Genomic DNA, 116,271 nt, shown 5'->3' on the forward strand with positions numbered 1-116,271 from the left:
TTCACATCAAGCCTTCTTATTATAAACTGTCAAGTAACAAGTTCACATCATGTAGGCAGTGTGTTGCATTCACATGTACTCTTACCTCTTTCCACCCTTTCAACTTTGTTTTTTATTGCTAATTTTGTGTTTATCCAACTTCTCGCATGTATATAGGATTATATTCTCACACGTTTCATTGCGTGTGGCTTTATTTGAGTCTAACACTTGTTTTTATTTTTTCCGATGTATGTGAGACTATTCCACACGCTTCACATTTGGCATTCTTTGAGTCTACCATGTAATTTTTTTTTTCTTTTTTTCGGATGGCGTAGAGCATGAACACGTGCGGAACTAACTCTGATTCTATGTAAATTTTGTGGCTATTTGCCTTTTTTTAATCCCTCAAAGTTGTCCTACCTTTAATTACTATTTTAGTTGAATTTAATTACAAGCCATTTACATATATTCTGTCTTTGTTGTTTTTCTTTGGAGGGATGACATTGCTTAGCAGAGAAAATTGTAGAGATAGAGGAAATAAGATAAGAGAAGAGAGCCTAAAGATACAAATATCTCTCTAATTTTATCAACTCCTATTTCTTTCTTTCCAAGAGTCAACAATCAACATATACCCTTTCTCTACTCTCTCATCTGTCATCTTTCTCCAATGTTCAACTCTTTTTTTTTTTGGAATAATGAAACATTATATCATTATCAAAAAACTAATAGAGCCTCTCAACAAAAAATCTCTCATCTGTCATCTTTCTCCAATGTTCAACTCTTTTTTTTTTTCGAATAATGAAACATTATATCATTATCAAAAAACTAATAGAGCTCTTCAACAAAAAAAAAAAAAAAAAAAAAACTAATAGAGCCTCTCAACAAAAAAAACAAACCAGAAGAGCCACATAGTACAAATAAGTATCCAATAGAAGAAGAATAAATAAACTCTTTAGTTGTTTATTGGTAGTGGTCATTAGCAGAGTTATGTAGAGACTAACTCTGACTGCAGTCAGGGTTATATTTGGAATATTTTCAATAAGAGGTAAAAATGGTCAATGAGATTTGAGTAGCTAAGTTGGTCCTTAGTTAACATGTCCGCCTAATAGATCACATGTTCGAATCGCTTTACCCCTATCTCCTCCTTTTTCATTTACCATAGGTCATGCTAAAAGAGAACTTCTAAAGGCGAGATCGCTACAAATTTTAAAAGGCGCCTCTCTCAAAACAAGAATAATCTAAAAAGAGGAGATAACTAAATAAAATAATGAAAGCCAATTTTCTATCATGGATTCAACAAAATCTTGAATAACAACAACCAAATTCTAGTTTCAACAAAAAAAAAAAAAACAACCAAATTCTCTCCAGGAAATTGAGACTCAACCCACACTAGAATCATAAAAAAAAAACTCTACCAGACCAATCAAATGATAATGAGCTAATTTAAAGAAGTGGTATCTTCTAATGAAAATTTTAATTTGTTGAGCCAATCTTCGAGAAGAAAGAGAGATCCAAGATAAGAAGAACAATGACATAAAAAATTTCAACATATTTATTCTCTACTTTTTTTTTTTTTTTGCTTTTCCAGTCTATCCATGCCTAGAAGTTTCTGGCTCGGCCCGTGATAGCGGTTGTTACAAAACTTGATTGTGGAGAAGAAAAGAAAGTATTATTGGTGGAGTATTTAGGATTTAAGGAAGAAGAGGAGAAGATAGAAAATCTATCTTTTTCAAATTTTATATTATGTTATTGTTCTTTCTAATCTGTCTGTGTATCAATATTTAATTTTGAATCCATAAAAAATAGCTAACAACAACAAAAACTAATTTTGTACTGTGGGTCCTCGATAAAAAATAATAATAATAATAATAATAATTCAGCTCCATACCAAACATCTTAGGTTTTTGAAATTTGATGTAATTCTCCTCTCCCTCTCTCTCTATATATATAAAATATGTACTCTCCCTTGGAATCATCACTACCCTGTCTCCCATTCATCACCAAGAATCCAAATAAGGCACAGTCTAGTCAAATTTGGAGGCAACACATTAATGGAGAAAGGGAAGGAAAAATTTGAATATAGTTATATATAATGCAATATCAAATAGGAAAATACAGTATATAAATTTATAAGTTTGTATTGGTTGACCTTTAATTGTTGAAGTTTAGACTAACTCTTCTCAGATGATTATGATGATAAAGGGGAGGAGAAAAAGTAATGATTATATGTTGTTGGTTTTGGTCAGTGTTCTAATTGTGCTCATAATTATCACTAATACTTTCACATCAGCTAATGGAGCCACATTTTTACCAAATGATGAAGGTTTTTGAATCTTATAAACTCTCTCTTTCTCTCTCTCTCTATATTAGATTTGATTGATTAAGTTATATGATGATGGGGTTGTTTATATGTACATATTATACAGTTGAGACATTGAAAGAGGTAGGGAAGAAGTTAGGGAAGAATTGGAATTTCTCAAGAGAGGTTGATCCTTGTGAGGGGAAATGGAGATGGGCGACGGAGAATCCGGTGAAAGGAGAGGAAAACGCCGTTACTTGTAATTGCTCCTCCACTTCTAACTCCACTCTTCAAAACTCCACCGTCTGCCACGTCATCAGCATGTAAGTCTTTATATGGTTTTTAGGTTCACTGTGGTAGTTATGAGGCTTAGTTCATGTTGTGGTTTCGTACTATTCATGAGTGTTCATTTCATATTGAATACAGTGACTCTCAGAATCAATGTCAAAAAGTAAGAATTAGATCTTACAAAACTTTTAGAAATATTTAGTAAATCAAGCTATTAGTAAACAAGTAACTGAAGATAAAATAAAAATTAGACCTTAATTGAACGTTAGATGAACTACGATGATACTCGACAAAAAACTAGTAAAATATTAAAAAACAAACGACCAGATATAAATAGACATAAGATAGAAGAGATTTACACAATAGGAGTATGAAAAGAAATGAACCTAACTTAACATAGAAAAGGGGTATGGAATGGATTTGAACTTATGAGTTAGGACCTCTAATCCCAAAATTACAGGAGAACCACAAAGCTACCACTCTTTTCACAATAAAGTATCACATGTTGACATATAAAAATAGATTTATTTTATTACGAGTTCTATTACAGGAAATTTGGGGGAGCCAGGGGAGCGGCCGCATATTATTACAGAAAGTTAAACATTTTCTCACTAAATCTGGCCCGACCATGTATCCTGACCAGGATTATGGTCGGGCATAGTATCAGCCGCGATATTGAAACATTACTTTTATAAAACAAAAAGTTTTAGGTAGACTATATATATATAAATTTAATGTGGTTTTATATGATTGGAGTTTCCAATGAATTGTATCCACTTTGACACTGATTTAATGACTCTCGGAGTTCATATCAGGGAAGATATTAATCTTTTATAATAATTTTACACTCTCGTTGTAATATTTTCATCGGAAAAGAACATCGGAGCTGTGAGGAAGTTATATTTCATTATTGAAAAGTATTAATCTTTTGTAACAATCGATGCCAAGACAGACACATTATCCTTGGTCCAGACCCAACCTGGCCCGACACTTTGATGGGCAGGTTGACTTAAGGGTTTGTTCGGGCTCAGGTTGGTCCGACTTTCGAATCCACATGATCGGGTTCGATCCGACCCGTGTGTGGCATGACCCTCGCCTATGCTCCTACAGTCCGGTCAGTTAAAAAACTCGCTCTAGTTCCATTTGTATTTTTTTTTGTTTATTTTTTAAAATACTTTTACATATTATGCCAAATATATGTGGAAGTTATATGTATCATGATATATACGTAAACATATTATATGATTGATAATATCATATGATTGTTGTATATAACATATGACATGTCATATTATGTCTAAATATTATTATGGCTCTATAAACACTTTAAAGATGATTTGATTTACTCTTTAGAATATTGATTTAGCCATTAAATTATTTTGGAATCATGTTTGACCACCATCAATATTAATATGACTACTATCTTTGGCCTTTCAAAAATATGATTTTGACAATAGTTGACATCTAGAACACTACCTCTTACCACAATGGACAGTGACCTTTACATTATCTTGTGATTGGCTTAAAAATAATTCGAGCTTTAAAAGATAAAGATAAAGATAATGGATGACTTTTTGATTAGCCCCCTAAAGTGTAATAAGTTCTCTGCGTGGCTCCCAAATTGTCAAAAATGTCTGGAATGGTCTCTTTGTGTTGTTTTACTACACATCTACTATATTAAAACAGCTCAGTCGGTTATCTAGGGGATAAGTCTGACCGTCCATTTTATTTTAGAGATATGGTTGGGAACACATCCGACAGATGATATAAAACTTTTGTTATGTAAGTAGACTAAAAAATGAAGGGTATCTATGTAAATCAGTCAAAATTGGTTAACCACCTATCCATGTGTCATTCAATTAGATAAAGAGTTACAAACTACCTCATCCTTCCCCCCCCCCTTTTCTATTCCTCAAATCTCTCCCTCAACCAATTATCTACCCACGTTTCCCCTCTCAGAAAATAACCACTTAAAAAAGATTTGTTTAAAATAACTTCCCCTCCCACGAGCCTATATATACACTATTAACTTGCGATTTTGTTAGGAAAGTAGGAATCAATTTTTGCTGATTTCATGGGAAAATCATTGTATTTCAATTGCTTTCTCTTATTCTCTATCTCTCTCCTCTGTATCAAGCATTTTATTGATGTGTTAATAATGTAAACTTTTATTATGCAAATTTAAATTGGATTCATTGATATTTTATTATGTGAAATAATGTAAACTTTTATTATGCAAATTTAAATTGGATTCATTGATGTGTATTCTTTTTACCATAATAAACATGATTTTCTTTACTTCTAGATAGTAGTAAATCTGGTTAGCTTTACAAATTGTTTAAGAGAAATTTGTCTAACCAAAACATATGGTGTTAATTGCCTTATTTTCTCTCTAAATACTTTCTCTACGCCCTTGCTCTCTCTCTCTCACTCTAAAAAATAATAGAGATGTAAAACATCAACGACGGCGTAGCCAAAAGGGATCTACCGCGTCCGTAGGACGCGGTGGACACCTAGTTGACTAAAAACTCAGATTTTTACTTTTCAATATTATTCTTTTGTCGTTTTTCTCACTTATTTTTGTTTTAGTCCTTACTGTTTTGTCTTCTAACTTTTTATTTTCATTGTCATCATATAGTCGTCTATTCGACCCCATCGATAACTAAGCAGTCGTGAGCCTCGGCTGGACCGCGAAATTTGTTTTACGGGGTCATCCGTGTGTAGGTGGGCTGGACCGGCCATGATGGGCCGAACTTAGACGGGTCGGGCCAGCCAGGCCCTTTTGATACCACTAACCGTTACCCTTAAACAAACAACTAACTAGGGATGTCAACGGGGCGGGTTTGGGACGGTTCATCCCCTTCCCAACTCTGTCCCGTTAGCAAAAGGGTTTTACCATTACCATCCCAATAATTAATCGGGACGGATATTCAATTACCATACCCGCCCCAATTAAAAATTGCTAAACCATTACCGCCCCGCCCCGTTTAACATAACATAAGTCGGGTCGGGTCGGGTCGGGTTCAAACAAAATATTTTGTGTTTTGTTTCATAAAAGTCATTTTAGTTTGAAGTAACATAACAATCGTTAACAAAATTTTATAAGACTTTGAGTTGATCAATCATAAACACTACAACTACTTAAATAATATAAAACATAACATAGTTAAATTGATAATATAAGATTAAAGTTTTAGAAACATAACCTTAAATAAAACATATATTTAGTATATACGGCACTAATCGATTCGGGCCGGAGTTTACTATCTAATACGAACCCGATTAGTTGTTTCAACTTCATACCAAACCCGAACCGTTTAATAAACGAATCGGTAAAACCCGTTCCATTAGGGGCGGGTTTGGGAAAAATACCGCCGGTTCGGACCAAATTGCCACCCCTACCACTAACCAATAATATGGTTTTTGTGCAGTGTGCTGAAATCTCAGAATCTAGCAGGAGTTCTCCCTCCTGAGCTTGCCAACCTTCCTTTCCTTCAAGAAATGTAATCACCTTTCTCTCTCTACATATTTCTCCATTGTAATATGAAAGAAACCCCAACCATTCATCTATTATCTAACAATTTATCTCTAACCCATTTTCTGTTTTTTTTTGTGTCAGTGATTTAACTAGAAACTATCTTAACGGTACAATCCCTAAACAATGGAGTTCAATGAAACTAATAAACATGTAAGATTCTCCTCATTTCTTGTTTTATCAAATACATTCTTCTCTATTGTCTCTAAGATTAACAAAAATGAGTGAATTCATTTTTGTAGGTATCTTTCTGCAAATCGATTATCTGGTCCAATCCCCAAAGAGATTGGAAAAATCACCACTCTAAAGAACCTGTTAGTTTTTATCTATTCTTTAGTTTTCCCTTTTTTGAAATTTTATTAATGAAAACATTATTAGGGTTTGTTTTTGTTATGTGTTTTGATGTTCTTTTAGGACATTGGAGGCCAATCAGCTCTCTGGAACTCTTCCTCCAGAGCTTGGAGACATTGTTGACATTGAAAGAATGTAAGACTTTTTTTCTTTTGTGAGAATAGTCCCATACGAGAGCAGGTTGAAGTAGTAACCAAGAATATAATGTCTAGGTCCTCTTCGTTCATCGCCAATTGTTGTTCAGTTGGATGACCATAAACTTAACATGGTATCAGAGCTAGGCCCACACTTGATAGGTTTAAAAGCCACACATGTCACTCGAAAAAATAACACGTGGTGGGCTCAAAGAATGCCACATGTGAGGGGGCGTGTGATAATAGGACATTGGAGGCCAATCAGCTCTCTGGAACTCTTCCTCCAGAGCTTGGAGACATTGTTGACATTGAAAGAATGTAAGAATTTTTTCTACGTCCTCCCCGTTCATCGCCAATTGTTCTTCAGTTGGATGACCACGAACTTAACATTTTTAACTCTTGTTTTTTCTTGAGTCAACATAATAATATTGAAGACATTAACTTGTTATGGTTTGTTTGTTTGTTAGTCACTTGGCTTGATTGATCTTTCTATTTTTTAGACTGATTGCTTCGAATAATCTTACCGGGGAATTGCCCGAGAGACTTTCTAAGCTTGTCAATTTGAAGGACTTGTAAGTATTTGTATCTAAACTTTAATTGATTGGGCAAGAGTAGTTCTTGTTGTTGTTATTGGCTATGTGATGATACCAATTGTATTTGTTTTGTAGTCGTGTTAGTGATAATCAATTTACTGGAAAGATACCTAATTTCATACAAAATTGGACAATGCTTCAAAAACTGTAAGAACTTTCATGAGTTCGAAATTTCGAGTTTATTTTCTTTAACAAATCCATTGACATTTCTTCGTTCGCCTCAAATTTTGGTTATGACAGGGCAATGCAGGCAAGTGGTTTGGAAGGGCCAATTCCTCCTGCCATTTCTCTTTTAAAACAATTATCCGACTTGTTAGTAACTCCTCTTTAGTTCTATGTCTATGTATGTCATGTTGTCATGTCCTTTCATCGTGATCTAGCTGAAACAATTAACACGAAGTTAGTTGGTGGAACTTCTTCATGCAGGAGGATTAGTGATATGAATGGACCAGAAGGTGCTTTCCCGTCACTTGTTGACATGAAAAGTTTGAAGTTGCTGTGAGTTGGATGTTATTATAATTCTTCTAACGTTTCTCATTAAAAATCAGTTGCTCTTTTAGTTTGTTGTATTATCTGAAATTGGGTTTTGTTTTAGTATCCTGAGAAGTTGCAATATTACCGGAGCGATGCCTGACTACCTCGGCGAGATGGCAACACTGAAAACCTTGTAAGTATTTATGTTATCTTTATTTTCTTCTTTTTCTCCCTCCGTCCCTCTTCCGATAGGAAATAATCATCTTGCTGAAGGATAGGAATGTCTTGGTTTTATTAATGAACTGAAGCATTAGGTTGAAACCAAAGTTTCAGTTTGGAGCCACATAAAATGAATTGGCTGAGAAACATGTAATGGGGGCAATATGGCAACCCACATTGACTTTCATCTTCATCATTATATAGATAATACAAAAATTTATATTCCTATTGTGATTCACATAAAAAAATTCCAGTGTAATGTACATGTTAAAATATAATAACAATTCCACTGTATGCTTAGATGTATTTTTCACCCCTATCAACGAATCAACTTTGTACAAACAAGCTTGGGCATCGGATAAATCAACAAAATTTCTAACATTCTTACCTCATCAAAAGTTCATTAGAAAGTTAAAATGAGGGTTTAGAAGTTTTATAACTGGAAGAATTTTATCAACTTTCTTGAAGTGGACGTCCTCACAAGCAAAATCAGAAGTTGATTCCCCCCTTCAAGCTTACCAAACCAATGATTAGTCGATCCCTAATGTTTACATATTTATAGATGCAACTAAAAAGTAGTAAGTTCAATCATACAGTTAGTTGGTGCATGATATTTTGTTTATCTAATGTTGCCATCTAATTTTGCAGAGATCTCAGCTTTAACAAGCTCTCTGGAAAAATTCCAAGCAGCTTTACTGGCTTGTCTAAAACCAAGTTCATGTAAGAGATCATATTTGATCATCTTTTACTCTTCTCGTATTTATTTCGAGTGGATAAAATTTGCACAATAGACCTAGCAGGTCAAACATAGGTAGTTGATGAAGTGGCATCTGATTAGGTATTTGACGGGCAATTTGCTGAGTGGCGCTGTACCTGATTGGATGCTTAAAGGCGGGAATAACATGTAAGTTTGCCTTCTTCAGTTTATAATGTTACTGAATTTGTCTTGTCTTTTCTGTTCTCGAGTTATCCATTTAGGACATCTTAATGACGCGTAGAGTTTACGGTACTTATTCTCGGCGTATGTCCAATGACCAAAATATTTCAGTTTCAAACTCGGTTAAAATTTATCTCAACATTTCTCTTTATAGTTTGTACACATATGTGATATATCATCTTCTGAAACATCCAAAAAAACAAAATAATTGATCAATATGTATGGCGAAAATTTGGAGAACAATATAAAAGAGTTCAAACCTTCAGTTTCTACCCAATGACCAAAATATTTCAGTTTCAAACTCGGTTAAAATTTATCTCAACATTTCTCTTTACTCATCAAGAAACTTTAAAAAGCATATCTTACACTAATTAAAAAGCATATCAACTTGCTAACAGTACAATGAAAGTATCAAAGACGCCTGTGTAGTTGCTTTATATTATCAACTACTGCAATAATTCACTGATTCAACATATGAATATATACTTTTTGACAAGGCAAACACTCAAACTATAGGCATTTGGTCAAGGTTGTAACAACACACATAGCATAAATACTAAAGAGGTGTTTTTTCAAAGTCATTTCAAACTCATAGGTCTTCATTTTACTCGTTTGTTTGTCGGGTTTAAATGCTCGTTGTCACTAGATAGAAAATAAATTGAACCTTCGATACCTTTAAACAAACCACATCCTAGGTTGTATTTGTTTTCTTAATAATCTGAGATCTGAAACTATACATAATCAAGAGCATATCTAGAAAACTACTATGTTTATGATTTTAAAAGAAAAACCGCTTCGAAACTAATTAACAATGTAATTCTTTTTTAGCCTTCTTCTTACACGTTTTAATTTATATGTTAATGGTTTTTCTCTTACATTATTCATGTACAGCGATCTATCATACAATGACTTGACATTGGGTAGCTCGGGAGGTAGTTGCGGAGAACAAAATGTGTAAGAGCAATTTTTACAGCCCAAGCTAATTTTTCTCTGATCAATAACTTCATTTTCAATTTTTGCTCTTTTCTTTCCAGAAATTTATTTGGAAGCTCTTCGATGGTGAGCAACTCGTAAGTATTCAAGAATCAATTTGTTTTATTTTTGAAAATCGCAAATATCATTAAACGGCCTTAGGCAAAATTATATTCCAAGGACCATGTATCGGATGCATATGCTGTACTTTATGATAATTCCTTTTTGTAGAAGCTGCTTCTATATGTTTTTCTTTTCCTTTTGAATTACTTTGAAACTTGATACTTTATTCTGACATGCTACTGGGATGCCGTTTATGTAGAACTGAGGTTGCTCCATGCCTGAAGAGTTTTCGTTGTGAAAAGAGTAAGTTGTGTTTCTTGATATAAGAATATAAGATATAAGGTGTTTTCAGTTTCTTTTCCCTTTATCTGTCTAGTTTTTGGCCTAGTTCATCATTTGATGAATTGCACATGTCGACTAGTTTTTGGCCTAGTTCATCCATTATTTCGAAATATATATATATATATATATATATTTCGAAATAATGGATAGAATAGGATCTATGATAAGGTTATGAAAACATTCCACTAAGTTTATCAACATTTAGAATCCCAAACCAACCGGTAAATTTGATTATCATAATTAATTTGATTTGGTGACAAACCACCAAATGTAATTTCTATAATATAACTGGCATTAGATGTATAAAAAATCTAAGATGTTTGTCAGGTTTGCACCATAGCTCTTACATTTTTTAACTGTTTTTGCACAAAGTAGTATGAGAGGCGCAAAATTGCCGTGTTTGAGAACGTGTCTGCGATGAACATGCTGCCCCAAGTGGTACTCATCGCTTTTAGGCTCTTTGTTATCTGGGATAACTCTGTAAACATTTACATCACGTTTATGCTTTGGCGGAGTTCTATCATATCACCGATTTCTAATCAATTGATACAAAATAGGGTGTAAAATTTGTAATTCAAGACATAGCTACATGGCTGAAACTTTATTTACCAGAAACCTGTGTGATGAGCAGAAATTAGTTCATCTGATAGAAAATAAATAGTACTCAAACGGGAATCTTCACTCAGGACTGTTGACCAAAATCCCTGTTAAGACTAATACTGAATTAGATAGAATTAGTATGGAGTGCGTTGAACGCTTGAATTCTGTTGATCAATCACCATCTAACCTTTGTACTTCGTATATTCCAGAGGGATATTCTTTCCATATTAATTGTGGTGGGCGAGAAGTTACTAATGGAAGTACAACTTACGACGAGGATCAACAGTCAGATGGTGCTTCAAAGTTTTATCGAAGTAGAAATAATTGGGCATTTAGCGGAACTGGGGACTTTGTGGATAATGACAACGATGCGGACAATTATAAAGCTATAAACACCTCAAAACTATCAATCACCCCTCCGGAATTGTATATGACAGCGCGCCTTTCTCCCCTCTCACTCTCTTACTACGGATTCTGTCTGTTAAATGGGAACTACACTGTGAAACTCCACTTTGCGGAGATTATGTTTGTAAACGACAAATCATATAGCATTCTTGGGAGGCGTATATTTGATGTTTACATTCAGGTATCTGATGAGATCACAAGGAAACTCTTGCTTAACATATAAACTACATAGTTAACTAAGCTATTTTATTGCAGGGAAAATTGGTGCTGAAGGATTTTGATATTGCAAAAGCAGCAGGTGGGGCTGGTAAAGCAGTAACAAGAAAATTTACTGCCGTTGTGAGAAGTGGTAGCCTAAATATTCGGTTTTATTGGGCTGGGAAAGGCACAACATTGATACCTGTTAGAGGAACCTATGGTCCTCTTGTTTCAGCTATATCTGTAGATCCTGGTAAGTCTTATTCTAATCCTAGCTCATTTGCCTTGTTGTGGATTGTGTTGCATTTTTATTCATGTGTTTTCAACAGATTTTGACCCTACTACGGATCCAAAGAGAATGGCAGCAGGTGTTTTGGCAGGGATTGCTGTTGCTTCAGCTTTATGTTTTATCTTCATTATTCTGGGCATCCTTTGGCTGGGGGGATGTCTAAGTCGAAAAGAAGCCAAGCAACAAGGTATCATATTTACAAAATTTAAGTTAATAGAAGTAACTTGGAAGCTCTACTTAAACAATAATGAACCCTATTAAAAAGATGACACAACAATTAGAAGACACAAGCAACCATTGCTTTAGATTTTTTGTCAGATATCAATATTTCATAGGAAGTCCACAAAAGAGCACTAAACTAAAACCATGCCAATAACATCCTTAACTAACGTATTGGTATTCATATCTTTTAACTGATTACTGGCTCTAATGAAAAGGTATTTGCATGCTTTCTTTTAACTCCGTAATGGATTTGTTTCTATTGGTTTTGCTTTTATCGGTATTCATATCTTTTAACTAGATTTTTTATTTTTTATTTTTTGATATATATATTGGATTTGTTTCTGTCATTTATCCGAGTCCATTAATGGAGATCATATTGAATTGATGGAGGAGAGAGATAAGTGAGAGAGAGAGAAAGCAAGAAAAAGACACAAGGGTAAAATTGGCAAATAAAAGAACATCGAACAAGGGTCTGACGTGATCATCAGTTATAGGGGCCAAAGGGTCTACTAGACGAAGTTGGAGAAAAAGGTCAGGTTGTTTCCAACTCTGAAAGCTTCCTTGCTAGTGCTACACCAAGAAACTAGATGGGTCTAAAGATTTTGCTTCAGCTGTTGTTTTATCATAGTTCCCAATCCTATTGCCTTTCATTTTATAGCTACCTCTTTGTCTGTAGTTGCATACTTGCATGCATTTAGATCTCATTTCTGCGCTTCACTGTTTCCAAAGAAGATGAACTTATTTTCTGAAAAAATTGTGGAACAGAGCTGATAAGTAAGGACCTAAACACTGGCTCGTTCACCTTAAGACAAATAAAAGCTGCTACAAGCAACTTTGCTGCTGAAAACAAGATCGGTGAAGGTGGTTTTGGACCTGTTTACAAGGTATTTCGCATTTGACTCATTGATGTTTATCAGTCACCTTATAATCGAATATAGTGTGCTAGGTGATTGAACATTTACTCAAATGCAGGGCCTTCTTTCAGACGGCACCATAATTGCAGTTAAACAACTTTCTTCCAAGTCTAAGCAAGGAAATCGTGAATTTCTGAATGAGATAGGGATGATTTCTGCATTGCAACACCCTAATCTTGTAAGGCTTTACGGATGTTGTATTGAAGGAAATCAGTTACTACTAATATATGAGTACATGGAAAATAACAGCCTCGGCCGTGCCTTGTTCGGTAGGCTTAAACTTCATGCTTTGCTATATTTTGTTGAGATTTATAGATATTATTAACTAGTATTGATAAATTTTGTTGCTGCCATGATTAATAGGTAAAGAAGAATCACAATTGAAATTGGATTGGCCAACGAGGCAAAAGATTTGTGTTGGTATAGCAAGAGGCTTGGCTTATCTCCATGAAGAATCAAGACTGAAGATTGTACACAGAGACATCAAGGGTACCAATGTACTTCTTGATAAGGATCTTAACCCTAAGATATCTGATTTTGGTTTGGCAAAGCTTGATGACGATGACAAAACCCATATCAGCACTCGGATTGCTGGAACTTTGTAAGTATATATAGTCTTAGTTCTTGTAAAACGTCTCGGATTTAAGTGGTAGATATCGGATCATTCTTTTATATAATATGAGAGGGGCTGGTACAAAGTGTTGGCAACATATCAGATACTCTTCTGTAGCGGTTAATTGGCTAAGGGCGATGAACAATTAGATTCGTCATGAATATACTGCTATACTAGCTACTCTAGTTTGGACATATTTTTATTCTCACTTACATGAACTAAGTTATTGTCTAGCAACAATTCTTATCTTTATCGCCGAAGAGTGGATTGCAGTTATCTCAGCTTTCAAATCTTACAAATATAAGCGACTGGATAGTTTTCTTCAAACTTTCTCATATTTTTCTTTTTATAGTGGAAGCAAGAACATCTGTTATGCCAACAACCCTTGGTTGGAGTGTAAGAGGTTTATTCTTCCACTTTAGAGGTGAAGGGTTCGAGGCACGCTGACACTTACAAAAAAACATCTGTTATTTAGTAGTGCTTAGTAGTTGATATCACATACTTCGGCTTTATCTCGTACAAGTCCAAGAATAGTATACCATATTTGGGCTTTGATATCAAATTACATCTTGAAAGGCCTCACCCTCAAATGAGAAACGCCGTCGACTTTATGAAGTTTGTGTTGAACATCCTCTTATCTTGTGTTATCCATTATTTTGATCCACAATTTAAAAATTACGCTCTAAATTCATGCATAACGGTTGATGGTGTTGACGTTTCAGTGGCTATATGGCACCGGAATATGCAATGAGAGGTTACTTGACAGATAAAGCAGATGTTTACAGTTTCGGTGTTGTCGCATTGGAAATTGTCAGTGGGAAAAGCAATACAAATTATCGGCCAAGAGAAGATTGTGTTTATCTACTTGATTGGGTAAGTTAGATACTTTCCATTATGCTATTTTTCACTCTGTTTTTTCTTTAAATTTAGTAGACACAGAGATTAGTTACATTCTGATTGGAAAGAGAAGTTAAGATCGATAACATTTTGCATTGTCGATTTGGTGTCTGAAATAATGACCTCGATCTCCATTTTGTATTCCATTCAGGCACTGGTTCTACAGGAAAGAGGAAATCTAATGGAGCTAGTTGATCCAAATTTAGGATTGGAATTTAACGAGGAAGAGGTCCTTACAATGATAAAGATAGGTCTTATATGCACTAACACGTCCCCTACGCTTAGACCTAAAATGTCTGCAGTCTTAAGCATGCTTGAAGGCCGAACTGTAGTTCAAGAACTTGTCTCGAATACAAGTAATTTAGAGGACGATTTACGGTTCAAAGCTATCAGAAACTACCATGGGCATAACGATGATGGGAGTGGAAGCGATACCCAGACGAGGAGTATGCTGACAGATGGGCCGTGGACAGAGTCATCGCCTTCGAGAGAAGACCAATACCCACTAAAGTTATATTCCCAGAATAGGAAAGATGGACTAGAGAAGTCCACATCTTGATTTTATGTGCTATTATAGGTGGATTCTTTGGGGCACAAAGAGAAGTCCACATCTTGATTTTATGTGCTATTATAGGTGGATTCTTTGGGGCACAAAGAGAAGTCCACATCTTGATTCTAATATTTGGATCCAAAATGAAGATGTCCCTAGTTCAAATCTTATTGACCGAAGTCTTTATGGCCCTGTTGTTTTTCTTTATGCCCTGAAGCAGTGGCCCTATTGTATCATACCTAGAACGAACGGGGTTGTTCACTTGTTCTTATACCAAGAAGAAAGATATCAGCTAAAGTGTTGTTTTTGGTTTTTTTTTTGTTGAATTTGAATTAATAATCTATAATTTACTTGGATAGTTTGAGTGTTTGTATATCTGTATTTTCCTAATAAAGTGTTGTGAAGTTCATTCCTTGGTCAATGTTTTGTTCCTCGAGGTTTTTCTTGTTAACATTTCAATTTTCAACAAAAGCAACTTCGAGTATGCAATAACGCTCAAGTTTTTGTCAATTATACTAATTTTTTGTCATTGATTTTCTTTCAGGAAGTTTGAAAGAGCAATAATGTTTCAACAATATACCCCTTCTAAGTTGGCATAGATATTACAATGATGGTATCGATATACATACTACTAATATCAATCACTTGATTGTGATATGAAATGAAAATTGTTGAAGGATTTGGACTTCATAAACTTAAGTTTTTGTACAAACTTGAAGGTGGCACATGAAAGCAACTTTCGTTCGCTAAAGGGATTTTGTCGTAAAAATGATATAGATAGGGACGATAGCCACCAACCGTTTTAATCTTCCAACCACTGTGTCTTCCACCATACAAGGAACGACAAGATGTTATATCACACCTGCAATTCGGCATAGTCATCCTGTTCTATAACATTATGCTTATATCACTTAGATGGTGGCTGCTAGCAACTTAAGGTAAGAAAAGAAAGTCAGAAAACACAAATCATAGCTCATAATGATCAAAGCTTTTATCACAAAAATTAATCTGAATGGGGTGGAGTACTCGAGTTATTGTAACATCCATGTCGGCCACGCTCATAACCAGGACCGCTCCCACCAGAGTGAGAGCTACCATCTCAGTTATTCCAATTTGATTGTCACCACCATCACGTCCTTTAGAGTGGTGGCCACCATCTCCAGTATCTAATTGGTGCTCGTTACCACGACCACGTCCTCTACAGTGGTAGCCACCACTTCTATCATTTATGTTGTGATCGTTTCCGCGAGCACTTCGTTCATTTTTCAGATTAGAGAAAGATGTTACATAAGTTTCAGAGACCTCTGAATAGCTAGTTGAACAAGCCTCTTGATTTTTCATTATAGCTCCACGATTTTGCTCGGCAACAATAAAACAAGAAATTAATTCAGAATGACATTAAAAAGTTCATATTTATATATTGTTCCTACAAGTTCCAATTAGAAGTTTGAAAAATAGAAAATGTTTTCTCCAACATCTGTTCTTCATTACCAGTGAAACCACAATGTGTCAATTTTGTCGTTATTTTAAACATAACAGAACTATATTCTGAATTAGTTTTACAATCCTGCAGTCTCAGGTTCAGTAAGTCGTTTAGAGCCTTAAGAAGAATAAATTTTTTAAAATCGTCAAAACATTACTTTAGACCGATTCATAAAAATAACTTGCCCAATTTCTTGTTTTTTTGGTTAAAAAGACATCTCATCTTTTTAAAGAGCTAGGCCCCAAGTAACTTTTTAAAATGTTCTTGGAGGACAATTTTGTAGGAACTCACATTTTCAAGGTCAAAAATACCCTTTGTGTGATGAAAAATATCAAAAAAATCAAATTTTTGATAAACTAGGAAGTTTTTTTCTACTGATGAAAAATCGAACGTGGGAAATTGGTGAATTTCGCCGAGCTGATTCTAAAGAGTCGATCTCCTTGTGTTTTGATCATAAATCTATTTTAGCTTTTTGTGATTGAATCTCTTTACTCGTTGTTAGAAGATGATTTTGAGGATTTGAGTTAGTTTTGGTGAAAAATTCTAGAGAAAGAAAGTTGCAATATCCAAGTTTCGAATCTTTTGGGGTTTAAGTAAATTTTTTGCTATGTTAATTTTGATGTTTATGTTCAAACTTATTTGTTGAATTTATATGAAAGTTATGGAAGTATAGTTGATGCAAGGAACGTGTTTGATAAAATGCTTGAAAAAAATGTTGTTGTTGGGAATGCAATGTTAGTTGTTTTGTTTATACAAGATTTGGGTTTGTTGAAATAGCTCTAAAGTTGTTTGATGAAATGCCTTTGAGAAATACTTCATCTTACATAATCATTATAGGTGCTTATGTTCAAATAAAGAATCTCATGGAAGTTTTTCGAAGAAATGTAAAAGGATGGTGCTAGAGTTGATAAAATGACCGTTATAAATTTTTAGGATATTTAGCTAGTTTTTTGGTAAAACATTATATTGATATAATAATTTGTAACAAATTTCATGTTAAATCAATTCAAAAACTAATTTGCAAACCATTTGCAAGGCATTGCAAGGTGTTTGCGAGGTTCAACAAGTTGCTTGCAAGGCACTGCAAGCTCATTGCAAGGCTATGAAAGGTGTTTGCAAGGCACTTAAAAGTGTTTACAAGGCACTACAAGATATTTGCAAGGCACTGCAAGGTGTTTGCAATGCACTACAAATAAGTGGTTGCAAGGCTATGAAAGATGTTTGCAAGGCTCTGCAAGGTGTTTGCAGAAGCCTTCCAAGCTCTTACAAAACTTTGGAAACTTTTTCAGGATTCATCAAAATCACTTGAAAGAACCATGAAATCTATGCCCATCATGGTCGTCCTCTTTTTACGGGGGTTTGAGGGTGGAGCCCCCGTTTATTTGAAGAAATTTTTTAAAAAATGAATAGAATAAAATATGCAACTTTATATTGTCGTTGACCTTCTTACTGGGGTTTGGGGCGGAGACCCCGTTTTTTTGAAGAAAATTTGGAAGAAATTAATACAAAAAAAATATGTAACTTTAAAATATGTACGTTACAAGGCATTGCAAGGTGTTTACAAGGCATTGCAAGGTGTTTGCAAGGCTCTGCAAAGTGTTTGCAAAAGCCTTCTAAGCTTTAGCAAAGCTTTGTTAACTTTTTTTTAGTAATGATCAAAATCACTTGAAATAACCATGAACTCCATGCACATCATGTTCGTCTTATTTCTACTGGGGTTGGGACTCGGACCCCTATTTTTCTGAACAAATTTTCCAAGAAATTAATAGTATAAATATATTGTAATTGTTGTTAACTTTCTTTTTATGGGGGTTCAGGGTGGAGCCCCTGGTTTTTTGAAGAAATTAATACAAAAATATGTAATTTTGTAAGACGCTAGAAGTACTTTGCAAGACATTGCAAGGTGTTTGCAAGGCACTGCAATCACTTTGCAAGGGACTATAAGGAGTTTTAACAAACATGAAAATACATTCAATATCACAACCAATCAACAAACTATTAACAAATATACTTTTTCATTCATCAAAATTTTCATATCAAGAGAAAAATTCAATTTTTTTTTTTACCAACAGTAATTCTCATAAGAAATTATATCAACAACTAACTTTCTTCTAAGTTGCATAATCCATTTAAGCTCGACCGAATCGAAAATTTTCTTTCTATTATCGCTTTAGCATTTGATCTCTTTCTTTTTTTGTTTGTTCTTGCTTTACCCATACTGTCCATCAAAAGAATTTTATGGTTAGTCAAGAGATTATAAACCTTACAAATATGTTATAGGATTGTCTAATTATAGAACATAAATTAAACTTAACAAGGTTCTTGCAAGGCTCTGCAAGGCAGTGCAAGGTGTTTGCAAGGCAGTGCAATGTGTTTGCAAGGAAGTGGAAAGTGTTTGCAAGGCAGTGCAAAGTGTTTGCAAGGTATTACAAAGTGCTTGCAAGGCTATGCAAAGTGTTTGCGAGCTCATTGAAGCATTTCGTCGAGCAACTCTTGTGCATCTTTTAAACGACCTAGTGATGCATCATTAGAGATCCCCAAACAAGATTTATTCAATCTCCTAATTAATGAATTTCAACACTATAGAAGCAAACACTCCAATTAGCTTCCAAATCATCTACAAGATGCTTCCATCTATCACAAAAGGCATGAAATAATCATAATCAAATAGTAAAAGATTCATCAAACCCTGACTTTAATCAAATTGTAAAACTCAAAGTGTGATCATCAACCCCTAAATTGAAGAAGTCGTGGGGTTAGAGAGAAACTGTCATGGGGTTAGAGAGAAAAAGAGAGAGAAAGTGTGATTATTTAAAGGAAGATTTTGACATACACCCCCACTATTGTAACAATATTAGGACTACACCCCCGTTTTTTTAAAACTTTTGATTTACACCCCCACGTGGATGGAAACCGTCAACTTGGGGTTAAGTAGAGCGTGTGCCAAAGACACATGTGAATAAAGACAAAAATACCCTCGTTAAACTTCAATTTTCAACTTAAGCCCATCTTCTTCTTTCCTTAATCATCTCTAATCATCTCCATCACCACAACCACCTTCATCGACCGACCACCACCGTCATCGTCATCTTCTCCGACCACTACCAACATCGTCTTCTTCATCTTCATCGCCACTATAGTTTGAGTACTTGCATGCCTGTATTAAGTGTTGTAAACTTCATTCCTTCATCGAGGTTTTGATCCTTGGAGTTTTTATTGTACTTCATTCCTTCATCTATGTTTTGATCCTTGGAGTTTTTATTGTGGACATTTCAACCAAAGCAACTTTGAGTTTGTAATAACGCTTAAGCTGTCAATTATACTAATTTTCTGCCGTTGATTTTCTTTGCCAAAGTTTTAACGAGACGATAATGTTTCAACAATATAAGCCTTCTAAGTTGAGATAGACACTACAATGATGGTATCGATATACGTACTATACTACTAATATCTATCACTTGATTGTGATTTGAAAATGAAAATTGTTGAAGCATTAAGATAGTAAGGAATTTGGTGATTTCATAGTCCAAGTCTATCCTGAATCTTGTGTTGAAACCAGACAAATCTTTCTACATAATAATCCATCGAACAACAGTGAAGGAAGATTTGATGTAGCAATATTCATTAGTTGCTTATTACCGACAAAATAGAAGAAAAATACAATGAAATAACGCAAATTTGCTCTTATCTGAATAGAAACCATAAATCAATAGATAATTCTGAATTGATTTTGCATTGAAATAACCGGAACCTACAAAAGTGACATACTTTGAATTCAATTACTGAGATTAGAAACTAAAATTGTACAAAAGCATACATAGATAGTTAATCAAATGCAGAAAACTGGCATCAAAACCACAAAATAACTAATATGGCTTCTCAAGTTGTGCAGTAACTGGGGCACATACAAAAGTTATTTCTGAATTCGTATCCTTTTGTCTCTAATTGGCAGATCGATAGGTTGTTGTGCTTCATGTGGATGATCTGGTCCCTTGTATACCTTGAGATGATTAAAAAGAGCCCTACCCAACTGCAAAACAACCCAGACAGATAGAAAAACAGCAAATTCAAGATCAAGAAAGAATTGTTACCTAATACCAACTGTAGCAAAGCAAATTTTCCGGCTTCTTTCTTTTGGTAGTTTTAATAATGAATTTTAATCACAAAACCGGTCTTTATGGTTTAGGCATAAAGATGGTGTTCATCTCTTTTCTTTTTATTTGTCTAAATCGGATCGTGTGACTCTGACTCGTTCTGGACTTCTAGACTACAGCGCGATAGGAAGTTCAAGTTTTTCCAGCCGATGAGATCTTAGTTCAAACTTGTCATATGTCTCGGCCAAATGAGCTCAGTCAGACAATCAGATGCATGATGCAGACAAAAAACATACATTCTGAAATCAGTCTCGATGCAATTCAGATCTCGAGTCAGATATCACATTCAAAATTGACAAAAAAAAAGAACAAATGTATCATTTGCACATTGAAACAGCTCTGACAGAGATGAGAATTCTCCTTTGACTTCAAATATGGGAATCGTAAAGAAAAATTGATATATGAGTAAAAGTAAAACTACAAAGAGTTAAAACGTACCCTCCCCTTTGGAAGCATGCCACGAACAGCATGTTCAATGATTCTTTCAGGAATTCTCTGTTGAAGCTGATCAAATGTTTCTACCTTCATACCACCTGGTCTCCCGGAATGCCTCCTATATAGCTTTTGTAGCCTTTTCTTCCCAGAAACAGCAACTTTTTCAGCATTTGTCTGTGTATGAAATAAACAAGTATAAGAAATTTGCTGTTTTGTGCCAACCATGGCCCTTTAACGTTAGTTACGGAACCACTAATCAAGTAATATTTGACTTGAAATAGAAGATTTAGTCAACAAAACTTCACACAAGTAATTATGAAATTGATATACATAAGTGCTGCATCGTTCACCCTTTTGCACTTGAACTCAAGAATCAACCACTACAATTGCTCACTTGTCCAAATTTGGGAGACAATGAAATCAACACTCGGTTATGTTTGATAGCCTTCATATCCTCGGAAGTGTGGGTTCATTAACTCAAAAATTGTGACAAAAAAACATGATTCTTAAACACTGCCATGGAAATACTTCTTTGCTTTCCCTAGGAAACTAGTGGAAGTGAATACACCCTCATGGAATACATTCCTTGCTATCAAACACAAAGTCAGTCATTTTCTCATCTAAGACTAAAAGAGAACCTCAGACAAATTCTTCACGGATCATATGGCCAAGAATCAAATATACATCAAATGCAGTAAAGAAAAGTCAAAGACATCAAAGATTGGTTACGCCATTTAGTTGTTAAATAAAAAAGGATAAGCTAATACTTACCACGATAACAAATGCTCCCATGTCAACACTAGGAGTATATGTAGCTAAATTCTTTCCACGGATATGAATGGCGATAGTCGATGCTAGTCTTCCCAAAATTAGGTCAGTTGCATCAACTACATACCACGTTTTATCGGTGTTGATATGGTCTTCAGCCTTAGGATACCAAGTCTTATTCCAAATATCCTGGAAACAATAACCCATAGTTTAAACTTTTCAGTAAACAACCACCAATCTAGGAGAACAAACATACCAAAAGAAAGAAAAAAATGAACTTTTAACTCAATAGATTGGATAAAAAAGCATAAATTGGTAAAATGTGCATGGTTTTAGCTATAAAAACCTGGTTTTGAGAACAAGGAGCAAACCCTAAACCAAATCAAACCTCAATCAACCTCTATATGTTCAGACAATTTAATGAAATTAGAATATTGTTACTACTTACTAGTCAATTTTCATTTAAGCTTACTTGATTACATAAACAACCCTAATTTCCAATTAAGAATCCAAACAAATTGAAAGAGGAAAATAACAAGAAAAATAATGAGAGAGAGAGGGAAAGAGGAATTACAGGTCCAGTGACTTCAGAATCGAACATCCATTGTTGTTCTTTAGGGATTAAAGCAACTTCTTGACAACGTATCTGAAGATTTCTTTGCTTGTTGTATTTGGGGGTTTGAAAAGAAGAAATTTTGGGAGTGGATGAGAGTGTGAATCCAAGAAAAGAAGTTCTGTTAGCGGAGGAAGTGAAGGGAAATGAAGAAGAAGATGATGAAGATGAAGGTTTAGTTGAAAATGAAGAAGTAATAGCAGGAGAAGCCGAGGCATACGGTATCGCCATTTTCTCTCTCTCTAAATTACTCACAGAGCTCTAGCTCCTCTATTATCTCAGTTTCTCTCTCTATCTCCTCGCTGCTGTTATAGTTGCTCTGGATAAGGTAATATCTCGCCGTGTCTCCCTTTTTGGGCCGTGTCGGAGTGCAAAAGGTGCCATCCCGGCCCGTAGCCCACTACTAATGGTTGATAAGATACTAAGAGGCAAGCCCAAGGCTGCCCCTCTAGAGAAAGTCAAAAAATTTGGGTGAGGATAATTTAAAAATCTAAAATTTGGGATAATAGGAAACCAACCCCCAATTTGAAATAATGTTTGAAAAAAATACAATTTTACCCTAGCTCAACCCCGAAAGATATTTTTAAAAAATTTTGAAATCTTAGTTTGCGTTCAACAATTTTGTACATTTCTGAAATTGTTATTCCTCAAAAATATGTTTGCAAAAATATTTTGCATTCAGCAGTGATAGGGGGACCGAAATTCTGGGCGTGAAAGTGGCGTGAATCGCCATCCAACGGATTGGATTCACGTTGATTTCATCAAGAGAGAGAAAGTGGCGTGAATCCAAGAGTTGGTGGCAATTCACGCCACTTTCACGCCCAGAATTTCGGTTTCCCTCTCTTTTCCCTTTTGTATTTTGTCTTTTGTATATGACAAATACAAAATGCCACTAACATTTTGGCTAAAGAATTTTTCGATTTGTCTTGTGAAGAAATAAATGGTTTCGCATCTTTTGTTTTTCTTTCAACATAAACATTTAGATTAATACGTTTTTTTGTTTTTTGCAAAATTAAAATGTTATGCACATTATCTTTTGTATTTGATAAACACATTCACAGACAAATAATATTTTGGCTAATGCACTATATATGTCGTTGACAACATAATTATATATGTTATCAACATTTCATAACAACTCAGTGCAATTATATATGTTGTCAGCATTTTATAATAAGTCAAGGCGTTATTACATATGTTTTCAACAAGTTTGTAACAACACAATTATATATGCTGTTGACGGTTTATAACTACATAGTTATATATGTTGTCAACATAGAAAGATAAAAATGGAATTATAAGAAAAATAAAACTGTTTGATTAACAACAAAATTATATATGTTGCCAACCGTTTAAAAAAAAAATTGGATTTTTTTTTACAATAATTTTTTGGAGTGTTTTTTTCCCATTTTGGCCCATTTTTGGGGATTTTAACTCGTAATTTCAATTTTTCGAAGAGTACAATATTTTAAAATTGAACGAAGATTTTGTCAGTCATAACAACTTCTTCTTAACCATGTTCTTCTCTTGCGGAGAGAGTTTTAGATCTTGTAGTTTTCCAGAGGAGGGATCCCTCCTCCGGATTTTCCTTTTTTTTTTTTGGTTTATCTTTTAGATCTACTATTTCATACCCCACTCAGAAACCCTAATTTTCACTGACATCCTCTCAACAAATCTTTATTTTCATTCACTCTGTGCAATTCCTTTTTTTTTCAGTTTCCCCTAATTTTTCAGATATTAGGGTTAGTATTAGTTTCATTTATATATGTTGGGAAGAAGAAATTAAAACTGAAGCAGAGGAATAAAAGAAAAAATGGGATATAGGATATGTATAAACATCGAGGAGGAGGTGTTGATCAAAGTCTCAGATTGCTTCGCTTGATGGTAAACGGATCAATGATGCCATGCATAGACAAAAAACTTGCAAAATTATCACCGTCCACTTCAAAGGGAGCAGTTATTGACGATCTATGGTTACTTCAACACTTCGCGGCTTTATCAAGAATGGTCAATCTACTACTACAATGGAAGTCGAGAGAGATGTAAATTAGTAGTTTCATATTATTAGTATTATAAATTATGTATTATCGACCTTTAGGGTCTTTTCTTTGAGTCTGTGTCTTGTCAATTCCTTTGCCTTCATGAGGCACTTTACATTCGAAAGTTCTGTGAACTTTACTTGCGTACCATGTAATCTTGTGATCGTTATCCCCCCCCCCCCCCCCCCCCCCTCCCGCTTTCTTTCCGCTCTCAGTCTTCGTTTCAACGAAAAAAGGTTTTCTTTACTGTAACTGTTTTTCGTCGAAGGGGATGGGTTTTAAGAGATCCCATCATTCGTTTTAACATGGTTGATCGGCCACGAAAATACCCATAAAAATCTTATTATCGATGTGTCGTTGTTGGGTCGCCACGAGATCTATTGTGTTCCGTCGACCACGAGTCTTATGTTTGGTCGACCACGAGATGTATCATTGTCAATCAAGAGTTTCAGGAGTGAAACCCCCCTCTAGAGTTTCGCCTAAAACCCTTTCATTCGTCGGAACATGAGGATAGTGAGAGAAGTAGAGGTTCAGGGAAGAGAGAGAGATAGGGGAGAAGGAAAGGAGACAATGGCTGTGGTGGTTGTAGTCGGAAAAAGAGGAGAGAGGGAGATCTAAAGGAAAAAAGAATGTTAAAATTGCAATTTATCAACGACCCTTACACGACAGCAGGGACAGGAGGGACAAAAAAGAATTTACACCCAAAAATGAGTACCGCAAATGGCCATTGGGAGAGAGGTTCAGTCAACTCTAGCACCGGCCCTTAAGAAAGAGCTCTTGTGTGACTGCACCTCTCGCACCTCCTCTTTCACGCTCCTGAGCTTTGGGCTCACCCACTTGTTTTGAGCATGTCTTTTTTAAGGTAGGGCAGAGTGTGTACAGACAAGTGGAGAAGTCATGACAAGTCATGCCAAAGCACCCATCAGGCCATCACTGGACACAGTATGCCGAGATATATTGATTATTAACTCGAAAACCAGACTAAATCCCAACTATAAAAACTGTGCCAACAGAATCTCAGACGAGTAGCTATGAGATAGGCGATATGAAACCTGTATGCATGTGTACTCAGTGTGGAGAGATGTACTCAGTGTGGAGAGATGTACTCAGTGTGGAGGGAAAGGTTATATGAAGAATCCATGTTATAACCTAATAGGATGTTTTGACTTAATTCGAATATCAAAACTTACAAACCCTTCTTTCATCATTTCATTACTTTAACATTAACAACAGCGACAAATAAACAACTCAGGAATAAAATTTATAAATGGAGTAACATTATTAGGTATCAGACCATGAAGAAATAAGAGTCGGACCCCATCCTTCTAACTGATACAATTAAAGGATATAATGAAGGAGATATTGACACAACAACAATCCCAGACTAGCATTATTCCAGTGATTCACAACAAATGTCTAATATGCATATATTGTGTTCAACTTATTCTAAACCTTTAGGTGATTCGATCGATTCAGCCTCAAATTTGACAAATTAGATTCCAACCCCAGCTAAACGCCGCCTTGTTGCGTTTGAAACAGATACCTGACCGAATCTATCTGCCTCACCAGTTTCCATTCGTTCCTTGAGTGGCATATAATGTCGAAACCATTTGCCAGTATAAACCTGAAAGGATCAAATCAAACACAAAAGTGTTTGCTCGTCAGAATAACTAGGCAGGGCACTTACTACATGAGTTTGCAGCAACATGACTAGAAAATCTGAAAGCAGAAAGAACTTGAATTTATCCGTCGATGTTCACATCAAGACTAACAGATTGAGTTATCAGAAGCTCTCAATCATATCATAAGATATCAATTGTAACTATACCTCATATCGGTGCTTCCATAATCAAAGGTCTCTCATTCTAGCTGTGCTAAAGTTTAACGGGATTTTTTGTTAGTGCCACTTTTACTATATTTCTTTTCTTCGCGTCTAAATCTGATTCATTGTTTGACTTCTCTGAGTCTAATTGTCTGACTCAAATGGACCCAAACCGGCACTCAGACGAGTCAGACATTAGATTGGTGTGGTTACTACTGCACCACTCCTCTAGGCTTACTACCTAATAATTGAACTCAGAAACTTGTTCCTTTTCAACAAGAATGCTGAGGAAGACCCAGGAGAAGTCCCTTTTATTCGCTAACTTAATGCTCCATATTTAAGTTCACCAACTAGTCCTACAGTCCTACTTCACATCATCATGTTTAGACGCATTTCATGTTTTACACGTAATGAGCCTAATGACTATACGATAATCAGATGTTTCAAAAATCTCACACCCATATAAACAGTTCTTACAAAACTACGAGGTTTAAGAAAGACAGTAAACAAAGGTAAAAGTAAGTGAAGCAGTTTCCATAATATCTAATAGAAGAACGAATAACACGAACTAGGAGACTCACCTGTGCCGGTCTCATGATTTTTGTGTCAGGATCATCTAAAGACTCGCGCCAATGTGATAAGTACCCAGCCATGCGAGGGATTGCAAACAAAACAGGAAAGAACTCCGTTTGAAATCCCATTGCCCTGATTAGCAAAAGCAGTTACAAGACATTAAGAGGACAAGAACAAGATATCCTGTGTCATGCTATAAACTATTGAGAGATTTACCTATAAATTAAACCAGAGTAGAAATCAACATTTGGGTAAAGCTTTCTCTTAACAAAATAGTCATCTGAAAGTGCAGCTTTCTCCAATGCTACAGCTACCTGAAAACATGAAATAAATTTTATTGACGAATCCGCAATAAAAAATAAGGGAGTGCAGGGAAGAGTATGTTCTATGTAGGACATATACGAGCCTCTGGTGGAAATATGAAACAACAGAACAAACTTGCAATTTCCCCATTTAGCAAGAGCCGTTATAATTCTAAGTGAGGCATACAAATTCATGGAGGTATATCTTGATTTATCTGTCCCATTTGAAGTATACATATCCCTATCCCTCAGCTAACAGATCAATGGTCCATTCGTGCACTGACAAAATTTAAACTAAATCTTAGTGTCTAGGCTCTAGGGGAAAAGAAATACCTCAATAAGTGGATCTCTGCCAACAATGGAGAAGACTTCCTCCGCCAGCTTTCTTATGACTATTGCGCGCGGATCATAGTTCTTGTATACACGATGACCAAAACCTGACATCTTTCGCTTCCTGTTTATGCCATGTAAAAACGCACAGTAGAAAAATTATTTATATATAATCTAGACTTGAATTACTCAAATCCCATGAGTTCGAAAGAAAAGTAAGAAAATAGTTAACTCACCTGTTTTTAACATCCTCAATGAATTGTGGAATGTTCTTAACTTCTCCAATCTCATTTAACATCTTAAGCACTGCCTGTGATCATTACAAATAAACAACGCTGATGTTTACGGACTATAATATCGACATATCGTCATTCTTCAACTTTATGGAATATAATATTAAAAGCATTTGCAGCTTAAATTTTGAATTATCTAAGATTTAAGCACAAATTTTAATTGTAACCTGTAAAGTTCACGTCACTCGTGCTTTAAAGAATCGGATCAATATAGAAAATAAAAGATAGCTTTGTGAGTACCTCATTTGCACCACCATGAAGAGGACCGTATAATGCTCCAACAGCACCAGAAAGAGCTGTATAAACATCTACACCGCTGCGAAATGGAATAACATGTGTTTTTATGTCACCTTTTTGTGTAAATAGGAGCTAGAGAAATCGGCGATCTAAGTTTCAACCTTGTGAGAGAAGCTCAGAAGAACCCAGATCAGTAACTTATATCTTAATTGAATATGAAAAGGTTTAGGTGAGGTTTGTCAAGTATCTATTTAGAATTAGGAGGTTAATCCCCAAGCTAAAGATAGTTAATTATTGTTTTGTGACATGGCTAGATGAATAACTTTAGTTGAGGGAGAGATAAAATGGGAGTTCTAAAATTCTTCTCTATATAAACCTAGGCCACGTCCACATCAATAAATGCCGTTACAAGGCTCCCTAATTTCTTTATACTCATTTTTATTTCCAATGGTAAGAACCCAAGGTTACCAAAATAAACATGTTAAGTGAAGTCCTTGTAAGTTCTAAGGTAACATTGGAACATACTAGCTTTGCACTACAAAAGTTGAAATTTGTACCTTGATGCTAGATGCCTGGCAGCAGCAGTGGAGCAATTCATTTCATGTTCTGCGTGAAGTATGAAGAGAACGTCTATAACACGAGCTAGACGAGGGTTGGGCTTATAAGACCTGTCGCCTCTGCAATTTTTAATGAGCATATTTTCAGTTAGACTGGTAGATACCTAAAACCCATACTCGCGGACTTATAGTTTCATAGGATCACAAGAAATGCAGTGTGCACAGATAAAACTACGTTCATTATGTTGTATTGGAAAAGAACTCATACAGTAGTGTAATTCATCTTCTATTTCTGTGTTAAATTGACTTAGCCTACCTAATTACATAAAATAGACAGAACTATTTTCTCTCTGTACATGTATGATTTTCCTAAAAATGGTTATTCATACCGTAACTCCATTTCTGACAGCAAGAATCAAACAAGTGTTGCATTTAAAGCCTAATTAGATTAACTGACAAAAGAATTATGGTAGCAGTAAAAACTCACAGTGAATCTAGCATGTATAAGAAGTTCTCCGAGTAAGAAAGGTTGCTGGAAGGAAGAACAAAAGGCCTTCCAGCCGTCCTCAAGTAAGCAGCTGCAGCAATTGTGGGTGCCTAAAGAATAAAGTATGACGATTATACTATTAGTTAAGATTCTACGAATTAAACTGCAGCAGTGACATTCACAGCTTCAGATTTTGGAAGCCAAGAACAAGAAGATAAACTCGAGCATGAAAAACAAGTAATGGAATGTAACAATGTACAAATAAAATTACCTTTCCAAGTATACGTGCAATTTGCTTGTCTCTCACTTGTTTTGAATTATAAATATCCTGGCCCTGATAGAGAAAGAAATGTACGATTTGAAATTTAATAAGTACTTCTGCATTTTGATTTCTTACCTTAATTTACATATGAAATTATTGCATGAAACCAATGGGAAAAATGATGCAGACGAAAGAGAAAAAACAAGGAATGGGCAGTCAGGCAACTCAAGAGGAACGATGCCTTAAAGGTAAAGGTCACGGTGCCCTAGAGAGTAACGACCAATGTATGAACATACAAGGCAGTGCCTTAAAATACATTTTCACGCCTCTAGGCAGTTTGCTCTCATAAGGCGAGGCGTACGCCTCTATGCGTAAACAGCGTAAACTAATAATTTAAGGAAAATGGTATTAATTATGTAAAAAATTAATATATTTTTGTACATTACTATCGTCATATAGAGTCCTAACTCTAAGTGAATAAACAAAATACTAATATTTGTGTTGACCAACAACTCAAAAATAACAGGTTATCTCAGATGTACACATTTTAGTCTCGAGTTCAAACACATACACTTCGAGGCATCAAGTGACCTCAAGATGCAAGTCGGTGCGTACACCTTGAAAGTTTTTTAAAACATTAGTATTGACCCCAAATAGAAAACCACCACTTACCCTAAGAGCAGGATTAGCATCCGGATGGAAGACTGATAGAGCACTCATTGCACTGCAAAGTACACCCATTGGATGAGCATCATGAGGCATCGCCGATATTATGTCCTGGAAAAGCAACGATTACCCAACATTACAAATGTAAAAGGACAACCTTAATTCGAGTTACCAGAAAGCATGTTCATTCATTCACTAATACACAGTTTCAATTACAAGGATAATCGCTTTCTTCCTCCTTCACTGCTGTAGATAATTTTTTTTTTTTTTGAGAATCGACTACGATTGCGTTAGTCGTTACAATGCATTAATACATCATAAAGATGTGATGAGCACGATAACCACCTAATTTAAATCATTAATGAAAGAGACCTAAATCCCAACAACATGAAAGAGGCCCAAAGCCCAACAACATGAAAGACGCCTAAAGCCGACACATTTATTACAATATTTACTTTTTTTCTTGCCTAAATTACATGGGATAAATCTTGATGGCAAACTGCTTCCACCGAGACTCGATCCCACGACATCATGGGCTTAAGAGGGGGTGTCCAACCACAGTTGTAGATAATTAAACCCACTATATTCTACACCACTTAAAATAGAAACTCAAGACTCCCCCGTCTCCTAATTGAAAATATTGCGGATTGCAGCTATAAACAATCATATGGATAACAAAACAAATCGAGCAGAAAAATACCAGAACTCCCTGTGGAACAGCTGAATGCTGAGAAACTGTGAACTCCCAGTCCGCTAATTGGTTATGAGTTGGCAAATTCCCATACACTAAAATTGCAAAAACCAGTTAGAATGCCAATATGCAACAAAAGAAAACCCTAATAACATACCCAACATAAGAACTTTCTCTAGGAAACTTACTCAGAAGATAGGCCACTTCTAGAAATGAGCTACTCTCAGCCAATTCCTCAATCGGGTATCCTCTATATCTTAGAATCCCCTCATCTCCATCAATGTAACAAATTGATGACCTAACTGGGGCAGTATTAAGATAACCAGGATCATAAAGTTTAAGCCCTTTGTCATACTTCCCTGTTGTTATCTGTTTAAACGAAAAATAATTAACCACAACAAGAAGCATTCAGTAACAAACCCTAAAATTAAACCAATTAGCTCAAAACAACTTCTTAATTAGAATTCAATTAGAGAATTACAAGATGCACATAACAAAATTCAGAACAAAAAGCTCAATTAAGGATCTCTTCAGGTCATTAAGAAAATTCCTTTTTGTTTTGATTTTCTAAGATCAAATTGCAATTTTAAAAAGCTCTTGATTAAATTCTAGACCAAATTAATCTAAACTAAATAAAACCCTAACTTCAGAAAACTCAAAAAAGATCCAATTTTTTTTTTTTTTTTTTGAAATTCAATTACCTTCTTCAAATCGGTAGCTTTAATAGTTCCATCCTCAGAAACCTGAACTTGATATTTCTTTCCAGTTCGTTCATCAACAATCGTTAAAAACCCTTTTAAATTTCCAGGTGGAGGAACAACATCTTGAGCAGATACAATAGAAGTTTGAAGAGATGAAGATTGAAAACCAGTTGATTCATAAGGAATCAAATGAGATGATAGAACAGCTAATCTTGCCCTAGCCATCATTGATGGATCACTATTCTCCATTTTTAATGAAATTTTGAAAACCCTAATTTCACCAATTCCCTTTTTCTCAGATCAAGAAAACAATTCTTTCATCTTTTATGAACAATTTCTTACTCTTCTTATTACACGGATTAGAGAGAGAAAGAAAAATGTCAAATTTTCATACTACGAGAAAAATGATTAAACTGAGATGTCATTTTTAACGGCTGATAGAATTCCACGTTTTATGTTGTTTCAATTAGTTCCAGATGTACGGCTGTAATAAGTTAATGTAGTTTAATATTGTGAGTGATGTAATATAGTAGCCATCTTTAGGTTGCTTTTCCCAGAAAACTTAAACGTTGAAGATAATCATGAGAAGAAAATATTTATCAACCCAGGGTTGACTGTCATCCTTAGGTGTGATCCACTTGATTTTTTTCGAGATAAACAATAAGTAGATTTAGTACTTATCGGACGGTCATTAGATGAGGAAGACAAAGTTTGATAATTTAGTTTATGAAAAGCGGGAGTAGGCAAGAATAAGATTAGGTTGTTATTCTTGGAATGCTGAAAACTCTGTTAAGAAGATGGATCGAGACGAGGACACTACTAAAGGCAGCCAGGTTTTATGCTACAAGCACGTGGTTTTATTTTCTTTTTTTAGTTTACTTTTCAGAAATCAGCTACTGATACATCTCAGTTAAATTAATTATAAAAGAGGTTTAAAATCCAACAACATGAAAGAGGCTTAAAGCCCAACAATCTTATTATTTTATTTATACTTTTAATAATCTAAATTGAGTGACCATGGATTTCACCTCTTTTGGGACCTCCATAATTTTAGAGTTTATGTCAACACTATCAACTACTTGGACAACCAAGTGTAGACACTATTAACACCAGAAAATGTATGGGTCAATGAATACTGACTATAGTGCTTTTAGTAACACTTTTGAGACGACTTTAATGCCTTCGTTGTTATAGTAGACTCAACGTTTACATTTTGTTTGTTTTTTCTAATTTAGATCTGGATTGACTTGATTCAAATTCTACAAATCTTATTTTATTGAATTTGTTAGTATAAATGGTTAAAATGGTTGATTTCAGGTCTTTTTTTTTCGATTTGAACCACGTATAAAAAAAAATCGAGTTTATAAGTTGATCGTCTTGAATAATCTCGGTGCTTTTTGGCAACACTCTTGAGACAAGTTTAACGACTTAGTCGTTATAATTGGTCGAACGTTCACATTTAGTTTGTGTCTTTTTCCTATTCAGATATGGATTGCCTTTATTCAAATTCTACAATGTTTGATGTGTATTGAATTTGTTAGCCTAATGGGTTAAATTGTTTGTTTGAGTTTTTGTCGGGTTGAACAACGTCTGATACAAGTCTAATTTAATAGTTCACCGTCTTGAGTAATCTCTAATTAGTATGTGTTTCTGATAATAACAAATCGACGACTGAGATGCAAACAAGTTAGTTCAACAAAAAAAAAATGCAAACAAGTTAGAGTCTAACAAGTTATATTCAAATACTAAAAAAACACCGCCAAAGTATTTTTGTCATATACGTCAACGTTATTATTACAGTGGTTTCGGAATTGGTAGGGTGCGCGCGAAAATGGATTGAAACGGTTAAATTAATTAGGACCCAAATAAGTGATTTATTATCAAACAAATCAATTTAATTTTACTGGATCTTAAGTATTTTCAAACCAAATAAATGTACACACAAATTACATGATTATGAGCAATACATTAGGTTGAATGTTTTGCAACCTCGTACAAACTTGTGCAAATCCATTGTAAACTAATTGCCATTTCTACCTTGTATGCCCCAACTTTTCAAATCTTACCATGTGCAAATTTTTACTTGGGAAGTTTGGTGTTTAGACCTCAAAGTTAGACTAAAGAGTGCTTGAGCATCAAACACCACCATATCAAACGGAAAAGACCTCATCAATCATAGATGGCTTCTTTCAATCAAAAGAATGATAAAGTAGACCATCCCATCAATATCATCTAAATATCAATAGGTCTACACGAAAACTCGTGCACTCACCTTTAGCATCTATCACCGGCTAACATAACATTCTTAAGGGGATGAAGAACCATGCATACTCGCGCGAGCATGACATGTATCACATGCCATTTATATATATCGGGGGTATATCAGAAGATGTGAAACGGTAATGTTAGACTTATGTAATCAGGTTAGATACAAATAGGTTGCTAATGAAGGTTTTGTAATCGTACATGTTTCGTTGATTCTAGCGGCGCAAATCCAGACGCGTACAATCTAGTGTCAATCATCAGGGGCTATCGATATCATTCATAACACTGGAGTGTGAGCCTAATGCTAGACATTGGTGTCATTGATACCATGCACACTATTAGGCCGCGGACTTGTACAGCCTAGTGCCAACCAACTAGCACTATCCATCCCATTCGGTCCCTTTTTTTTTTGATGAAAATAGGCCATTGCCTGTTTTATTAGCTATTAGAACAATAATGAATGTTGGCTAAATCTGCCGCCAACGGACATACAATGCAACTAGGAGTCTCATAGATCTCCAAAGTTTGATTCAAGTTTACATTAGAGAATTTTGCTAACATATGCGCAACATTATTCGCCTCACGAGGACAATAAGAGAACTCTGTCTTCTCAAGCTTTGCAATATCTGACTGGATCTCCATTACAATCGGTCTTATTCTCCACGGTACCTCATTCAGCTCCTTCGAGCATGCATGTATTACAATCATAGCATCGCCCTCAATACCACACTCATACTCGGGGAGTAGTAGTGCAATGGAAAGTGCTAGCTTTGCAGCCCTTGTTTCTGCTTCCAAAGGCGATGAGGATCGACAATTGGTTGTTAGTGCCATCACAAACTCTCCTCTTTCATTTCTACAAACAGCAGCAAGTGTGGCATTACCATTGAAGTATGCAGCATCGAAATTTACCTTTAACTGCCCGGATTTTGGTGGAACCCAGATTTTGAGATTAAGCGCGAGACTTGCTTCAACTATTTCATGACTCAATACCGGGTCTAAGAATTCCTTATACATATTTTGTGCTTCTTGGATTATTCTATAATTGTTCGGTGCTATATTCTCAAACGTACACTTGTTTCTTGCTTTCCATAAGAACCATGTAACGTAGATACGCAGTGTTATCACCTCTTCCTGCTCTTCACTCATTAACCATTTACATAAAAGAAGTTTGAAATCACCATTCGGTCCCTAATACACACCCGTCCTGCTTGCATTTTTTCCACCCCATAGGCCATAGGTTAGGTAAACAAGGTCCGCCCCAGCCATGGCCCCTCCCCCTTGGAACCTCTACTCATAAACATATTCCATTCTTGAGGTTAACTCTGCAATTTAGCATTTTCTCTCACTAACATCTGTTACTTTGTTAGTGATGGGACAAAGTTTTGAAGAATTTGAACCCATTTTTGGGAAAGTCATTCCAGAATTTGAGGAAAACCCTTCAAATTCTCTCACTTCTTCATTACTTCCTCATCTATTTCATGTTCATGCTACAGATTCTTCTCATATTAAAATCCATGTTACTGATTTCCATTCTTACACTTGGGAAGCCATTCAATCCATTACCCAACTTGAAGATTTGGTAATATTAATATCTTCTTCTTCTACTTATCTGTTCTTAAATAATTTATGTTATCTCTATGGACTTGTTACTCTATTTCAGTAAAATGAAAACCCTAAATGTGTCTGTATTAGGGTTTTAGGCCTGTTTGGATATGTTGATTAGATGCTTATTTTTAGCTTTTTAGCTTGATTTCAATGTTTTATTTGAAAGAGATTTCGTTTTCTTATTATTTAACTGATGGAATTAGTAGAGTGGGATAATTACAATTCTTGGTTGGTTTTAGGTCATGTTAGCTTCAGGAAAAATGTAGAGGATGGAAATATTTTCAAATGGAAAGTCTCAATCTGGCCATGTTTGACCCTGACTGTGAAGAAAGAAAACCTAGAAGTGATGTGTGAAGTTTCCAAGGGATGTTTCTATTAAGGCCTAGTTCCTAGTTATGGTTTCCGGAAATTGTCCGTAGACCCTATTTTTCTGTTTTTATTGGTTAAAATTGCATGCCAATATTCTTGGCTCCCTATGCAGATCTTATACAATATGTGCCAACTTGTGCAAACCGTACTCGGAGCGTACCTGTGCAACCCCGTGAAAAACCTAATATTGAAGCCTATTGATGGTTCTTTTTGACAAAAAACTTGGCTTAGGGAGCTTTTGCACATTTTCCCTTAATTGTTTAGTTTGTTTTCCATATATTTACACTTGAAAACTTCTTGAATTTCCATACCCAAATATTAAATTTCCTATTCTTAACGATTTAGTTGGACTTCCATATATCCATTGGAATAAGTTGTGCCAATATACCAGGGGTATTTTTTTTTTCTTATGCTAATAGAGATAGGAATGGTGCTAATACTTATTATTGATTTCCTATAGCATCTTAACATCTCACTATTTATTTAACATGCAGAGAGATGAAATTGGAATTGGTGGTTCATGGTCCGAGTTTACTGATTACCTGATTGCCTCATTGAAATCTGACGGTGTAAAGCTTGTTATTGGAGGCCTTACAACATCCGCGGACTCTGCTGGTACACATGGTGAGTGATTTGCTTCACTAGCTTACAGTTGAAATTTTAGCTTGTCAATTGTGAGTTTGTGAGATGTCGCCAAGGGGGTGGTAATGTGGTGCTATGCTTACCGTTGAAATTTTAGCTTAACACGTAAAAGTACAGCAACTACATGATAACAATCGGACACCAAATAGATAGAGATCCATTTACGTTTAGTTTACTTATATGTTGTTGCTGGAATTTTATTTGTCAGATGGCACAGTTGCTAAGTTGATCGCTCACAAGTCCAAAGGAATGCCACTTGTTACATTCCGTCTTAACAGACTCAGGACCTCATCTGTCAATGATGCTATAGCAAATCTATCCATGGAGCTCTTTAAAGCATTTAAAAGCGAGCAGGAGTTAATTGTAAAAGGTTAAACAATCTTATATCAAGTTTAATAATTTTATATTTTATCTTTTGGCTCTTGCACATTTTATGTTACCATCATTTTCTTTGTTGAAAGGTTATGTTACCATCATTGTTGGTTACTACTCGTTCCGCGAATAAACTTTCTTTTATATGTTAATGATTCCCATCATTTGAAAGATTTTTCTTTTCATTAAATTAGTTGTTCGTTAAATGTTTAACATGTTTATCAGCCAGTTAGTTGTCTTTCTCTATGATGCCACAGTTATCTTAATTGTACTGATGTTATTGTTGACGACGTCTCCAAAGGAAGAGGAAAATTACGTGTTCATTGTACACAGTCCTTTCTTTTAGCAATTATGAGCACAAATCAACATCTTTCCTATTCAAGAAATCCAACCACATCTGTGATTATTCTAAACACGTCCTTGTTACTCCATGCATCAAGCGACCCATCAATCTTCACCATCAAAATCGAACATTAGGGATATCTCAAACCCTAATTGCATTAGTCGGATTTCTACTCTCCAGATTTAAATTACTAAAATTTTTTATTGTACCCAAAAACTGAAAAAGGGATCGTATATGCATATACAATTGTGCAACTGCCAACTAGTTTGCTCCTTGCTTAAGTAATTGTGCAACTTTCTTTCCCGGTCCTTTTAAATAATTCGCTTGGATAATATACTGATTGTCTTCCCATATTTTATTACAGAACAAGCGCGTTCTTATCACTTGACTGAAAGGTTATCTGCTGAAAAGGTATTCTACATTTTCCTTACCTGAAGATTTATTGGTTAAAATTCTATTTGCAGTCAGGTCCATTTATCTTAATAAACATCTTAATTGGTTTATGTAGATTAATAAATACTTCAAAGGAGTTTATAACTGATAATCACTATTAGGCCGCGGATAAGGAAAACATAGATAAACGTTGGAACTAGATTTTGAAAAAGATAGGCAAAAGAACACGATCGACACTTCACTATTCGGGATACTATAACAACAGTCTCACTTGCAGGATTTACCATGAAAGGAATCTGATAAAATGCTATATAGTATAATGACCCAAAGGCTAAGGTAATGACAGATGTTACTTCTAACTCCTCCCCCTTAATGTCGAATACTAACATTCTTGCCTAGCTTGGAGTACACATATTCCAAATTCTTGACGATGATTGGTCTTCCAACCAGTCACTGCACCAACTTTTTCATGTGCTCATGAAGAAATAGTTGATGTTATCCTAAATGGTACTTTTTAGCCAACTACTCGTCGTACTCTAAAGAACCAAGCCCTAGCAATGTTTAAACAGATAAAGAGGCTTGGGTGGTCTTGGTTGACATGGTTGTTCCATCTTCTTCACAGCTCTTGCAAAAAAGTTAGCCAACTAGCCATCGAAATTTGTTGCTGCTTGTTAGTAACGTCTGCTATCTCAGCTCATGGGAGATATTGTTTATATCTAATTGCAGACCTGACTTGTTTATCGTTTTTCTGATCGTTCAGGAGAAGAATGAGAGTCTTCAAACCCAACTTAATGCAGCTTTGTTTTCCAAGAAACAACGGATCTCTACATCATCGGACGAATCTTTGCCTACTGCAATTCCTATTGGTAATTTCGACGATTCCTAGTTTCTAACTCAATACTGCACATGAGAGATTTTACTTTGTGACGTATATCTTGTTGGTTTTGAACAAGAACTCGCTTTCTAGACATATTTCATTTTCCTCTGCATGTTATTAGTCATTTAGTCCTAGGTGGTCTGCTTCTTTTTTTCCTCATTGTCTGAACCTGAATAGTCTGACTCAAATAGACTTAAAATCAGCCCAAATCAACTTATATGACAAGTTAGACATTAGACCTGACTCCGAAGACAGCAAACATTACATTAGCTGAAACGCCAAAATCCACTTGACTCGAGTATTTGAAGTTCATTATTCTACTATACCCTTACTATAAGATATATTTGCATATCGTTTTTAATTACCTCTTGCAGATAAACCACCCCTTGAAGCTCTTCCTGTCGCCACAAAAGTCAGCCATCGTGTTGTGCCTGCATATCGCAGGTAACGTAGTTTTCGATCATTCATGGCAACCTTGATTCTTCTTATGCTTTCTTCATAATTTGGATTTATTTTGGCAGGGCAAAAGTAAGAGGAGTGTTATTGGATGATAAAGATGATGGTGGTGGTAATTAAAGGTTTTGATTTCTAACACTTAAATCCATACCAAGTTCTAATTAAATACTCAAAAGAAAAGCTTCTTTTTTGTTCAACTATACATGTAATTAGCTAACAAATAGCTATCGAGTACATGGGATATACATGTTTCTTTTGAACTTTGTCGATTGCAGATTCATGTCACTAGAAAACTTGTAAAGGGAGATTGAATTAAACATTTTTTTTGTTAAGAAAATGTATTTCTTTTAGGGATATTGTTTGTATTGAAGGAAAAACTTGATCTTAATTGCCTTTAATGAGAGTAAGAAAGTAGAGTACTTCTTAGCCCTTAGGTTACTGAACAAAAAAGCACACACATTCTGCAGGAGTGTGGAGGTGTCCCGAAGGTCTTATGCTAGTCGCGTTTGCTTGAGTCCGAATAAGCCTGTAGACACCTGAAGCTTAAAGGTGGGTAATCATACTCGACTCACTAGATTTGAAAGGCCGGTTTCTGTTATTGGAGTCCGGCCATGCCCGATGCATAAGCAGTCTGATATAAAGCCTGGTCAAGCTTTATATACCTTAGCCAATAGCCCATTACTTGAGTAGTTCTTGGTGTCTATTCTGGGTGGAGAAGGGGAGAGAGTCTGGTCTCTCTCTCTCTCTCTCTCTCTCTCTCTCTCTCTCTCTCTCTCTGTCGCTCTCTCTCTCTCTCTCTGTCGCTCACTAATTGTTTGCTTCTTTGTTTCTCTCGCTCCGCCTCTCTCACCCTTCTTTCTCTCTCTATCTCCCTTGCTCGTCTCTGCTGCACTCTCCGTCAATATTTTTTCCTTTTACTTGTTCGCATTTTCTTCTCGAACGAGGTAGTATGTTTTTTCCTTATTCTTTCTGCCAACCAACACCAATTCCGTGCCCAACCACAAACACAACAATGGTGTTGTTCCTTCATTTTTTCCTCTCTTTTTGACATAACATGAACAACTCAAACTTTGACCAATTTTTGACATATTTATTTTATTAGTTCACACTCTATTTGTTCTGAATAAAAGTGAGCAAATTATACACCAATAGACCAAAATTTACATACTATATCACCAATTCAATGGGAGAAGAAGGTTGAAATCAAATGACTTGTATATATATATATTACAAAAATGTGGAGTAATAAACATATGTTATTTCCCTCTAAATTTTCAGAATGCTAATTAAGTTCAATTTGTTTCACTTATAATTTTCCCAATGAGTAGTACTTCAATAATGGTGAAAGAAATAGTAGACTTTTTATTTGAGATATATCCCATTTAGTAGTGGCTTCTCTTGAGTGCAGTTATTTTGGTTTTGTTGGTGTTGAATGACCAGCATCCACCTAATAAACCACCCACTTTCCTGCAACACAAACAAGTACATATTTTAATTAACTTAGAATAGGATATTCAAGTTTTATTTCTTAGCATGCTAATTTGTTTGATTGTATTACTAATAGAACTATTTGATTTCACTAAATGGAGTCTGTAGAAGAAGTATGATACTAATAATGAAAGTGATTTTGTGATATGTGAATTAAGTTTGTCTCGTTTTCTTCTTCCATAAATGGAGATCTCCCCTTTGTTGAAACAAAAGAAAACTTCCGAGTACAAAATTTTAGGTAGAAAATTATTGGGACTCCTTTTTGTTTCTCCCCAAGTCCCCCACCACCACTTCTTCTCCACGGCGGCAAAAATAGACGACAAACTGTAGTTACTAAACCTCTTTCGTTAAAATTATTGTGTATAAGTCTGGCAAAGTGGAGGGGTACCCTTTCACTGAACAAAGAGTAACGCGAAAGGAAATGGTGGTTGGAGGTGGTGAGAAAGGAGGAAGAAGTGGTGTGTGACTTTTTTATCCAAAAAATCTTTGCACTTTCAAACGAAAAATCCTTGTACTTATTTCATCAGAATTTTCTTGTTCTCCAAAAAAATCTCATTCTAGAAAAATATTTGTACTCTAATACAGCGGATAACAATCCGTTTAGAAATGTAGGTTTATATGAACTACATTCCTATTTCCGAAGTATGACAATCCATTTTCTAGAATGAGATTTCTTTCTCGTGGAAAAACAACGTGTACAAAGTAATGTTTTTTGGTCTATGTATTCCCCCTAATCCGATTGATTTCTAATTTCCTAGAAATGTAATCTATTCCCATCGTTTGCGAATGATACTTACAAATCGTAATTAACTCATCGAGGTATTCAGTAATCAATATCATGATTATGTATTTAATATGATTTATAAAATAGAGAATTAATAAATTATGCTTGTGTTTTTATTTTGTTTTCTTGAACAAGCCATTAATATTCTTATATCTCTTAAAATAAGAAATTAAACAGATTCGGGTAGGAGAGGGTCATTTATAATTTTCAAAAGATAAGGTAGTATAGTGTAATTACTGCAAAATAGAGGGGGGCGGCTATAAAGATTTGAAATGAAAGAAAAAAAATCCTTACCTTCTTCCATTGCTCCTACCAGTACTTCCATTGATGCTTTCTAATCCATTATTTTTCTTCTCACCTGCAACTGAAACCCTCTTTTCTTCCTCCATTAATGGAGGACTCGGCCTCGGCGATACTTTTGCATAATATGCACTACCCTTTTTAATACTACTATTCTTCTTCATCTTCTTCTTGTTCATCTTCTTTTCTGATCCAAAACTAGACATGGGTAAGAACATCTTGATAAGAAAAGTTCCATTATTATTAGAATCTATACTTTTGTTTCTCTTCAATACTTGAATCTTATCTTTTTTCATCATCTCTAAATTACTTTTGAAACTATTTGTTTTAGTATTACTACTAGTTGAAGATGATTCTCTACGATTTTCGTCGTCAATCACTTGTTCATCTTGATCATTTTCATCGTCTTCTGTTGTCGTTAACGTATTCGGATTGATTAGATCTTTTAAAGATAGCTCATATGAACTCTCACCCATATTTTTGATAATTTCCATTAGTTCTAGCTGTCCTCTAGCTATTTCTTGAGACCTATAAGTAGGAGAAAGAACTTGTACTTGATGATGATGCAAGGGTAGAGAAGTAGATCTAGGGTTTTCCCATAGAGGTGGAGATGTTACACCATCTTTATCATCTTTATGAGATGTGAATTCGATTATTCTTTTTTCTTCGGTTTCCTCCTCGGATTCAACTGATAAAATAGTACTACCACGATTTAATGAGCTCGGACTCAAACTGTTTTTCAGGGTAGAAGTACTACTAGTAGTAGAAAATTTTGACAAGGTTGGGCTGTATGAAGATCTAGTGTAGTAGGAGTTACTTCCGGGGGGTTGTCGTGCGACTCGTCGGAATCTAAGATCAGCCATTGCTAGGGTTTGGTGAGTAACTAACAATTCTTTTGTGCAAGAAAACTTGAAGTGGTGAGTTATAATAAGAGAAAAAGAATATAGAATATGTGGTTGTGGGTTAATGGTTTTATTCATAATGTATGGTTTTAGTGTATGAAATTGATGTTTGAGTGGGCCTAAGAGAGAGAAGAAAAAGAAAGAGGGACTTAAAAGTCAAGACCTTCTAGATGGGGGAGTGATGTGGTTGTTGTTTCTATAGATTTGATTAGGTTTTTGAAATTTCAAGATTTTAAAAATGGAATTTCTTGTTTTGTCCCTAAATTTTAATGTGAATACAAATTAACAAATGTTCTTTCATTTATTTGATTTTCATCCCTAAGTAAACAATATCATCAAGGTGTAAGCAAAAATTAAGTAAATCTATCGAACTAAACTGCAAACAAACTAAAACGTCATGCTGAACATAGTTAAACCAAATCCATTGGTTTGAATTCAACTTAAATATTTTGGAAATTACATGGTCTCAACTCTCGTCAAGATTTTTGTTTCATATCGCAAATAAATCTTTGTATTTTTCTTTCATTTTAAATCCAAATTGGGGCTAAATATTTAAAAAGTGAATTTGTTGCTTTCAAATTTTATAATGTGTATGGTAAATGGATTTAGAATCAAAAGACTTGCTCCAAAATATATTAATGAAATCCAATTTTTTTTCTTGGAAAAACTTGAGTATTTCCTAACTCATCTTGAGGTTTGGGTCAAAGCTGAAGTATTTTAAACCTTATAGACGTGGGGGTTTCAACGTCACCGAAGAACTTGCTTTGCACATTCATCCATTATGTGATGACTAGTTAGTCTTTCCTTTTCCTTCTAGATAGGACCGCTACACCACGAATTTCAGGCGCTTGGGAAGACACGGTTTTTTATTGAGTAATTTTTGTTTGAGCCCCCACACATGAGCAATTCGCTCGTTTAGTCACCAACAAAACTTGTTTTGCCCCCTTATTAGGAGTCCTTAAGAAGAGGAGCCAGAACTAGACAAAAGTGAAGAGTTACTCTTAAAACGTAACAGTATAATTAACTTTTTCCTAACAAAATTCTAACGAGGTTGTCAAGTCTATTCGTCGCATTTAGAGAGTAGGAAGCAAGTTGGTTGCGCTTGGAGGCCAAATAGAAATCACCATTTTCCGTACATGTTTAGAAGTTAAGGTAAATTCTCATTTGCCCCCCATTTCACCCCTTTGACTCCCCAGAGGTTACCAGCATACTGTTTATTTTCCGTTAATAGACTAAGTATACTATTTCTATTCTTGTCTATTCGATTTATTTTGGTAATCTTATTTAGTTATATATCATAAGATTGTTATACTAATAGAATGACTTTTCCATGTTTTCACTTATAATTTATGGGGAAGGTTCAAGGCTGGAGCTGGTTAATTAGAACTTTGGTGATCTATCCCCATCCTAGACTAGATGGACCACCAAATGTTTTGGTTGGTTGTTTTCCTTTTTCCCTTCTGCAATGGTGGCAGATCTTTTGTGGTTTTATTCTTTACCACTTATTTGCAATTAACCCATGCTCTAAGTCATTAATTGAGAGAGTCTATAGGCGCCCCCAAATTTTGCCACAAAACCTCTCCTCTCTTAGCACTCTTTCTGGGCCTCCCACGGACCCAAATCCGAGTTGTTCAAATTGAACATAACCTAGGTCCAGTCTAAGTGTCTTTTTTTCTTTTTGTATTGTCAGTGTGTCTCGAATCCATGACCTAAAAGGTAGAACACTAGACCTCCCACCCCTCCAACCAAAGATTGTTGGCGCTTTTTCTTTGGACTGTCCTGTCTGAGGGATGTTAATAGAGAGGGGGTCTATTTGCAAAATTTGGTGCGCCTATAGACATGGTGGAAATCATGAAGGGACCAATAGATTTTAAGATTCTCTTTCGTTTCAACTAATTAAATGTTTAATAGTAAGAGAGTTCTAAAGGCGCACCACTATTCGGTCCCATTTACGCATGAAACCACCTGAAAATTTGGATGTAGTGCGACCTACAACAATAACTGAGGGTGCCTATAAAACTATATGTTCTATTATGAGGCCAGAGAGCTCATAATAGAAACATGAATTAACATTTGAATAAGTATTTATAGTCAATTCTAAAAGAATTGTTCTCAGACTTATAAATTTGACTTGTTAAAAGTAGAAATGCATAGGACAATATTAAGCGTTCTGGTATTACACCTCTTCATAAAGATGAGGAATAGAACTTTGCTTAGTTGTGTTGGCGACAAGTTATTTTCTTTGACTGAGTAAGATTTGGATTCTTCAAGTGGATACTATATATATATATATATAGACGACTCCAATTTGTACTTCATGAAGTGGAAATCTCTGCTTGGGTAGTGCCTCTGGTAAATACCTTCACATATTAAACTTAGAGATGGAGTATTGTGTTGGAGATGAAGAATTTTGTTGGTAATATAGAGCCTCTTAGTGTTTGCTTCACTCCAATAACTACTTGGTCAAATGAATCGAGGGAGAGGGGACATAAGCGGTAAAATGTTCAGAAATATACATATTACTGAAGCACTAATTCACGCCAAGTTACACACACATGTAAGTATGAGTATCCAAATGGTGAGAGTAGGTGTAAGTAGGAGCGAGCTTGCTGGAAACTAACAAACAGTTGCATCTAATAGCAACTCGATGTGGAGGGGTTCCGTGTTGGGGGAGCCACTGGGGGTGCACTTGCTGTAAACATGAGTTTTGTTCATGTAAGGCCCATTAGCCAATTTATATAAACAAAGTCCATTAGTATGTCCCATAAATAAGACTATGTAAAGACTTGTTGGGCTAAAAGTTTGTTGGGCTCATAAAACTCATTTCATGTATTGAATCTAGTATGGACACTAGCTAATGTGTTGACAACTAGATGAATCTATAAGCATGAGGTGTATAGATTATACGTGTTTGTTGTCAACAATACAAATCCACTATTTCAACAAAAAAAAAAACAATACAAATCCACAAGTATGTGTTATCAAGGATATATCATATAAGTGATGCTACACAAATATTAAATCGGTTTAAGCTAGTAATCCCACTGTCTCAAAAGAGTTCCAAAGCATGTAAATGGCAGGGACCAGAAGCCAATGAAGTTATTATTAACACCGATGGAGCTTATGATTCCTCCTTTGTTGGGTTTGGAGCTATCATCATAGACGCCCAAGGCGACGTAATAGTTGCAGCTGCTGCCTTTACGACGAACAGGGTATAAGTGCTAACTCATGAACTTCAAGGAATCCGATTAGGCCTTCAGCTAGCCCATAAATTTGACAGGAAACGAGTCCAGTTGGCGACTGACTTGGCACTAACTGTTTCTATCCTGATCAATAGTGTGAAACCACCTCCATGGCAGACTGCACGGTTAGTTAAAGAGATTCGAACTTTATGGAGACAGTTTGAAGAATGCTCGATCAAACATGTGTTTAGAGAGATTAATCAACCTGCGGATTTTTTTATCAAAGATGCGACCAACTTGAAGATATTTGGAAATGTTACAAACTGAACTACCGGTGGAACTTAAGAAGATTGTGAACGATGATAAAAGAGGTGTAATTAGAGTTAGACAGTCATACTCCGATTTTTGATCTATTTCGTTTAGAGCATTTGTTTATTTTTTTTATTCAGTTTTTTGTTTAGGGTAGGCTCCCTTTAACCCGCTGACAATTCAAATAAAAAAAAAAGGCTATTTCATATGTATTGTCAACAAGAGAGCTCCTTAAGTGTCTGTTGTCAATGTTATTGTATGTGTTGTAGGCAAGACAACTAAACACTTGTTAGGTTTGACTTATAGCCTATCAAATTGTGGTAATTAGTATAAACTCTATGATGGATTATAGGTTAACATTAATATAAATAGAGGTGGAGAATAAGATGAAAGCTATGCTCTTGCTCATTAACTCAAGTTAGTTTTCATCACTTATACTTGAAGAATGGAAGAGAAAAGAGTATGCAAGTTCATCTTCTTGGAAAAAAAAGATTAAGTTTTATTGAAGTAAGGAGCTTATCTTTGTTAAAATAAGTTGACTCCAATTTCTACAATGGAGAAAGGTATGACTAGGGGTGTACACGAGCCGAGCTCGACTCGACTATTGCTCGTGCTCGACTTGAATATTAACGAGCATGAGCTTAACACGAGCCCAAAATCATGCTCGTTTATGTAAACGAGCCGAGCTTGATCATTCTTTAGTGTATCACGAGCTACTCGTGAACAACTCGTTTAACATATTCTTATAATATTGTAGTACATAATTACGTATTAGTATTGAAACTTGTACATGAAATATCAACCATTAAAAACTTATCAGAATATTAATCATTAATCATTATTATTGTATGTGACAAATGATCATTGAAGTATTTTGATAATTTAAAACGTTTTAATTTGAAGTATTTTGATAAACGAGTTTAAAAAAATGCGAGCTCAAACTCGAGCTCGAGCTCTTTCAAACTTATACGAACCGAGCTTGAACAAGTGGACAATTACTCGAACGAGCTCGATCTCGAACTCGAGCTCGACAACAAATACATGAACCGAGCTTGAACATCTTACTACTCGGCTCGGCTCGACTCGAGTACACCCCTAGTGATGGCGACCATCAACATGGGCCTCACGACCAAGTCATTGGGCCTCACGGCCGAACTAGTTAAAGGGCCTCATGGTCGAGTCCATTAGGGTTAGAGTTTAGTAGTTTCCATGTTTTAGTATTTCCTACTAAGTCTAGGTTTAGAAGTTTCTATGTTTGAGCATCTTTGATATTTAGGAATCTTAGTTTGAGTCTATCTAGAAGTTTCTAAGTTCCTATAAAAGAAAGTCAGGTCTGTCATTGTTAATCAGATCAGAGAATATTATGAATCAAGTTTATTATTAATCAAGTTTATCGTTTATTATTAATCAAGTTTATCGTTTTATCGCTTTTATCGTTATTTCATCAGCTTTATTTCATTAGTTTAGATTAATAACATTGGTGGATTCCATTACTTTTACGCTTCCGCAACAATCTACATCAGCTGGTATTCAGAGCCTCAAGAATCGGGGAACAAATAATTTTTTTTCGACACTTCTCAACTTGAATGTTGGAAAAATCTTCCACGTTTAGGTTGGGATCCTTTTAGATATGCGCAACAACTCTATGTTGATCGAAAAGATCAAAACAAAATTAATGTCGTTTCCAAAATTCCTTTATTCGACGGTCAATATCATATAGATTTTTGGATTCAACAGATGGAGGATTGGTTCATAAATCAAGATGTACATGTCGAAGATAAGGTTTTTGTCGTGGAACGACATATATCCGAAAGAATTTATGAACAGTTCAATGCAATGCAATGGAGACTCATTGACGAAGGAAAAAAATTCATCGATGATTGGACTACATTGAAAATTTTCTTCAGGTATGTTTTTCTTCCTTTGGATGAATACTTATCTTATATAGAAGCTCAAATCCAATCGAACAAATTATTATCCGACATTCCTTCGACCTCCATGGTCGATACTGTTGAAGGAGATTTTCTTCATAAAATAAATACTAGTTTTACAATGAGGGATGAAGAAAAATTCGTTGAGACAAATAAAGAAGAAGAGATCCAATTAGATAACACAAGCTCCGACGATTTATTTGATCTGTATATAATTCCGAGAGAAGAATTAGTTATTTCGAATCACAAAATTCTTCCACATCAAATTGTGTCGTCATTGGTGTTACCTCCTCATTATCATGAACTTATTACAATTTTTAGGTTGTCTTCATGGAACCAATTGGAATATACCGATCACGTCTTCGATACGATGTCCCTTGATGGGGTTTCACCTACTCGATTCTTTCCATTCAAGGAAGAAGTTAAAGGGACACCAGTTCTTGCTTCACAAAATACATCTACTACAAAATTGAATTTTTGTGATATATTGGCTAAGGTGGTTCCAAACTTGACAATTTATGATGAAGTTTTGGTGTATAAGCTTCACGAAGATGAACGTGGGAAAATATCTAAAGTTGTTTTTTATAAGCTTCCGCATAAATTTGTGTCTTCATTGGCTTCATATCCGACAAATCAAATAAACCCTAGAGGTGGAATCAAGATTGTTGAGTTTACAATTGTCGAGACTGACCCAACAAAATACAGTGTGGTTGGCCTACACATTGAAATCTTTTGTGAGGGCGATCTACTAACGAGGGAAGCCGAGGCTAGGTTGGATGAAGTGGGTTATGATGGTGTTGGTGGTTTTCAAAAACAAATTGCCCAGATCCAAGAATTGGGGGAGTTGCCACGTAAACATCCACAACCCTTTGAATCAATTGGTGTTAAGCCACCAAAAGGAATTTTGTTATATGAACCTCCTGGATTTGAATCTGGGAAGACATTGATAGGTCGTGATGCTGCCAATGAGACTGGTGCATTATTCTCTTGTATAAATGGGCCACATAAATTGGCAAGTGCAAGTGAAAGCAATCTTGGGAAGGGGTTTGAGGAAATTGAGGAGAATGCACCATCTATGATTGACGAGATTGACTCAATTGCTCCCAAAAGGGAGAATACTAATGGAGAAGTCCAACAGAGAATTGTTTCCAAACTCTTGACACTTATGGGTGGTTTAAAATCCTGTGACCATGTAATTGTTATGGGCTACAAACGGACCAAATAGTATTGATCCTGCTCTGAGGAGGTTTGTTAGGTTTGACCGAGAAATTGGCATTGGCGTCTCTGTTGAAGTTGGACGTCTCGAGGTTCTCCGAGTTCACCCAACGAACATGAAACTTTCCGAGGACGTTAATTTGGAGAGGATTGCGAATGATACTCATGATTATGTAAATAAAACAATCGTTGAAGTGCCTAATATCAACTGGAAAGACTGTGGTGGTCTCAAAAATATCAAGATGGAGCTTCAAGAGACTTTTCATGAAAGAGGTTTTTCACCTACTCGAATATTTCGAGTCAGGAAAGAAATAAATAAAACGATGGTTATTACTCCACGATATACTTCAGCTGCAAAGTTAATTTTCTGTGATGATTTGGCTTGCCTAACTTGAAAATTTATTATAGAGTTATGATTTGCAAACTTCATCAAGATGAACATGAGGAGATATTTCAAGTTGTTAGTGAAAAGGAAGATACACAGAGAGTGATGAAGTGGCTGCCGTTATTCAGAGTTGATTTTTTCCATCAAGAAGGATGTGGTATTTTCACTCCTTTTGTTCAAAGATGGTGGATTTCAAGATCTTTACAACTCCGTCTTATACGTTTTGGATGGGAGGACGACATTCATTGTTTTTCCAAGAATAACAAAGGTAGTATTTGTGGTATCTTTCATCAAACTAAAAGATGATGGGCGACGTCGCAATTTATTGGACTTTTATGCACTATTACTGCTTTTGCGAGTATCTTGGCATCATTCCATTCTGATTATATTTGGTGGTGTAGTCTTCTTCATCAAACTAAAAGACGACAGGAGATGTCGCAATCTGTTGGAAGTTTCTTCCATACATTTGCTTTTGCAAGATTCTTGGCAATATGAGATTTATGCTAATGATTTAGTCCATCATTGTCTTCTTCGAACTTTCAACAAATTTCGTACAAAGTGGGAATTAAGGATCGCATTGTTGAGTGTCACTTGAGGGCAAGTTCGTTCTCGGACGGGGAGTATGATGGCAACCATCAACATGGACCTCACGACCAAGTCATTGGGCCTCACGGCCGAACTAGTTAAAGGGCCCCATGGTCGAGTCCATTAGGGTTAGAGTTTAGGAGTTTCCATGTTTTAGTATTTCCTACTAAGTCTAGGTTTAGAAGGTTCTATGTTTGAGTATCTTTGATATTTAGGAATCTTAGTTAGTTTGAGTCTATCTAGAAGTTTCTAAGTTCCTATAAAAGAAAGTCAGGTATGTCATTGTTAATCAGATCAAAGAATATTATGAATCAAGTTTATTATTAATCAAGTTTATCGTTTATTATTAATCAAGTTTATCGTTTTATCGCTTTTATCGTTATTTCATTAGCTTTATTTCATTAGTTTAGTTTAATAACAATGACGGATTCCATTACTTTTACGCTTCCGCAACAATCTACATCACCTAGGTATGACATTATTTTGAATTACTAATTATTTATTTTTATATTAATTTTGTGGCAAATATGAGTCCCTAAATTCTTATCTGTTTATGAGAAAAAAAAAATTTGAATTACCATTTTGTCTCACGAACATTACTCATAGAATATAACATTTGCACCCCCACCACACGCTAGTGGTCAGGATATACATAAAATAGTGAAAAGGTTTGAAGTCTCAGAATGTCTTTTTGATGAGATAAGTCTCAGAATGTCTATTTACTAATATTTAGAATATACATAAAATAGAGACATTCCAAGAGACTTTGAACCAGTCCACTATATATATGAAAAATGTTTAAATAAATAGATGTGAGTATATATGTCTGTGAAAATGTCAATAGGGGTGTGAAAGGTTGACCTCAATTTCCCCTTGATCTCTTTGTTCATATTCATACAACTAAAAATATTAGTATTTGATATGTCACTTGCTATGAAATACAAACATCCAAAGTTTGAAATATCAAAAAGTGTGGGTAATTGAGCAAGACCAAGTAAACTACTAAATTGACTTTGAATGACTATTCATCAAATTTTCAATTTTTTGCCATACTATATATTCTCAGTCATAGTTGTTGATTTCCTCTCAACCAAAAATTGAAGTATCTTTAGCTCTCTCTCTCTCTCTAAAAAAAACATGGCTACTCAAGTAGGGGTTTCCATGCAAAGGAGTTTGGTTTTTCTTAAACCAAATAATTTGAGACTCTTTCAATACCTTACAACTAGGTAACCCTCAACTATAATTATCTTGAAATCCATACTAGTTTAGTGAAGTTAATTTATTAAACTTAATTATGTTTAAATTGCTTTACTTATACTTTTTTTTTTTCTCTTTCATTTCATATATAATTTAATCTTAAACATATACATTAGTTATGTGACATATTGACATTGATTATTTTTTTCAGAGCGGTCAAACAACCAAAGAGACCAACACCTCCTCCCGTCGGAAGCGGCAAGAAAAAACCTCAACACCCGTAGACAATGTCACCATAGTTTTTTATTTAAAGAAGATCAAGAATCTCATGACCACGAAACAATACTACCCAACTAAGTTGAGTTTCTCGTGTAGCTACAAGTCTCAAGCTAAAATAGAACCCTTGCTTCTTCTTGTTCTTAATTGAGTGAAATATTTTTGTGTACTTTATATAAATAGTTCATTTTTGTTGTTCATCTTAATTGAGAATGTTTAACTATTCAAAGACAAACAAGATAGCGACATAAAACAGAATAGTTGTACATCTTGGTGCTAAACAAATTTACTTACACGGTCACACTCGAGCCAGCTATGGACGGCCCCGTGGTTGTAGTCAGGGCAGAATACTTTGGGTTTTGTGGACAAACTTGGTTCAGCCAAGTAATTGCTAACTTAGTCAACCGCCCAATAGGTCACAAGTTTCATTTGTTTAATTTGGACAGATTTATACTAATTCGTATCCATCGTACGAATTTGCACGAAAGTATATCCAACATAAGACGATACGATTTTAACCAGCACAAACAAGAAATTAAGTCTAATGTGAGAAGATCATGCAACAAACCTGTAAATTATAAGGTAGTTGGTGGAGATGATTAGATGCTCAAACCTTTTCTATACCTAATACAAGTAGATTAATTAATCACAATAAAGATTGGTATATGAGTTAGTTAATTTAAGTGACAACATGAGCTTTTGGCTCTTCTATGTATAAGTCAAAGTAACAGCATTGACTAAATTGTCCTACAAATGAGAATAGAATTGAATAGTTCGAAAACCAATTATATTAGTCTATGTAGATGATTTAATGGCCACAGGAGATGACAAAGAAGAGATATGTCAAACAAGAGACATCCATCCGTATAATTTCAGATGAAGGAGCTTGGGGAATTGACACATTTTCTTGGGCTTGAGGTAGATCGAACTGGCAATTACATATTTGTCTGTCAGCACAAGTAAGGCAAAGATCTACTACAAAATTATGGAACGAGAGATGGCAAGCCTATATCGACACCCCTATGGAGCCTAATACTAATTTGTGTACAGAGGAATGCAAAGATCTCAATGACACAACAATGTACCGACAATTGGTAGGAAGTTTAATCTACCTGACATTGACACGACTGATATAGCATCTCTCGTCGAAGTCGCAAGTTGGTTTGTGCAAGAACTTGAGAAGCCTCACTTGGAAGCCGTGAAAAGAATTTGAGATACGTGAAGGGTACTATTGACTTTGGCATTTTACACAAGAAGGGTGAAGCTTGCAAAGTATGCAGGAGATCATGACACATGACGGTGAACTATAGACAGATCATGGAAGGTTTACAAACCAGAAAAGGAGGTCCGCTTCCAGAAACAAAAAAAAAAGTCCGACACCTACGGATTGGAAACTAACTTAATAACCACTTCAATTAAGTGTTGTTGACAGAAAAGGTTATATGTTAACCATCATGTTAAGAAAACATTACCAAACCCACGACTCCATAATTATGTAAACATATATATTTGACTGATTATTTTCCAGAAAATAGTAATTTTACTCGAACCCCTTCAACAAAAGAAGTTATGTGAGCTAAGTCGTCTGTGAGTTAAACTAAAAAGGGTAATGAGTTCTGTGCCGAAATGAGTACTTTTAATTTTATGCTAACATAAAGACAACTATAAAGTATTGTTTTAATGCATTTGAGATGGTGAAAAAAGAAATTCATAACAATGTCATAAAGAAATTGTTAGTAAATGAACTAAATAAATAGTCTATTACTTAAAATACAGGAGCAAAAAATCGAGTTTGTCCAATATTGGGGGCTGTTAGGAAATCAGCTCTTTATATAATCTCTCCTTTTCTAAACCAAATTCTAAACACTTCTTGGTGGTTTCTTGGCCCACGCCCACCTACAAACATTTCTCACCAAAAATGTAAATCCTTACGAGTAAATTTTTGTTCTTTTGATCCCAGTGAATGCGGAAACCGCTCCTCTGACATGCAAGGGTAAGAAGCCACATCAGCACAACGGTAGGAAGGTATCGACGACTATCATGGCTGATGTGGCAAGAAAGGAAGAAAAGTTGTCATTATCAGCAACACTAATCAATGGGACATGGCCATTTGAGAGGAGTCAGAGGTGATCTATGAAGAGAGCTTGGCTTAAATTTAGAGCCTCAAATTCTTAATTCCTCAAGATCCTCTACTTTATTACCAATGGCAACTTTAGCCTCTAAATTTGTCCAATTAACATTTTAGCCCCTAAACTACATATTGTGTTTAAAAGTTTGATTTCTCCAAACTTGCCTCTCTCATTTTCAGTCTCTTTTTGTTTTTTAGTCGCTCAGAGGAGAAGCTAGTCCTCTTGCATTTAGCAATAAGGAGTTCTACTAGTGGGAGAACAAGAGAGTGAAAAACAAATGAAAAAAATTGAACGGAAAAGAGATTGAAAAGAGAAGGACAAAAAGGGAACAAAAGAGAAGGGATCAGAAAGAAAGAAAAAGAAAGATGGGAGAACAAGAAAGAAAAATAAAATATATCGGAAAAGAAAGACCGCAAAGGAGAGAGAAGAAAAAGGGAAAGAGGGACGAGAGAAATAAAGGAGAGGAGAGAAGAAGACACGAGAGATATAGAAGAGAAGGGTGGATTGCGAGCCTTGGGAGAGAGGCGCTTCTCCAATATGACTCGTCTTGCATCTCTTCTCCTTTGCATCAGTGTTTTGTCAGGGATAGTTGATGTGATAGTGGGTGTTATCATGCTACTGGTGGCGGCGATGATGGTAGTTGTGGTTATAAACTCAGGCGTCCGTTAATGGAGGGTGCGGACCTTTTGCATAAGAAAAATTGAAAGATGCCAAGTGATGGAACTGTTAGCTTAACGGGCCAAACAGTCCATTAGTCAAATTAGGAAGTAAACTTGACAATGTTCATGAATTAGAGGACTTCAGAGGGAAATACTCTTAACATATTTAATAATTAGTCCAAATATGAAAAGATCTTCTCTATTTTCATAAAAGAAAACAAAACCCAAAACTACAGAGATCATAGAGAGATTATATCAACCCACAACACTTATAATTGGAAAATCCAGGTTCATACTTTCACATTGTTTCTGTACATTATCATTATAGTAAACACTCATCGATCATGATTGATATTATTACTTCACTACCATGGGAACCACCAATCACCAGTGTCTGAATCGAAGACCAATTCCTAGGAGCAGCTTATTTGGGCAAAACTTTAGGCTCGTTGAAATCAAGCTCTACAAACTTACGAGACGAATCCATCTTCATTCTGGAGGGTTGGGGTTATTGCTTCAAAGAAAACACGGATAGAGAAATCAAGCTTAGCTTAGGGCGTGATGAACTCGTTCAAGCAATTGAAGAACCTTGTTAACAGGGATAGATTCTTGAGTAGATGGCATTGAACTTGATGTTCTTGTTTCTGACAAAGCAAGTGGAACTGAAAGAACAGCTTCTTGCTGCATACTTGTAAGCTCCAAGAACTGACCTAACATGTCCCCGTCAAGCATCTGACTTACTCCAGCCTGCGTAGGAACATACGATTAGAAAGTTTCGGCTTAAAAGTTAAAGAGTATATTTGAAACTATCGAAAATGGGTTCATATAGCGTCAATTTACTCGTAAAGACCTACTTCTGAATAAATCACAATTTTCTGAAAAATGGAACAAAAATGAGAACATCCTTCACAAGATCAACCATGTGTTTCAATTTCATGTGAGAACCACATACACAAGCCCAGGTGACCGCCGATTTCTTTGGATACGGGTAGTTGTCGGATTTTTATTTCGAATTTCCTGATCCAACGGCTGAATTTAAATTAGCCAACACGGTTATATACTTTTAACTAAAATATAACCTCCTTAAACTTACTCCCGCTACTTCATTCCCATAATTTTCTCCAAAACTACCGCTACGGCATCACAATCGTATCCCACCTTCTCTCTTCCCTTAAATAACTCTCTCAACCTTTGTCCCTCAAATATCTAGTGCCTCCTAACAAACCCTCCACTTAAATCAGGTTTATCTCTTCTTCTCAATCTAATTTCTATTTTGGTTTTGCAGTTTTTTAAGAAGATTTGGAAGAATTTTCATAAAGTAATCTGATTCGACCATGCCTTCTGCAGTCATAAAACAGGTCACATACCGGTGATCCACGCCCACGGAACTCTTTATGATCATTTCCTAAGATAGGAGCAGTCAGAGGATGAATCGCGAGTCTAGCTTGCACTGCTTGAAGGAGCTCATATTCTTCCCTACAAATTCATAAGAGTAACCACCAATTATGTCTTTTCACATAAATCCTTTGCATACCAAATAGAAAAAAGAAGGGAATAAAATTACATAAAGGTATATGGACACAAGAAATTTAGTGGGACTGCTATAGCAGAATCTTTCCATATCAGCCTACTTCGATATAGCAGAGAACAGTCCATAGGTATAGCAGTTTTGATGTTTCATCCACTATCAATAAAGGTCAATACAACGACAGCAAAACCCTAAACAAGCTTTGATCGTGAACGAGAGAAGACAAGAGCACTAGTTGCAGTTTTTTCCACCACTGAAACCAAGCTGAATTATTAGGATTCTAAATGAATTGCTTAATAATGATAACCAGCAGCATGAGAGGAATGGCAGGCATATATGTTTTTAGTTTCTAGTAAGAAACAAAAGCAAGAACCAGAAATCAGTTCAAAGGTACCAGTAACTTTGTGTTCCTAAAACTTGACTAGTGGTGGGAATCTCCGCCGGAGGGTATCGGGCTTTAACTTCATAGGTTAGGTCATCTTAGGTTGGTGAGCGCCAGTTTAGACGGGAGGTCACATTCAAAGGAGTCTTTGGTCCATTTCCCGTCCGAGCCCGCCAATGTCAACGGGCCCGTCGGGTATCGGAGGGTCTAGGTCCAGGCTTGAAAGAGGAGAGTTCAACCACTGCTCCTACCAAGAAGATAAAGTGCAGCGGCACTCATGCAGCAGCTCAATCCAGCCCATAGAACCATGTTCATTAAAACTTAGAAACCTAAATCAAAATGTTTATTAATTAACCTTCACTCAAAAGCTTGTAACTAAAATCGCAAAATTTGCATGAAATTCACATTGATTGGGTATTTTATTTGGTTCAGCAACAATGGACGGCAAATCTTAAACTCAAGTAATTTTCTTGAAGAGTTAAACACGAAAGAAAATTTTAGAGAGAGAAACCAGACAGAATGAGAATTAGGTTAGCCGTTTAGGTTAAAGTGAAAGGGGGGATTTAGCTTTAGGGTTAGGAGATATTTATATAGGAGTTGGGTTGGGTTGCGGTATAAGGCAAACAGGTTGGTACTTGCTTCCTTAGAATCGAAAGGATATTACTCCAAACACCGTCGCGGTCCTGATTTCTTGAGTTGAAACGAAGGAAAAGACTTTTGAGAACCCTTTGCTAGAAAATGACTTCACTATAACTTAATTTCAGAAAGATGTAGACTGCCTTACAAACTAGAGAGCTTCCCTACTTATAAAATTCCAGATACAACCCTTCCACTTCTCTAGACAGCAACTAGACAACTCACATTCTTTTAATAACTTGACTACTAACTAGACTGTTTCAAACACTAGAGAATTTCTACCATATTCTAGAATCATTTGCATCAGGTACTGGTCGGTTAACCTTACCGGCCATATTGGTCGGGTATCGGTCAGTTACTCGGCACAATTATTTGCCCGAGTCTGGACTGTGTTTCCATCAAGCCGGTCGGGTTCTAACCGATAAGGCCATTGGGTGTCCATGAGCTCTATTTGTCTCGGATGAACAGGTTGGGTTGCGGGGGTTTTCCCCACCACTAAACTTGACTATATAGAGAAAATGCTTGAAGAATAGGATACAAGGCCTTACCTGGAGAGAGGAATGAAAACCATTACACTTCCTAACATTGTACTCGCCACAAAACTGCTCTGTGACGATCCTAGGATATTATCAGCACCATTGCAACCTTTCAGCACAGTATCAGCTGGAAACCTATATGAATATGACCCCTGAAAAAGTGAAGGAAGATGGGGGTGCGGGGGAATGATGACTTGTTCAAGAAGCTTCAAACTTAACAGAAACACGTGTAAATGAAAAACGAGAAGGAAGATTGAATTACGAAGCCATTTTAATATTATAATTACAAATGTTCATGGATGTAAGAATAAAACAGGTCACTATCAGTTCCTCTCTGCTGTGACCAACATTTGAAGAACAATGATACAAAGAAATATTCGATTGTGAAACGGAATATAGACACAACTAGAAGGGGGAAATTTTATTCATCTTCTAAATCGTAGACTCCACAAGAATCTTTTACCTGATTTTGAAAATAGAGATGAAGGTATGCGAATACAAATTTAGGAAGAAAAAAAAATATTTAATAAATCATATACTTGACATGCTTCAGGTTCGATGAGCTAGGAATAACACAACAAGTTTCTATCATTCATGAAAGGGGCTACAACGAAGAGAAACTACTTCTTATACCTAAGTATGATTCTGGAATGGTAACTCTCTTGCTATTCGAAATGAAACAGAAAGTAACTAAAAATAGATATGAAGGAAATGTTATTATCTTAAAACATTTATTAAATAGAAGTTGTATTAAAATAAAATCTAACAGAGTTGAGTTTTAACAACTGTAAAATTGACACGCAAGAAGTAGACATATCTGCTTAGCTTTTCCTCAGAAGAGTAAACATCATATTAGTTTAGTTAAACAACTACTTAGCAGGGAATTAGATATTACTTCTCTTAGTTTCAACATAGTAAAACCAAATTCAACCCCAAGGCAAACTAACAAAAATAACCATAGTATCTCCATAAGCCAAGAAAGAATTACCTTCCTGATGCTCATGGCTGTCTCGCCCAAGTAATAAGAACAATTAAGTACCAAGTTACGTTCGGGGCTTGCATTGTCTGGGACAGAAAACAGTAACCATTATAAAAGGGAAAGACAAGGGAGCATTTCAGTACCAGCCAAACATAATCAATAGGCCAAATGATGATATCACGAACACAGTATGAAAACACCAGAAAAAAAATACTTCAAAAGTAAAAGAGAAAACTCCTTCAGAATCAGATCAGGGACACGTAACTCAAATGAATGAACTTGGCTACTAAAGTGCAAACAAGGAAAAGGCAGTGACAAGATTAATGCAGCAGCATAATTAAATGGGGAAGACTGGTAATTAAGGCGCTCGTACACAAGAAGCTAGGCAGCAACAGCAGCTACAGTAAACTTTTTCAACTTGCAATAAGCCCACTTGAAGGACTATGGGAATCTTTACCTGATCCTCATTCATTACCTACTTCCTTCTGGACGCAGGAGAAATTTACAGCAATGGTCAAAGATAAACAATTCGAGAAATTTTCCAGCAGATACATTAGCATTTTGGAGTAGGTATATTCTGTGGATTTTAAAACCTCTGTTGTGGAGCCCACTGTGTCAATTTGACTTGATTATTACATGAAGTTGAGCTCTGAAACTATAGATAAGCTTTTCCAGGATAATCAATAATTTATCACTCAGAAATCAGTAAGTGGATCTGCAACTGCAAGTTCAGATTATGCATCTCTCATTTCCTAATAAGTTTAAGAGTTTAGAGTTCTACCTCTCTTCTTCTCTCATCCTTCATCACACAATATGACCTCTTAATTCACTAATAACATGAAACTTCGACCAGCATGAACTATCAGAAAAACACAAGAACCTACAAAATACTATCTATCTTTCCTACATTATTCATCCCCATAAGCTGGCATCTATAGCTTTACAATTACAACCTAAACAATGGAAGTACAATGCACCAAGCAACTAAATAAAAATACTCCCGTAGACTTACCAATTGAAATAGCAATTCCTGGTCTTGACAAACAACTACAGAGTTACAGCGGAATCAGTTCCTCACTTATTCATCTTCTGTGCTGTGATTTATAGGGTGTGGGAAAATTTCATTTCAAGCATAGGTACTGTGTGGGTCTTCCCAAATTCTATTTCAGACCTAATCCTTGCCTGGAATGGCATGAAGCACAACTCTCATCAGAAGTTCATTCTTAACCCGATCCCTAAGGCAATCATCTGGGCAGTCTGGAAGAGCAGAAATGAGGTCATTTTTCAGAGACAAATTCTCCTCGCCGGACAAGATTTTCTTCCCAGCTAAATGTCTCATTTACCACTGGTATAGAAATCTGGGCTGGGCTAAGACCATCTCTTTTGTTAGCATGGTTGAGACTTGGGAGGCCTTTATTTTTCTTTGTAATTTTGTTTTTTGTTTGTTTCTTTTAGCCTTTTAGGCTGTGTACATTCTCCTTTCCCCTTTCAATTCAATCAAATTTAAAAAAAAAAACTACAGAATTACAGTAATCCGCTAAGATATCCCATAACATTGGCATTGAGTGCTTCAATTAGAGATAACCATATATAAAATGTAAACAAGGGTTAGTTTTCCTCAATTAATATATACATAACGGTTAATTCACCTTCGACATATTTTGGCGATGACAGGACAGTAATGGTTCCCCTGCGATCTGAGACAAAGGCAGTGTCCATGTCCTTAAGAGTACAGTCAGCAACTAACCGTTGTACTGGATCACTGCGATGAAGAACCATACCCTGACCATCCTGAAACATTAAGAAAAGAAACGGAAAGTAACTAGAAGTATAAAACAGAAATTAGAAAGCATAATGACCTAGTTTTCCACAATGACATAATAAAAAATATTGAGGGGCGATCTTGTTCTCTACAAGGAAGCCAAAAGAAACACGTGAAACAGTTCTACAGTCAATATCTATGACTGAAGACTACTCTGAATTTGGAAAGATAATTGACCTTTTATGACGTCAGAATTTTTCAGATTGTACCTCGTAAGTGTGGTAGAAAAGAACTCCATCACGGCAGTCACCAACGCAAATTTGCCTAAATTGTGTGGCCAACGACGTTATTGTAAAGCGTGTCCTCGTCACACAATATTTTCTAACCCGTTGAGGATTCTCATTCAGAAAACCGTACAAGTATAGCTGAAGTCAACCACATGAAATGTGCATGAGAAATGCTTACACCAAATCGAAACAAGATTCAACCTTGCATTTTATTGACAAATATGGCTGATAGCAACTTACGATATTACCAGCAGATGCTAAGAAGTAGCGGTCGAGCAATGGACATACAGCATGTACTATTCCGTGTAATGTAATTTGATAAGCAAGTCTGAAATGCCATGCTTCAGCTTCTTCAAGTTTAACTCCATCACAATTATTGTCCTCGGGACTGCTGCAAAGACTACTAGTTGAAAGCTGCTCTGTAGCATAACCAACAATTTCACGGAGTGGTGAAGTAATCTGAGAGGAAGGAGCCATCCGGGAAGAAACTAATGAACTACTGTCTGAGATCTGTATGTGTTCAAGGCAGAGGACAAGTACACGCCCCCTCGCACTGTTGGTCAAACAAACAATTACATTAAGAATCTTAGGTAAAATTCATTTTCAGCAAGATTTCATTTTCAGGTATGTGAGAACATACGCATTTTACGGTCATTCAACCTCTGTAACGAACTCATAGGACGACCCAGGTAAAAGAACTGTAAACATCAAAGAATACGATAAAAGAATATCCCAACATTGAAGTACTACGAGAAACCAAATATCAAAACCTGAAGAAGTCAAAATCGAAGTACCACAGGTTGACCAAGTACAACTATACCAATGCAGTATGTATATATACATTTATTATTTTTAAGTAGCTTTGAAAATTTTAATCTGAACGACACGAGAACTTAACTCAACCAAAATATTTGGTAGCAAAATAGGATTTTGAGTTCAAACTTCCATATTCCATGTGAACAACTAATGGTCAAAAGTAATACAGGAGCCAGGTGAAGGGTTTTAGGCAATATTTTCATTTTTTTTCCCCTCGAAAGGAACTTGTAAGACAATATTGAATGCATTAAGATGAGGTAACAGAGTTTACCTTTCAGCTTCACCACTGGGCATGACAGCTCGACCCGGTGACTGACTGGTGCCAACGACCAAGACTTGCTCATTTCCAACCTTTACCAACTGCATTGACTTTCCTGTTTCTCCAGGTTCAAGCTTATATGATGAAAGCAATGAACCAGAAAGGGGATCTACACAGCAAATATCTGATGAACTCGGGTAACTACTTAAGTCAGTTCTCATAACAAGTAACAATTTGCTGTCACTGTGATATAGAACCTTCCGGGGAGTGCCTCCAAGAAAAAACTTTTGCACATTCAACCTCTTAGTATGGACCATTTCCACCTTCAAAAAAAATTGAGGTCGATAAGAGAACTTGGAAAGGCCAATTAATTAAATATTATAATCAAGTGCAGGGACTATTAGAACTAAACCATTAATCAGCTCATCCCATTGTGTTGACCAAGTATACCTTTTACAGTTGTCCCAAAATGGTTGTCCACTTCACGAATTTGAGTTTAGATTGTCTATAATGTGTAATTAATTTGACTCCTTTTTGTATGTTATATATTACCCCTTATCATTGACTTTTAATTTTACATACATGTTATGCTAGTCAGCTGCTAACTGATATAATTAACAACAGTAATGGCAGGCATGATTAAAATTGCAGTGCAACAATAATGTCTCCTAAATAGAGTCGGATTTTCTATCAAGTACTGAGAAAATTAGACAAAGAGAGCATCTGTTAAAGGAGAGTTAAGCAAATGGTCTAGATGGAAGCATGCAGTGCACTATATATTATTTGCTAAGAACATAATAAATAATGTTTTACAAAAGAAAAGGTGAGAGAAAGGAGAAAAATAACCAGGTAGTTACCAAATGCAAGCTGTTCTCTGCGACAAACAAAATTCCCTTAGGGCAGTCAACAGAACATACAGGGGTCACATGCGTTGCAGATTGAAACGAGATAGACGTATAGGATAGACTGTGCCTTGCAGTTTGCAGAAGCCACGGCCTATCACTAAGAGCAATTACGTCAGAATCAAGGGAATCACACAATGGAACAAGAAAAACAGGAGTTACGCCAATGCGTCTCATAGCAATTAGCTGTAAATGAACAGGACCACTTTTCTCTGCCATCTCTGGATAATTAATTGTGATATGCTGCTGACAAGCAGAAACTGAAGGGTATAAGGATGCAACCTTATTTGAGATATAAGAACTCATATATGGAGCCTGGTTGGGTAACTCTGATGGATAGACTGTAGACACGGGATGCCATTCAAATCGAAGGAGCATACCATTTCTCAATCCTGTAAGTATATAAAATCGATCGACTAATACAAGTCTCACGTCTTGAGGGATGCAACCACTGACAGCAGCTCCTGAAGAGTTGATCAACGAAATGATCCCACAAGCAATAAATTTTAAGCCTTCTTCAGGCACAAATGAGAGAATTTCCACGGAAGGTTTATGTGTACCAATAGCAAAAGTGTTACCAATCTCAACTCCAATGGGAAGAGAAGCCCGAGGTGTATTATCTGGTAAATTAATGATAGAGGTTGGCGACTTGTGTTTAAAACTCCTTTGCGGTATAGATATGCAAGAGATTTCGCTTTGTAGTCTCACATGGTGCATCTCGTAGATTTCATAATGATAAGCTGACAATGATCTGACTCCCAGAATAAATAGGAAACAAGGATTAGATGTAGCTATAACTATCATATTATGCCCAACTGCCCCCAAGCTGATATTCACATCTGGGACCCAAGAAGTACATATTGGAGCAGATAAAGGTATACCTTCTGGATGAGCAACTGTGGTGGGTAAACATAGTCTAACTGCAGTCATGTGTATCTGGACGACCAATCCGTCACAAACCAGGCCACAAGCCAAAGTGCTTGCATCAGAATGGAAACCAACTGCATCAGTCACATCACTAAAGCTTAAACCAACTGACAGTACCCTGGTCTCTTCAACAAATGACAACACGAGAAAGGAATGAAAAGGATCCAATATTTTCATCCGCAGAGTCCATGTACCAGTTATGCCATGATAGATAGGCGCAGTTTTCAAGAGCTTTTCCACAGTAATACCACTATGTATAATCCTTAATGATCCCTCGGGAGACACTCCAGAACAAGCAAAAATTTGATCTTGTTTTTCGTCGTGGCAGTCCACAATCGACATGTCTAAGATTGGTGCAATATTTTGAATGAGACTCCTATAACACAGCCTTCCTTTGTCGAACTCAAGGACCATACCATCTCCCATCTCTACAAGTGCAGCAATCAAGCCACCTCTTACCCAAGAAAGAGTCTTGCACGGCAGACATTTATAAAGACATTCGGATAAGTTCATCATAATACCATCACGATGAGAGGAGATTTCTAGCATAACCAACTCCCCTGTATCCAGGCTAACAATCATAGTAGGATTTGATGTATTTCCAGGATCCCAACTGCATGAGCACATGAGTTTGGAAACTGACCTGGTGTTGCCACCTTCACTATCTATGCTCATAGGATCATCTTCTTTCATTGTTTCCCTTGAGTCTTTCAACTCAAGTAATGCAGATGCAACATCTGCGTCATCAAGTCCTTTACATGACTGTTCATCCTCAACTGTAGGCCGTGAAAGATTCAAAATTGTTCTGTAACCACGACGGGGATTGCACGGATCCCTAAGTAAAGCAGATGCAACATCTGTGTCATCAAGTCCTTTACATGACTGTTCATCCTCAACTGTGGGTCGTGAAAGACTCAAAATTGTTCTGTGAACTCGGCGGGGATTGCAAGGATCCCTAAGATCAATTAAAAGTGCATCACCAACCCTAAATAAAATCGCAAACCCATAAACGTAAGGAACCTCAATAATATTTAGCGCCAAGGGTCCAGCTTCAATATACTGAGAAATGATATTAACAGTGTGTTCTCCAACGTCCCACTCCAATAGCATAAGATCATTCAAGACAGCCCCCATCCTGCAGTAGTATAATCTCAGATTATCAAATGTGTGTGTGTGTGTGTGTGTGTGTGCATGTGTGTGTGTGTCGGTGTGTGTATTATATGTCAAGATTCAAAAGATTCTTTTATTGGGGGCAGTTACCCTGACATACATCTAAAAGTAGGAAGATTCTGTCTCCGCTGTTGGTAGATCGGAAACAGCAAACTCAGACTTGTAGCTTAAAGAAACTAACAACCTCGTACATTCGTACCTGTTCAGAACAATTGCAAGTATAGCTTTGCTTTTATCCTTACTTAATCGGTGAACATCCTTTGAAATGAAGCACATGCTCCAAATTGTGCCATAAATCCCAGTTCTCTGTACATCCTGGGTAATACTGTCGCTCTCCCCTTCTCTTTCTGGTGGATAGAATATTCTCTGAATCATGACATATAAAAGATGAAAAAGACAAGAAAATATTTAGCAAACCACTACCATGTCATAGTAGGCTCAAAATCATTTTTCTCTTGTATTAAAGATAGAAAACACACATACTGTAAAGAAATGTGTTTTAAATGAAACATAACTCAACCTTGTCAACGATGTTGCTCCCAGCTGACATAGAAACAGAAAGCAAAGCCACCCGTTCTTCATAGGCACTAACAGCAACAAAACAGCCACTGCAAGGTCCAAAAAGTTAGAAATATCTACAAATTTTCACTTGACAAAAAAAGAGAAGAATTAAAAATATATGTTAATATGTGTGAAATTAAGTAAATAAAAAGAAACAAATAAAGAGATAGGTAAGACGGAGAATCAACAACAACAACACATCCATCATACAGAGAAAATTTCCATGCAACGAGGATGCACTTTTTTCTTAATGTGAAAGTTTTAACCAGGGTGTTCAATTCCCAAGACAAATACTATAAGCTTCTTAAAGTCAGGTCGACTAGTGAACTCTGATGTTGAACTCCAAACAAGGACTGGGCCTAGGCCCAACTAGTTTCAGTCTATAATGTCAAAGGCAGGCCTTTTGAAGTCCTCCCTTCTAAAAGGACCGCATGTTATATTGAGTCAGGTCTTTATGATTTAGCGCTGACTGGCGCATAAGAGAAACTGTCACTCGAAAAAATGTAATCTATAAATGCTAAGATATGATTTACATGTCGTTTAATATAGTATTTGTCACAATGTATCCAAAAGATAGGTATATACTATAGAAGAGTATAAAAGAGAGCGATCACTCTAATATCGTAAGTTCTAAGAATGGAAGAGAATATTCACTCTACATCCTCGCTCCACCACCCGACCCCTGATTTCAGATTTCCTGCCAAGCCACACCTTTTGCCCCCAACATAGATTTAGCTTCAGAGTGACTATTCTCTTATGTTATGTTCTCATCACACTCAGCTTTCACTAAATTGTACTTGCCCGTTTGGTATGCGTGAAATCATATGGGAAATTGATTTCCCCGCAAAAGTCGAATTTCCATTGGTTGGTTGAACCAAAATAGTGGTAAAATGGATTTCACATAGTAAAACCAATCTCCACTTAATAGAAAATATCTACCACCTTTCACATGTTAAAATCGGTATCCCGCTATCTCCCCATCTTTACACTCTCTTTCCTCGACGCATGCAACTTTCTTTGTGTCCCGCTCTGACTCTCTGCCTCCCTCTTATGATTCTAAATGAAAAAAGTTGTAGGTCCATCTAGTGAAGTCGCCATTAACGACTTGTTTCTCAAAAAATTAAGAGATCACATTTAGGGTCATGGATGATACTTTTTAGTGCCTTGGTTGGTAGTTAGGACGAAGATGCTTTAAACTCTCTCTCTCTCTCTCTCTCTCTCTCTCTCTCTCTTCCTTCATCAAAAAGCATTCAGAATTCTAACCCTTCCAATTCATGGTTGGAGTTACCATCATCGTTCTCCATCCAACAGTCACAACCACACAATCTAACCTTCAAGTTAGTCATCATCATCGTCGTCATCATCTTCACTTCAAATGGCAAGATTATTAACAAAACCTAGTCCGTAATTTCTAACTTTCTTCCTCCTTATCATCTGCCTCAGACTCAAGTGGCGTCAACAAGTATAAATGTATAATATCTTTCTCTTTCATCTCGCACATCTCTATCTCCATTAATCGAACCTAAAAAATAGCATGTATTTATCCAAATAAGTATATCTCCTTGTTACTCCAAAATCTCCATTACATCTAAAAAATGGGAAAGAATTTCCACAGGTGCACCCACCACCTGAAGAAGATAAAGGTTTTGTTTTCTCAAAGCTTGCGAACACATACATCTAAATTTCCCATAAGCCAACTTGGTTTTCTTTCTCAATGAGAAAAAGTTGATTTTCAAATCCAAATATTTTTCTCACGAAACAAACAGACCTTAGTTTATTTCAGGTTTAATTGTGTGCATGAAGTTTATTTGATACATTCAGATATCCTAGTTAAATTTTTTCTCTTTTTTCCAAGAATAAGCTTTAGTTGTTGCTTCCGCATATGAGTTAATTCACATCGATGTACCATTTTCAAAAAGGTAATTAGAAATTTATGAGATTTTAAGTAAACATGACGACAGAGAGTAATTTTGGTGACAATTATAACCAGAATTATAATTTTCTCAACATTCGAATAGAGACTCAACATTTTGGGTTATGTTTTTTATGAAAATTATAATGAATATATTGAAAATTATAATAGACTATACAGTAGGAAAAGTAGCAAAAACTGAAAGATAGGCAAGAGGGTTTGTTACATTTTTTTTTGAAACTTTTGAATTAATATTAGAAAAAGCGGAAAGTACAAAAGAATCGTGACGGAAAACAGTAAAAGGACCTGGGGAGGTAACCAGGAGCTGGAAACCTCCCCAAATACAAAGGAGCAAACACCCGATAGCCTTATCCCCCCCCCCCCCCCCCCTCCGCCGTCATAGGGAGGCGCAGCAAAACAAAGCACAACCACAGAGGTTCCTAACGAAACTGATAACCGAGGGGCTTATCCCACACCGACTCTGTTCGCCTTAAACACCACAAGAGAGGGGCTGCCACCCTCCCCACCTGCCCAAGAAAGCTCAGCATGTAGCAGAAGAAAGGCTGAGACATTATGCTTCAAAGGCCAATCCACCCAGGCTCGCGAACAATTCTTTTGATGCATCGAACTCAGAAAAGCAAGAGAACACTCAGGAATTTGACAGCACGGAACACAACTCCTTCGACACCCTTCTGACTGAAAATATCTTAGATGGACCTCCTAGTCCCCTGAAGTTCCCGCTTAGGAGGTTTAGAGACATGTAGACTTCACATCCCTCTTCCCTGAATTCACATTAGCAGTCTTCCTTTTCTTCATTGGATCATACATGTTCCATTCTAAGGCTTTCAGAGGTCTGAAACCCTTCGGAGCCCTTTTCTTCCTTACCATCAAGCTTGATCCCTTGTCTGCTTTTTGAAGGACAGCAGCAGAATCATTCTGAATGAGCTCCTCACCGCCATGAACTTTTACCGGAAACTCCTGGGTCTGAGTGTTCTCCAAAGGAGCTACCATAGCCAAAGGTTGGATTACTAGCGGTTTCTCTTCCTCTGAGTTTTTCCTTCGAATATTGGGACTGGACATGTTTTCCACTTGAACTACCGCAAGAACCTTCTCATTCTCCCTCCCTTCAGGTCCATAAAAACCCAAGTGGACGCCTGTGCTGATGATTTCGTCGTGTCCCCCCACCTGTCCCTCCTGCTGGGCTGCACTAAATTCCCTCTGCTTGGTCTCTAAGTTGGTGGTCTTCTCCACTGGGCTTTCGATATTACTCACCTGGTTCCCCAATACCTTAACTTTCTTAGGCCCATACGCCTTCTTGACCACCTTCCTTTTTCTTACGTACACCTGTTTATGCTTGGCCCATTCAGCTTGCTTTTTCAAATCCTTAACAGCTGTCATGATCTCTAGATTAGAGGGAACATGAGCTGTACTACTAGCAATCTGACCACCTGTCAACGTGTCCATACCTTCCTCACCAACTGTCACCTTACCTTTAGACAAAAGGTTGACAGAAGTAGTCCTCTTCTCTTTATTGCATAACACAGAAAAAGTTTTAGCCATTACTTGCCTAGTTTCGATTCCCGTGTTGTCTGTCAACCCAGACAACTTCCTGGTGCTTCTGTCTTCCTTAGACAGGATAGCATCACCTGCTGATGCCTTATCTTTTGATATGTCACGATCAAGTACTTCTCCAACAGCTACTGATGTGTTTGACTTCTCTACTGTTACATCCGTACCTAGTTCCTGGTTCAGATTTGACTTTTCAGCCAACAGACTATTACCGGAAATCATGTTCTTCTCCGATGAAGCTATCTTCCTTTCCTGGTTTTCCGGTGGTGATATTACCTGATCGTCATGCCTTTCTTCGGCTGCAACCTCTGTTTTGATCCATATGTTATAGGTTTCTCCATCAACTATCGTCATCTTTCTTTCCGCGATTGAGCCACGGGGTTTTACTTCAACTTGCACTGTAGCATGCCTTAGGTTAAGAAGTCTGGACGTTTCATAGTTGATTTCCACAATTTCCCCCAGGTCTTCCACTAAGCTAGCAAAGATTTTTTCATTCCATAGATGAAAAGGGATTCCAAACATCTTAACCTCCATGATTAAGGGTGTGATTATGACTGAGTTGCAGTTTGGTGTCCAATTCTTGATGAACACTTTTCTTCCTGTACTTTCTTCCTCCAGAAATTCGAGAGCCTGAAGGTTTCGTGTCGATTCCTTAGTCTTGACCAAAGCTACTCCCAACTTGATAGGTAGAACTGCTACTTCTTCTGAACCTATGATCCTTTTAACTGTTTGTGTCACCCCATTCCAGTGATCTGATGAAGTCTCCATAACCAAAATGACTGCTTCTTTTCAATCCATGTTATACATATCTGCATAACCCATGTTAGGGATTGAAATGGACAAAACGGTTTGAGAGGCGTATTTTCGTTCAGATGGTGGTTTGGGGATACCCCAAATACTCTCTTTGTGATGATTCCTGTAACTTCCCCCTGTTTGAGCTGGTTCTCCAAGAATATAGGCTTTTAGGTTTAATCGGTTGTTTTACTTTGCCGATGATGCTGTCTACCAAAGTTTCCGCCATTTTTACCCATCCTTCACCTTTCCTTCCGCTAGGTATACGAATGGCTTTTTTACTATTATAACCATCTCCCACTTTGTGTGCCCAAATATACTCACCTCTACAGTTTATCATGGTTTCCACAGCCACAAGTTTGTGCCATCTCTGTACCTACTCATCTTTCTTGCTTCTCTATTGTTGTTCCGATCTGAGGTAAGTTCCTTCAGAAACTTGCTTAAATGTGATAATCCTTCCTGGGGCAGATTAATAACCCATTCCCTGTGAAAACCAATCTCTGAGATGAAGTATCTTCCTCCTTTCAGTTTTCCTACACTCAGGTTTTTGTTTTCAACTTTAAGATGTAGTGTGTTCATATTCTCCCAGGAAAACTAGTCGGCAAACTTACCTGTGTCAGTCCTTCTCTCTCTTAGAACAGGGTTTATCTTATTGTTCCTAGAGGGTTTGTTACATCATCCAAGCATCCCAATTGACTATCATATCTAAGTACTATACATCCTTACATTCCTTAATGGCCTTGGACCAAGCAAAGATTGTCCCCTTAATATCTTTTATATCTACTTGACTATTTTTGTTTGCTTCCTTAAAGATCTTGTTGTTTCTATCCTTCCATGAATTCCATATTATGGCAGCCGAAATGATCTGCCAAATGGATTTCCTAGACTTCTTGACTTTTATCCCTGCCCATTGTTCCAGTGTGTCCTCAATAGATTTAGAAAAGCAACAATTGAGCTTGATGGACCTGAGGAAGTAAGCCCAAAGATCTGAAGCTACTTGGCAGTGGAGAAATATGTGGTTGATTGATTCTTCTGCTTGTTTGGATAATGCACATCTGTCCACTAGAATCATTCCTCTCTTCTTAAGTTGGTCTACTGTCTGAAGTCTTTGGAGGGTTGCCACCTACATGGTGAAGCTTATTCTCAGAAGAATAGGAATTTTCCATATCATCCTGATGGTTTTCGAGCTGGTCTTCTTTCGTAGACACCCTTCAGTAGTAATTTTTAACACTTAATATCTCTTCCTCTTTAATTTTCCATACTCTACAGTTGTTAATGTTTGAGGGGTGTATGGGATCAATAAGGTCTAGGAGATCTGTTACCCTTTGAATCTGCCACCATTAAGGTCCCTACGATATTGTATCTCCCAAGCTTCTTGAAGGGAGTTAATAAACTGAACCACTGTAGCCTTTTTGTTTGCTGCAATCAACTACAGGTCTGGAAAGGAATCTCTAAGGGTCCGTTTGATACGTATGAAAGTAATTGATGTGAAAACCATTTTTTTCTGATGGGAAAGAAAATTAAGTTTTTCTTATCTAAATTGAGTTTTAGTTGTTTGGTTGGGTTGTAAGAAAGATAGGGGAGCCTTTAAATTATTATACAAATTAGACTCTTCGGTTGCCCTAGCTTCATCTCTCCCAACATCAAGGCATATCAATTGAGAGATATCGACTGAGAGAGAAGGAATTAGATCAAGAACAACTAACGTCGTAGCTTCATCTCGCCCCAATACGAAATAGTCGATTGATGATGGTTCAAAAGAAACCTGGTTTAAGCTTTAACAAAACAACTAATTTGATCAAGAACCTTCTCTAATCATCATCTCGTAAAATCGATCGATTTGGTCATGGTTTTTCAAGATTTGGATTTTGAGAGAGATTTGAGAGAGAGAGTCTAAGAAGAATAGATTTGGTCATGATAGCTTCAACAACACAATTAGTTGTTCATGATAGCTTCAAGATATAAGTTTAGGTTTTTCAATTTGGGTTTAGCTTCAACAATACAATCGATTGTTCATGGTAGCTTCAAGATATGGGTTTAGGTTTTCCAATTTGTTATTAGCTTCAACAATACAATCAATTTGGTCTTCATACCCCAGTGCATGCGTTTAGCTTCTGTGCCGCTATCCCAAAGAAAGTTGCTCGTCTTTTTCTCCATTTCTTTCAAGGTCCCCATTGGAATCAAAAACAAATACATGAAATACAGAGGAAGGGCTTGTAATACTGATTTCAGCAGGGTTAGTTTTTCTCCACAAAATAATGTACTTCCGTTCCAAGATGCAAACTTCTTGTTGAGTTTTTCAGTTACAGGATCCCAGAGGTTCTTGGCTCTGTAATTCTCTCCCAAAGGAAGCCCCAATAGGAGGTTGGGAGCACTCCTATGAGACATCTGATATCCTCAGGCTGGGATCAGTTAGACATCCGATGTTAACCTTTAGACCCGATGCTAGCTCGTAGCAGATTAGAATATCTATAAGCTCCTTAGTTGATTCCTGATGTCGTCGATGAAGAACAAAGTGTCGTCTGCAAATTGTAAATGGTTAATGGCTTGACCCCTTTCACTTACTTTGAAACCCCTAATCCAATTTAGCTCCTCTGCCTTCTGTAAGCAGTAACTCAGTACTTACCCCACTGGCAATGACCATAGGGGATACCAGATCTCCTTGTCTGAGTCTTCGAGAGCTCTGGAAAACTGGAGGATCTACCATTTATTAGGATAGAGAATGCAGCAGATGAGATACATCCATAAATCCAGCTTCTCCGTCTGTAATCAAAACCCATTTTCTTCAAAAATTCGTACAAAATATCCAACTAACTTTCTCGTAAGCTTTTCCCAAATCAGCTTTGATCATAAGTCCTATCTTTAGATCTTTCTTTCTAGAACCTATCAGTTCATTAGCTATAAGGACACCATCCAAAATTTGTCGTCCTTCCACAAAAGCTCCTAGAAATGGTGAGACAATATCTTCTAAAACAAGGGCCAACCTCATGGCTAGAAGTTTTGTGACACTCTTATAAGGGCCACCTACTAGACTAATTGGTCTGAAGTCCGAGAAGTTGGAAGGTTTAATCTTCTTAGGAATGAGAACAATGTATGTCTGGTTAAGGGGCAAAATAAAATCAAGTAAATTTGTGGGCTAAAAATAAAGATGCCCCCTAAGTCAATCTTGATTGACTAAGTCTTTATTCCCCGTAGACTTTTTAGGATGCCCCAAAGCCACAACCTTTAAAGATGGCATATTAAGTCTGATTCTCCTTGATGATAAAACAAGAATGGAACATTAACACAGAACTAACAAACCAAATCGAATAGACTTCATCTAACTAGGTTTACATTCACATACCTGATGTTCACAAAGATGACAAGTGTCAACACTTGGTTGCCCAAGTGGTTCAAAGTGTTGACATAAACTCCAAAAACCTGGAGGTCATAGGTTTGATTCCAACGGGAGGTGGAATCCATGGTTATTGAACTTGGGTGATTAACGGTATAAAAAATACGTTTGTTGGGTTTTGGGCTTCTTTCATTTGTAGTTGGGCTTTAGGCCTCTTCCATTTGTTTGTAGTTTAATTTCGGCGGTTATTGTGTTTATCACATCTTGATGATGTATCAATGCCATGTAATGATTAACGTAGAACATAGTCCGTTTCAAAAAAAAGACGACAAGTGAAGCATATTTAGACATGATATAGGCCAAAAACTGCAACTTACAGGGAATCAACAGCTAACATTCGTCCTAATTGATGCCTCGAGTTTCCAGGATTTGAGAGTTGAATGTGTGACAAAGGAAAGAACCTGTGTAGAGCACATGAATAGAAAGTCAACTGAATTATTTGTTTCTACAAAAAAGTAAGAAATACAAGGTTTAGAAATGGAACTTGGAGAACCTGTGCATTTCATTGCAAAACATTAGGAAAGAGAGTTTTCCGGAATCAGAAAGAACAACCAGGAGGTCCTTTCCCAGTTTCTGATAAATAATAAGACGATGCAGGTAGATATTGTTAGCATAATGCGGAAAAATTGGTTTGTCTTACAAAGTTGTCCACCCTAAAATACGAAATTATGAAGACAGATTTTTTTTAGGAATTGATATTTAAAAAACCTGCTGGTTCAGTTCACAGAATTGTTCGCTCCAGCGTAGAATGGCAAGATCCTTTATGGTACCAAATACAGTTTGTTCACAAACAGACTGCACAACCCCATCATCACCGACTACCACCAACTCTAAGGAAGTTTCCTGAAAGAAAGTGATAACCATCAAAACCCAGGTGTATCTTGCTCCATGCATTGTAGGTACTGTTCATTTAGTAAAGATAATTCATTCACATTTGAAGAAGGAAACTGTTTCTAACCATTATCCTGATCTGGAAGCATATATTATTGTGGCTTAGTTTGTCAGTTTTTACCAGGTATTTAGTCTCCAAAGAGTTCATCACAAAGGTAGAAGTAGGGGAATTTCCTAAATCAGTGTTTGGAATTGAATTAGTCTCCATGGATGTTAATAACTTAATACCCCATTGTTAGGATCAAAAAAGATGACGAAAAACGAAGCAACACAAGGCCACTAATTGTTGAAAGGTCTAAAGAATGGAAAACAAAATCATAAGCAACACTTTCTTTTTTATTAAGTTCATAAAGATGATTCTGCAAACTGCCTTATACACCTCCTAGCCATTCGTCTCCAGAACCTTGGAAAAAGAACTGGTACCAGACGTCAACTGGAGACCCTATTTCCTATAACACACATCACATGTAATCATGAAAAAAAACTGGAATCTTAGGAAAGCATTGGAGATGGTACCTAAGCAAATAGTAATTGACATACCCAGACATAAAGTGACAAGAGTTTTGCCTTTTATCAAATAGCAAATTACTAAATTGCCTAACTGAAACTTTTTGTTAGATTAGGCCTCAGCTTAAAAATCTTGCGCATAAGAAACCTCTCGGTAATTCAATACAGGGCAAAATAGTATCTCAATAACAAGTAATATGACACTGGTATTTGCACATGATGGTGTTTCTACTGCATACTACCCATATGTCATCCGCACGCAAGGAAACAAAATTTGGTTTCGATGGAAATTTCTGTATGTCTGGAATTTCTACTGCATACTACCCATAGTGTAAAAACTTTACAAATCCATGAAAATGATATAAATACGATGCAATTGTATCTGTCAAGATATTTAAACCATAGTGAAGCATAAAAATCATGTATATAACGGATTAACATAAACTATTAGTTTGAGGGGACAATTAACAGTCACGTCTCACAGTAAATTCAAGGAATGAAATTTCGGTTTCGGTGGAAATTGCAGTGGATCCAATAGAAACGTCTCGGTCAGAAATCTAACAATTCTACAGAGATGAAAAGAAAAGAAAAAAAAATTGAAATTGAGAAGAAGGGGAAAAACCTTTCCGAAAACAACATCAAATGAAGAAGGAGAACGAAGATGTCCATGAACAGCTTGAAGAACTGAACTTCCTTTAAGTACGCATTTGGCTAGATAGTGAAGACCTTCGTCCGAATCTGATTGATCACAGTGATTAGTAGTAGTGGCAGCAGACGATGAATCCTCGTCTGCTCTCCCCATTTTGATTTCTTATTTCTGCAACTCAACTTCTGAAAGATTGAAATTCTAGGGTTTATTTCGATTGAAGAGATTTTGTGTACTGTGTTTGTTCGGAGTTGGTATTAAAGATATTCTTTCAGGTAGTAATTTCTAAGGGCTTCTCTGATGAACGAGACTAGACGAGGGTTTGTCAGGCGACTTCCGATATGGGGACTGCGAGGGTTACAATTAGGAGAATGAGTGTCAATTTGTATTTTTCAGTTTCTATCTCCTCTATTGTAACTTTATTTTCCCTTCTGCAAACTTATGAAATATAAATAATACGATGTTTACAGTTGTTTAAAAAAAATATTTAAACACGAGACATAAAATATTATTAACACCGTTAAAACACATGCCTGATAGGTTATGACTTTTGAGTCAGTTTTCGTTCACTTACTTTTGAGGTATGTAAGGAAAATTACGCAACTTTGTGCCCCTTTGGAATATATACCCAAAAATTTGGGTGTTCTATTCCAGATTCTTGTGTAGACTTTGTTTATTTAACTCTAAGTGGCCTTCTAATGTTAGGCCTCATTTGGACAAGCGGAAATTTTTGTTAGCAGCTTTTTTAAATAGCACTTAATCTTAAGTGCTTAAAAAACCTAAATGTGTTGTTTGGCAACCAACTGAAAAAGCGTTTTTCGACTAATAAAAATTACTTCCACGTGTTTGGTAAAAAGAAACTAAAACTGCTTTTATGTAAATACATGTTTAACATTTCTTAAAGATAAATTCATCTAATTATCAAATTTAACACATTATTATATAATTTAATGGATAAAAATACTGAAATATTCGAATGAAACATTAAAATAAAGTATATATAGAATAGAATTTAGAAACTTAATTAGTCGATGCCCAGTTTCCGATAGCTATATCATTTGCAATTGAATCGCGAACGAAATCCATTTGAACTTGATGTTGTTGATTAAATGATTGTGATTCTTCGTGTTCTTCTTCATGTTGTTCTACGTTATTATCACCATATTCAACTGTTTCAGTGTTATATTCTATTAGTAACCAATCTGTAGCCATCTCTTGGCGTATGAAGTTGTGTATCGCCATGCAAGCCACAACTATTAATACTTGTGTTGTGTACTGATATGACGGCATTGATTTAAGAATTGGAAATCGCGCCTTTAATACTCCGAAACATCTCTCTATGACACTGCGCAATGATGAGTGACGATGATTAAATAATTCTTTTCGGTCTCTAGCTTGACCGCTGCGTCGAAAATCAGGAAGATGGTAACGTACACCACGAAATGGAGCTAAATAACCATTCATATTCGGATATCCGGCATCAACCACGTAGTATTTACCTAAGATAAGATAAATTTATTATAACTTTGTGTAATTAAAAAAATTAGATAAACCAACACAAATAGAGAATTACCTGAAGGTGGATGTGGAAAATTCGTTGAAGGATTATTGATTGTTTCTAATAAAACCTTACAGTCATTAGATGTTCCTTCCCATCCAGCCATCACAAAAGTAAACTTCATGTCAAACGAACATACTGCCATCACATTTTGTGTGCATTGGCCTTTCCTCCCCCGAAAAGGTACTTGTTTGGCCAATGGAATATGTGCACTTATATGCGTTCCATCAATTGCACCAATGCAATCCTACAATCAAAAAATAATTTTAAAATTGAAATGATACAGATTAAATTATTTTACTTAATAATAACTAAATGATATTGTTACCTTGAAAAATGGCCAATATGTCGGATTATGACGAATATGAGTAGGGACTACGTCAAATGAAGGGGGCTTTATGATTGAAGTAGCAAATTCAGCAATGGCCTTTAAAACGGAATTGAAGTGGCGGCTAATAGTTTCTCCAGAGTGTTGAAAACGATCACACATCATTGAATTTCTTTCATTATGACCAATAGTAATAAAAAATATTGCCATTTGTTCCTCAACTGAAACATGCCTCGTATTTTTCAGAAGTCCACGTTCTCTGAATGTGTGGCATAATCGTATGAACACATGTTGATCCATCAGCAACAAATCACGACAAGGTTGAGGGTGCCCATGTAAAAGTTCCATAACATATGCATGTCCTCTTAAAACAGATTTTCTAATTGGATTCTTGATTATGTACTTTTGGCTATAATACTCGGTTACACTAGCATCTGTGAGAATTATAGCATCTTCTTCGTCGGAATCCATCGATATTGTAGATGACAAGAAAGTTCATTATAGAGTAATATAAATAACTTATAATGAAAAATTAAAATGAATATCTATGTCATGTCATACTTATACTAAAAGAAAACAAGTTATTTCACTGTTAGAAATTCTAAAGTAGCATATCTAAATTATACGAAACTAAACAAGAAATATTATCTTCTAACTACAATGTCGTCTTTGTAACCATTCAAATCGAACTTCAGGTGGAAGCGACATAAATACTTCTCTGACATCTTTGTCCATGAACATCTTTATGGCGGCAAAATATAATTCACTTCCAACTGGTACCACTTCTTTCATGTCGGTCAACGTCTCAATGCACTCTTTGGTTGTGTACATTTTATCTGTATTTCTTGTTCTATTCTCAACTGCCTCAACTAATCGTTCCACAGAGCTGCTGATCTTCGATGCTCAAGACAATCTTCGTCGTTTTTGACCTTGTAATGAGCGTCTAGTGCCACGTTGAGTTTCATTCGACTCCAAATTTACATCATCCTCTGATGATTGTTGTTGTGTTTCATTGAATTGTGCATCATTTGTTGATCGCGTTTCATAATTTTCAGGGTTTCTTTGGGTTTCTGCATCCAAATTTTGGAGAAACGATGGCATTTCACCAGAATTAGGAGTAAATATTACTTCACCAACAGCTGTTGTGCCCCCAAACAGATAATCAAGTTCTTTCTCATATTGAAGCCCTGACTCGCGAAATTCTGCAGCTTTTGGATATGTCTGTTGTAAAGACAAATATATATTAATTTAACATAAAAACTATTCATCATTGAATTTAATGTTAATGCAAGATTTTACCTTGATAAAATCATGCCAAAAATCATCTCCAGCAGAAATGGTACCAGCTATTGGATCCCAACCTGAGCCTGTGTTGTTAATCAACTTATGCCATAGTTTCCATTGTTCTTTTGTGGTATCCCAATGATTTTTCATCTTTTTTCTATCATACAATTTTTTTGTCTTTGTAAAAAATTTATCACAAAGATTTTGATAACCTTCTTTATTCAAGTGTGTCCCTGGTCTGTTACCCTTCTGTACTTGCTCTAAACATAAATTAACAAATACTTTATGGAGTTCAGGAGTCCAGTTTGCCCTAGTCTGAGTGTTCGTTCCCGCCATCTTCAGTAAATATATAATATTAGATAACTAATGAATATGTATATACATACATGATAAACATTGCATATGAACAGTATGTGGACCCATATAAATGAATAAAATATATTGACCCATATTATATCAAACGGCATATAAAATTTTTGAAACTATGTATACAAATAATGGAGTATAAAATTTTGCACACATACATGTAATATATATATATATATATATATCACTAGAATATGAATTGATATATTATTTCTTTATGTATATACATATAACCTAGAGAGAGTTATAGAAAAATATAACCTAGAGAGAGTTTAGGATTAAAAGAGTCTAGAGAGAGAAATTTTCAACTAATAAAAATAACCATTGATTTAAATTAATAAACAAGTGGAGATGAAACTGAAGGAGTTGAAGGAGATGTCCTTCGACCAAGGTGACAATGCGAACAAATTGTCGGATAGGACAATTGATGTGGAAGATCATCAAGTCCGATTGATTTAGGGATCGTAGAGTTGTAGCTAGAGACCAACTACGATCGTCGAATTACGAAGTAATTCGCGGCTAACTTCGATCGGATCCTACAACGGGTTACACATAAGAGTGACAAATTGATCTAGGATATGACTAGTGGGAGTGAGATATAATCATGGGAGTGTCCCATAAACATATCTCATAGGCCTAAAAAGGAATTAGGCAAAGATAGTACAAAAAGGCCAAAAACAGGGTTTTTGGGCCTAGACCGGTTCGGGTACTTCTAGGACTCGGATTGGGCTGAATTTTGGAGGGTTAGTTGCTGATATAATAAACATTATATCTGCCAATTTTCGTGGTGTTTGGGCACCTCCTCCTTAGGGAATTGAGAAAATAACAATAGTTGCTATTTGCGACTATTTCCCTAAATCTTATTCTAAAGGGTGTTTTAGGAAATCTAAAAGGAGGTGGATTCTTATTAGGGTTCTATATAAACACTCTTAGGGCAGAGAATAAGGTGTGGAATTTCTCTCTAAGCTTTCTTACTCTACCACATCAAGTAGAGAGGAGAAAGTGAGCTAATTCCCATTAACTATCAATCTAGTCAAAGAAGAAGGTGTTCTTCTTTTCCAACCACCATTGGTGTGCTAGCTATACAACAAGGTGGGAGATCAAATTGATTGCTCGTGTCCCAAGTAGAGGAGCTACACTTGAAGCTCTTGGTCTTCTTCAATCAATTCAACTAGTTCGAGGGAAAAGCGATTAAGGTAATCTACTATCTCCATTAGATTAATTACTAGTTTTACATGTGATCCTGGGAATACTAGTGTAGACATTAGATGTCATATTTCCGCTATAAACACTAGTAGAAGGGTGTAAATCCCTACAGTGGCGTCAGAGCCTCTTGCCATTAACTAGTTTTTGCTAAGAATCGAACTAATTCATATGCTTAATAGTTTGAAAATTGAGTTTATAAAAGTATTTTAAAAGATGTTTTTAAAAGAATTTTAAACTCATAATTTGATGGGATTCAATAAATTTTCAAATTGAGAATCGAATTGATGATTAAAAGTGTTTTAAAAGACTCAATTTCATTGAATTTCAAACTAATCCATGCTTGATTATGTTGATAGTTATATTTAAAAAGGTTTTAAACATAAAATTTGATTAATTATGAATTGGATTCAAAGATTTTTCAAATTGATTTCAAAATTGTTCTTTGAAAAATTTCAAAAACCTAGATTTTGATCCAAAATTGGTTTGATTAAGAGTTGTTTTTTAAATTTTGGAAACTTTTGAAAAACAAAGATTTGGAATTTTTAGAAGTGTTCTAAAAAGAGTAGTTTTTGAGTTTGGGAAACTCTCAAAACAAATTTGGAAAAATTTAAAAAGTTTCTAAAAGTTTTGAAAAATTTTAGAAGTGTTCTAAAAGGAATTTCAAAAATTTAAGAAAAGTTTTAAAATTGGAAAATAGCAACTTAAAGTTGCATAAGAAAAAAAACAAAATTTTCTTTTTGGAAACTAGGGTTTTTCAAAAACCCTAGTGTCCGGCCAGGAAGCTTCCTGGCCGGACCAGAAGCTCCTGGATGCGTCCTCTGGACGCGTCCAGAGCAACTGCTGAGACGCGTCTTGAAGACGCGTCCAGAGCAGCTACTAAGGACGCGTCTAAGACGCGACCAGCAGCTGCGAAGGAGCTTCCTGGACGTGTCTAGGACGCGTCCAGAGCACTCGACCAGACGCGTCTTGAAGACGCGTCTGGGAGGTTCTGGGTGTCTCGGACTAGTCCGAGACACCTAGTGCTGGTCCGGTCCAGTACCAGACACGTCTAGGACGCGTCTGGTACATGGACTAGCGTCCTGGCTCCGGTCAGGACGAGACCAGGCCTTGATAGGCCTCGGCCAGGACATGCCGGCCCTATGGGTCGTGCTATGTCCGGACCTTGTCCGAGCCCTTTTTTGGGCTTGGGCCGGGACTTGTCTAGGACTTGTCCCGGGCTTTTTCGAGGCTTTTCGGACCACGAAAAGGGACCATCATTCGAGTGGGAGTTTTTGCCAAAAATTATTTTCCGATTCCAACCAAATAATTCCAAAATCAATCCGGGCCATCCAAGAGCCCAAAACGGATTTCTCTTTAAATTGATTTATGAAATCATTAAGAATCGAACCAATATTTTTTCCGAAATTGACCCGGGCTTTCTCGAGCCCAAAACGGAGTTTTTCTAAAAGATGATTTTAATCATAAAACATAAAACCGGAAAGCACCATTAGTTGAATTCTTCGAATTTAGACTTAAGGTCCGCAATGTGACATGTGATGTCAACAAAAGTATCTCCCAAGATAATCATGCATATATAATTCTTAGCCTTGATATATTATATGATTGCATGTGATGTGAATGCGGGAAACTAGTATGGCCATAGATTTATTTCCTTATTCTTGTTTTAAGCACGGATGGGTGCATGCTTTGTAATTAATTTTAATTTCAAGTTTATACGATCTGCGAATCGTTAGAGTCTTGTAATTAGAGTTTAGGGTCTATGAGTCCATTGAAGAAACTCGAGGATGAAATCCAAAGGCGAGTGGGAGAAATCAATGGAGGTTCAAAGATGGCGATCCAAGACGAACCAAAAGGCGAAACAAGAAGAAAACCAAGGGAGATTAGATCTTCTAGGTTAGGGGCCATACTAGGATCCATGTCTGCTTGATTTACTTTCTCGCGCGCATTTACTTACTTATTTACGCTTTATGTCGTGGATGTTAGTTAGGCTAAATAGTTCACTATAACAAACGCCAGACTAGCGTAAAAGTCCCCAAAAGTAATCTTGAGTAATCGCCTATCCAGATTAAGACACTCGTTGCGCCCTTGTTCGAGGAAGGTGGGTCGGCCTTCGCAGAGTACCTCCTCTACCTTGGGACAATGCGGGTAGGTCTATAGAAGAGGCCTACACGTCTAAATGGTTCTACTCAACGAGATCAGCAAGAGAGTCTTGGATACTCGAGGCAAAAGGATAGATTAGTCATTCATTAATGAAATCTATCAACCAAGAGTCATAAGGTATGATCAGTGAAGTAGTTCGCTCACCCGGAACGATGGAGTCAAAGGGTAGGGCCTTCGTCCGCTTTACTTCGAAGAACTGGGGTCTTGGAATCACTTATTCAATCGGGGACGATTTTATATTGAATAATGTGGGAAAACTAATGTTTTTCAAAAACGATAACGAGTTTTAAAACTTTGCCATTTCTTTATGTAGTTTTAAGATGACACAAACGATTTCAACATTGAATCACACCTAAGGGAGGTGCTGATCCACTTCCTAGAATGGAAGAATGAATCCGAGAATAATTCTCAGATTCAAAAGGAAGGTCACTAGAATACCCAATCCCAATGTTGACTCATACAAGAGAAGGTCAAAAGCCATTTCCAAGCAATCGTATAACATTCTCTTTGGAAGAATAATGAATGCTAGCATAACCATTAAGACAAACTGAGGAAGAATTTTCCACAGAAGTCATAAATGGAGAGGTACGAGACCTCCAAGGCAATCTGAAAGTCATCCTAACGGAAGACAACAGAATACATCTATCACCCAATTCAATATTGATTGAACAAAGATAGATAAGACCTTAGATGAGTCACTCAGGTTGTTACAAACAAACTGAGCAGAACATACGGGAATATCCAGTCTAAGAAAGGTTCTTGAGATTTGGTACAAAGAATCTAAGAAATAGATTCAAAAGGGCAAAAGGATCAGTCAAGTGAGACAAACATTTGATCAAAGAAAAGCAGCTACCGAGTACATGATCAAGAGTATTTCTCATTACTGTGAATGTTTCTGAACAATGGCTAGACCATTTAAAAGGAAACTACCTTTAGCACCTGGAGGACAAAAGGAATAGAATTATGAATTCCGATTCCGTATCCTTGTTAACAAAGTTAAAAACAAGTATCGTAAAATTCCTTCATCAGGTATTTAAGACCAGATGAGCGGCTCAGTGGGAGCTCAAGGAAATCACATACTTGACTAAAAGAAGTAAAGATCCAAGAGGGAGCAGAAGCAGTAATGCTAGGGATGCTGAAAGGGATCGAAGTCTTCTTTTAGACACTGATCTAGCTTAGAACTTAATAGTGATTATTTTGTTCTTCTAGAAACGTCTGATGTTTTAAACCAGTGATAAAATTAACTGAAGGTTAACATTGATAATGGCTAAAATCAAGAGATTCAAACTCATTAAACTTCAGCATTGTCAATTGGGTCTTAAGGACTAATTGACAAAGTCACCCTTTTCAAAAGGCATAAAGACTAGTAATCTATTAGGACTCATACGGTGTTATGCAGACCTATAAGTTTACTTGCAGAAGCTAACGAGAGAAACTTCAAATACGTACTCTGACAACTTCATAAGTATGGAAACGTACAAATCATAAAGTATAAGTCAGAATGTTTGAAAGGTTCAAACAAAGTACAAACCGAAGTAAAGAATCACTTTGACAAGATAGTGAAAACTTGAGTCAAACACTTGATAACCATCAAAGGAGTTGAGAAACAGTTTCCCAACTCTGCTCCATGGAACACATCCGACGGATGGTGGATTCAGTGGGAGCAATCAAACATTGCTATGCATAATTCGATCAAAGATGGGTTTAAGCCAGTCTTCCGAATATTTTGGGACATATTCTATAAACGATTGTTTTCACAATTAACAAAATTCCGTCTAACAGCTAAGCTTGTAAAAGCATTACAAAACTAGCTAATATCTGACGCAATTTCTTTTAAAAGAAATTTGGGCTTCTTCCATAACTAATCAAGAGAACAAAGTGTTTGTTGCTCATGATAGTATTCTTCTAATAATTAGCACACCTAGTAGTCTGGGAGAAAACACTAATTATTAAAAGAATAAGTGAGAGAAAAGTACAAGTCGATTTAATTCAATCATGAGAAAAATCATGGAGGGTCATGAAGAACAATCATGAAACTTGTACAAGTCGATTAAATTCGACCAAGAGCAACAAACTGCGGCTCCTCGGAAAAGGAAAGGTTAAAGACATGATCTTATAAACCCACCGCACAAAAGCGAATGTCATTCGCCGGAGAACTCTCAAAACAAGTGAAAGTGTCTCTAAAGGAACATCTCAAAGTAGTTGAGAAAATTCCAAATTGTTGTTCAAAAGCCCTAAAAGGTCAAATCTCAAAGACACAGAAAATAAAGGTTATTTCTGAAGAGATAAAAGACCTGCGCAGAAACGGAAACTGACTCTAGATTTTGGCTAGAACCCAAAATCATCGTGGAATCCATATCTCGTCAAGACATGAAGCTTGATAATTTAAGTCAACAAAAGACCTAAATTGGTTTTCCAAAATAGAAAACTGAGAAGGATGGAAACATTCGTGTTTCCCGAAACGAGACAAGAAGAATAAAGATTCTTCCAATCAAGTTATGTCCACAAGCATGCTTCAGAAATCTATCGACGGATTAAAAGCACGCAAGAGTTAGAATCTTCGATTCAAAAGGCAATCAGAGAAATTTGATTCCTGGAGAATGAAGAAAATCTTGAATCACGAGTTTCAAGAAGGTAAGTGGGAGTAAACAAACCTTCCGGGTCCGTATGCAGAGTACATACAAAAGATTGAGTACGACATAAGGTGTTGTATAACAGTAACGAACTGACTCAATAAAGGACCACACACAAAAGGATAAAATGCCATTTTGGGCATCTGAAGATCTATAAGCATAGATCAAAAGGATGATAGGATTAGAGAGACTCAGTACGCTGAGATGCTTGAGATCCGAAACAGAAAATCTAAGACTCGGAAAGTCTAAAAGAATTTCGACCCAAAAACTCATGACAGAGGGCGTTGTAAAACTCGGAGTCTAAAAGACACCGATGAGCTAGCACGCATGAGAGAGACATTTATGTTCGAAAACATAAAGTCAATCATGTTGGACATGATTAGCATTTAAACATCCGAATTCGGATTGGAAAACCGAAACACTACTTAGTACATCCTAGAAGGCTAAAGGATGAAGTAGTACAAAGTTGAACATGTCATCGTAGCAAACTTCCAGACATGGAAGGAAAGTAGGCTAAAAGTGTTTTAAGCCGGGAACTGTTGCAAATACTACACAAAGAATTAAAGGCCTTAACTCTAGTAAAGATTACTAGATATTATCAAGGTTGAAGATAGTAATCTTCAAATTAATTGATAATAAGCAAAGTTTAAAACCGACTACCACGGTAGTCAAACTAAACTGTCACCTTAGACATAGTATGAGATTCATACACAGTCTAAGGCATGAGGTATAATTTTAAACCTCGACAAGTAAAACTGAGTGGGTAAAAGGAGTTTTACGGAAGAGGCTCAGATTTACAACTCTCGTTATCAGAAATAATAAGAATTATTTCACCAGTCGTCTAAACTTGGTTTAGTGTTTAAACGACAGTCCATCGATAATAAAACGTTCCGAATAGGTTTGTCAGATACGTGATCTGATGAATGAAACCCTATTAAGTGAACTTGGAATAATTATTATCAAAAATCCCTGGTCCAGGTCATTGCATGGACAACAATGACTCACGAAGACTAGCACGGGAGTCGATGGGATAGCGCAGTTTCATGGGCTATATGAATAGTATATTCTATTCGACTACGTGGGTGTGTAAAAGGTTTATACACTGGATAACCCTCAAATGAGAAGTACATCACTCGTGATGAACGTCAATACTTTTCATAAAGACAATTGGAGAGATTCCTCAAAACATGAGTGCTCCACTCATCTTATGTAAGGAATGCCCGACTTTGGTTCCGTTAAACGCCGCGCCGTAAAAGGAGGTTATAAAGACGGATACTGGGAAGGACAGGATAGACATGAAGTTAAGTGGGAGCGCAAGAATGGATTGTGTCACCCTAATCACATTAGGTACAAAGTGTCTCAAGGCCACTTGATGAGTAGCAACTGAAAATGCGTGGCCGCGCTCAAACGGATTAAAGTTAATCGTTTGTCTTTTACAGTTGTACTCGGATATCAAGAAAGTCTGAATGACGTGACGTATCAGATGGGATACTAAATTGACACGGGAATCGAGGCATTGCACTTGTTCTAAGTCCAAGTGGGAGTCTGAAGGAGTTGAAGGAGATGTCCTTCGACCAAGGTGACAATGCGAACAAATTGTCGGATAGGACAATTGATGTGGAAGATCATCAAGTCCGATTGATTTAGGGATCGTAGAGTTGTAGCTAGAGACTAACTACGATCGTCGAATTACGAAGTAATTCGCGGCTAACTTCGATCGGATCCTACAACGGGTTACACATAAGAGTGACAAATTGATCTAGGATATGACTAGTGGGAGTGAGATATAATCATGGGAGTGTCCCATAAACATATCTCATAGGCCTAAAAAGGAATTAGGCAAAGATAGTACAAAAAGGCCAAAAACAGGGTTTTTGGGCCTAGACCGGTTCGGGTACTTCTAGGACTCGGATTGGGCTGAATTTTGGAGGGTTAGTTTCTGATATAATAAACATTATATCTGCCAATTTTCGTGGTGTTTGGGCACCTCCTCCTTAGGGAATTGAGAAAATACCAATAGTTGCTATTTTCGACTATTTCCCTAAATCTTATTCTAAAGGGTGTTTTAGGAAACCTAAAAGGAGGTGGATTCTTATTAGGGTTCTATATAAACACTCTTAGGGCAGAGAATAAGGTGTGGAATTTCTCTCTAAGCTTTCTTACTCTACCACATCAAGTAGAGAGGAGAAAGTGAGCTAATTCCCATTAACTATCAATCTAGTCAAAGAAGAAGGTGTTCTTCTTTTCCAACCACCATTGGTGTGCTAGCTATACAACAAGGTGGGAGATCAAATTGATTGCTCGTGTCCCAAGTAGAGGAGCTACACTTGAAGCTCTTGGTCTTCTTCAATCAATTCAACTAGTTCGAGGGAAAAGCGATTAAGGTAATCTACTATCTCCATTAGATTAATTACTAGTTTTGCATGTGATCCTGGGAATACTAGTGTAGACATTAGATGTCATATTTCCGCTATAAACATTAGTAGAAGGGTGTAAATCCCTACAGAAACTAATAAATAAAGAATGAATCTTACCTTCTGTTTCTTTGATTGGTGATAGGGATTATATGTTGAATTGGTAGGTGTTGTTTCCTATAAGAATGAACCTTGATGTTGACTGTTTTAATAGAGACCCTTGTTAATGCTTCCTTTAAAACCCTAATGAAGTGACCCCTTGCTTCTTTAAAACCCTACTATTAAGTTTGACTGTTGCTATTTTAAAGAGGGAATAAAACGGTAATCACCGTGAAATTCCTGGCTTCCCGAAAAAGTTGTAAGCGGAAGCCACAATTTTCGGCTTCCGCTTTTTAGAGAAAAAAGCGATTTATAGCTTTTTCTAAAAGTGCTTTTTTGTTACCAAACGCAATTTAAAATTTAAGCACTTATAAAATAGCTAAAAGCCAGCTTTCTATGGATTTTAAGCTAACCCAAACGTGGCCTTAGCTTGAGACAGAGTTCAAAGAAACTCTCACCTTACATTTTTACTTCATGTGTGCAAAAACTTGGGTCGATATTTTCTTTTATCTTTATTTGTTTTTTCATTATCCCAACATTACTTTCTATTTCTTCACGTGGACGATCTTACATAGGCATTCTTTCTCCTACCCTGTCACCACCATCACTGCTTAAGACACCTTCAATCTTTTTTATGACCTCTCTCCTTTTCTACCTCTATTTCTACGAAGGGGAGTGTCTCCCTCGTCGATATAGAGATAATTGGCGGAAAGAGGGGAGGAAAGAAAGAGAGAAACATAGTGGTGGTCGACCAATGATGATGGTGGGAGGAGAAGTTTGAAGGGTCGCTAATTACGACAGTCTGTCCATCATTTTTGGTGGGGTGAAGAGAAAAAATGGTTAAAGGAGGGGAAAACTTACATTTTCCACCCAAAGTTTTAACCCCCCATCCCCCAAAATTTCTTTGTTTTCCCACGTCTGCCCTAACATTACACTTCTGAAATAAAAATTCCAAGGGTTTTGGGAAGAGAAGGTGCTAATTGGCTAGGGTTTGGGTTTATTTTTTTCTCTAAAGGGGTAAGTTTCTTGATCCCAATTCTTATACCTTAGCAAGAATTTGTGTGTCTGATTCCCAAAATGGAAGCTTTAATGCTCCCATTGCCATATCAGATAGCCATTTTTGGTGTTCTTATGGAACTTCGTTTGATTTCTTTGATCCATAATAATTTTATAATCAATTAATTAACTGAATCAGTTCAAAGGGTATAGTTTAACAGGTCTTATAAGTGCTAAATTCAAGTACATTCCGATGAGTGTGATTTTAAGGTGGATCATTAATGGTGACCTAAAACTTGACTCCTTATAACTACTTTAGTTAGTAAGCCAATTGCATTTGCTAAAACCCAACCCTAACAACAGTTATGAATTTTGTGTTCAATTTGACCAAAACAATGGTATAAACCATAAGAGACTTAGTGGTTAAATTAGTCGAGTATCTTCTTAATTTCTAACCACAATGTATTTCTCCTGACAGTAGAAAGAGAAGGAAATGGCAGCCACAGCAACATATCCACCACCACCACCTTATCACAGGCTTTATAAGGATTTCATCCGAACCCCTAAATCAGCCCCCGAACCGCCACCTCCAATTGAAGGCACGTATACCCTCTATGGAGCGAGCTACACGGTGAGATTTATTTGTCCTTTAGTATATCTTTCATTCACTCGTCTTCGTTTTCTACGTTTCTTGCTCTTGGTTCAGTATTTATGAATTTCAGGACACTGTGTTTGTAAACTTTCTGTTTTAGTTGTGAAGCATATGCCCCAGAATGTGCGTCTTGGGGCTGGCTGGGGCGTGTGCTTTATATAGACTAGGTTTACCATTCATAATACTCTACTATACTTTAAGGCCTAATGTCTGAAGTTTTTAAAATTTTGGATGTGAAAAAAGTATTAGAATGTCTTGTATTTTAGAGCATTTTATTTGAACCACTAGTTGGTCTTTTGGTTGTCAGCCATTTGTTACTTTTTTATTTAGATTTTTCTGTTTAGTTGAATTGCTTGTGTTTTATCTCTATGTTGGTATTGTTTTTTTTTCAACCATGTTGTGTCATTTAAATTTTATATAATCAAAGTTAATGCTCATTTACTTCAACTGTTATTTTAGACGGATGATGTTCTTCCGAGCTTGGAAGACCAAGGAGTTCGTCAACTATATCCCAAGGGGCCGAATGTTGGTACGTTTCTCTCTTTCAAGTTTATACAAGGTTGGATTTGCGTGGTAATGTTCACTTCTGTTCTATTCTTAAAATTTTTCTGGATCTTTCTATTTCTGCTGAGATGGAAATATAGGATGTAGTTAAAATAAGTTACTAATTAATCCTCACAACGATATTATTGGATACCTTTTTTTTTTTGAGAAATCGACTGTGATCTACGTTAGTCGTTACAAGGCATGGATACATCATTAAGATGTGATAAGCACGATAACCGCCTAAGTTAAACCAATAATTAAAGAGGCCTAAAGCCCGAGAACAAAGAGCCTATAGCCCGACAACATCTACTTGATTTTAGTACGTTGCCCAAAGGCTCAAGGCCCTTAATAAGCTAAAGTGATCGTTGATCGAGCATAATGAGCTAGCAGACCTAAATGTGGTCTCACTTCTAGACTTTCAAAGAGGCAAAAATATTAATGAAGAATAAGTCTTGTTAGCTTCTCATTTTGAGTTTTTAGCTACCAAAGCCACACATATGGCATAGTGACTGGTCTTCACTCTTTTTCTTATCAACTCACTCAATAGTCGAAAACCATATGGTCTCAACTCTGTGAAACCCCCCCCCCCCCCCCCCCCCAAATCTATCCACCTTCATCTCGCTGATGATATATAGATATTCTTTTCACAATGTTTCAAATCAAATGGTGCTCCAACAAGGCTCCTTGAAGGCTTGAATTTCTGTGGATGCTTCTGGTTGGAAGCTCAACTATCAGGGGACTATGATTACTATTTCGCTACAGTAATCTACCTGATGATATATAGATATTTTTTTTTCTAATGTTTCAAATCAAATGGTGCTCCAACTATCAGGGGACTATGATTACTATTTCGCTACAGTAATCTACCTGAAGCTAAGTGTTGATAGGATCATATGTCATCAGATCTGTTCTACTTGAGTACAATCAATTCTCGTTCTGGAAGTTCCTACGCGGCATAAACTCAAGATATTGCAATTTGCCTGAATATACTCTCAAATTTATAAATCCTTGAAGATAAGATTAGTGGACTCAAAATTTGTTTTAAATAATCGGAGATACTGATATAGCGGATTTATTCTTAAGTTATGTATAAATTTGTCATGGGATGATTCATTTATCTCTCTTCTGTTTATAAACAATAAACTGGGAGTTCTGGTCCATCATTAATTTCTGCGAGATAATAAGCATATATGCTTAGGAAAAGTGTTAAGATAGTTTGTTACTATAGTATGGCAATTAAGTGATAATATTTACTTAAAATTTTCGGGTATATTCCTATCGGTTTTTATAATTTATATGCTATTATTATAAAAATTGTGTACCTGAAATTTGATAAAGTGCTGACAGAATCTTGCAAACAAGGAAAACTAAACAAAGTTCTTATCTGTTGCACCAGAGTTGACGTAATTCATGGTGGTGTGGTACTTCCCAGTTAACCTTAATCTATGTCAATAAGATGCACAAGCTTGCATAAGGCAGACGACGAGATAAACTGAAGTAGTGAGAACTGCCAATAGGAAGCTTATTTTCCATATCCATTCTGATATATATATATATATATATATATACAAGCGAATCACTATATACCTCCATTACATTCAATATTTTACAATAGATGCTTGATTGCCGTGAACCCTTAACGAAATTGAAAATAATATTTCTGGTTGGTATCTAAAAGATAATTACTTTTTCAGATTTCAAGAAGGAACTGAGATCACTAAATAGAGACCTGCAACTACATATGTTGGAGCTTGTCGATGTTCTTGTTGAAAAGCCATCTCAGTATGCAAGGAGAGTGGAGGATATATCTCTTATCTTTAAAAACTTGCATCATCTTCTCAATTCTTTGCGTCCTCATCAGGTAGAACGTCTCTGATTTCTTTTATTGTAACTTTTGTCTTTTATGCAATGTTATTTGAACCTTTACTTGCTATTCTTTCCTAAGCATTTGTTTTGGTTCTCTCAGGCCAGAGCAACCCTGATTCACATATTAGAGCTTCAGATAAAACGCCGAAAAGAAGCAGTTGAGGATATCAAAAGGTAAAATTTCGCTTTCCCCATTTACCTTTTCTTGTTCCTATTTTGTCCTTTTTATTTCACTAGCTTGTTTAGTTCTTGATAAAACACAATGAACTTAAGAAGTGGCTTAATTCAGCATATCATTTTTGTTAGCCTTTTCTTCTACTTCTTTGTTTATATATAATAATGTATGGCATCTTATAGCTCTCTTGTTTGGCATCGATGGGATAATCTTTTTACTGCAAGTTGATTGATATTTTCTCTTGCTTATACGTAGAAGAAGAGAAGAGGCGCAAAAACTTCTGAAGGAGTCAATTGGAACCCTAGATGGTCTCTAGACGCCATACATTACATCTCTTTCAGGTAAGTGAAGAAGAAGATATTCTTAGGAATTGCAGCTTGGATGTATTAGTCATTTCTCCTGGTTGTAAGTAACTAGAGTCTTTTATATTCTGAATTAGGTATGGTTGGATATACAGTTGCGGAAAAAGGTCGGAAGCCTGTTACTGTCGCGTTCATCAATCATCCGAGTCTGGATGACCTCGTGAATGCTCGAAGCTAGTGGTAGCTCTTTTTCTTAAAGGTCTCTGTTCGAGATTAGACTCAAAACAGTGGTAGCTCTGTTGGAGAGGTGCGTTGGTAAAGCTTGCATGCTTCCAAGTTAGGCCGTCACAATTGTTCTTTTCTAAGTTTCATCAGTATATAAATTACTTTTTTTTTTATCACATTTATTTTAATAATCTAGTTCCTTTTAAACAATATGATTACATTCATTAGTTTTTGATACATCAAAAAAGTGAAATGTGTTCATAGTCTAATAATTTTGTTGGTGTAGTTATGAATCAAGAGCCGAAATCTGTTCTCTTCTTTTATCTTCCGCAAATCTCTCTTCGTTCTCCCACGCAAATCTCTACTTTTGGAACTGTTCTTTTGCATGGATCTGTGTGTCTCTCTATCTTTCTCTCCAGTCTCCTTTTTTTCTTCTCTCTTTTCTCTTTGGCATATCACTCTATGTGACCTATCTAACTTTCTATCAAATCATTTGTCATTTTGTTTTTTTGTTTTTTTTGTTAAGGACATTTGTCATTTTGTTGTAAACTCTAATTTAGGATTGATCTAGACAACAAAAGGTAAACCCTGTGCACATAGAGAATATAGGAGTTTTATCTTCTGATAAAGCAATCTAAATCTGAACATTACTATCACAATAAAAAGAAATGAGTTATTCAGACATTGACTCCCAGTTATTTATGATAGTAGGACTACACCCTCAACATAAAAATATCTGACGCTGACTTCTATTCTCGATTTTTTCGTTAAATATCAGTTAAGTGGTTCACGTGTCAACTACATGCGTGACTTGTGACAAAAATACCCTTTATTAAATATTTAGGTTATTTATTGATATTAGGACTACAACCCCAACACAAAAAATGTTTAGGGTTGACTCTTATTCTCGGTTGTTTCGTTAAATAACAATTAAGTACTTCGGGTGCGGTTTCGTATTCCTCTTATTTTTATAAGTTTTCAGAGATAGTTTATATGATAGAAAGTTCATCCTGATGGGAAACATACAAGAAAAGCTCACGACATTATTTGACCATCCAATAAGTCTGGTTGATTAGAGAGATCATAGGTCTCACATATAATCGTTACATACAAAATCTAGATATTAGTTAATTTTAAACTTGTTAGTTTAAATATAAAAAAAAACTCTTTCATGTAGGGGTGTTCATTTAGTATCCGAACCGACCAATCCAATCCGATCCAAACAGATTTGGACGGTTTGGATACCGATCCAATAGTATTCCGGATTGGTTCGGATGTTAAAATGGCAAAAACGATTATTTTGAATCGGTTTATGTATTTGGTTGACGGATAACCGAACAAACCAAACCAAACCATTTATTGTTATTTTTTACATATTATACATATAAACATATATGATGGGAATGATGGACGGCTGAGATTTACTAGTTAAGTTAGTTGCATGTTTGTCAACATTGTAGCTTAATGCATGTGCACCAGAAAGTAAATGGAGTAGAGAATTGTAGCTTAATTCAATAGTTAAGTTAGTTCCACGTTTTTAAGTCGAAAGTGCGAAATTTTATATATGGTAAAATGTCACAAGTGGTTCGGTTATCTAACCGATCCAAACCGTTCATGCATAGTTCGGATCGGCAATCGAACCAAACCATGAACGGATTGGTTCGGATATAGATTTGAAAAAACCGAACTCTTCGGTTTGGACTTTGGATTGGGCCAAAAAGTCGGTTATCCAACCGATGTTCACCCTTACTTGGCATGCCCCTCTACATGTTTTCCACCAAACTGGATTGGCCGTTGGAGCCAGTGACTCAAGCGGAGCGCCAAGAGAAGAGAAAAAAGAGAAGGCGGGGGCGCCTATAGAGGCACCCAACTCTTGCCTCAAAACCTCTTCTGAAGCCGCCGCATTCTACCTAAACCTTGAGTCTCTCTTCCCCAACAGCAATTAGGGATTTTCTCTTCTTCACTTCTCTCTCTTATACTGAAAGTGTTCTTGAGAGAGAAAGTGTTCTAGAGAGAGAAAGTGTTCTAGAGATGGCACAGTCACTAGAGTTGCTATTGATACAGTTCTTAATGCCTGATAATGATGCAAGAAGACAAGCAGAAGATCAAATTAAAAGATTATCAAAAGATCCACAAGTTATACCAGCTTTGATTCATCATCTTCGTACTGCTAAAACACCTAATGTTAGACAACTATCTGCTGTTCTTCTTCGTAAAAAAATTACTGGTCATTGGGCTAAACTTTCTCCTCAACTTCGTCAATTAGTCAAATCTTCTCTTATTGAAAGCATCACTATCGAACATAGGTCATTCCCTCACTTTCAATTTCTTACTTTATACATAATATAGTGAAATTTGGATTCATATAATTCATGGGTTATTTGTTTTAAGGCTTTTTATTACCTCAAGTTTCAATTTTTTTTTCTAGATTAGAGTTTACTTGAAAAAAGATCATAACTTTATCATTCAGTTGCCCCTTTTTTGGGCGTTTTGATAATCTTGCTTAAGTGATGAAGTAGTAATTTGGGTTGTTGATGATTAGTTTGGTTGATTTTGGTATTTTTGCAGCCCCCCGGTGAGGCGAGCAAGTGCTAATGTGGTGAGCATTATTGCTAAGTATGCTGTTCCAGCAGGGGATTGGCCAGATTTGCTGCCCTTTTTGTTTCAATGCATTCAGAGCCCTCAAGAAGATCATAGAGAAGTTAGTATTATTTATAATTTTATACCCATTGGTGTCTTCTCAATGCGCCTAACAAATGAATGCTACATTATTGTACTTGCCACTTGATATATTTGTTATAGAGACATTAAGACGTGATATATTTGTTTATGGCGGTACAAATAGTAAAACAAGAATAGCCATATCTAACCTTGAACTTGAGAGATATTATAATTTATAAGCAATATTTCGACGAAGTAATTTTGACTTCTCTTTGTGATACACTTGCTCGCGGGGGTATCTTGGACCTGTTCCTTTAATGCGTTGTAGTTTTTTCATTCAGGTGAATGTCAACTAAGTACATATTTCTCTTAATTGCTTGTTTTAGGTGGCATTGATCCTATTCAGCTCTTTAACCGAAACAATTGGAAACACATTTCAAGCACACTTCGCCGAATTGCAATCTCTTCTATTGAAGTGCCTGCAAGATGAGACCAGCTCCCGTGTCAGAGTCGCTGCTCTGAAGTATAATTTCTACTTGCTAATATAATGTATTATATTATTCCCCAAAAAGAATGTCAATTGGTTGTTGCATATTGATATGTTACTCTATATACTTCTTGTTTTTGTTATTCAGGGCAGTAGGGTCCTTTCTAGAGTTTGTTCGCGATGGGACGGAAGTGGTAAGTCAATAATAGTTGTGTCATTATTGCCTTCAGTATTTTTTTAGTTCATTTCGGAAAATAAATGCTGATAAAATGCATTTTGTATTATTCCTTTAATCCTTTATTATTCCAGTCTCATGACCTAGGTATGTTGATAAAGTTATAAGTATCATTATCCGAATCCATACTCACCACACTGTGTTGGATAAGTGAGTGAAAAAGACCGGTACGGGGATGTAGCTGTAAAATGTGATAAAATCGTTAGTTTTGCTAATCAAATCGTTCTATTTGACTATTGCAACATAACCGATTCAGATTGCTTCTCAAATCGTATTCTGCTGAAGTTTAAACTTTCTGCTTCGTTTTATCTTAAATTCATACAGTCTTGACTCTTAACAGTCCTGAAACAAGTTGTAAATTGTGGCGTTCAGTTACAGTTAAAAACATTTACCCGTATCTGGCCATAAGACTAAGCGGCTTAAGGCTTTTATGTAGATATCTTATATGAAATAATGCAATAACATAACGAAGGTAATATTTTTGTAAACTTAGATAGGCATCCATGATGATAATCCTTTTAAAGGGAGTAGCCTTGTCGGATGTACCAAATAAATGGAATAACATATTTTGGGTGTATCTTTTGACTTACATGAGAGCAAAAAAAAAAAAATGAAATTTGCAATTCATGATTCCATCAAAGTACAAGTCTTTTTTAAACATACAATGATAAATTATTCATGCTGCCATTTACAGTTCCAAAACATTGGCTGTATAAATATTCTCTTGTTCTAGTCTTACGGATTCTTTACTTTTGATTAATCATTGTGTCACTATACAAATAGACATGAACTAGTTCATCTCGCTGTGGTCGCCTAAGGTGCCCCTAGAGTTAGTTTCGTGGTTTGGGCTGCTGTGCTTGGAAAGCTTCCAACGATCGAGCAGCTTCAAAAGAGAGGTATGCCTTGGCCAAATAGATGCATCCGTTGCAAAGAGGAGGGTGAAACAGTGGATCATTTGCTCCGTCACTGACCGAAAGCTACTCCCCTTTGGTCTTTCTTTGTTTCTTCCTGTGGTAGTAACTGGTCCAGTCCAAAGTCTATAGCTCAGATCATGGAGCAATGGAACGGGCTGTTTGCTAAAAGAATCAAGAAGGACCTTTGGACACTCATTCCTTTCGCTATAGTTTGGGCTATTTGGATGGACAGGAATGATCATACTTATAAAGATTCTCATGGCGGTTCTAGTTTAGAGGTGGAGGATATCCTTGTTATCCTCTTCCATTGGAGCAGGCAATTAACTTGGGCTAGGGACAAGTCTCGTTTCGACTTCGTCTCTAAGTGGGAGGACGTTTTGATTGGTTTTCTTTGTCCTGTCCTTGTTTTCCCCCTTTTTTCTCCTTATATTAATTCAAATTATTCAAAAAAAAAACTATACAAATAGACATGAACTATCTTTTGTTTCTAACACGACTACGTGCAAGCTTTCTCGATTTATAGTTCTTCTAAAGTGATTGGAGTATCAGAGTGTCCACATGGGTATTCGAGTATCCGGAATGGGATCTATTCTTCTGAAAAGGAGTATAATGCTTCATAATGTATAACTCACGTTATATTTCAGTGTACTTTACTTTATTAGACAGGAAAAGTAAATTTGAGTATCATGCTATGTCAATAGTAAAATTGAAGTTACGGTTAATTATTACAGATAATGACTTCTCAGTTACAATGATTTTTTGGTAGCTCAGATGAAGCTTTATCTATTCCAAGTTTCTTGCTGTACTTCTCTCACTTCATTTTCACATTTAATGTTGTATATCACCGACTTATGCTTACTAATGAGCTAATTTCCCCATAAGGGAATTTTACTTTATCCTTTGAATTCTCTTTTGAGTAATCCGGTTCTTATTCATTCGTTATGTAGGTTAAGTTTCGAGAGTTTATTCCTTGCATTTTGAATGTATCGCGGCAATGCCTTGCTAATGGTGAGGAGGATGTAGCTGCACTTGCTTTTGAAATTTTTGATGAGATCATTGAATCTCCAGCACCTCTTCTTGGGGATTCTATAAGATCCATAGTGCAGTTTTCTCTTGAAGTTTGCTCAAGTCATAATTTAGAAACAAGTATTCGTCATCAGGTAATAAGAGTGCATCAAACAATTGTCATTATATTCTTTGTTCTTGTCACTTTCGTTCCCCTGACTGTTTCTATGTTCTTATCTATCTATCAGGCTATTCAGATAATCTCTTGGCTTGCAAAATACAAATCCACTTCTCTGAAGAAGCACCAGTTAGTCCCTCCAATCTTGCAAGCCTTGTGCCCTTTATTTGCGGAATCAACCCAGGGAGATGAAGACGACGATCTCGCCGCAGATCGAGTTGCTGCAGAAGTCATCGACACAATGGCTTTAAACCTCCCGAAGCTTGTTTTTCCAGCTGTTTTTGAGTTTTCTTCATTGAGCAGCCAAAGCCCAAATCCTAAATATCGAGAAGCTTCTGTGACAGCTTTGGGTGTTATTTCAGAGGGTTGTTCCGAGTTGATGAAGAATAAGCTGGAACCTGTTCTGTACATTGTCCTAGGGGCTTTCAAGGATCAAGAGCAAATGATAAGAGGAGCTGCATCATTTGCATTGGGTCAATTCGCAGAGCATTTGCAGCCGGATATTATATCTCACTATGAAACTGTGCTTCCTTGCATTTTGAATGGCCTTGATGATACATCTGATGAAGTGAAGGTAAAGATTAAAGAACTAATACACACTTGAATATACTATCCTATTAGTTTTCGTGCTCACACCTTTCTGGTTCACCCTACCCCTCTTTTAACAGGAAAAGTCATATTATGCACTGGCAGCATTTTGTGAGAACATGGGTGAGGAGATCCTTCCGTTCCTTGAACCTTTGATGGGGAGATTACTTGCAGCCCTCCAGACTAGCCCTCGTAATCTACAGGAGACGTGCATGGTTTGTACTTTGTAGCTTTCATCTTTCTTTGCTGTGCACACTTGATATTAAATTTGAATTGATTTTGATTTCATTACTAAGTTCCATTCCTCTTGGAAATGTTTAATACTACTTCAGTCAGCGATTGGCTCAATTGCAACTGCTGCAGAGCAAGCCTTCATTCCATATGCTGAAAGAGTTTTGGAGTTGATGAAAATTTTCATGGTGCTTACAAATGATGAGGACCTGTGTTCACGTGCGAGGGCCACTGAATTAGTTGGAATAGTTGCCATGGCAGTTGGAAGAACGAGGATGGAACCCATCTTACCCGCGTTCATTGAAGCTGCAATTTCTGTTAGTGTCTTCGACATGCTTGCAGTCACTAATTTCATCAGTAGATTTTTGATATTTATTGATTTATGCAGGGGTTTGCGTTGGAGTTCAGTGAGCTTCGAGAATACACCCATGGATTCTTCAGTAATGTTGCTGAAATAATGGATGATGGTTTTGCAAAGGTGTGTAGCCTTTGTTGAATTAGACCAAGTTCTTGATTAACTGCCAATCAGCATAATGAATGACAATGCGAATTGTTTTCTCTTGCTCTAAACAGTACCTTCCACATGTTGTACCTCTGGCATTTTCTTCTTGCAATCTACTTGATGGCTCCGCAGTTGATGTTGACGAGTCTTCAGAAGATGATAATGGGTTTGGTGGCGTGTCTTCGGATGATGATGCTCATGATGAACCAAGAGTTCGTGGTATAAGTATAAGGACGGGAGTCTTGGATGAAAAGGCAGCAGCAACTCAGGCCATTGGCTTATTTGCACTGCATACTAAAGGCTCATATGCACCGTATCCTTTTTATTTTCTCATCTCGGATGGAAAAGTTCTATAAATCATTTTTTGGGTTCTTTGACTGTGTTTAAGCTATTTGGAGGAGTCTGTGAAAATTTTGGAGAAACATTCCAGTTATTTTCATGAAGATGTGCGCCTCCAGGCTATCACTGCTTTGAAACGTAAGTACTTGTACCATTTACATGCTTGTTCGATATTCTTGTTGGGTCTCTGCGCACAATCTTCGTTATATATGGTTTAATTATTTAATTATATTTTTTTTTTGAAAAAATTATTTAATTATATTATTAATTGCCTAGTATAAAGATCCTGTTCCACTTGGGTAGAATAGCCATACTAGGTGTGACACTGGGTTAGATTATCATAAGATGATGAGAACTTGTAAGATAAAATAAATAGGATAAAAATCACAAGTCATTTCAGGTGTCTCGACAGCAAAAAGAGACTTGTAAGTTGTGGCATCAATCTATATTGTATTAAGAGGCGAGGCAAGGCGACAAGGCTGCCAAGTTGCCGCCTGGGCGCACCTAGGGGAGCACCTCAGGTTAACAGCCTGCCCATTAATTTTCTTCCAATCCAAGTAATATACCATGTAATAGATGTACTAAGACCTAATTTTACTTGTATATTGTATCTATACAGCTTGATTCATCACTTACACTACCTAAAACTCCACACTGCTGCAGTGAGTTAGTACAAGAAGACGAAGAGAAGAGACGAAATTTACATTTTTTATTTTGAACTTCGCAAATGAGAGTTAATTTCATTTTTTTCTCTTCTGCTGCTGCTAGTCGAACTAGAAAAGTTTGTTGTTGGCCTTAGTTGATGTGTGGTTGGACTTCGTTTTTAGTCGGGCTCAAGTGTTTACGTAAAATATTAGTTTGGGCAGCCCACTGATATTGCTTTTTTAGTTGGGCTTAAGTTCTTTCTCAATGAAAGATTATTTTGGGCGCCTCTTCCCCTCAGTTCATCTACGACTTCCCCCAGTCGACCTGAGGCGCTCGCTAGGCGAAACTTGGAAAACATGGGAAACTCGTAGGCAAGCAAGTTGACCACCTTGCTCACCCTGCGCCTTGCTCGCCTAAGCATCACCTAGGCACGCTGTGACAACACGCGTAAATGTTCAATGAGTTTGTCTTTTAATGTCTCTTGATTGGAGATACTGGGAGGCTTCACGGACTGTCTCAAGTCGATTGCTCTGAACATCTGTAACAGCTCTACCAAATGCAATTTAGGAACGAGAATGTTGTATCAAAACTTTAAGGGACCTGCAGAATCATGTGTAAGAATGAAAATATATAGTGTTGTAATAAGAACGATAATATTTGTAATTATAGTGATAAAAGAAGCAAGCACTAAGCACATTGATCCTCATTATGTTATGTCCACAACGAACCAGGTTAAATAGGTATTACTTATTTTCTTTTGAACACAATAAACTTATTTCGTATTGGGTACACATTGAATAACGAGTGTTCGAATCGAAAATCATATTTACCGTGCTTGATATATTTGTACATATTAGTAGGGGGTTACCTGTACATTCTTTCTGTTAGCTTAAACTGTTAAAAAGATGTGTATGTGTAATCTGTAAGTGGTTTTGTATAGATATTTGAAGTTTCTAACAAAAGACTGGCATTACTCCAATGCTCCTAAAAGATACATGTAAATCCTGAACAGGAATTACTTGTTGAAGGAGAGGGAAGAGGAAATATCTTCCAAGCTTTTGCCCTTCAGCATCTATTTCTAAGATATGAGCAATTGATCTTAGTTTATACTCTGTTAATATAATATTCCAACTTTTTCCTTAATTATGAAAGGAGCACGTTCTACTGAAGGTTTCTACAGATATTTGATTACCTGAAACTCTTTATCCAACTGTTGCAGATATGTTGACAGCAGCACAGGTGGTGTACCAAGGACATAGTGTGAGTATATTTTCACCAAACTAGTTTAAACGAAAAGGTTTTGTTATGTCTGCAACTATGATAGTTGTGATGTGATCCACGACCACGAGTTCGTGTATTTAGCCAGTTCCCGTCATGTGGGAGAATTCCAGGCTTGATTTCGTTAACTATTATCTGTTCCGATAAACAGTTAAATGTTCATTTAAATGCCTTCCTATCATCTACCGCAATACTTCTGCTTTAGCATTCAGTACAGTGTATTTAACCCCTAATGCCCGTGTAGGCTAATTCTTGATTGGTTGTGATCTGTACACTCAAATCTTTCAGTAGATAACTTGTAGTTACATTGCTTGGTGCAAGTTAAAAGCTACTAATATTTTCCTGGTCTTGTTTTGTTATCCTGCAGGAAGGGCCAGCAAAAGCGAGGGAAATACTTGGTAAGAAATGAATAACAAGTCCTAGAAATTACTTAGAAGCGTAGTTCATTATTTCTCTTACCAGCTTATTCCTCTATTATTCTCTGCAGATACTGTGATGGAGGCTTACGTCAAGATTATGACTGAAGATGAAGACAAGGAAGTTGTTGCTGAAACATGTACATGTGTAGCTGACATAGTTAAAGATTGCGGATATATGGCTGTTGAGCCTTGTAAGTATGGTCTCAGAATCTGGGTGTTGAATTACACAATCTTTCGTAAAATGGAATTCTCTGATTGATGTTAAATGAAAATTTAGACATGGCTCATCTTGTTGAGGCTACGGTGGTATTGCTCCAAGAGAAATCAGCTTGTCAGCAAGTAGAGTCTGATAGTGAAGAGGAAGACAGTGATCATGATGAAGTACTTATGGATGCAGTATCTGATCTCCTACCTGCATTTGCGAAGGCCATGGGATCTCATTTTGGGCCCATCTTTCCAAAGCTGTTTGAACCTTTGATGAAATTTGCGGTATGTGGGGAATTTGATTTTGGTCAGCTTCACGCCTTCTGTTTGTTACTTCTGTCGTCTCCTCATTTTTATTATCTTTGAGCAGCGGTCATCACGACCTTCACAAGATCGAACCATGGTGGTTGCCTGCCTTGCAGAAGTTGCACAAGCAATGGGTGCTCCAATTGCAGGCTATGTCGATGTAAAAATTTCTCTCTCTCTCTCTCTGACACACACAACACACGGGCACACACACCTGTAGTCTCTCTCTCTCTCCCCTTTAATTTTGTTTTCACACATAGAAGCATGTCTTGTTTCAGAAAGTAATGCCCTTAGTAGTAAAAGAACTACTATCAGGAGATGCGACAAACAGGAGAAATGCCGCATTTTGTGTTGGGGAGCTTTGCAAAAATGGCGGGGAGCCAACAATAAAGTATCCTCATAAAAAGTTAATACAAGGGTGCTTTTCTGATTCACTTGTTGTGTCAATTATACTGTCCAAGATACTCTCCATTCCTGTTTACTTTTTCCTTGTATTCTTGATTTGTTCATGTTTGCAAATCTTTGATAGACTTAAGAGTTGCAGCTGTCTGTTACTGTTATTCTTTCGTTTCACCTTTCTTTGTCACGCTGTGTTTGGTTGGTCCTTACATCAAGACTAGATACTACGTTGATATTCTTCGTGGGCTTTACCCAATGTTTGGAGAGTCTGAACCAGATCATGCGGTTAGGGATAATGCAGCTGGTGCAGTTGCAAGGATGATAATGGTCCAGCCCGATTGTATTCCTTTGAGCCAGGTCCTGTGTCCTCAAACTCTAAGCTAAATAGCTAATGATGGTGAATTCTGACGTGGAAATGACTTTTCAGGTTCTCCCTGTCTTCACGAAAGCTTTGCCATTAAAAGAAGATCACGAGGAATCATTAGCTGTTTATAGCTGCATCTACAATCTAGTGGTATCTTCTAATCCACAGGTATGACTTATGACTGAACTCCTCTTCTTGCTTTATAATAAGAGTCATGCTTGGTGTACACCATCTGGTATTGGAAATCCAGGTCTACTTGGGCTGCTTCGTCACTTTTAGTTGCCAGAAATCCCCAATTATGGAAATACTTCAGTATTCTTAAAATTTATAGAAGAATTATTATAGTCTAAAATGAACAAAAATTATATTATATATTGTACTCTTACTTTTAAGAACTCGGGGTACTTGGGTCTTGGGGTAGTTAGGCACTCAAAAGAAAAGAAAGGATTATTGTCGATCTAAATTTTGAAAGTATGATTTTGTGGATATTTTCTCACCATTACTGCACTAATATCAGCTCAATTTGAAACTGGTAACTAATTTGTTACCTCAAAATTCGAGCAGATAATGGCTCATGTGCCGGATTTGATAACCGTCTTCGCTGAAGTTGTTCTGTCTCCTGCCGAGACCTCTGAAGTTAAAGCTCTAGTAGGCAGTACTTTCTCTCACTTGATTTCTCTCTACGGTCATCAAATGCAACCCGTCTTAAGCAGCCTTTCTCCTACCCATGCCAATGCTTTGGCTGCTTTTGTACCGAAAAGTTGATGCTTCATCAGACTGGTGTCCACATATCTCTATATTCTCTACTATTTTACCCATTGGCGTGTAAAAGAGGTGGAACAATCTTGAACAAAGATCACGGCCCAACGGAGGTATTGGCACTTTGAATTTTCCTTGCTCTTTACCCGTTATTGTGTTTCTCAATCTACATCATTCTAATGCTCTGACATGATCATAATGCAGGTTTTCCCTTTAGTTGTCTTCAGTTTTGCCTGCCAGGAGTGTCATTTTTTCAATCTCTGCTGCTTCGTTTTTTCGAATTTTAGGTTGGATTTTCCAAGGTCCATGAAAATCATAGTGAGTTTTGTGTTTGATTTATTTATTTAATAGGTCAATTTGAGGTTTGAGCATCTAAAATCATCTTGGGAGTGAGGAAGATGTGAGTTTTGTGTGAGACAAATAAATACAAAAGGGTGGTGGTGGTTGGGAGCTCTGTACCCATTCATTTGTTATATAGTTATTTATATTTTCCGATTATTCTTGTGGACGGTTTCCTGAACTTCTCAAGTATATTCAATTTTTGGTCTAAAAAAATGAAGGTTTTATAAGTACAGTAAATGGCTAAATTCTCTTATGTCTAGCTCGGTGTTTGGTTTCTTGTTGGAAAAATTCAAGTTTCACATCTTCAAATGATCTATTCTTTTCATCTTCATTGATCTCTATTGATAGGTCTGTTCTTGTCCGAAAACCATGAAAGAGAGACCTCTATGCATTGATACATCGATACGGTGTAATAAACACGATAATTATTGAATCACTACTGGTCTAAAGTCCAACAAAATTAATGGACTAAAGCCGATTCTTGGATTTGCATTTCCATGGGATAGAACCAAGGGTCTCTGCATTGTAGCGTAGATGGGTTTGGGCTACCAGTTGTTAGCAAACCTCTATCATTTGGACCTCTTCTTTCTTTATGTCATCTCTCTACTTCTATCATGCCTCTTTCACCTTTTCTTTGTTGCTATATCTCTTCCGTGATGAGGTAGACGAGTGTAAGAGGTAAAGTTTGATAGAAAAAACAAGTTTAACTTCCGGTCTACTAGTTAAGAGTACGAAACTGCTATAGGCTAACAAGAATACCGTGAACGTCCTAAAGACGGTGAAAACGAACTTCAAATGCCACGATAAAAAAAATCCTATAGGTCATCAAGAGTTGCGTTTCTTGTTCGTACACCTATATATTGCTGAGACAAATCTTGACCATAATACTACACACTACTGTGTGTATCAGTGAGCTTCGCTATATATTTCGGTGGGACTTCGCATACGAAAAATCTAAAACTTGTAGTACAATACTACAATGTCTTTGTAATTTGGTTAAAAATGCACACCATTGGATTAAATGCCATCTTCACAAGATAAAAAATTGAATATAAGGAAGGTGAATTAGGGTTTAGCAAAGTGGGCAGCAATTAGCGAGGAGAGATTGTCGTTGAAGTCAAGGGCAAATTAGGAAATATAAAATAGAAATATAGATTATAAATAGGGGATTAGGGTTTAGAGGAAAAGAACAACAGGGGGGAAAGGGCAAAAGAAGTCGGTGGATGTGTGGGTTTAAAGAACCATATAGTTGCACATACGCCGCAAGCACCTCCTACCCAGATATAGATTGAAAGCAGAAGCTTTAATGCTTGCATTCCTTTTCCATGGTTTGTGAGTTTGGCTCTTTTGTTACATTCCTCATCTTTTTTTCCTTTTTCTAGGTTTAGGGTTTATGTTTTTTTTTTTTTTTTTTAACATTTTGGGTTTTTGATTTGTCATTGTTAGTTTGATTTCCTTTTTCTTTGTTTATAGGGGAATCAAAGAATTTCTCTGTTTTAATGATTTTTTGTTTTTTAATTTTTTGGGTCATATTTTCTTGGTTAAAATGAACAACTTAGAATTTTTTTAGTAGTTGAAGCCATTTATTTGGTGAATTCCCTTTGGCAACAAACAGTGTCTTAATAATTTCTTACGTTGCCATCAGACCTATATTTGATCTTAAATACTCATTTGCACCTTAGAAATATGGTTGGGGACATACTTTGGTTTAAGTATTTCATTCCTCATCTCTGAGTCATGGGGTGGGAAGGAGCAATAGGTGTTTAAGTGTAGTGATTCTCCTTCCAAGTGAAAAGGAGTCTAATTTCTTACATTTATCTGACAAGAGGGAAGTGAACCATATGGTGATATGGTTCCAAATGTAAAAAAATTCAAATGAATTTGTAATGTTTGAAGAGGTTTAACCCTAGACATAGCCATATAGATTAGAAACAGACGGAGAGAATGAAACACATTTTCATCAAATATCACACGTGCCTTTGACAAATAAGTTCTATCATTCCCATGTCCAAGGATATACGGCCTTTGTGTATGAGGCTGTTAGAGCAAATCCAGCCCGGCTGAGGCTCAGCCACCCGCTCCAAGCCCAGCCGCTTTTAGCGGAGGCTGGGGCTCCTCCTTCAGTCGCCCCTAATGTTAGGGGCGACTGAAGGCTCCCCAACATGACCGTTGGGGAGTCCCAACAGTCATGTTGGGGTGATCCTAGCCGTTGGATGAACAAATTATTAAGAAAAACTTTGTAATAATTTTGTAATTTTTCAACGTAAATAATAATTTTGTAATAATTACGTAAATAAATAATAATGTTGGGGAGTCCCAACGGTCATTTTAGGCTCCAATTTTTTTTATTTTATTTTTTTAATGTAAATAATAATTTTGTAATTTTAATTAGTTTTAATTCTTTTTAAAATTCTAGGCTCCATTTTTTTTATTTTATTTTTTTAATGTAAATAATAATTTTAATTAGTTTTAATTCTTTTTAAAATTCTAGAAAAACTTAAATATTAATAATTAAAATATATCCCACCAAATGTCGTTCCCGAATAATTTTTCAACCTTAGAAAAAAAAAAATATTATTTCGAAAATAGTTCAAACACGTGTTTTATATATACATAAAATCACACACTTTCTTCGCACACCAACTAAAATTCCACACACGCGTTTCCCACATGAACAAATTTTTCGGCCTCAAGAGAGATTGGGATTGGAGCTGAATTTTAGAGTGCTGAGGCCAATAATTTTAGGTGAAAAAGTGATTTTTTCGGCGTAAGACAGGCTGGGATTGGACTTGCTCTTATGTGGGAGGAAAAATATGAAATAGAACATCTAGAAGGATAAGTAAGAATTTGTATTCACCTTTAGCAAATTCTTGTGCCTATTACTTTGAAAGTTGTTTAACCCTATTTTTATATCAATATCAGGACCTCTAGTTAAAGTCAGGTGCGAATCACACACGTGAATCATGACATAAAAACTCTTATTTACATTTTAATTTTCATTTCAATACTTTTTCGTCAATGACAATCACTCCCCTTAATTCGACTGCACCACCATTATCATCATCGTCTTCATTTGTTTCGACCTACCTAGCCACCGCCAGAATCTTCATCTTCACAAGTCGCCATCATCAACTTTAGGAGCCTTCTTTGGTTGATTAAAGCTAATTGCGTTAGAGAGCAACTCATAGATTGAGAAATCAAATTTTGAGAATTTGTTAAGAATATGATGGTGGTGGCAATAGATCGCCATGTTTCTTAATAGGGATGACTCCAAATTAAAATGATCTATGTTTTTGTAATGAGATGATTCCATTTTTTATCCTTTTTTTAATTCTAATATTTTCAGCTCAAGTTCAATCCTTGCTTCTTCAATGTCAGACATTGTTTGGTACCCGTTGTTCTTGAGATGCATTAATGGTTTGAAATACCAAAGAAAATGTCACAAACAGACTTTGGGTGTTGCTACTGAAAGACATACATGTCAAGATGAGAAACAATGGTGATAGTGCTGGTAATGATGGAGTTAGAGATGTTGAAGGTTTTGAGATTCATTATCAAGAAAAATGAGTTCAAGCGGTTTATGAAGATGAAGATTGTGGCAGTGTAGGTCGGAGAAGATGATGATGATGGTGATGATAGTGGCAGTCGATGAAGGTGAATGGTTGTTGATGAAGTTGATTAATGGAAGAAGAAGAAGAAAGCATTAAGATGAAAATTAAAATGTAAATAAGGACATTTTTGTCCTAATTTGCATGTGTGATTCGCACAATTGACATTTAACTAGAAGTTACGTTATCGTCCACGTGGTGGAAATCAAAAGTTAAAAGAAAAATGAGTGTAATCCTAATATCGATATAAAAGTGGAAATCAATGTCAAAATATAAATGAAGGCATTTTGTCTTGTAAATCAAATAACATTTCACTGAAAATTAACGTTTACCATCTGAATGTAGTTCTAATATCAATTTAAAAGTGGGGGCCAATGTCAAAATCTCGGTTTTAAGCAATGGAGGCCTTCTCATCTTGTTTTGAGAGTAAATATTTACATTTCTACTGAAGTCATCTAAGAAATAATCTAATACTTTATCTCCATCTTTGTTTTTTGATGAGAATCTCCATCTTTGTTGACACCATGCAAGTTTTTCTATGGATAATCAGATATATATCTGATCTACATGTGTATCTGAAAATTCAGTCATCCAATACATTACATATATTTTATTGCACATTTTGTGATGTCGAACATGCATCCGAATGCTGGTATGTCCACCATATCCACAATTCAATCCAGAAATATAACAAAAATGTATATATATACATAAATATTAGAATTTCCACATAACGCCTCGATGTCGTGTCTTAATCTCCACAAGGATTGATATCTTCCTTCCAAAAGTATAAACATAGGAAGCTTTCCCCCAAAATCGAGTCCCAAACCGAAACCTTTCATCACACTATGAAGAGCTGAGTTCAGAGAGAAACTTAGTGTAGTTGAATCAATGATGTCGTTGTTGCAATCTCAAGCCACCGCTGCTGCAATTGCTCTGTTTCGTCTGGAAGTTTTATCAACATTATTTTTTATCGACCTGTTCGTGGCGGACACCAATTCTCAACTTGCAACACAACATACGAGTGAAATGAAATGAGTAAATCTGGGTTCCTTTGAAGTTCCTGTTTCGTTTGCCACCGTATGTGATCCAGATAAAGGTTAATGTTTCGAAATGCACTTTGTTCCTGTTTTCCACCAAATATACAAAAGATAAGTATATATGTACCAAGTTTTATTTGCTACTACTCTATCCTTAACCATTCCTGTAAATTGGTTATAGGGTTTAATCCAGAAAATAACGGTAAAGCGGCTAAAGGCACCCGACGGGATTGGTATCGCCGATGGGTGCTTGTAAGCACCTAATATGGATTGGGGGGAGTCACCTAGTTCGCCCCAACCTTTTTTTGTTTTTCTTCTCTTCTCCTTGGGGTCCTCCTCTTTTTCTTCCCCATCTTCGTCGTTTCTCCTTCTTCTCCTTCGAATCATCATCATCACGTTATCATTGAACAACCTCTTTTGCGAAGCTATCATCATCAATCTATAATGAGGAGTTAGAGGGAGAAAGAACCTTGTTTTAGAGAGAGAAAGAAAGTAAAACCACAATGGAAGATCCTTGATTTTAAACCAACCTCGATTTATGATGGGAGTTGGAGAAGGACAGAACCTAGGTTCCAAACCCTTAATCCCAAAGCCACTATTAAAAATCCTCTCGGATTGGTCTCAAGCTGGTCAAACCGATACCAAGCCTAAGCTTTCGGACTGATAAGTCGGAAACCGTTTCTCAGACTGACCAATCCGAAAGCTTCCGACTGGTCAGTTCTAAACCTTTCAGACTGGTCCGAGTCTGAAGATTTGCTTTGGGTTTCGAACGGGTCGATATGATACCTTTATACCCAGGTGTCAATAGATGTTTGGGGTCAACAAAGATTGACCTTAGTCAATCTCCTCTCCCGGGTGCTAACAACAATTTTCGGGTGCATTAAACAATAAAGTAAGGCTTAATGTAAGTGACAATACCTTATCTTTATACCCAGGTGTCAATAGATGTTTGGGGTCAACAAAGATTGACCTTAGTCTGGGGGGTAACCCCAAAAAAAATCCACTCTTGCCCAAAAATTAGTTGCAGGTCCAAATGTCAGTTTTTTTTATTCCCCTCTTGCCCTTGGACAAGACATGCTGACGTTTTCCTGGAAAAAAAAAATGACTGGTAAATAAAATAATTTACCAGTACACGAAAAATTCAAAGTTTCAAAATTTTTTGAAAATTTGAAATTTCAAATTCCCGCCCAGCAAACCATCTCTTCCCGGTAAATAAAATAATTTCTCGTACACAAAAAATTCCAATTTTCAAATTTTTTTGAAATTTTCAAATCTTTTTTTTGAAATTTTCAAACGAAATTTCAAATTCCCGGGCAAATTTTCAAATTTTTTTGAAAATTTTAAATTCCCGCCCAGCAAAAGTGTCTAGTACAGAAAAAAATTTCCAAACGAAATTTCAAATTCCCGCCCAGCATCAGTAAATAAAATAATTTCCCGAAAAAAATTTCATTTCCCGGGAATTTTTCGGTGGTTGTTCCGTAATTTTCTGAACAATACAGATTCTGATGGACGGGTTGTCAGATTATTTTTCTGAAAAAAAATCGTTTCCCGAGAATTTTCGATGGCAATTTTGTAATTTTCGATGGCATGAACGGTAAATACTTTATTTTCTAAGGGCCCTTTACGTAATTTTGAGCCCCCAAACTGACACATTAGACCTCCCTTACATTTTTAGGCAACTTTGAGTGCGATTTTCATTTTGGCCCCCTTTTTGGACCAATGCCCCAATCCCTCAATATATAAATCAAAATTAATATCTGAAATGGAAGATAAAACTTGTATCTTCCATTTTAATAGGTTCCTAATACTTAACAACCGGCTGGCACACATCGACACGGCGACACCCCCGTACCTATTTTGGTTCGGATTACACACAGTGGACGACTGAGAGGCCACCAGGCAACAAATAGATAAAGCTCCGGCGCCATGGCCGCCCAAGCCACAATAATCACAGCTTTATCTTCACAAACCACCATTAACACCAAAAACAACAACCCTTTTTCAATTTCGTTCTCTTCCTTCAATTCAATTGACCTTAATCGAAATCAAAGATATTCATTCCCACCCATCTCACTCAAAACATTCTCCTTTCCCCACTCTCCAACTACTCCAAATGCATCATCTTTTGATTTCAATCTCTCTCCTCCAATTGATCACGACCTCCTTGTAACCCCATCTCTCTCTTTTGGGTAAGTATAACTAGACTAGTCTTCCTTTCTTATTGCTTATTTTCTTTGTTGGGTTGGTTGTTTTTCAGGATACAATGGAGGAGTTGGGGGCAAAGATCTCAGAAGATGGGACAGTGGAAACATTTGATAATGATGATGAGGCATTCAATGCTGCTACCATTGATGGTGTAGCTGTAAGTTTCATCCCCACCCACTTCTATCTTTTTTCTTTGTATTATGTTCTCTAGATGCCAATATATGATTTTAGCAGCAAATGTTTAGTAATTATTGTATAAAAAAACATGGATGCATAATAGGATTAGTGTGGAATAAGCATATGAATGCTAAACTTTTTCTCATAGTGGGAACACGATATTCGTTTTCGAGGCATTACCATGATAACTATTACACTATTAGTAACTATCTAGATACTTGCCAACAACCCTTGGTTGGAGTTGTAAGAGGTATAATCTTCCACCTTAGAGGTCAAGGGTTCGAGGCACACGCTGAACAATTCAAAAAAAAAACTATCTAGATACTTACATGGGTTCTTTTCTCATCCAAATACCATAGCCTATGATAGTCGAAGCGCCGCCAGCACAAGGAGTGTCCTTTAGATTGAAAAGGACTAATTAATGTTTATTGAAAAGTTCACAATTTTAGATTTTGGATCTATAATGTTATTCATATAAAGGGTAGATTGGTAGGTAGTCATATCGACCATCATTTGACTATTCTTATATTGCAATTTACCATTTTATACTAAACTTGAGGCGTTGAAGCTTCGAGGCTTTGAGTCTTTTGACTTGATTCTTCCTAGCCATCTATTGATCGAATGATTGACCGTAACTTGGCATCTTAGCTCATCAAAGGAGAGACATCTAAGATATACTTGAATGCTTATATGGATTTGTGAAAAAAATCTTTCTCTAAGTATATATTTTTTTAATGATTTTTAAATACTGGATGGCCTTTCATCTCTGCAGTTATTATCCTTTTTCGTATTAGTTAAAAATATACTTTGGTTAGTTTTACTTTAAATGTACATTTTTTTTGAACTCCATCTCTCCGTGGATTTATGATGGAATTCCGCTCAATACCTCTGATGTCTTAGGTTGCGGATCTTACACATTTTGGTCGCATAAGAGGTAAATTTTTATCCATATCAAATCCTTCTATTGTCGTCATTTACTATATAAATTTTAATATCACTTATTCACTATCATCCTTTGACTATTTCTTTGATAAAATTGCCGACAATAAATGTGATCTGCGTATGCTTACTCTTAACGGGTCAGATAGAGATGTTTTAGTAACACTGAATCCCATTTTATTGTTTTTGGATGTTTTACAGTTTTACTTTGTTATAAACAAATGATAATAATAAATCTTTGGAACTCCTAAGTTAACAATCGAGATGTATTTAACTATTTCATAGAATGTCATGACTTTGGATTAGAATCTCAGGAAGTCCATACTTGAGATGCATTAATTATAAACAAAAGATAATATTGAATCTCTGCAGTCACGGGAGAAGATCGAGTTCAATTTCTTCACAACCAAAGCACAGCGAATTTTGAAGCCCTTAGTGAAGGACAAGTAATAACTTGAATACCATATTTTCCCCCCATATATTTGACATCCAAGTAGGACTAATCTTGTTTGAACTTTACAGGGATGCGACACCGTTTTTGTTACTCCAACAGCTCGAACAATTGACATTGCTCATTCATGGGTTATGGTAAACCTATAAGTCCAATTCATTTGATTTAATTCTTATGGGTATATAAAGATAATAATGATATCATCTCATTGCAGAAAAATGCAATTACTTTGGTAGTCTCACCTGTAACCTGCCGAAGCATAATAGAAATGCTCACAAAGTATGTTGATTATACTCGTCTTGATCTTTATACTAAATATCTCCATGGCTTGTCTCTATTTCGGTTGAAGTTTTCCTTATGTATTTAAAGTTTTGTTTCGGTCTTCTGCATTCCCAACATCTTTTCTCCATTGTTTATTCCTTCATTCCTCTCTCTGCTTTATGAAAGAATGAATGCATATTATGAGTTATGACTACCAAGGACTAACAAATTCTATGTAGTACATAAATTTTATTTCTTATATCTATTGTGTTGCTGGTATTAGGTACATATTTTTTGCTGATAAAGTGGAAATTCACGACATTACGAAGCGAACATGCTTTTTCACACTCATTGGACCCAAGAGCAACCAAGTATAGCATTATATGAACTCACCATGTTATTTTTCTCTCTTTCGTTTGAGTTGTATGATGACAGAGCTTTCAATTGTAAACGTAAAAGGTGATGGAGGATCTAAATCTCGGAGATCTCATTGGGCAACCATATGGAACACATCGACACTATACTGTAAGCTTCATTTTTTCCCGATCAACCACCAGATTTTCTCAACCAAGGTCGATGTAAAAAAAAAACAGTTGCACCTGTCCCATGCTAAGAAAACTATTGTGGTTAGCAATGTTCCTCTGCAGGTGAATGGCATGCCGATAACTGTAGGTGTTGGCAACCTAATCTCTGAAGAAGGATTTTCCTTGTTAACCTCCCCTGCTGCTGCAGAATCAGTCTGGAAAACTCTTCTCAGCCTCGGTGTTATCCCAATGGGAGCTGGTGCATGGGAGAGATTAAGAATTTATCAAGGTCCTAATGCTTTAAATAACACGCTGCATTTATTGTAACTTTTTTTTTTCTGTCATAACTTTTTTGTTACGTCATTCACGGGTTGCTTCCCTAGTTAAAATTTTGGAAGATCAATATTTTGACAGATAAATCAGATCCTCGCTAAATTCCATATTTAACAATGATTATCTTATTATATGTTTTTTTAATTTCAGTATTTAATGCCCATATCTTTTCGTGTTGAGAGATATCTGATGCATATAGTCCTCTAATACCAGGTAGGCCTGCTCCAGAGAAGGACCTTACCAATGAATTCAATGTCCTTGAGGCTGGGCTCTGGAATGCTGTTTCTCTAAATAAAGGTATATATGGATGTAAGTTACTTAGAAATGGTAGTCAATTGGGATGCTTTGATGATGTTACAAGCCCCATTGCTATCTCTATTTTTTTTTTGTTACTTGTTCTTGCTGTACAGTCTTTTTTCTTATCAATATTTTCATTCAAATTCTTAAAAAAGTAAAAATAAAGGTATGTATGTATTATCATTTCTGCCTAGAAATCCACTAAATGGATATCTCGTTCCAGGATGCTACAAAGGGCAAGAAACCATATCTAGACTCATCACGTACGATGGTGTGAAGCAGAGATTACGGGGACTTCATCTATCTGCCCCAGCAGAACCAGGCAGCCTCATTACACTTGATGGGAAAAAGGTTACATAAAAAATGATTTTATTCATATTAAACATTTGACAAGAAATTATATATATATATATATATATATATATATATAATCAGGATCCTTTTACAGTATTATTTTCATGTTCAAGCTATTAAACTGCTTCGTTCAGCCACATGTGGTGAATAAGGCTGATAATTTTGCTTACAACATTTTTCTCATTAGGGGTATCATCCTCGTCGAAGATAATTTCCATCTTAAACTTTTACCTCAATTAATCGCTAGTCGCAATCAACAATAAATGATGATTAAATCATTACCATAAACTTATTTCAACTAGTGAATGGTGGATCTAAAAGTTCTAGAATGAAATTATTTCCCTTAAAATGATCTCCGTAATGAAAACAAAGCTGTTTACGAGAATGGCCAACTGGCCCTCCAACCCATTGGAAGATCCCATTATCGTCATGAATCAAACATGCTACTCAATAAGAGTCAATAATTTAACATTAGGTGCAAGCTAACATTTTAGGCCATGTTTGGCGTGCGGGAAAGGGATGTGATTACCAGGAATTGCAATCCCGTGATGGAATTTCTGTTAATCACAATCTTACAGTATTCTTTGGGTTGATAAGGAATAAATATGGTAGAGATTCATCTTGTCGGTAGACGATTCCAAGGGATATGTAATCGTATACCCACCTACCCCTTGGCCCCTGGGTTTGGGATTTCCCCTTTGAGGAATAGAATGTGATTTCTGAGGCATTCCCTACACCAAACATTATTATCGGATGCTATTCCTGCCAATTGCATTCCATTCCCGTGCTCCAAACATGCTCTAGAACTCACTTCGCCGTAGTTTGGCCGAGAACGAAGCGACAACTAGACTCACACACAAATTTAAATGACATTTCTCAGTTTGATGAAAGAGGTAGAAAACCTGATTACCTGAGTACTTTTGTAGAGTCAATCAGGTCAACTTATATTTGTTCCGAACAAGTTAGTCACTTGAAGTTGTTTGCGTAGCTCCTTGTATTGGTCAACCTTTTAATTTAATAGTCAACTAGAGTGTCAGATTTTAATTCTTCGTAAACCATTTAAGTTTAGAAGAGTTTTCAGAAATATGAGATTAACAATTGACATTCTAAGCAGGTGGGAAAACTTACAAGCTACACAACGGGAGGAAAAGAATCAAAGCATTTTGGTCTTGGATACATCAAGAGACAAACTGCTTCAACCGGAGACCAGGTAAATGTCGGTGAAGTTGTTGGAACAGTTGTTGATGTCCCGTTTCTTTCAAGAGAGGCTCCTCTGACAAACGCCAAATCTTCTTGACATTCGATACCAATATCCAAAAACTGTTTGTCATTGCGCTATAGTTGGACTGGAATTGTTATTGAAGATGCCATGTTGTTGTATTTTTTGAAACAATCATTCTATATAAAATTTGGTGCCTAATGGTTTCTCATCTGTTTAGTTTCTACCTTCTTTGAGTAAATGCTAGAAGAGGCTACGAGTCAAAGACTACTCCAGACCTGTACGAAATTGACGGTATCTATTTTTGAGTCAACAGTCTCTCTTGATGGATTTTTCACCCTAGAGGGCCTAGATAGACGGTTGATTCCTATTTAGGTTAGGGTAGATTTACTTTTGTAGCCTCTTCTATCATTTTTCTTTTTCTCTTTCTTGTTTTGAGTTACAATTAGCAGAATCTTTAACGTTTCTGGTGGGTCTCGGCACAGAGCACAAACTAAAGCCAATGATTAGATCATGTTTGGAGCGCGAGAATGAGATCTGAATACGGAAAATCACATTCCGACAAAGTGTTTGGCACACAAGATTCGCATTCCAGCAAAATAAATTTTCCATTGACGGGAAAAACCAGACCTAGGTGGGTGTGTTTGGGGTTCCTTTTCATTTGATATTGTTAATCAAATAATCAGTTTCTGCTAATCATATTCCTGATTAATTACATGATTGTTTTCGGCGACCACATTTGTTATTAATGCCCCTAACCTGGCCTTACTGGTATTCTTGGCTAAAGGTCAAGATAGAGAGGGCACTGAATCAACCTTTGAGAACCTAAGATTTGCCACTAGAATGAATAGATGCTTGCTACTTCGCGATTAAAATCATAAACAAGACGTATCCCAACCCGAAAAAAGTAAATAACCCAATAGTTTCATAGTTTGAAATATAACAGTAGATTTTCCTAGCCTAAGGTCTGAGTAGGCAAATGATACCTGAACAGAGTAGCAAGATATAGATATGTACAACTACTGGCAAAAACAAAAGCAAATGTGATGCAAAGTAGTGGTTGACATCTAAAAGCTCTGTGGTGTTGTCGTGCTATTCTTTCAGCCGCAGCTTTGGGCATCCCAAGTCTCCCGCGCATCCAAGTTTGGGTGAAAAAAATCTTTGGTACCCCGCCTCCACCGCGTCTTCTTGTTTTGACGTTGGGAAAGGTCACCGACAGACTGTTATTGCGGGTGATCCTTCAAAAAAAGATCCTCTTTCCTCCACCCCTCCCAGTCTCCCACCAGAAGCCACTACCACCATTCTCTTTAACTTTTTTCTCTCTATATGCTCAAAGCCTCGAACTCTTCCTGTTTCGGCAAAGGAAAGAGTCCCCTCCGCAGATGAAGACGAAGGCTTTTCAAGCAAACCCCGTGAAGGATTTCGTATAAAACCTTCGAAGGGTGTCGAAGGCCTTTTGTCGAGAGATTCATGGTTGGTTAGATATCAGAGCGGTACCAAAAATCTCGTGGTTTGTGCTACATCACGCGATGAGTTGATCACCAACTGTTTTGTGGTTGGCCTATCGAGAGATGTTATGAGCGATCTCATGGCTCGTGGACCACGAAACCCTTGATCGACATATTCATAGAAGAGGGTTTCATCGGGAACCTCTCCATTCTGTCTGAGTGGAAGACAATCCTTTCTCTTTGCTGAAATAGTGAGAGGAGAGAGTTTTCACCAGAAAGAGAACGAGAGCAAAAATGGTGATGGTTATTGTCAGAAGTCTAATGGTGACAGGAAAGGAAGAT

General features: G+C 36.4%; 10 protein-coding genes and 1 pseudogene across 14 annotated transcripts; 5 read left to right on the forward strand and 6 right to left on the reverse strand.

The window, feature by feature from the left end:
- The first annotated feature begins 1,868 nt into the window (after positions 1–1,868).
- LOC147536493 (putative leucine-rich repeat receptor-like serine/threonine-protein kinase At3g14840) lies at positions 1,869–15,295 on the forward strand. 2 transcript variants are annotated; one of them, XM_086641336.1, is made up of 24 exons: positions 1,869–2,302; positions 2,406–2,601; positions 5,998–6,069; positions 6,186–6,254; positions 6,344–6,415; positions 6,833–6,904; positions 7,087–7,158; positions 7,255–7,326; positions 7,420–7,491; positions 7,606–7,677; positions 7,775–7,846; positions 8,521–8,592; positions 8,711–8,776; positions 9,701–9,763; positions 9,844–9,879; positions 10,104–10,147; positions 10,996–11,372; positions 11,447–11,642; positions 11,719–11,865; positions 12,666–12,784; positions 12,873–13,083; positions 13,178–13,415; positions 14,150–14,300; positions 14,476–15,295. In XM_086641336.1, exons 1-24 carry the CDS (start codon positions 2,164–2,166, stop codon positions 14,881–14,883), a joined length of 3,108 nt encoding a protein of 1,035 aa, XP_086497462.1. In that variant the 5' UTR covers positions 1,869–2,163; the 3' UTR covers positions 14,884–15,295. The 2 variants fall into 2 exon arrangements, with proteins under 2 accessions (XP_086497462.1, XP_086497461.1); XM_086641335.1 differs by lacking the exon at positions 6,833–6,904 and adding an exon at positions 6,516–6,587 and having other exon boundaries at positions 2,130–2,302.
- Positions 15,296–20,071: 4,776 nt separating this feature from the next.
- Positions 20,072–22,721, reverse strand: EMB1473 (Ribosomal protein L13 family protein). Its single transcript, XM_086640678.1, has 4 exons — positions 22,289–22,721; positions 21,718–21,903; positions 20,950–21,120; positions 20,072–20,387 (listed from the first exon to the last, which is right to left on the reverse strand). Exons 1-4 carry the CDS (start codon positions 22,556–22,558, stop codon positions 20,271–20,273), a joined length of 744 nt encoding a protein of 247 aa, XP_086496804.1. The 5' UTR covers positions 22,559–22,721; the 3' UTR covers positions 20,072–20,270.
- A 2,885-nt stretch (positions 22,722–25,606) lies between these two features.
- On the reverse strand, positions 25,607–31,933 carry LOC147536495 (citrate synthase, glyoxysomal-like). The gene is made up of 13 exons (XM_086644614.1): positions 31,288–31,933; positions 30,775–30,955; positions 30,596–30,681; positions 29,902–30,006; positions 29,239–29,301; positions 28,968–29,077; positions 28,481–28,600; positions 27,927–28,002; positions 27,630–27,703; positions 27,397–27,517; positions 26,978–27,075; positions 26,770–26,893; positions 25,607–25,990 (listed from the first exon to the last, which is right to left on the reverse strand). The coding sequence occupies exons 1-13, from the start codon at positions 31,534–31,536 to the stop codon at positions 25,859–25,861; spliced, it is 1,539 nt and encodes a 512-aa protein (XP_086500740.1). The 5' UTR covers positions 31,537–31,933; the 3' UTR covers positions 25,607–25,858.
- A 2,057-nt stretch (positions 31,934–33,990) lies between these two features.
- LOC147536496 (uncharacterized) lies at positions 33,991–34,698 on the reverse strand. Its single transcript, XM_086640380.1, has one exon. The coding sequence runs from the start codon at positions 34,696–34,698 to the stop codon at positions 33,991–33,993; it is 708 nt and encodes a 235-aa protein (XP_086496506.1).
- A 90-nt stretch (positions 34,699–34,788) lies between these two features.
- On the forward strand, positions 34,789–38,954 carry LOC147536497 (U2 small nuclear ribonucleoprotein auxiliary factor-like protein). Its single transcript, XM_086644615.1, has 7 exons — positions 34,789–35,131; positions 36,021–36,150; positions 36,377–36,538; positions 37,248–37,294; positions 38,037–38,142; positions 38,528–38,597; positions 38,675–38,954. The coding sequence occupies exons 1-7, from the start codon at positions 34,922–34,924 to the stop codon at positions 38,727–38,729; spliced, it is 780 nt and encodes a 259-aa protein (XP_086500741.1). The 5' UTR covers positions 34,789–34,921; the 3' UTR covers positions 38,730–38,954.
- An 806-nt stretch (positions 38,955–39,760) lies between these two features.
- LOC147536498 (uncharacterized) lies at positions 39,761–42,170 on the reverse strand. The gene is made up of 2 exons (XM_086644617.1): positions 41,176–42,170; positions 39,761–40,076 (listed from the first exon to the last, which is right to left on the reverse strand). Exons 1-2 carry the CDS (start codon positions 42,159–42,161, stop codon positions 39,992–39,994), a joined length of 1,071 nt encoding a protein of 356 aa, XP_086500743.1. The 5' UTR covers positions 42,162–42,170; the 3' UTR covers positions 39,761–39,991.
- Positions 42,171–54,136: 11,966 nt separating this feature from the next.
- Positions 54,137–74,990, reverse strand: LOC147536499 (Cleavage and polyadenylation specificity factor (CPSF) A subunit protein). 3 transcript variants are annotated; one of them, XR_015226024.1, is made up of 15 exons: positions 74,384–74,869; positions 73,072–73,206; positions 72,857–72,936; positions 72,681–72,764; positions 64,656–64,743; positions 64,335–64,501; positions 61,994–64,100; positions 61,149–61,459; positions 60,310–60,614; positions 60,044–60,199; positions 59,662–59,803; positions 58,022–58,098; positions 57,046–57,185; positions 55,319–55,427; positions 54,137–54,698 (listed from the first exon to the last, which is right to left on the reverse strand). XR_015226024.1 is itself a non-coding variant. In XM_086643547.1 (15 exons), exons 1-15 carry the CDS (start codon positions 74,561–74,563, stop codon positions 54,498–54,500), a joined length of 4,290 nt encoding a protein of 1,429 aa, XP_086499673.1. In that variant the 5' UTR covers positions 74,564–74,990; the 3' UTR covers positions 54,137–54,497. The 3 variants fall into 3 exon arrangements, 2 of the variants coding, with proteins under 2 accessions (XP_086499673.1, XP_086499674.1); XM_086643547.1 differs by having other exon boundaries at positions 60,302–60,614; positions 74,384–74,990; XM_086643548.1 differs by having other exon boundaries at positions 60,302–60,614; positions 64,236–64,501; positions 74,384–74,866.
- Positions 74,991–76,944: 1,954 nt separating this feature from the next.
- LOC147536500 (L10-interacting MYB domain-containing protein-like) lies at positions 76,945–77,913 on the reverse strand (annotated as a pseudogene).
- Positions 77,914–87,275: 9,362 nt separating this feature from the next.
- LOC147536501 (mediator of RNA polymerase II transcription subunit 7a-like) lies at positions 87,276–91,506 on the forward strand. 2 transcript variants are annotated; one of them, XM_086643328.1, is made up of 7 exons: positions 87,276–87,472; positions 87,930–88,082; positions 88,563–88,632; positions 90,344–90,510; positions 90,616–90,689; positions 90,946–91,031; positions 91,130–91,506. In XM_086643328.1, the coding sequence occupies exons 2-6, from the start codon at positions 87,945–87,947 to the stop codon at positions 91,004–91,006; spliced, it is 510 nt and encodes a 169-aa protein (XP_086499454.1). In that variant the 5' UTR covers positions 87,276–87,472; positions 87,930–87,944; the 3' UTR covers positions 91,007–91,031; positions 91,130–91,506. The 2 variants fall into 2 exon arrangements, with proteins under 2 accessions (XP_086499454.1, XP_086499455.1); XM_086643329.1 differs by having other exon boundaries at positions 87,336–87,472; positions 87,933–88,082.
- A 1,460-nt stretch (positions 91,507–92,966) lies between these two features.
- Positions 92,967–103,109, forward strand: LOC147536502 (ARM repeat superfamily protein). Its single transcript, XM_086643330.1, has 21 exons — positions 92,967–93,523; positions 93,786–93,918; positions 94,265–94,401; positions 94,514–94,559; positions 96,462–96,674; positions 96,768–97,271; positions 97,366–97,500; positions 97,618–97,833; positions 97,905–97,994; positions 98,090–98,331; positions 98,407–98,495; positions 100,222–100,262; positions 100,648–100,678; positions 100,768–100,890; positions 100,977–101,188; positions 101,274–101,369; positions 101,488–101,600; positions 101,830–101,965; positions 102,036–102,140; positions 102,537–102,844; positions 102,936–103,109. The coding sequence occupies exons 1-20, from the start codon at positions 93,249–93,251 to the stop codon at positions 102,735–102,737; spliced, it is 3,138 nt and encodes a 1,045-aa protein (XP_086499456.1). The 5' UTR covers positions 92,967–93,248; the 3' UTR covers positions 102,738–102,844; positions 102,936–103,109.
- Positions 103,110–109,336: 6,227 nt separating this feature from the next.
- LOC147536503 (Glycine cleavage T-protein family) lies at positions 109,337–114,692 on the forward strand. Its single transcript, XM_086638708.1, has 12 exons — positions 109,337–109,887; positions 109,979–110,083; positions 111,004–111,037; positions 111,415–111,488; positions 111,565–111,630; positions 111,708–111,772; positions 112,038–112,125; positions 112,214–112,279; positions 112,402–112,567; positions 112,825–112,908; positions 113,132–113,259; positions 114,377–114,692. The coding sequence occupies exons 1-12, from the start codon at positions 109,648–109,650 to the stop codon at positions 114,557–114,559; spliced, it is 1,299 nt and encodes a 432-aa protein (XP_086494834.1). The 5' UTR covers positions 109,337–109,647; the 3' UTR covers positions 114,560–114,692.
- Positions 114,693–116,271: the final 1,579 nt, after the last annotated feature.

The sequence above is a fragment of the Eschscholzia californica genome, unplaced genomic scaffold (genome assembly GCF_041429995.1).
Source record: "Eschscholzia californica isolate CP2 unplaced genomic scaffold, dmEscCali1.0.p SCAF_5, whole genome shotgun sequence".
Lineage (NCBI taxonomy): Eukaryota > Viridiplantae > Streptophyta > Magnoliopsida > Ranunculales > Papaveraceae > Eschscholzia > Eschscholzia californica.

Excerpts from the sequence above, each read along its gene's own strand:
- LOC147536495 (XM_086644614.1), bottom strand. The coding sequence starts at position 31,536 with ATGGAGAATAGTGATCCATCAATGATGGCTAGGGCAAGATTAGCTGTT. Across the intron at positions 29,078-29,238 it reads TTGCACGTATACTTGGAAAG|GCACCCACAATTGCTGCAGC; the intron begins GTAATTTTATTT and ends TTTATTCTTTAG. Across the intron at positions 27,518-27,629 it reads ATTGAGGATGTTAAAAACAG|GAAGCGAAAGATGTCAGGTT; the intron begins GTGAGTTAACTA and ends TGGCATAAACAG.
- LOC147536493 (XM_086641336.1), top strand. The coding sequence starts at position 2,164 with ATGATTATGATGATAAAGGGGAGGAGAAAAAGTAATGATTATATGTTG. Across the intron at positions 6,416-6,832 it reads ATCACCACTCTAAAGAACCT|GACATTGGAGGCCAATCAGC; the intron begins GTTAGTTTTTAT and ends GTGTGATAATAG. Across the intron at positions 7,492-7,605 it reads TTAAAACAATTATCCGACTT|GAGGATTAGTGATATGAATG; the intron begins GTTAGTAACTCC and ends TTCTTCATGCAG.
- LOC147536498 (XM_086644617.1), bottom strand. The coding sequence starts at position 42,161 with ATGAATAAAACCATTAACCCACAACCACATATTCTATATTCTTTTTCT. Across the intron at positions 40,077-41,175 it reads GGTAGGAGCAATGGAAGAAG|GAAAGTGGGTGGTTTATTAG; the intron begins GTAAGGATTTTT and ends TTTGTGTTGCAG.
- LOC147536503 (XM_086638708.1), top strand. The coding sequence starts at position 109,648 with ATGGCCGCCCAAGCCACAATAATCACAGCTTTATCTTCACAAACCACC. Across the intron at positions 111,631-111,707 it reads TTGCTCATTCATGGGTTATG|AAAAATGCAATTACTTTGGT; the intron begins GTAAACCTATAA and ends ATCTCATTGCAG. Across the intron at positions 111,773-112,037 it reads ATAATAGAAATGCTCACAAA|GTACATATTTTTTGCTGATA; the intron begins GTATGTTGATTA and ends TGCTGGTATTAG.
- LOC147536499 (XM_086643547.1), bottom strand. The coding sequence starts at position 74,563 with ATGGGGAGAGCAGACGAGGATTCATCGTCTGCTGCCACTACTACTAAT. Across the intron at positions 60,200-60,301 it reads TAGCATCTGCTGGTAATATC|CTATACTTGTACGGTTTTCT; the intron begins GTAAGTTGCTAT and ends GGTTGACTTCAG. Across the intron at positions 55,428-57,045 it reads GTTTTCATTCCTCTCTCCAG|GGAAGAATATGAGCTCCTTC; the intron begins GTAAGGCCTTGT and ends ATGAATTTGTAG.
- LOC147536496 (XM_086640380.1), bottom strand. The coding sequence starts at position 34,698 with ATGAGTGAAGAGCAGGAAGAGGTGATAACACTGCGTATCTACGTTACA.
- LOC147536501 (XM_086643328.1), top strand. The coding sequence starts at position 87,945 with ATGGCAGCCACAGCAACATATCCACCACCACCACCTTATCACAGGCTT. Across the intron at positions 88,633-90,343 it reads TCCCAAGGGGCCGAATGTTG|ATTTCAAGAAGGAACTGAGA; the intron begins GTACGTTTCTCT and ends TTACTTTTTCAG. Across the intron at positions 90,511-90,615 it reads ATTCTTTGCGTCCTCATCAG|GCCAGAGCAACCCTGATTCA; the intron begins GTAGAACGTCTC and ends TGGTTCTCTCAG.
- LOC147536502 (XM_086643330.1), top strand. The coding sequence starts at position 93,249 with ATGGCACAGTCACTAGAGTTGCTATTGATACAGTTCTTAATGCCTGAT. Across the intron at positions 94,402-94,513 it reads GTCAGAGTCGCTGCTCTGAA|GGCAGTAGGGTCCTTTCTAG; the intron begins GTATAATTTCTA and ends TTTGTTATTCAG. Across the intron at positions 97,272-97,365 it reads ATACATCTGATGAAGTGAAG|GAAAAGTCATATTATGCACT; the intron begins GTAAAGATTAAA and ends CTCTTTTAACAG.
- LOC147536497 (XM_086644615.1), top strand. The coding sequence starts at position 34,922 with ATGGGACAAAGTTTTGAAGAATTTGAACCCATTTTTGGGAAAGTCATT. Across the intron at positions 36,539-37,247 it reads GCAGGAGTTAATTGTAAAAG|AACAAGCGCGTTCTTATCAC; the intron begins GTTAAACAATCT and ends ATTTTATTACAG. Across the intron at positions 38,143-38,527 it reads GCCTACTGCAATTCCTATTG|ATAAACCACCCCTTGAAGCT; the intron begins GTAATTTCGACG and ends TACCTCTTGCAG.
- EMB1473 (XM_086640678.1), bottom strand. The coding sequence starts at position 22,558 with ATGGCGATACCGTATGCCTCGGCTTCTCCTGCTATTACTTCTTCATTT. Across the intron at positions 21,121-21,717 it reads TGGGAGCATTTGTTATCGTG|ACAAATGCTGAAAAAGTTGC; the intron begins GTAAGTATTAGC and ends TTTCATACACAG. Across the intron at positions 20,388-20,949 it reads GCATGCTTCCAAAGGGGAGG|TTGGGTAGGGCTCTTTTTAA; the intron begins GTACGTTTTAAC and ends GTTGTTTTGCAG.